The sequence below is a fragment of the Oncorhynchus nerka genome, linkage group LG20 (genome assembly GCF_034236695.1).
Source record: "Oncorhynchus nerka isolate Pitt River linkage group LG20, Oner_Uvic_2.0, whole genome shotgun sequence".
In the NCBI taxonomy this organism is placed as follows: Eukaryota; Metazoa; Chordata; class Actinopteri; order Salmoniformes; family Salmonidae; genus Oncorhynchus; species Oncorhynchus nerka.
Genome location: NC_088415.1, coordinates 40,931,926 through 41,076,104, shown reverse-complemented (window position 1 = coordinate 41,076,104; position 144,179 = coordinate 40,931,926). Strand labels below are relative to the sequence as shown.

Sequence of the window (144,179 nt, the reverse complement as noted above, 5' to 3'; positions counted from 1 at the left end):
TTCAAAGTAAATTTAGTTTAGCTTCAGTGTAGTTTATCTTCTTCCAGAGTGAAATAATTGGTAGCTTGATAAACTACATTTTCATAATAACTTCCCCAACACTGTGTATTGGCTATAATTGTGCCTTTATTTTCATGCTAACAGGCCTACATTTAGATAATAGCTAAGATGCTGGCTGCAACAAGCTCTCAAAGAATTAGATGTTCATCCATGTTTCTCCATCAGCATTTGTCCAAGTTGTTCCAAACGTGTTTAAAGGTTATGTTTAGACATTAACTCCGAAAGGTTAAGGTTAGGCATTAACTCCGAAAGGTTAAGGTAAGGGTTAAGGATTGAGAGATAGGATTAAAACAAAAATCTCAAAAAACGACTTTCTTTAGTTGGATTTGAACATGCAAGGCACACCCAGAGGCACACCCGTAACCTACCTGAAGGTAACAGCGCTCACTGTTTCCCCTAGTGACCGGTTTCCACGTCATCTCCCGACGTTGTCAGACATGGATGGAGGTCGAAAACTGACTTGTAATCACTGGTGACCTGGCTGGACTATAGGCCTCCAAAATACATTTCGTATCCGTAGGTAATACCATATGTGATGTACTGTATGTTTTGTTGTATCTATCCGATCATGTCTCAGGGAATGTGGAGAAAGTATTTAAAGATGCACTTGTATTGATGTTAATTAGAGATCTGTGCGGGAAGCTGGCTCACACGTCAAGCTATATAATTCGGCCCGAAGTCTTTCATCTATCCTCGTTTGTGTATCGTCAAATAAAGTCCTTACATTCTGTAAATGTATTGGAGCAGTTGTATTATACTCGTCGCCATCATTGTTATTATTTGATAGGACCAGTATAAATATTCTTAGCTATTGTTTATTGTTATCAGGCCTATTCCAAGGCCATCAGACTTGTTACATAGCCATCACTAGCCGGCTTCCACCCAGTACCCTGCCATGAACTTAGTCACTGTCACTAGCCGGCTACCACCCGGTTACTCATCTCTGCACCTTAGTGGCTGCTGCCCTATGTACATCGATTTGGAACTCTGGTCACTTTAATAATGGACACTGGTCAATTTAATCATGTTTACATACTGTTTTACATATTTCAAATGTATATACTGTATTCTAGTCAAGGCCATCCTATTCAACTATTGCTGTGCATGTAGTATAATATCCACGTATTCTTCAGATATACTACATATTCTATCCACATACTGTCCATAATGTCTATACATCCCATCTTCCTAATAGTTCTATATTTCTTAATTTCATTATTTTACTTTTAGATTTGTGCATATTGTTAGATATTACTGAACTGTTGGAGCTAGGAACACAAGCATTTCGCTACCACCGCAATAACATCTGCTAAATATGTGTATGCGACCAATAACATTTGAATTGATTTGTTGAAGGACACACACATACGCACACTCGCATAGAATGAGCGAGCGACAGAGAGACAGACAGAGAGAGCGAGAGAGAGAATCTAATTCAAAACACTCGTCCTATTTCTCTGTTATTTGAAACATAACGGGTACGCACCGGACTACCGTGGCCAGAAGCATCATTGATCAACCTGATAATGCTTCGAAACTTTATGAAACAAATACAAAAAATATAGACTCCCTTTTTTTAACTTTTTGGAATGTGGCTCCTCTGGTATTGTAATATACCTGGCCTGGACCTGGCGGTATTCTGACGTCTTTACCCTTGACCGTGACTATACAGCCAGTCACTTTGACCTTGACATGAGATCAGCACGTGAATACTGAACAGGGGGCTGGGGGCTCGTCGCGAGGAAGGCCCGCAGTTTGTTTGCAGACAAACAAGGTGTTATTTTCCCTGTCTAGACAGCTAGACTTAATGACGTGCCATAAATACGTAAAATAAAGGGGAAAAGCACGGATATCCTACTGATCCATCTCTGACTGCTGATCAACTCTGAGTGAGCCCTATCGTTAACATGTGGGTTTCTGTGTCTTCTTTTCAGTTTTACAGAGCATGTGCCTTTCTCTCAAAGTGGGTTCGTCTCTCCCCTATCTCGCACTATCAGCCCCCGCTACTCAAAACCAATGGTTTCGTTCACTCAACATGAGGTGTGTGCGTTTTTTTTTTTTTTGACCACGAATGACAGGTAGAACGTTGACGTCTCCGAACACCGACACCACCTATCTGACTGCAGCGAGCAGTTCGAGCAGCCATGTTGTGTCCTGAGCTCGAGGCACGGTTCACCTCACACGCAGCTTCTGTCTGAGAGGAAATGATATGTCGAAAGTGAGACGTCGCCCCACAGTATAATGATTAAAGGTAATGGCCATTTTCCTTAATATATTTATGCATATTTGGTCAAATGACAGCATATTTTAGCCAACTGATGTCTGTTCTTTTTTTTGTGCTAGAAAGTTCAACTTTGTTTGGTTCAGCTGCTATGGGCCCTTAACAAATATATGGTTTTGAGTTCATGTGTAATAACAATGTCAATTTTGAACAACTTTGGAAATGTAACGCTTAGTAGGCTTATAAAAACAGAATCTATTTTCGTTTTTGGTAATGACGGGTTTGCATTGTTATGTTCGGAAAATCCAGCTGTATTTGACAAGAAGGGCTTTGAACATGAAAATGAATTGGCTCACTCTGGAAATGCATTTGGTAAGATAAATTATGATAATACACGAATAGAGTTGATTGTGGGATCATTTAGCAATTGGTCACCTCTAATAAAACATTTACTAAAGATAGTTGCAACCTCATGTTTTCACTCTGCACCCATTATTTGATTACGTGAGATGTCGTCACGTTTGGACGAGCAAATCACAGGGCTTTATTTAAGGATGTAATCAACGTGAGGCCTTTCTATCCTCTCCCTCATCGTGTAGCTGCACTAACTACACTATAAGTAAATGGACAATTGGAATCATGACAAATCCAGAACAATCATTCAGATGTTCACATGATTGAAACCAAGATATAATATTAGCCCATTTAATTATGTTACTTCACGCTCAAGCTGCAATATCTGAATAGAACGTTGATAATTATGAAAATTTAATCATATTTATGATGTTACAAGCTTAGATATTGCGTGTCGGGTTAGACAATTTACTGAAAATGTAGCTAATGAAATCATGCAGGAGTTTGTCAACGTTCTTGAATCATTCACGCTCAGGCTTAAATTCTTTGATTTATATTTTTTTCACCGGATATTGTGAATAATTTGTGGCATTCTATCTAATTTATATATCTAATTTCATCCAATCAAATCGAAAACACAAGACAGCCTTTCTCCTAATGAAATGTAATTATTTGTCCATTGAAAATAGCACACACTTCCTCTAGAACATAACAATTAGCCCAAAAATTCTACTTTGATATTTACGATTTAAATTAAATCATTGACTTATGTTTAGGCCTAGTCTGATTAAATATTAAATAAGGCTAGAGTGGTTAGCTCTGTCTTTGTTTTCAGGCCCAGGCCCAACCAAATAGAAGGCTCTGGCCCCAACCACCATGTTGCTGAGCAGCGTTCTGGAGGGCAAAGGCAGATCATTGAGAAGGGGGCTGATAACCTCTGGTGGTGACAAGATGAAAATATCCGGAAGTAGAAACGGAACCTAGATTTATTTCTGCATTCATCCAGTCAGTCACATACATCTAACAATGCTGCATATTGCATCTTGCAATTATGATTATTATTAGGCTATTAACACTTAATCCAATTACCATCAATATATAATAATATTACATTCATGCAGCTTTATTATCACCAAAATGCTTGTATTTTTATAATTGTTGGTGTATTTTTGTTGTTATATCTGTTTTATATAATGGTTGTATGTTATTATTGTTGTTGGTGATGTTTTAATTGTGTTGTTGCTATCATATATAAATATATAAATATATACGCATATTGTTGGTTCGTTGTGGCGATGGTAGGCCTATTTGTGTAGCCTATTAGTAGTAGTTACTCAATGAGATGTGAATTTGCTCAGCAGAAATGCATTTTTCTGCTTATGAGTCCAAATAGATTTTTGGTACATTTCTTAAATCCCAACATAACGAAGATATAGGGTTTTTGAGAGTTTTAGCGACTTTTCCTACTCACATATTCCACTCACAGCTATAAGAGAATATTTTCTAAATGATTCCGATGAATGGTTTATGTTGTGTTAGTTGTGATATTGCGTTATTGGGTTATTTTTATTTGTATATAAATTATGAAATTATGTCGATGGCAGATTTGTTTTTAACCTATTTTGTTACTAATTGCTGTTCCAACGGATTGGCAATAATATATTTGTACAATATGGCTATGCGTAAAATGCCTCAGTATGTCAAATGATTTAAAATATATAGATTGTGATCGATTTACCACTCAATTTATTGATCAATTCTCTCAGCTGTTTTTGAAGTAATTTGATCATTGCTTGGCGGAACCACACACACGCAAATACACACATACAAGCCTATCTGTGTCTTGAACAATACCCGTAATTACGTATAGGATCACATTGGCCGAATTGTTCAATAACTTTATAATTTCTTCCATTTTAATTCAAAGGCATCACAAATATGATATGTCGCCATGATCTTTAGAAAAAAAAATAATGTACGCCCGCTTGACTGTCGTTGACGGTCAAGTTCAAAGCGTGTGCGTTAACCATTAGGCTGGTGTTTAAATTCCGACTATTGTAACACAAGCCACTTTATTATACCTGTAGCCTACATACATTTAAACATATGTATTGATATGAAATCGTAATTATGAATAAAGTTTAATAGAACAACATTTTATAACAGAAGCCTATTTTCAACAGTAGCCCAAGGATTTTTGACAATTGGATCATGCATGTGAGTTCACAATTTTAGACCGAATTAAATACACTCAAAAATCTTGCAGTTCTTCCCGCGTTGTGCAAAGGGAGGTCTTGTTGGAGGGAATTTACACACAAAAAAAGATTCACTGCCAGGCCATAACCGTGGCAACCTGTCTGCAGAAAAGCTAAGAAAAAAAAGACCTTTGTTTACCCTATTGCCCTGTCTGGACAGGCGGAGAGATTCCAAGATAGCAATTCCAAACCCGGAGACTCCAGACAGTGCACTAGACAGTGACCTTGAACTGACAAGCACTATTTCCTAACCTCCGTATTTCTTTTGTAAAATAACATATAAAAAATACTTATTTTCTCAGAACGACAGTTGAGAATTGCTCACATTTGAATCCAGAAATCGTTTGGTAGGCAAGTCTGAATATGATATCAGCTTGTTGGAGAGCTGGTGTGGATCGAAGGCGTTGTGGTATTGGAGGGTCTGGTTTGCTGTCTGCCGCACTATAATGACGCTGCGGCCTCTATTCTCTCTCTGAGGTAAAGTGAAACCATTAAATAATGCAGATTGTTTTTAAAAGATATATAGATATTTAAAGCTATGCTTTGCAATTGGTCGTGGACTTATCATGACCTTGTTGCTTACTTGTTCTCGTCTTGTAATTTAGGTTTTTGTATTGGGAAACTTTTCTTAGAAGAGATTAATTCCTATTTATTAGTAATGAAGTTGTGAACTTAACCGACACCAAGTGATGTTCAATAATGCTCAGACAGACGTGTGTTTCTCACAACATTTAACCTTTATGTGCACGCGATGTTGTACTGCGTTGTGAGGCTTACTAACTGTTACAGGGGTCCGCGATGATTGGAGATGCAATTCCGAAAGTGCGCGAGATGAGATTAAACCTCGAATAATTCCAGGGAGCGTCTCCAATTCGACATGTTTATTTCTCGTTCTATTTAGGATCCGAGGCTCACTGGCCTCAGATTCTCTATGAAATCTGTCACTGCTGACGCTGGATCAAATAACGTCTGAGTTGCATCAAGTAACGGCTGAGTGGCAAATTGTGCTGCGGCATTGTAGTATGTCATGCTAATTCGACTAGTATTCTCAGATAACACTCCCTTGGCAGGTTTGTAGCGCTTGTCTATGCAGGAAGACTCAACATGCACGTACAAAATGCCACACACGTAACATTTAAATCTATTAAATGTTATATAACTGCAATGATGTTGTCAATAGGCCTTTTTGGGGGGTATTATTTAGCCCTGCCGATGTTGTTATATAGTTAGGCTATGTTATAACGCATAGGCTAATATAAACATAATTTAATGTTCAACTTGATTTAGACAAAGAATGATATATTCACGCTATAGCAGACCATTAGTATCACTATTAGTATTATATGGGCTTACAAATAGGATGGTAACGAGTTATATTTGCTTTACCATACCCTTAATACACAGTTATATATGATGTAATGTCATTATAATGTGAAACCGTGCATGCTATTCAATTGAAAATCATGAAATAATGTGAGTGGTTAACATGTTTTAAGATCAATAAATGGTCATTTTGCGCACGCACTTGAGTTGCAGTAAAATACTTAGAGGAATATGCATTTATTAATACATTTACGTATTTATTAAGTATTTATGCTTAGGAAGTCAGTCATAATATGATACTTTGTCACCAGTGGTATAGACATCTGGGAACCTATAAGCAAATAGTCTAAACCTATAAGTATACACATATGCGCACTAAAGTCATTATATATTCAATTTAAAAGGGATACTAATATATGCTTACGAACTTGCAGATCTATAAATTCATTGGTTGGTCTTGCCCCGGTGGAAAATAGATAGGTGAAGCGTGACGTAACTTTCACTTGAGTTGCAGTAAAATACTTAGAGGAATATGCATTTATTAATACATTTACGTATTTATTAAGTATTTATGCTTAGGAAGTCAGTCATAATATGATACTTTGTCACCAGTGGTATAGACATCTGGGAACCTATAAGCAAATAGTCTAAACCTATAAGTATACACATATGCGCACTAAAGTCATTATATATTCAATTTAAAAGGGATACTAATATATGCTTACGAACTTGCAGATCTATAAATTCATTGGTTGGTCTTGTCCCGGTGGAAAATAGATAGGTGAAGCGTGACGTAACTTTGGAAGAATTTAAATGAGTGTCCGTATAACTAAGATTAGATGGATTTAAGTTGTCTAAGTAGTATTTCCAGATCCCTCCAATGCAATTGATGAAATTATCTATAGACCAGAGGGAGGAGAAGAAAGAACGAATACGGTATCATATCAACCATAGGCAGATTATAAAGACGGTATATGTTGAACAATTTGACAGTCTTTACACCACACCTGAATTTATGCACTGTTGGCTGCATGCCATATTCATAGGAGGCGTTTTAAAAAAAAGTGATTCGATTGTTTGCTGAGATGGAGCATTCATTTTTTCTGTAGTATTATATAAGAAAGTATCCCCCCCCCCCCCTAAATGGCTCTCTAGGCTGTTAATTATATTAACCTTTTACTGCAGTGGGCAAAATCAGGGTCACGGAGTGTTTTTTGATTGTTTTAAACAAATCTACTTTGAAACAAAAGTATACACCTCACATACATGGTTATGGGCTTACAAAAAATACACCTATAATGTCAGATGTAGAGTTGAAATGAATTCAATTTTGTGTTAGCATCCTGAAATATGAAGACTGAAATATAAGAAAACTGTTTAACATTAGAAACATCGGATTTTCAGCGTAAAAAAAAAGCTGATTAATTATGAAATTATGAAAAATAGTAATAACTTTCCATCCATGAGGCCACAAGGTTAAAGACTATGTTGTGCAACCTGGATTTGCGGGGTAGACATAACATAGTAAATGTACATCCGGGACACAATTAGTATGATATCTTATGTTTTGTATGGTATGTATTCATTTGTGGATGTCCATCATCCATTTTGTATGATATGTTATGAATTGCAATTTGTTCAACATGTTAAGAATTTTCAAAACGTATGATATGTTACAAATTCCAATTTGTGTGGCTAACAAAATCGAGGTGGCTAGGGTTAGGGGATAAGGTTAAGGTTAGGAGTTAAGTTAGACATTTGCATTATACACCCACCCTCCACTCTGACCAACCACCCTACTTTTGTTTTTGTTAAGTAACCTTCTGTCTTATGTAACCATATCAAACGTAAAATATCATACTAATTTGAGTGTCCCGGATTTACATCTACTATGTTACGTCCAGTCTATGAGACCAGGCTGTGTTGTGATACATAGTATATACCTACATAGCATCTTCAAAATCACAAATCAACTAATTAATGGAATATGGTTCATACTCTCCGCTGATTGAATCACTTAAGTGCCCTCTGCTACCTTGTAAAGTTAATATAAAAGAACAGTGAGAGGCATAACAATCCCCATTGAGTCTGCCTGCGAACGTTTATAGGGGGTATCTGTTAAAGTTGTTCATGTGAGAATATTATGTGAAATATATGCTCTTAAAGTAACCTTATTGAATATCGTCTGATTTTAACAGAGCCAATGGTTTCAACCCGCTGACCCCGATACTGTAAATATGAGTAGAGCGCAGCAATGAACATCAGTCTTTTCTTAAAACAAGCTTGTAAAAGAGGGACATCACAGCTTTATATGACATTGAATTCAACCGTAATTTGCTTGAAAACAAGATGTCCTATGCACCCTCTCCTTCTTGGAAAATAGTTTTAATAAGAAATAATATTTGAAAAGTTTTGCCAGCTAATAAAGATATTAAACGAGACTAGGGACAGTTTCACATGTTTGTACAGTATAGAGAAGTAGGTTTGGACTCTACTGGCTTCCAGAGAATAAAAAATAGATTCTACATATTTAATAAAATATTTATAGCACTTTAAAAAAAGCATATAAACCCCCATAATACAGAAGTTAATGTTTTGTTTTGTCTGAGATGGACCAAGTGGGTGGTACCCTGGTGTAGAATAAATTAGCCTCAGACCACGTGATTTGGGGTTGACCAATCATTTGCACCCCCAGGTTTAACTACGTTAAATGTCAGATTGCAATAAACTAGAAGCTGTTGGTCGGGCCCGCGGAAATGGGCGAGCATAATCTTCTTAATCCCGGGTTTGTGGGACCTTTGGTAAACATCCACACTGGAGACACTTTTTACTTTCCGAATTTCAGAGCCTCGGGGGGACAACTGGCGGGGCTACCGTCTCTCCCCTACCCGAGAAGGGACAATGTTTGCTCCCTCCCGTGGAACCCATCGGAGCCGTGCAATGGATACTCTCAATCCTACTTTAGCAGCCCCGTATCTATTAACCCTTCTTTCAACCGGTCGTGTGAAATTACTCGACCGGAGGAGGGTAAATGTTATTATAGCAACGGCAGCGCAAGCAACAGAGAGAGCTGTTCCGGTGGTGGGGGGAGCAGCCTAAAACGAGAGGATAGGGCGAGGGACACATCATCATCCATAACATCTGATCACGGTATGCACACTGGCATGGGCAGCAACAACAGTGGTGCCTTTTCCAAGTATGATTATGGGACCGAGCAACTCACTCAAGACCCGCAGTCCTGCCTATCTCTGGAATCCGATTCCAACTCCTCGCTTCTAAACGAGGGCAGCAAACCGTCCTCCAGCGACCCTCAGACCCTGGTGTCACCAGGAAACCACACGGTCCACTCGGGCAACATAACTGCAGGTGGGTCCCATTTTCATTCATCCAGACACTGTTATATGATATTAGAAATCGCAAAGATGCTTGTTTATTATCAAATGACTCGTACTAGTTCAGCATAGCCAGGGATTTGTTGTAGACTAGGTATTCGTAATCATGATGCTCATCACATTGTTTTGATTTTTGCCTGCAGGCGACTTGACTTGCATGTTGGACAAACGCAGCTAGCTATGGGTTAGGGGGTTGCCATACAATGTTCCATCATTCTTCAAGTGTTTGTGTACCAACTGTTACCAACCAGAAGGCTATATATAGACTGCAGACCATTTTAGTCCACGGTCTTAGGTCTTTACTGTCCTGTCTCAAGAGTCAGAGACAAAAAATCTGAATAACCTAATCGATGTGAATGTATCAGTTCGGTCTATTTGGATCATGTACCTTGTTAGAACATGTCTATTACGCACACACATGAGTGCAGTGATTTAAAGAGGTAATGCGCTGTGGATGACTGCATCGAATAGAGAGGAGTTTCGTTTTAATGACTCGTAAACTGAATTAATATCTGTCGCTGTGTACAATAAGGAGTCGTTTAATATGCCTGGAAACTGGTAAATAAGTAGGGGTATTTGCAAGGAAAGATTTAGGCCTAATTATCACGTTAATGTAGCTTTAACTGCGTCAGTAAAACTTCATGTGACACAAACTACTGTAAATTAGTGGTCCCTTTGACTTTATGTATAAACACGACAAGAAGGACACAGAGAATTCCAGCTGCTGCTTCTGAACAAACATGCCCCGTGTCATTGAATGAGATTCAGACATAGACTGCAAACCAAAACAAGTCAAGTGTAACACAACAGGTTGTGTGTATGTGCACAGCACAGGAAGTCACATTTTAAGGAGAATATAGCCTCCCCTTGGATTTGACCGTGAGCTTAATTTGTAGACCTAACTGTTGTGATTTATCCATCTGTTGTATGCCTCCTCCAGGTGCCCCGTGGTATCCGATGCACAGCCGGACCCGAAAGAAACGCAAGCCCTACTCCAAGCTCCAACTGGCCGAATTGGAGGGCGAGTTCATGCTGAATGAATTCATCACCAGACAGCGGCGGAGGGAGCTCTCTGACCGCCTTAACCTCAGCGACCAACAGGTTAAAATCTGGTTCCAGAACCGGCGTATGAAGAAGAAGAGACTGATGATGAGGGAGCAAGCTTTGTCCTTCTTTTAGAATTAGCAGAGATGCAGCAGTATACGGAGAATCGATTGATAGGCAGTATTTCTCCTGTCTGCAAGTGCTATAAATGCATGCAAGCACCTAGCCTACTCTCACTCCATCTCTATCACACAGGAGGTACAAAAAGATCAGGAAGGTATTTGAGGTGTAGGCCCCAAACAAAACGACCAAGTGAATCTGCTGCCATAACTTAGAATCTCTGCAGAGTTGTGCCAGATAGTACTTCCTGTATAGTGTTGTGGTAAACCACTTATACAGACGTTTATACACTTGTGAGATGATATTCTTGCGTCCCCCGCCGGATAGGCCCTAAAGGATGGAATTAGTGCTTGGTGTCCTAGACTCTGGTAAATTCCCAAGCCCTTAAAAATGAATAATTGATTCTGATAAATTAATTATAACCGCGTAATACTCCTTATTAGTCATATGGCCAGTGAATATGAATTTGAAAACTAAATGAACAAAATGAAAAGCAATGTAGCCTAATAAGCAAATGAGGCCAGAGTGAGAGATTAACCCGTAATCAAGCCAATTCTCCATTGTAGACCTAACTGAATCATCTTTAGGCGCATTCATTGTCACTGACAGTGTCGATTGGTTAAGATGGAGGACATTTCCAGTTGTTTAATATCTCCAAAGTTCACTTCTAAGTGATACGAAACACAATACCCTTATCTACTTTTCGTAGTCTCCGCCACGTGTTTGTGCACGTTCACTGTCACGGGCACGGAGCAAGACTCCAAAACGCACATCAGAGGATCTTAGAGATAGCTAAAACTCTAAATCCATGCCAGCCTCTTTATGAATGCAGCGCATTGAACTATTATTTGCCATGAATTCGTTCAAGTGCTGACAACTTTTTCTAGATAGTTTCACTTTTTTAATCGCCTCTCTCGTCATCTCCCCCTCTGAACCAACCGCCTCTCATAACATTGGTGTTCGCTCTTAGAATAAAATGATCCAAAATGGTTATTTGGCTGTCCCCCATAGCATAGGGGACTGGAAAAGTCTCAACGGATCCGTGGGACGTCCCAACTCTGACGTCACCCCATTGAAGTTGAAATTTATAACGGTTAAGGTAGGGTTTAAGGTTAGAGTTAGGGTTTAGGTAAGAGTTATTATTGAGGTAAGGGTTAACCTTTTACTGCAGTGGGCTAAATCAGCGCCACACACAGTGTTTCGTGGTAGTCTTAAACAAATCTACTTCGAAACAAAAGTATACACCACACACATGGTTATGTTTTGTTCTTCGAATGTAACCTTTATTTAACTAGGCAAGTCAGTTAAGAACAAATCCTAAGAACATATTCTTAACTGTGATACAGCCTGGATTCGAACCAGGGTGTCTGTAGTAACGCCTCAAGCACTGATATGCAGTGCTGATATGCTGCGCCACTCGGGAGCCCTATGGGCTTACAAAAAAGACGACACGTGTACCATGTCAGATAGAGTATTACATTTTGGGTTTCCTAATATTACACTTTATATAAATCACAGAAGACTGAAATATAAACGTAAAAACACCGGATTTTGGGCGTTTTTTTAATGAATAATGCTAATTAATTATGAACTTGTTAAAAATAATAATAACATTCCACCCATGAGGCTACTAGGTCATTTGACTGCAGGGAAGCTTATGGTTAGTGTTTAGGGTAGGATTCCAGGTAGAACCATTTTTTGTTCCGCGTCGAACCCTTTTGGGCTCCATGTAGAACCATCTGTGGAATGGAACCCAGATGGAATTGAAAGTGTTGTACTTGGAACCAAAATTGTTTTTTCAAATGGTTCTCCTATGGGGACAGGCGAATAACCCTTTTACCTTCTAGACGATACCTTTTTTTGCGAATAGTGTTGGATCAGAACAGATGAGGTTGCTGTTTAAGCGAGGTTTTGTGCAGGCTGCTTGTCAAAGAAAGGTAGTCCTCATAGCTGTGCTGAAAATTATTATTAAATTAGTGTTCCACAAGTTGATGGATTTCCTTATGGCAATATCAAACTGAGGTGCATGTGTTCTTCCAATAAATGGAAATCCCATATACACTCAATAAGTGTTTTGTGCCTGATAACGCTTACTGATAGAAAAGTGCACATTTGATATAGGCATAATTGAAAGTAGATATAAACTTGAGTGAAAAATAAGCATTGTGGAAAGAATGATCTTATTATAAACATACATGAGCTACACCATCTAAACGCAGTGTGTTCTCCTTTAACATCTGGACAGCACACTGTATTATATTGAATGTATATGGATTAAAACCTATAAATGGCACTGAGAGATACTTGCAGCATGTTAGTGATTATGTGAAATATAACAAATGGTTAATAGATAAACGATTTATCTGGCCCTAGGAACTTTCAAAGTAGAAACGGCTGAAAGATTTAAAGAAATGTCGTTGCATTTTAAGGCAAGTAAGTATGAAACCTTTATGATGAAAGTATTTATGCTTATTATTACTCTATTATTATTATTATAGTATTGGTCGGAGTTGCTGACTATTATTTGTACTGTGCTTGCTATTCGCTATGTTCTATGTCTCTTACCTCATAACGTGTATCAAATTGTAAAAGTATGGAAATGATGTGATATGTTGCTATTTACATCCTATTTGAGGATACCTTATCTCAATGTAATACTGTCTTCTGTTAACGTTCCCGTTATTTCGTCCTGTAGAATTCAATCTCGCATTCCATTATTTGCGTTTGTAACGGGGATATGAAATGACGTGGTTATATGAAGTGATATGATATGGTACTATTTACATGCTATTTCAGGATACCCTCTCCTTGGTGTAATAGTGTTTTATGTTATTGTTCTCTTGTACAATATCGCATTCCCTTATTTGTGCTTGTGAGGGCTGCTTAAAACATTTTATTGTATAAAAGTAATAATGACATGAATGTATCTATGTATGAGTAAGGTTTCTAATAAACAAAATCTTTAAAAAATATATATATAATTGGTCTTACCATCATCATTATGCTGTGATTTTAAATACTGTATTATGATGTAATGGTACAACAATTGAGTCACATTTGAGCATTATTGCGTTGAATACACGAAATATGTCTACGATATACCTTTACTTTATTTCCCTTTTTCTTCTAGAAGAAACATTCTGAAGACCAGTAAGTTGAATATAGCTCACTCATCTAAATAGTAGCTAATAAACAAACCTTGCAGTACAAAAGCCAGGTTGTCAATGTAGCTGAAACGCTAAACAGTGACTCGAACACAGAATTGTCCTTTAAATCAGTCATAGGCTTACATTCCAGTTATAATATCCTGAAACTTGTAGTTAACCTACATGCTGTGTCCACAAACGTACGATTACTGTGGTCCGCAAAATCATTATTTAGGTCAAATTGATGGGGTATGAACAAGTGGCCTAAATAGCCCTCTTATTTGGGATTTTAAAACAATACGAGCACTCGCTATATGGAAAAAACACCAAAAAATAAAATATGGAGTTCGCATTGTAAATATCAACCAAATAACTCTCAAACATAATTATCTTTGCAAATAAAAACCTATTGGGAATTAAGGTCTTGTCACATTAAATTGTCGGCTTGTGTTTTTTCTGGGCTGAGATCAGTTGTTGGCATTTCAGTGAACTGTAGCAGACCGGCTCCAGCGACCGACTCGTGGCACCAGCCAAGCGGTCTGAGTTAGTCCCTGTATGATCAAAACACATCCATCATACGCTGCTGCCACTTATGCCTTTTTTCCAATAGCTTACTAGCCTGTGTTGAACTAAGTATTTCACCAATAACCTGTGCGTGAACATGCATTCGTTGAGAATTTGGAAGACCGCACATTTTAATCATCATCACAGTGAGATGTTCCTAGACGTCGCCATATTCGCTATCCCTTTCAGCTTCATTTCTTTCTTCTGTCGTATTCTTCTTGTGATTTTGCCCTTTCAACTAACCAATGTGCGTATGTATAGTTTCTACGGTCGAGATATTGAGAGGTGCGTTAAGTCATCAATGGAGAGATGCATCGCACCATAATGCCTTTACCCAACGCTCCAGCACCAGCCTCTGGACTTGTTTATAGATAAAGTGAATAAAGAGAAAGAGAGAGAGAGAGAAAGAGAGCACATATTGGGTACTACTGTCGCAACTAGCAATCATCTGAATAATTGTTCAGATGATACAAGTTGTCGAATATTTAATACAAAATAATATAAGTGTAAATGTATTCAACCTAAGACATTATGGAGTAGGCATGGTGGAAATATGTGAATTTTTATGCACAAGGCAAAGCAATATAGTGCTCCTGATTTGTGGTTGCACATGCAGTCTATAATAGTCTAAACATTTTAGATTATAGAAGTGAATGCACGCACATGTTTTAAATGTCTAATCGATTCGGGTTACATTTTGTGTTTGTACTCATTGGAGTTCAATATCAAAGCGCCTTTGCGCAGAGATCAGGCAGAAAATATTCTTGCAGTTTCAATGTTGACCACTTCTTTGATGTGTTACAAAATACAATATTTTGTATTACTAATAATATTAGTAGTGTTACTGGACCAATATTAGCATAGTACTGCGTAATATTTTTAATATATGTAATATGTATGTAATATATACATTTTGTCCGGATTTGTGTAGTATATGCCCTCATTTCAAAACAATTGTTAGTTATTTGTATCTTAGCAAATAGAGTAGAGCAAATAGCCTTTTATTTTCTCTCCGTGTTATTTTCCGCTTTCCAAAACACATATTCGACGTTGGGTTAGGTTATAGGCCCTCTAGTACATTGCGTAATGGCTATTTCTAGTGTTATAAACGTGCTTTTACGCATATGCCTACACATGCAATGAAAGCCAAGAAAGGTTTATTGTGCCGAGCCAAGTAAGCCTTGCGATGAAAAAGAGGCACTCTTGAGGATTATAGAGCCTTCAAAATATTATTTCACCGAAGGACCCATTTCTAAAAGCACATTTAGTAGATCTTCGTGTGAGCCTACTATAGATATGTTGGCTGCATGCTCAGCGATCTTAACAATGGCCTTGTTTAATGCTCCTGGGCGCTTTTGACTTTGAGACTGTCTAAATCTGTTTATGGTGGCTTGACTCCCTTCCCGGCCCGTCTCAAAGGTCAGTGAGCTGCACCCGTGCATGCCCTTCACAGAGAACTTCACCACAGATAGCCATGTGGTCTAGTAGGCCCCCGGCCCGGCCACCTTTCTCTCAGTCTCTCTCATACCGTTTATGGCACCGAGCTTGTTAGGGAGATGGAAATGAGTGAGAAATGGGCAATAGTATTTCCATGCACCCAACTGTGTGTGTGTGTGTGTGTGTGTGTGTGTGTGTGTGTGTGTGTGTGTGTGTGTGTGTGTGTGTGTGCGCGCGCGCGTGTGCGTGTGTGCGTGTTCATGCGCGGTATGAGTGTACTAAAACAAGGTCTACTTATATTATCCATAATGATATGTTACATTGTTGATTGGTGAAAAGAGACGGCACCGTCAGTGTGTATAACGACCACAGTAGTATGAACATCTTTATGCTAATTCTAATTATAGCCTAATAGTAATGAGCTAATAAGAAAAGCCTAATACTTATACTGCCAATGCAAATATACCACCACTGGGCCTACTAATAATCATACTAATAATAGTAAGATCATTTATAGAAGTAATTGTCACAAAATAAAAAACATTTGAGGACGAATCCGAGGACGGATGTCCATTTAGACCCACATAAATGCTTGGCGTTTCAGCATGCGTACCAGTAGGCCCCCTATTAACGTTTCTTGAAAATACTTTTTCTTGTCTAAATCCTTTAGTCTAGACAAACCAAACGCTGTGATTACTAAACCAAAAACAGCGTGTTTTGCAGCTAATTTTAAAATTTGTAACCGGATTACTTGTCAGCTTCTGTGACATGGCATATACCACTCACTGTTCTGTGGCATGGCATATACCACTCACTGTTCTGTGGCATGGCATGCATGGCATGTGTTACCTCGTTCAAACGACAACAGGATTTCGATCGGCCAAAGCTCCACAGTGTGTTGGCCTATTCGTTATTTGTCTAAAAATACGCACGCACAACCTTTTTAGAGGCCTATGCACAGTTGTGGGGAGGGTTCTATAGCTTCTCCTCAGCCCCAATCCCCTCACTGATACGTGTGGGCGGGAGCAGTGCACACATTGAAGGTCAAGTTAGTATGCACCTTATATGGATCCCTAGTGCACTAACAGACTGACTGACGGACTTACTGGGTGCAATAGAAAACTGAATTGTCTCAGACTGGGAAGACAACAAAAACAACCGTCTCGCTAGTTTCCGTCTTGTCTTTTGTTGTACTTGCCACTGGTAAAATGCATTGAACACCATGGATAATTTGCCTACTTTGAGCTCTTCTGAACTCCTTTCAGTTAAACCCTGTTAGCCTTGTAGATAGTTGTGCAGCAGAAATTGGCACAGATTTATTCCGTGCTTAATATGTGACTCTGGTATATACAGACGATACGTTGTTTTGTATGTGAGACGATAAGGTAATGAAATAGGATTAGATTATACTGCTTCAGTGGAAAATACAGTATAGGGCTACTTTACAAAATAATCATATACCTTTCATTTGAGCAATATGCAACATTCGAGCACCAAGCATCTGTTGCCTGAATGTTATTTAAGTGTTGTTTAAGTCAACATGCCTAGGAATGCACTTTAGTGCTGCAAGCCTAGCTCATATCTGCGCTGTGCGTTGTTCAGTGCTCAGTGTTTAGAGTTCAATGCGCCGTTGCCTTTTGTTTCTAAAGGCGGGACTTGGATACACAGACCGTGCACAGACCTAGTTAGCTCACTGATCAACACAGCCGCCACCTCCTTCTTTGGCTAAATTAAATCATTTGGCATGCCAATGTTACATTTGATATATGCGTCGTGCAACATAAAGATAAACACGTATATTGAAATCGTCGAGCTCTGCCATTGTGTCTGAACTCTTGCTACATGGGAAATGACGTTGATGAAAGTAGTTTTGACTTGAAAGGTTAGGTGGAAAAACGCGGAAAGGGAAAGCCATATGGCAAATGGGATCCATCGTTATTGACAAATACATCATAAAAGGGGTTTGCTATGCTAACAATAAAGTCACAAATAACGTAGGCATAGAATACCTAAGGCAAGAACTTAAATGGAAAAACAGGCCTATACTGGCTACATGAAATTGTTTCATTTGAATGCGTTTTGGTATCGATCAGACCTGCAGAAATGAACCTCTTTGGTAGTTGTTGTTTCTTTGTTGTAATGTATTCCATTTCAGACATACATCTAAGGTAATTTAGACATGTTTGTTTGGTGAACATTGATGTTCTTGTGCAAGAAACACTATATATATATATACATACAAAAGTACGAAGAGCTCATTGACTTTCAACGTGCCACGGCCATAGGATGCCACCTTTCCAACAAGTCAGTTCGTCATATTTCTGCCCTGCTAGAGCTGCCCCGGTCAACTGTAAGTGATGTTATTGTGAAGTGGAAACGTCAGGAACTGCCAAGCCCTGAAGTGGTAGGTCACACAAGCTCACAGAATGGGACCACCAAGTGTTAAAGTGCGTAGCGCGTAAAATCGTATGTCCGCGGTTGCAACACTCACTACAGAGATCCAAACTGCCGCTGGAAGCAACGTCAGCAACGTCGTTGGGAGCTTCATGAAATGGGTTTCCATGGCTGAACAGCCGCACACAAGCCTAAGATCACCATGCGCAATGCCAAGCGTTGGCTGGAGAGGTGTAAAGCTAGCCGCCATTGCTGGCTGGAGAGGTGTAAAGCTAGCCACCATTGCACTCTGGAGCAGTGGAAACGCGTTTCTGAAGTGATGAATCACCCTTCACCATCTGGCATTACGATGAGCAAATTTGGGTTCTGCGGATGCCAGGAGAATTCTACCTGTCCGAATGCATAGTGCCAACTGTAAGTTTGGTGGAGGAGGAATAATGGTCTGGGGCTGTTTTACATGGTTCTGGCTTGGCCCCTTAGTTCCAGTGAAGGGACATCTTAATGCTACAGCATACAATGACATTCTAGACGACTCTGTGCGTCCAACGTTGTGGCATCAGTTTGGGGAAGGCCCTTTCCTGTTTCAGCATGACAATACCCCATTGCACAAAGCAAGGTCCATACAGAACTGGTTTGTCGAGATCGGTGTGGAAGAACTTAACTTGCCTGCACAGAGCTCTGACCTCAACTCCATCGAACACCTTTGGGATGAATTGGAACGCCGACTGCGAGCCAGGCCAAGTCGCCCAACATCAGTGCCCGACCTCAGCAATGCACGTGTGGCTGAATCGAAGCAAGTCCCAGCAGCAATTTTCCAACATCTAGTGGAAAACCTTCCCAGAGGAGTGGAGGCTGTTGTATCAGCAAAGGGGGGACCAACTCCATATTAATGGCCATGTTTTTGGAATTAAATATTCGACGAGCAGGTGCCTACATACTTTTGGTCATGTACTGTATTAATCTGTACACATTTTGCAATAAGATTGTATTATTTATGCATTATAAAGCCTCAATCATAGGATTCATGCAAAAATTAAGCCTCAATCATAGAATACTTGTTGTTTATAATATAGCCTACAAACTAGTCAAAATGTTTATTTCAGTGTGAATGATTTATGTATTTAGAACTGAAGAAAAATATCGACTTTAAAAACATGCTAATTTAAAAAACACATTTCGACATATCCGCCATGGCAGTTTCTTCCCACAATTTGTGGGAATTAATGTTTTTTTATTTTTACAATGTAGGTGCAAAATAATATATGGAGGATTTATAACTGTTTACAGACAGTTATAAAACTGTTTATAAATATGGTCTGTTATTTGGTCTCATAATGAGCCGTAGTATAGGCCTGCTGTTATTGTATTTGTATTGAATTTTAATGAATGTTCAAAAGTAGGCCAAACCTTAGTTGGTTTTGTTTTGGGGATCCCGACTGCACTGTGCCTCGCTGCAGTAAAAAAAAAGTTGACCAGTCAATAACATTTACCATGAGCAGAAAAATACATAACAGGATAAATAGGATGGCCACCTGTGGTCACAAAATAACCAGCCAATATGTGTGAAATAATTTGACACTTTCTCAGAATTGATGAAGACATTTTATTGAGCGCACTAATGTAAAATACTTTTGTCAAACCCACCAAATGATTGTGCGTAAAATATTACTTTGTGCGAAAAATAAAGCAAAGCTATTTCAATATCCAAGCAAATGAAATCATTTAACTTAAATGTATATATTCTATCTTTGTGATGAGAGGACTAATCAACGGCCTATTGTTTATCAATCTTTGTGCTCCTAAATTCCAGAAATAGACTCTGGGGAGTCCGTTTAACAGCGTTTATATCATCTGATCTTGTAACCTATACTGGTTCTCAGTGCAGATGCTTTCACGCTAGGTACGTTCACTGAGACCTCAGTAAAAACAAGGGCCTTTCTTGTTGCGCTTGAAACTGTTAGCAGCTTATACAACCACGTTTAACAGCCCGACTTACATCCAATTAAATGTATCTAGGCCATGAGGGGACAGTAACATGATTACACACGCTTCGAACATTTAGCCCTGGCTTCAGACCGCTTTAATTTGAGGCGGGCCAGGGAGGCCGCGCGCGCCTCTCAACAGGAAAACGTTGCCTTCCTTCCGTTTTGGTGCTTAGCGACAAGACAATGTCTGCGTCTGGAGACGGTGCATCTGTTTTTTTCTTCTTCCGTTTGAAATAAAACAGGAGCAAAAATATGAATAATGAAGTCTGTCCCCGAATAGTCTGTCCCCGAATAGCAAAGGAATAGGGTTGTTTTTTAATTGCTGTGGCATTTGGGCCTGTATTTTGGAAATAAATCTACTTTATTTGTCTATATTTTTATTTATTGAAATGTGTTTGGGTAGGCCTACATATTCCCATTCTAAAACAACTAACATGGTAGCGTAACTACATTTGAAACTATTTGTACCATTATGATAACATTGTGCCCTAAGAGTAGTAACACCAATGATGGTACCACCGGCGATTTTATGTACATTTGGATTTTCTGAAATGGAGGTCACAAATGTTAAAATCTAAGTTACTCAACCCTTTAAAAATAATTTACTAAATTTTGCTCGCAAAGTGATTTCCTTTCATTTAAAATGACTAACGCCAAGTGACACTTTGGATTTAGACACCAAATGATCAATGGAATCGCCAAATGTATAACATACTAAAAGGGCGTGATTAGGTAATAATTATATTTAGTAGGCCACTCCCCCGATAACAGTTTGCCACTGGAGAGAATGCTCAAGGTCCGTGTATATATTTGTAAACAACGATGTTCAAGGCAGTAACACACTGACATCAAACTGAGTAACACATTATAGGTCTACTAGTAAAAAAATATATATTTTAATAGCCTTCTTTTATTGATCTATATAATATATTAAATACTTTTGTTCAATGTCTAGCATTCAAAATAATATATAGATATCTCTAAATCTCTAAAACATGTCACTACACCTCTACACATCCCCAGCGGGACAGGCTCATTTACTAGCCCGCAGTAGTTTCTACAATGCATACAAATACACGCTTTGCAGTAGAAAGGACTTGTTATTAAATAACAGTTTAATAAAACGGAACATATATTATTTGTCAAGTTTTTGTGCTTTTAAAGGGGTTTTACATGGTGCCAAAGTCAAGGTACAAAATTTACCACCTCAATTCAAGAATGACTCAATTGGAATAGCCCATACTGCTATAGGCTTCAAGCCCAATCAAACAATAGTCATGCTATCGATTTAGGCTAAACAAATACGACTTGCGAATACAGCAACTTTATTTTTTTTATCAAGATAGTTCTCGTTCTTCTAAGCAACAGGCTGCACTTGGCTTTAGACAATGCATTGTAATTACTGTGCGAGGTAGCAATACATTGCTTAGATTCCTCAAACACAGTCGTAAAGCATGTGCTCTCCTGACAGTGATGTTTAAGCAGAGAATGGCACATATTTACAACACCTCTTTCTTCCAGGAAACTCGCAGGACTCGAAAAGGCCTGTGTGGCTATTACGTTAAAGGCTCTAAGCAGTACTTTTTAACATGTTGTAATTGTACTCGCTGCATGGTAGGCATACTCGACAGGGGCTTTGGTTAGTCAAAAACATTTGTGAAGGAACCCCTTCTTATTTAGAGAAATGGCGCATCAGCCATCCGACTCCAGGGTCCTACTGCGGGTGGTATTTTATAGGCTAACTGTGACTTGAACTTAAATCCAAGAAGAATAAACACATGGTAAACCTTATCCCCTGAATGATGGCCTTATACCGCCGTAAGACATGTCTAGGATAGTTTGAGGCCTTTGAAGGAGGGTTACGCACGACTTTATTGCTCCTTGCAAGCTTGTGTCCAGATTTGAAAACGGAAGTGTGGTGGGCATGTCCTTTATGTAATACCCCAGGCAACGTTTTGGCATCTCCTTTTGTGATTGCACACCACTGGTGTATACCCGATCCTGCGATTGGGCCCTCCAGTACAGGCCTAACTGGTACAATTCTCAGAATCCTTAGAACATCTGACAAGGTTATGGATAATTAGCCGAGGCTATTATGTAACCTACGCTGGTTGTTGTTGTCTTGCTGCAGATGATCATGCATTCCACAAAGGAACAAATACTTTGTTGTGTGTTAAGGCTTCCTTTACAGTAAATGTTATTGCCTTTGGAGAATCAGTGCCATTTAAAACCCATTCTCGAAATAACTCAACAGTAGACCTACAACAGTAGTACAGTTTCTGCAACCAGTGAATACGAAGAGGTTATTATTACATTTCGGAATGTTTTACTTTCTGGAATGCGAAGCCCCTTGAGCAAAAACGTTTACCATTTTCTATTACAATGTAAGGCACTAAGCCCAAACCCGTGGGAGACGACGACACACTTCGCAGTATAGCCAGACTAATTTCTGGTAGCTAACATTTTTCCCGCATCAGCTATTTTGTAAAAATAATGTTAACTTATTTTACCCGTCCCTTGTACTGTGACGTGGAATTCTCCATTTGTGTTTTCATAATTCAAAACCACAGTCGGCCTATGTCTGCATGGTTACATGCGTGGGTATAACTTATTAGAGTGTATACCAATTTTAAACTCCTTTTTCCATCTTACTTTAATGTGTTCTGTAGAACAAAGGGATTTAGCTTTTTCTTACAGCCATTCGGCGTTTTATGGTTAGACGCGTAGAGGATTTTAGTGGTCAAATTCAAGTGCTGTGTCTTGGCAGCTGTCTGCTTTCTTTGTACTTGGATGCGGGCATCGTGCACGTCAACTTTGTATCTGCTGGAAGGGGACTGTAAAACAAACTTATTCCATTGCCATATACCTCTCTCCAAAATATATACATCTACTCATGATAGTCATCTTTTTTTGATGATTTACAAAAAAATGTGCTTTTAGGCGACAAAAAGTGGGCCGTCAAATTTACATACATAATTCCATAATCTTAATCCCATGATCATTTTAAACGTTTAAACTATTGGAACCATAGAGTTTGTGTTATGCCATTTTATAATTTGCATACAGGTTAACCTTCAGAAGAAAAAAATGTTTTGGAAGATAGTCTAGTGAGATTTATCAATACAATGATCCTACCTTTGTGTTGATGATTGGCAACTGTAGTTCACGTGATTCTGTATACGACAGTGAACGTTCACCACATAAGAGAAAGAGCACACAAGGGTATTTTAAATGTGTATATATATATATACGTTGATTACAGGATTGAAATATCATTCCTCTAGTTGATCGCATGGCCTAATCTACTTTAGAGCTTTGTGATGAGGATTTCAGCCGTGAGATATATTTTTCAACTGAAATGTCGTTTAAATTCCTTGAATGAAGGCGATAACTAATCTAGCCTACCTTGCCTCGGAGCACTCAGGCATATTAAAACAAATCAATAATGGTAGCCTAGAGTTTTCTTTTTCTTTTCGTAAAGCAATGTGTATTTAATCGGGCAACTAGTCCTAAAGCTACACTGTAGTCCTAAAGACAGAGATATAGTGCCGGATTTCTTATTGCTATGCAGCTGTCAGTGAAGGTATTCTATGACAAATCGATTCATTTGTTGCCCAGTGAGACAGTAGAGACTACGCAGAAATAGCCCCTCTTGTACTTCAAAACAAAATAAATGGCCTCCTGGAGACTATTTGGGCGCATTAAGCTTTAATATAGCCACTCTCGTGTAGACTATCTCGATTCAAAATTACGACGACTTGATATGTTATAGTTTGCAGTTGGTGGATTAGAGTTGTTTTGACAGCCTTTCGTCGTCAAAGGTTAAACTTAGCTGGTTTTTTTCTCTCCTCCATGTTCAGCCTGAATGCTTGGTCTTGACTTTCCCGGCTATTCACTCGAGGGCCTATCATGATCCAAGAGAAATGGATTGAATTAGGAAAATGAGTGATGTAGTCAAACTAATGGAGTAGGCCACCCTAAACGTTATGCTCTGCATCCTTGTTCATTCTCATTTAGTTCACATTGATGTTGAAACTATAGCCACAACATGTCGGCTTCCGTTAAGGCCATGCCTTGATCAAATAAAATCCGAGATAAAAACTTAAATAGAAAGATGTCCCTGAAGCACGGGAATGAAGCCAACTAGCTACTAGCAACTAACTAACTATGTATTCAAAAATGCTTATTTTGAATAGCTACTTTTTGTGGGGGGGGTTTCATTATAGGGAAATGTTAGTCTGTTGGTGGCTGTTTCAAAATGTAAATATAGGCTATTACAGTGGTTTAGATGGAAAATGCCCAGGTTTCAAAATGGTAACATCTCAAGCAAGGCAACATCTAATCATTGATTCACGATGGACATTTAGACTACCTACAAATAGCATAAAGCCTGCTAGACTGTATGAGAGTGAAAACAGCAGCGCTTCGAGTGTGGTCTTGAAATCTTGGTCTCATTATAAAGCATAGATTTGCCTTAACCTCGCAGTGATCTCGGTTCACTTTGTCAGTAAGGCTGGTAGTGGTTAGTCATACATTACAATGTGTGAGAGTAAAATGTCTATATTCTGCTGTGTTCCAGTATAGGCTATTGTAAAATATGATAATGTATTAATGTAGTAGCTATACTATAGTGATAGTTATAATAATAATCATAATCATAATAGGCCTAATAGTGAAGTCTTACCTGTAGAATTCAAAAGCATGTTTAGTCTGCTATATCAAATACTAAACCTGTGCTAGCCTAGCCAGACTCCCATACATAAATAGCCTCCTAAAGATTATCTTTATAATTGCCATAACCTATGTAAACAAACAGGAATCTGTTACTGGTTTTCTTACTGCTCCTGCGGTGTTTTGAAAATGAATAGTTTGAACCTCCTAGATCTTGCCTAAGTGAACCACTCCTACACATCCAAGTGTTCCACGTTGATATATGACAATATCTACTTTCGATCACGTGTCTCCGGGCGATTTAGACGGATTGCGCGTCATCTCGCCTTCCTAAATTTCCCCCTTCTAACAGCTCGAATCCAAAACATCTATCTATCGTACGGAGTACGGGGGAAAGATGTTTAACTCAGTGAATCTGGGAAACTTCTGCTCCCAGACGCGCAAAGACCGGACATCCGAGTTTGGGGACAGAACGGGCTGCGCCTCTAACATCTACCTCCCCAGCTGCACCTACTACGTCCCCGAATTTTCTGCCGTCTCTTCATTTCTTCCACAGGCCTCGTCGCGGCAGATAACCTACCCATATTCCACAAATCTGTCTCAAGTGCAGCCGGTACGGGAAGTTTCCTATGGATTGGACCCTTCTAGTAAATGGCACCATAGAAGCAATTATACATCATGCTACTCTGGAGAGGATCTGGTGCACAGGGACTGTCTTCCGCAATCCACCATGACAGAAATGCTTATGAAAACGAACGAGAATGTGTACAGCCACCATAACCACCATCCCAGCTCCAACCATCCCTCCACAGGGTTCTACCCCGGAGTGGGGAAAAACAGCGTCCTCCCTCAAGGTTTCGACCGCTTTTTTGAGACCGCATACTGCGGCACGGACAATCAGTCAGCAGATACTTGTTTACAAAAGAGCGAGGCTAGAAAGCTGGAAACAAAGTTCCAGCAGCCAGCGGCTCTACCGGGCGTCCCAGACCAAGACAAGGACACAGAGGATGAGGAGGAACATACAAATTCGGGCTCGTGTTCTTCTTCAGCCACCAAGGACCCCAGCGCCAGCAAGAACAGCCACTCGAGTAGGTACCGAAGCTGTAAATGGGGAAAGGGACTAGCCCGGTGTTTTTTGTCGGTCAGATTTTATGTGGAGTTTTATAAGCATTCAAAGGATTTTATTATAACCTACAAAGCTCTTTCTTCCAATGAGAAGACTTTTTACGATGGGAAAGCGCTTTGAAAAAAAAGGATGTTATACACAGACGCTTCTATCGTGGAGTCTGTGAAATTTTAAGAGCGCGCTATTGTGACAAATGCTAACTTTGATCATGAACTTGCATTGGGCATTTTAAGGGATTTTCGCGTTGGGCTGTCGTGAGTAAAAACCAATTGGGCAGAACATTGCTTTTGGCGTCCTGTGAATTTTATTTTAGCAGCTTGCACGCAAACTATAACACTAAAGGACGTGCTGTGAGATTATTAGCCTTGTACACTTAGAGGCAGGCTCCATAAGTATCCATCTATCTATATTTATCTGGGCAAATGTCGAAGATAGCAATATCATTGTGTTGTGGTGGTTTGCTTGCAACGAAAGAGAAAGGGATACAAGTGTAATCAGTCGTAGAGACTCCAGTGTGAGTTTGTGTCAATATCTGGATTCAAGCATTGCACTGCAGTATTGAACCAAACACATTCTGTCCAAGTGAGGCACATGCCATTCGGTTAGCCCTGAGATATTTATGCCTGAATCTGCAGTGATTGATACACACACACACACACACACACACACACACATACGATCTCTAACTCACACACACAGGCCCACTGGCGTCTCTTTGTGTAGCCAAATGTATCCCAATCAGGAAATAACTGCAGAGACGTTTTGTGTCGTTGTACTTTATCTTTTTCATGACGTTTTGACCACGACTGTGATGTAGTGTGTCTCAGATCCGAAATACATTTTAGATTCACATCGAATATAAACATACGCATTTCACAGAGCCATGAAGGAGTCTGGAAATGGATAGCGAAGGTCTAGTTTTGTATATTTGTAAGAGACCAAAACACATACTTGGAGTCTGTAAATGTATATGATTTGCTCTTCAAGCGCTTGTGATAATGTAACAGTCTTTATGGCGGATGTGTCTGATGTGTTACGTGCAATGTTGGATGTTGACATAATTGGTATAATCAAATTGATGCTTCTCGAAATTCCTGAATGGTGTATTCACATAGAGAGGCTATATACTTTGTGTTGATGTGAATATGTGTGAGCGGCTGATTTAACTTCATGTGAATATCTGTGCGTAAATGGAAAACAATCCCATTGAACTTTTACTGATCATGTCCTTTATGATTGATTGCCCCAGGTACTCCTCGCACAAGGAAGAAGAGGTGTCCATACTCCAAATTTCAGATCCGAGAATTGGAGCGGGAGTTCTTCTTTAACGTTTACATCAACAAAGAGAAACGGATGCAGCTTTCCCGGATGCTGAACCTCACCGACCGACAGGTTAAAATCTGGTTTCAGAATCGAAGAATGAAAGAAAAGAAATTAAGCAGAGATCGTTTGCAGTACTTTTCTGGAAACCCACTATTGTGAGCACGCAGAGTGTAAAAGCATAATGATTATAGTCAAAAGGTCAATGACACACTTTTCTCAGTGAATTCTTATCACCAGTAATAAACACATTTCAAGTTACTTCAAAAAGACAGATCAGCAGCAATGTTGAGCAACTAAATGTTAAGATGAGGTTATTTCCATTTCTAACATTCGGGGTTGCTGTATGTATGCGTGATAAGGCACCATTTTCCTGTAGCCTTCATTCGCAGGATACTTTCTAGTTCATATATACAGGTGATTATATAGAATAATCATTTATATGCTGCTGTCGAGTTCATATGGTTTTCCGTGTATTGACCACGAATCTTAATTGTGTTTATTCAATTGTGCATTTCACAATTATTGTTTGTTGAATAGTATTACATTTTACAACGCAATTCGGAAGCCATGATAGGCCTATATTGGACATTTAAACGTTCCCTTTCCTCTGGTCGATGTATTTGTAGCTTACCATGTTTCTGTTTTCGATCAGAATATTCAACACACAATAATACATTTACAGGTGTCCATTTTGCCACCGAGAACTGTGACGTGTACAATCTGTAATGATGTTTTCCTTGTACAGACTATGCAACTATGTGCATTCGTGACTGTAAATATGATTTTTTTAAAATTTCGCTCCCCCTTTCCCTGCTGCTATTTTCTTTACACCGCCCAAGCTGTGTACTTTAAAAGCTTTAATGTTAACACTCCTTTAAATTATTTGCTTTATGCTTGGTGCTTCTTTATGAAAGAGGAGGAAAATATGGCGTTGTGCCTGTGTATCATTCATATAAAGATACCTATGAAATAAACAGGCGTATAGACAAAACTAACAGACTGGTGGATTTTTTTTGTCATAGATGTTATTATTGACCATGGTTATGCCTATGTGAATGTCGTTTTCAAGCCGATTCATTGAGAGTGGTAGGCAATGATTCAAAAAGTATTGGCAAAATAATCCGACTGCATTTATGCCTTCGATTTTCTTTTGGGCCACTGTTCGGTCTATCTGATGGTTATTTTCAAGGGATTTGAGGGGTGGTTAGCCTAAATGTTTGTGCCACTGTTTTGATAAAACCAAGTTCGAAGCATGTGGAGAGATTGCGAGTCGTGCGTCATTAGTTGGGTATTTGTGGATAGTAATTGCATCCAATGCCAACTAAGTTTTAAGCCACACTATTTTAATGTAGGAACAGGCCTTACCTTTTACGCAAACACATTTTCAGACGAAAACATTGTTGAGGGAGTGTGTGTGTGGGGCTGTTGAGCGGTGCATTTATACAACGCTTACATGCTTAGTGGATATAACTCTAGGACTGCATGTTTGAGCTTTTGCAAGCACACACAGAAGTACACGGAAACGACAACACAAAAACTAGGCTACACCTCAGAATCACAAAGAAAGAGGAACGGGATCCTCCTTTAGTGCCCACTAAATGGAATCGCCACTCTTGCAGTCCAGACAGTGTCATAAAGACAGAGGCACTAAATGACTATTTTTTTCTCTTAATTGCACCGTCTGTTCGGAGAGAATGGCGTTCACTTCCGATGTAAATAGTAAACAAGTAAGATTGGCTGTCCAAACAAAAAACTTAGCACCTAGACTGTTCAACGTGAACTCGGGCCGGTGCTGTGCACAACGTCAATCCCCCTCCAACTGCACAACACACAAGCACAAGCACACACACACACACACACACACACACACACACACACACACACACACACACACACACACACACACGCACACACCACACATCCTTTAGCATTTCAGCCTTCACCACTGCTTCATTACCTCAGATATTTCTGAGAAAAACGGACCTCAAAAATTAGATCGTGGAACTCTAGGTCAGTCAGGTTATACATTGACATTGCCCAAACTATGTCTTTACTAATTGTTGACTACATTTGCCAGGTGGTAGGTGTGTGTGCACATCTATAAATATAGAGGACATTACTGGGGTGTGTCTGTTGGACAGATTTTACCGAGTGAGTGTATGAGTGTGTGGAAAGCCTACGTGCGTGCGCCCGCGTGCACACAGAGCATATGTGCATGGAATATTGCACGTGTGTGTATTAACTACAATTTGTAATTAAAAGTAGTCTTTGAACTTCAATAATGTCAAGGCCTTCACCTTTAACCCGCTGCAATAAAGTGGAATCAAGGAGCCCCTTTTGCCCGGAAATGTGTGCAGGCGAGGAATCGACCAATCGGAGTGAGTGGGAAAAGAAAAAGGAATGTGTAGAGAGTCCAACTTTGACCCCTCCCATTAAACTACAGCAGGTAACTTTGCCAGCTTTAGTACGCCCAGTAAATACACTTTATTATCCCAGTAAAATGTATACGTTTTCACGCATGATACGTTTTATAACATGTTGGCATGGGCTTTAACATGTAGTTATATTTTCACAGTTTCTTGTGGAAATGAATGTAGATAATGCCTTTGGGTTAAATTCTTCTTTAAGAATTATATTATAGAATTATATTATATTGTGTAATGTTCTATTCGATTCTCTCTCTATTTGTGTGTGTGTGTGTGTTTATTCCCTGCTACTCACTACAATCCCTTTAGACTAAAGCTGAAGGCGGAAGAGGGGGGTGTTAGTTGTGACAGGAGGGGAGGAGGAGGAGGGAGATGCTCGCAGGCAGAGATCAAGGCTGGAATAATTTTCTTGTCACACCCACCAACCTTGGCCCTGGGACGATGACGTAGGTCATTTGTTGGATATCTCTGCCACACATCGTCACCATTCTCTGTGGCTCGAGGCTCCTCAAACTCCTGCCCATCAACCACAGGGGGCCAGGATTCACCCCGGGTTGTGTTGATCGCACAATAGGAGGGCAATGTTTTGTTTCCTTTCCTTCAATAGGCTTTATAAAAGTATAGGACAATGCATGGAAACATCATGTTCTTCTTTCGATGGATGATTTTATACATATGTCACTACAGTGTTCATATGGTGTTCGAGATTGAATGACATTTTATTTTGTTTTGGTTGTGCTATAGTTGTAATATGGTAGTCTTGATTTATCCTGAGAGATGAGAGAGGATACAATGCAGCCGGCGGTTGGTTCAGTCAAGCTGATCCCATTGCGCACTTGGCTGTTGGGAAGGAAAATGGCGGGTGTCACAGGCGAATGCAATCGGACGGCCAGAAGAATAACATTTCGTGATATCCGATGCATGGCGATTCATTAAGGTTGAAAATGAACCAACACAAAGCATAGCGAGATCTTTGTTGAACCTTTTCAATGTGATAAGAAATGTAGCTCACGCTTATTTGAATTAATTCTACGGCAGCGCTCAAATAATTATTATGTAGGCCTGTGTATTTTTGACTCCATGTATATGTTCTAACTTGATGTTATTGTTATGGTTTGTGTGTTTGGTGAGTACTGAGACCTAATTTCATTTCGTTCATGTTTTGAGCATTCCTGTATTTTGTCCTAGCATGTTTTTAGCTGGGATATTGTGAAGGACACATTGAAAAAGTGTCTAAATTACGCGTCATTGTAATTCAAGGTGTATTGCTAGAAATGACGTTTGTGCTTAACCCCTTGATCACACCGTACTACATCTACATTACTCAGGAGCCTTGTCTTGATGGTTACTTTATGTATGATGCTGTTGTTTTCCACAGCAGATTATTATATACACGTGTTCGTGTTTGATAATAGGATCAGAACTTGAAAGCTCAAGCCCGCGCTACCAAGTTCATTTTGAATAGAGATTAGCCTGTTACTATAGGCCTCGTTCTTGATAATAATTCTGCAGTGCGTTTTTAGGTGAAGGGTTGATCACGAGCACGTATCCTCCGGCATAAACAAATGTAACCGTGGATGCAATCAGAAATAGATCACATCAAAAATGAAAGAAGGCCAGCACTCATTTGGATAGAAATGGCAATTTAAGCTTTGTTTTGCAACGAGTTATTGCCATAATGAGTTCCAATGTATGCGCATTGTACAAGTGGCTTACCCTAGATGTGATGAAAGCTGAAGGCTGTCGATATACTTCGAAGAAACTAACCTGCGGTCCTTTGTGTGGTCGTCACCAATTGAATACCTATGTGTGCTTTCAGATTACCATTTCTCTGATTTATATTTGTCTTTAAGACGCTACATGCCTCAGCCATAAATTCCCACTTGTACAGGGGGTGGACATCTGCTTGCAAGGAGCTCAACCTCGTTACATCAAATTGGGAAGCTATTTCATGGTGGCCTGCAATAGACAAACTAGTTTTGGCTTGCCTCCGTCTGCGTAAACGTAACATGACAAGGGGATGGGCGGCATACGCGTAATGTGTATCTTGTCTATGTTTTCGCTACTCCGCATGATGGTAAATATATTCGATATGAAGCAAAAAACTGTATAGCAGACTGAATAAAGTTTAAAAACGTAAAGCGCACATGTGTCTGTGCTTATTTCACACTAAACACAAATCAACAGCTATTTAGGCAATAAAACGAATGGAAATATGTTATTTTACCCATGAGCAAATAAAACCTTTCCTATACCCGCGCGTAAAACATCAATATGTGCACAAAACAACATTCAAAAGAACAAAATACACTAAAGAACATTCACACCTAGGCATTCGTCGTTATTACCGTTTATTTCACTGACAAATACACATAATAGGCATACCAATCCACACACATCAGTCCCCCAAACACACATAGCCCTCCCATTACAAACAAGGGCAAATACACAGGTATAGTGATTCACATGTAGTAAACAATATTTAGATCATGATAATTATTCAGATCACGTGTTATTATTGGGCTCATCGCCTTTTAAATGGAGGTAAACTGAACAAAGACATTGCTTATTGACCAATTACTATTTTGTAAAAAATTGTACTTGAAGTCGGCCTAAAGTTCCCATTATTATGCTATGCAATGACCCATGTTGAACACGAGTTAGGTTATAACGGGTTATAACTTATCTATTGAAACCACGAATGACCCGTTAAAGGTATCTGTGTCTCCGGGAATGGTGTAATGGGTTGTGTCATCAGTATAGGTCAATTCCACAATTACTCCTTATTTAAATTGAGATACTACCAACCATTCGTAAGCGGGCAAACACACACACACACACACACACACACACACACACACACACACACACACACACACACACACACACACACACACACACACACACACACACACACACACACACACACACACACACACACACACACACACACACACACACACAGAGAGAGAGAGAGAGAGAGAGAGAGGAGAGAGAGGGAGAGAGAGAGAGAGAGAGAGAGAGAATGTGCACACACACGCAGTCTGAATTTTCACTCAATGTTATGACATGGGTATTAGTATACACATTTGCCAACTTTAATAGTCTTCTAAAGGTATCGTTACAGCAGCATTTAACTTAATCTCTCTATCACAAAACACAACCCTTTGGAGAAGACTTTTTCATTTGATAAAATATAATTGAATGCCATACCCCAGGTTCCATAATATAATAAATGGCATTTATCAAACGCGAAAGCAATTTTTTTAAGTATAGGTAGTTGCAAACGCCATGCAAACGCCATGCAAACGCCATGCAAACGCCAACATAAAACTACAATGGAGGGTTACAACATCCATGTTTGTCAGTCTGAAAACAGGAATACATTTCATAATAGAAATGGTAAAATACTAAACATTATATCCCTTTTATTGCATCCATGTTTGGTACAATTAACCTATCATGTCTCCGCACTGAACTTACTCTACACATTTAATATTGCTCTGTAGTAGGTTGCGTATGTGTGGGTGATGTTCAGAACGAAATCAACCCACAACAAAACTAACTTGAGCAAGCGCTTATTAGATAATGTTAACATATTCTGAGACATATTGAATAGGTAGGTATAGGTTTACGAAATGTGACCTCAAATTGATTGATTAGCGTTAGAATGAAAGACTGGATTATATTTCTAACAAGAGGGTGAAATGATGGACAGGCCAGGAAACCAATCAAAACAGTCATTACATTACCCTTGCTTTTAGTGGTTGGAAGAGAAACCACTGCATTCTCCACAGCCAATGTAGCCTAATGTACCTACTTGAAATAAGCTACAGCATTTAGCAAAGATTCAATATTTTAAGTGAAAATGGCCTTGACCTCACACCATTCAATACGCATCAACATTAATCATTTCAATGAATTGCTCTTAGGCTATTAGCTAGACTTTTAGTTATTTGCTCAGAAACTAATCAAAGGGTCTCCGTCTAATTGTCAATATGCAAAACTTGTAGTTTTTTTTACCCTTTTGCTTACACTCTTTAAAAAAAATCGAGATAGAACCAAAAATGTTCTTCCTAACATTGAGAATATTCAGCCAATTTACCCTCTGAATGGCACACAAACACGATCCATGTTTCAATTGTCTCAAGGCTTAAATATCCTTCTTTAACCTGTCTCCCCCCTTCATCTACACTTATTGAAGTGGCTTTAACAAGTGACACCAATAAGGGATCATGTCATGGAAAGAGGAGGTGTTCTTAATGTTTTGTACACTCAGTGTAGTACCAACATTGGTTCCATATAGAACCCGATTTTGGTTCAGTGAAGAAGAACCTCTGGGGTTCTGGTCAAAGAACCCTACAAAATGGTTATACATAGAACCTTAATGGGTGCCATATATAAAGCAAAGAAAGTAACCCATTTTGGTTCTATCCAGGACCTTTTTTTCTAAGAGTGTATGCAACTCAAATTGCTCTGATATTGTTTGAATTCGACTCAAGGAACAGAATGCGTAAGTACCTGTGATTGTTTTCAATTCAAATTGTCAAAAATAAACAAAAATAGCTTCTATCAAGGAGCAATTTCTCAAGCAAGAATTTTGCTACAACTGCCTAGGAGTGGTATGAGTTGGGAGGGGAAAACTGAAAACTAGCTATTGGCAAAGAGGTTTGTAACTTTCTTTTTGATTGGTTTATTGACTAATTATCGCCTGGTGATGTCACCAGGCAGGCCGAAACTCCATCGCACCAAAACAGGCAGAAATCTCCAGCTGTATTTTCAAACAGCTCTTACACTTAAAGGACATATCACACTCTAAAAATGCTGGGTTGTTTGGATGACCCATTTGCTGGGTCGAAGGCATTTGGTCACTTAGCTGGGTTGTTTTCTTTAATAGGAGCAACGTTGGGTTGTTGATACTGGGTTATTGAGGTTGGGTTTTTGAGATATGTTCCAGTGAGTGGGTTAAATTCTCCCACCAAAACCAGAAGATAAAGTGATCCGGCAAGCTTGTGAATGAGAACTGTTGCATCTGTAACAAGTCTACTGTTGCATCCTGCACTGAGGGGAATTCCTTTTCTTATGGACAAAAGGGGCATGCCGTTGTGGCTGACCGAAAAAAATGTTAGTACTAAGCTAACGTTTGTAATTATCCATTCAGGTTAAATAGACCTAGCTATCATAATTACATTCTGTATTTTCTCAGTCATTGACATTTGTAGATCATGTTAGCTAGCAAACAACCCCATGCATGCTAGCCAGAGCCTGCTAACAAGTTATTGTCCTGTACTCTGTGTGGTAACAAATGTAAGGTTTTTGTTTAAGTTCGGCTAGCTATGTCAGTGCCTGTAGAACGTTTGTCTTCTGTAGGCCTACTGTGTGGTGCATTGTTCCACGTCAGGTAGTTAGCTAGCTTAAACTAGGATTCTCACTCTGTTTGGCTAGCTAGAACAAGAATTTAACATGGTTGGTAGCTAGTTGGCAAGCTTATAACTTGTGCTTTTATGGTGGTTCAGTTAGGCTCCTGTATGACTTTTAGCCTAAGTCTTTCTACGAGTTAGCTTGCTGGTCTCAGTGTGGATGCACACAGTTATTTTAGGTAGCTATACCTAGCTAGCTACATATTGAAATGAAAAGAGTGTCTTAATTGTTCATCGAAGTTTAGTCTATCCATTTTGACTCTTCACTTAAACGTTGGTATGTCTTTGTCCAACCGATAGGTTACTAAAGGCCCTGAGAGTGCTTCTCCCACCATCAGTGTACCCAGTGCAGGTAGCTAGCTACATATTGAAATGAAATGTTCCTCCACCTTTAACCATTTTGACTGTCCCCTAAAACCTCATGTCTTTGTACCCCAGATACTAAAGAATACATGGTCCTAAAAGGGTTTCCCCCAACACCAGTGTAAAAAGTTAGAAAGAAGACTGCCCGCACAAGCACTGATGAGGCCCGAAACTCATATTGCAAGTATGTGGATTGTGGAATATTGAATACTATTTAATATGTAATACTGTAAACCACGCACAAAGTTTCTGGACTGAACTCAATGTAGATGAACCTCCTGCGCACAGCAATAGACTGTATATGACTGTAGCATGTTCTGAATAATAGGAAGGGCCACAATCTGTGTGTGTTTGTGTGTGTGTCCGTGTTGGCTTGTGCAAAGTGTCATGTGTGTCTTATTGTTCCACATTTTATAGTCATATTCTCAAATCTCCCGGTTGGAACCAATATGACTGAATATCTCCACCAGGCGACCAAAAGAACAAGCGACCCGACACCCTTTGTTCTGAGTCTCGGGGACAATCGTCTCTAGTCCCTGGCATTCACCATCATGAATGGGCAGGTTCTTGGAGACATTATGTTTTGTTGTTGTTGTTTTTACAAAGAATGCACTTGAACATGTATACCTGGTAGGGCTTGGGGGAGTAGAGGGTAAAGTTTTACTTTTCTTCAGCCCCATTCCTTAGCTTAAATTGGTAGGGTTGCTGTGATTTTCAAATGATGGATTGTGCTTCTGAAATGTTTGCTTGTTTGTGTGTTCCCTATTTGTGCTTTGTCTTTTGCATGACTTCATTTTGTAGCTGAGATGAATAGCTGAGGATAAAGGTGTTGTGTTCTATCTACAATTTGTCATGACTGGGCCCCATGTCATTTTAAGAATTATTGTTAGAAGTATTCATACTTTTAGAAAATGAGCTGATTCTGTAATAGAGAAAATGTAGAAAAATAGCCTAGAAATAAAGTAAGAAATAACCCACTGCTGGGTCAAAATAACAACCCCAACGTGTTGGGTCATTCACATAACCCAACAGTGCTGGGTCAAAATAACCCAGTGCTATAGTGACCCAGTGCTATAGTGACCCAGTGCTATAGTGACCCAGTGCTATAGTGACCCAGTGCTATAGTGACCCAGTGCTATAGTGACCCAGTGCTGGGTTACAACATTTTTTTTTTTAGAGTGGATGATTTTCACAACTTCACAGTATTATTTCAACCTCATAGTGTGAAAATATATGTAAAACAAAGAATCACGTTTTTGACTCCATTGGGCCTCTAAACAACCTCAAAGTTCATGTGTCATTCTCTGTCCAAATTCAAGTGAGCTAGTAACCACTCGTACATTTTTGCCTCCGTTTGAAATAGACCTACAACTCGTGCAAGTCTGAGAATAATGATTTGTCATGTCTCGTGGTGAAATTGTATAAATAAAGAGGCTGGGTTGCCCCTTTGACTTTAAAGCAGCATAGCCAACACACAGAAATAACAACACGCGCCATGAGGGGTCCTGCTTTGTTTAGGACCTAGTTGCTAAACCTGGTAGACTACTGTTTGTAGATGTACTCTTATTATCTTAGCAATTTGAATATCAAACGTGTTGACCACATAAATATTCGAGTAGAAAAATACTACACCTAAGCCTTATATTGATAGGCATTTTCATAGGACTTCGGCAGGAAAAAACTATGCGCATCTTTTGATATTGTGGTGACTCAAAATATGGCAACATGTTAAACCCTCTTGCATCCATACCTTTTTTTTTTACTCGTGGCTCTTACATTTTAACCTTAAAATAAGATGCGAATAGGCATGCAAAAAATATGAATTGAAAAAATAAATGTTCTGTTTTTTTTGGACTGTCAATCTCAGAAAATGTGAACTACTGTCCTCGCTGGAAAACAGGATTGTCATTATGTAACGATTTACACGCCAGCACGTTATTGATATGATATATATTTTTGCAAGGGTTTTAAAAATGTCTTAGTCAATGCTTCAATTATTAAGAAATGTAAAAACGCACACAGAAATGTCTGCTTAATTTGTTAATGACATGGAATTATCTACATTGAATTACACTCAACATTTTTTAAGAAAATTGGGAATAATTGTATCTGCAATAACAATTTACACGAGGCGTAGGCCCGTGTATATTTTTCTCCCTCAAGTTGAAGCCACGCTGAATGCAATTGCCTATTACGCACGAATTGCGCACCAGTTAGAATGGGAAAAAAGGACCCGAACTATAATAGCCTAGTCCTTCTTATCATTTTGAACGTAAGGGGAAAGGTATGTTTTCCACCAACCATTCTGTATAGGCCCAGGATAAATTGTAGACGCATCTTAGAAACCATATTCAATTTAATCTTCTAACTTAGGGTTGTTTTATGTAACTAGGTCTAATATATATATATATATATATATATATATATATATATATATATATATATATATATATATATATATATATATATCCTGAAACGATCTGTTCACATCAACACTGGTGGAACTTAAAAACAAAACACTGAGTAGTAGCATATAGGCCTTTATACAGTAAAACATATCAAATAAACTGTGTTACTGGAATATTCATAAAATGCGTTAAACGCTCTAGAAAAACAAATAATTGAAGTAAAACACACTTTGGCATACTCAAACTGGTTAACCTTTTAAATAGATTGTAGGCAAGCAAATGTCCTTATGCAACTGCTGGTGCCACAGCAGCTACAGTGATTTGACAGAGGCCTGTCGGTTGGTCTATGGCAAATAGTCTAAAGTTTGACCTCTTATGAAAATCAGTTTGCCAAACAAACGTAGGCCTAACCGAGATTGGTGCTGATATATTCTATGCGACCATTGGTTTATTCCCGAATCTGTTGACGAATACCTAGAAGTGGCTTTCCAAGTGGCATCGAGCGAGTTCCAAGAAATAATCATATTTATCGAACTATTTGCTCTGTCTTGTTTTAATGTTAGCCTGTCTTAACAATGATTTTTTTTTTTAACTAGATTTCATTTCGGTTATACCCAAGTAAGTGATTGTAAAATATTTATCTACCCGTTTGTTCACTCCTCCCATGGCTGTCTTTACACAAAGCTCTCCGCTAGAGAGCGCCCTTGCACCGTCTTAAAGCCCCTTTGCTTACCAACTTGACCACGCTGACGTCATCCCAGCCTGGCGCCTCAAGGCCACTTCCACACTGCTATTGGTCTGAAAATCACATGACATGGAGCTCCAAGAATCCATAATTATGTTGCTGATATTTTTGGCCCCCAAAATATGTCAGCTTCCAACTGTCCTTATTCTCCTCCAGAAAACCTTTACTACAGGAACAGAAACGGGGGGAAAAAAACAACAACAATACAAATAATGTCATGCCAGGATAACATGGCTGCGGGTCATTTCCTTATGGATTCTTTGATGGGAGGATCATCTTCCTATAGAGGCGAAGGCTACTCCAACAGCAACCATGGAATGTACATCCACCCAGCTGCATCTGAGTATGGATGCTCAATGATGAGACATTTTGGAGTAGTTGGATCGAAAAAAGACGAGGTTCCTCTGAGCAGCCACCCTCTCGGCTCCTACCAAGATGCGCCTTACCTGTCATCCCAACTGGGCACATGGACCTCGGCTTCCAAAACTAACAGGGACGAGCAACCTGTTGCCCAGTCCAGTTTACAACCGTGTTCGTTTCCAACCGACAACGTCAAAGAGGAGGCGTTCTGTTGTCTGTATCAGGGTGACAGTAGCAGCAGGGCTAATAAGGACGCTACAGAGTCGGCTACTTACATCCGGCTTGGGAACAATAGTAGCAGCCAGACCGACCAAACCGCTGTCTCGGCGACGTCCGAATGTTATGGAGGAGAGAAACAGGTATACCCCAGAGGGAGCAGGGGACAGCGAAAAGAGCAGGTCGGGACAGGCTTTGCTTCTTTGGACCAGGTGACGACATCTGTTGAATCACCCAGAGAATCAACGGTTAAAATGAGCAAATCTACCCAGGAGACAGTCAGCGAGGAAATGAGCAACGAAAAGGCAAAACAGGGAAAGAGCATGAAAGAGGAAAGCGCAAAGACTGACAGTTGTTCTGATAACTCCGACAGCGAATTGAAAGGTAACCCAAAAAGCCACCCCCCTTCTCTCCTGTCTCTCTCTCTCTCTCTCTCTCTCTCTCTCTCTCACACACACACACATACTTAAAAACGTACCATAAAACAGTTGTGAGATACAATGTGGCAATTTTTAAAATGGTGTACTAAAAATGGTGTACTAAAAATGGTCTCCTCTGCATGCATGAGCTAAGCTTCAGTGGGCGTTTTGATATTCTGCAATTGTGTATGCTATATCTACTGTACACTCTTAGAAAAAAAGGTTCTGGATAAAAAAACAAGTTTTATGCTTGTTTCATATATGGCACCCCTTAATGTTCTATATAAAATCGTAATTGGTTCCATATAGAACCCTATATCGAACCCAAGGATTCTATATGGAACCAATTTTGATTCAACGAAGACTAACCCCTGGGGTTCTGATCAAAGCACCCTTCAAAAGGGTTCTGTACAGAACCTTAAGGGGTGCCATATATGAAGCAAGCAATAGAATCCTTTTTGGTTCTATCAAGAACATTTGGAGACATTCTGAACAAGCATTTAATGTTCTAGCCTAGCAGGGGTTACCGTGGCGACGGCATTTATCACCTTTCTATTAATGTGAGAATGTGAGATGGGCCGTTATCATTGAAATAAACACGTTCACACACACTCATAACGCATAACGCGCGTGCAGATCAAACAGATTGACCAGACAAATACACACACACAGACACTACATGGGACATTTCAAATGTATAAAGAAGGCCTAACCATTTTCAACAACTTAATTTGACTCACCATAATGGTGTAATTATATACGTTAGACTATATCTTACGTTATATAAAGCAGAATACAGCTTAGGCTATACATCACGTCTTAATTTCGATAATGACTGTTTTTTTTTCAGACGCAGTCTGAAATAGCGTCCACGAAATTGTCTTTCCTTGAATTTTAAACTATCTCGTTTTATTTATATGAAAATCACCTTGCATATAAAATACATTTTCTTATAATAACAATGGGGTTTAGCTAGCGTAAACGTCATGATAGGTTAATATATTCCCTTTTTATTTTTCTTGTCATAGAGGATAACGGGTGGATAACAGACAGTTTTTCCCCCGGACAATGTTGTGTGTATCCAAAATGATTCAAAGGAAAGGTAGAGGTTGAATACATATATTATTAACGAATCGTCCATGTGATATTGTTATGAATATTATTCTTGTTATTATTAATAATACTAATAATACATTGCTTGGTTACGTTGTGTATTATACTAGCTAACGCTATGTAATTCAGTTTAGTAGAGTTCAAGTTTGCCAAAAATGAATTTCTATTTGGTGCCAACGTGCATGAAATAAATGTTGCTGCAAAATGTTAAACTATCCCTCGTTTGTCTTATAAAACCATTAGTCAGTCCAGTCTCGGCTACATATTTTGGGGTAGAGCTATATTTGTAATTGCCACACAAAATACTACTTTCAACCGCCACAATGTAGCCGTCTAACATTTCATATTTGGCCAGCCTTTGGGAAGAAAATAAAAACACCGACAATCGAGAGATGACACTATTATATTCTGCTCAACGTTGAATTCATCAATCGTTTCAAAATGTTGGAAATGTTTACTCCTAAGAAAATCGAAGCTGGGAAGTAACCATGTATGTTATCCGTGTACCCTTGAATATACGTAATCAAGTACTGGCTATGCAGCTATTTCCAATCTCTCTCCAGTTTCCATGTAGGGTAGCCTCAAACCTCAAACCAGGGCTATAGGACAGTAATACAAGTGGGTCGGATGTAGTATTGCTGCCAAACGAATAGGCCTATACATTATGTTTCATCATTCATCAAGTATTTTTGTTGTTGTTGCATCTTCGTTCAAAGCGTTCGAAGAAAGTCGACAAAAATAGATGATTTTTGAACCCATGTATTTGATAGAGCGCGTGGACATTTGATTCAAGATCAAGAACTTGAATGTGCATTCGAAATAAAGATTGTCAAAGACAGTCCAGACATTGCGGTGCGGCAGTGCCGACCTGACGCAGACCAATTGGAACGCAAAAGGCCTGGTATAGACTGTCTTGAACACGGAAGTAGTCCTTCAGTATGCTCACCTTTTCCATGTTTTATGTCTACAGATGATTTTACACTGGAAAATGCTCCAGGAAACTGGTTAAAAGCCACAAGTGGACGGAAGAAGAGATGCCCGTACACAAAGCACCAGACGCTCGAGCTGGAAAAGGAATTTTTGTATAACATGTACCTGTCTCGCGAGCGCCGCCTGGAGATCAGTAAGAGTATCGATCTGACCGATAGACAAGTCAAGATCTGGTTCCAGAACCGAAGGATGAAACTCAAGAAACTCAATAAGGAATGTCGTGGACGGGATCATATGGCAGTCCACAACTTCACTTAAAATTATTTGATATAAAACCATTCCATATACACCCAAACACACACACACACACACACACACACACACACACACACACATACACATACACATACACATACAAAGTGTGCCTTCATACAAGGACAATATTTCAACGATGCCCAAGAGTACATTACTTTATCAAGGAGGGACTTGGTTTCGGGTCAGCAGTTGAGTTTGCCTTTCAACACATGAACATTGAATAGAGGTGCCGGTTGCCCTGCCAACATAGAACTGCTAGAACTTCCGGAACGAAAACAGACATTGTTTGTTTTGGAATGTTTCCTCATTCCGTTGCTTCATCTTGTTGTCTTTAGTTTAGTTGCTTCTGCTATGTAGGCCATGATAGGCTATTCGCACTGTTTGCATGCACATTGTTGCTTGCGTCATATAAGACCCGTTTGACGATTCCTAAAGGAAATCCGTGTCCAATAGAATAAAGGAGGGGATTTGAAATGAAATATATAACATATAGCTTGTCCTTCCCCTTATTATCATGTTAGCACTCTGAGAAAGGAAAAGACAGAGGGGAAGAGAGAGAGAGAGAGGCTGCAGATGAGAGTGGGAAGATCATGGCCGTTTTAATAGGAGAGATTGGTTTAAATAGTATCCAGGTGACCACAGTAAGTCAAGGTCATAAAAGTATTATGTCAGGATCGTCTCGTGGTAGAAGCATGAGCTCGGGGTGGATTTTATGATCTGCAAATATAATGTGCTAGCTGGCTGCTGCAGTAAAGATGCATCGTTTAAACGTGTGTGGAGGAGAGGGCTAGACTAGTCTACAGAGTGGAGAGTGTCTGCTTTGTACTGGAGTCACCAACGCGCTCGACGGGCTCCCTCTGCTATGTAGCCTGCCGCCTACTTATTTGACGATACAGGGCTGTTTGTTATCTCGTCAAGAAACGAAAAGGATGGATGATGAACAACAACAACAGAAACATCAAAGACAGCTTGAATAAATAAGGACCACCACGACAGAGTGTCTCCGGGGAAATTCAAGGTAGGACACAAATAGGTACGTATTGTTAACTCAGCTGTGATTTTTGAGATGTCACGCGCCTGTCTGCCGGTTGGTCTGCCAGTGGAGCTTGTTTGACAGCGCTCTCGAGCATGCGAGATGGGATGGGTTGTCTGATTAAACCAATTGATTTGACGTTCTTCTTTGGGGAACATTTTGAGCATTTTGAACCAGACATTGGTTTTGTTATTGCTGTGTTGATATCGATTATGTATACTTTGTCTAAATAGTTTTCCCTTTATTAGTTGGGCATTTTCAGACACCATTTGTTATTATTCTGCGGTTTAACAGTAAGCTATTTCAATGTCCTAATTTGCTGTTGGTTCTCAATGTTGTACACACTTAGCCTATTTAGGATGACAGTGACAATGATATAATACATTCGGATAAACGATTTATTTTTGTTTCATTATGCTGGTAATAGCTATGTTATGGTTGACAGACAATAAAATCCTTACCTGGCTTTGAGTGTTATGCTGTTTGTTTGTCTCCCTTCCGGATGGAACACCCCATCTTGCGCAGCTGAAGCGTGGTTTAGGTAGTTTCATGTTGTTGGGATTCGCTTCCTGGCTCCGCAACAAGAAACTGCCTTGATTACGTCAGTTCGTCTTCATCAAGGGCGACACTTTCCGTTCAATTACACCCTAGACTCTGACTGAAGTCCTCGCAAATGGCATTGTAAATGAACTGGAGCTGTAATAGCCGGGACGGAGACTTTTCTCCCCGGCTCTCATGTTTGTGACGGGCTGTAAAACGTACTTTAGATTCTCATAGAGAGAATGGTCTGTAAACAACATGGGGTAGACGTTAGACCTCTTTCGTTGCCTTTTCATTTCGTTACTGGTTTCTTCTTAGGTTTCCCTGATGATGCTTTTGTTTGGGTTTCATTTTTTCCATCATAATATGATGAGCATATCCTTTACATATGAAGAGTGAATCGAGCTGTAGGCCAGTTAGCAACATTGCCAAATATTAATTAAATGTATTTTTTTTATTTCCCCTCAAATATGTACAATGTTATTGGCCTTAAAGTCAATATTAAATGTGGAAATAATGTATGTTGTCGTCATGTAGGCTATTCAACCGTGTTCTGTATAGAAGTTGATCACAGACCAGTATATCTCTGATTGTGGCACGAGTGCGATTGGGCTCACTGAACGGAATATCCCTCTAGTTTTGTTGACCTATAATGCATTTGCAACCTCTTCGGATCAGGGGGAAATGACTCCATCGTTAAATTATATTTCAGATGACACTTCTGATTATGTCCGTTTCCTCAACGTTCTTAAATAAAAACGATCTGATCCATGAAACTAGGTTAACCTAGGTCCACATGACCCAAATGACAAGACGTGGCCGAGGAAAATCAACTGTTTGTTGTATTTATAATACACAACACAATTCTTTCACGTTTGGTCAAGAACGTTTTTTAACATGGCACAGTCAAAGTCCCCTCTCTTCAATTGGAGAGCATGTGTTTATATTTATCGCCATTTTGCCTTGTTGTTATATCAACCCCCTTCTCACAACAGTCAGTGCCACTAACAGAGACAGTCTGGAATCCAAAGTCATTTTCATTCAGTTCAGTGAATAGATGTCTCGCTCTGGAATGCACCACTGACAAATAATTTACAGCACTCGAATTGACACCCAGAGGAAACACTCAAACACTCACACTGAGACTGTTCGAATTCGTACTAGTGCACAATTACGCACAGCAATTACGCACGAACACGTAACCAGGTATTTTTAATGAAGGTTCACATTTACTTGGCTAATTTTGCCTCTTTTGTAGACAGGTTATAATTTCTCGTATTATCTAATAGGAATTGCCATTGCAAATAGTATGTTGTCATAGAGTGAAGAATTGCATTTGAACAACGCATTTGACCATCTTAAAACAGGTGGGGCGCGGAAGAAGAAAAGAAAGGAATGGCTAAGCTATTGGATGAATTTGTCACTTTAACGCAAGGCTTCACAGTCCGGTATCTGTATATCTGCAGTGTAACTGGGCGGCTTCATTATCTTCATAAAGGCGAACTCATTGTCACCACCATCCGGGTGTTTAAGTATATGTATAATGCAGGCTAATATAAATAAGCCTGGTTCATCATGAAACTGTGTCGCGAGACCGCGCATAGACTACACCCATGTCCCATCCATCCCTGGCTAGAGCTGATAGCTGTGTCATGGTGAAACAAAATGTGTGCATGATTACTGCTATATCTAAAAAAAAAAAAAGGCGTGCCCGGAGGTATCTGATACCGGATGCGAGCATTTGCAGAGGGCCTATATTATGACACAAAAATCAAATCAAATGTTATTGGTCGAGTACACATATTTTGCAGATATTATCCCAGGTGCAGCAAAATGATAATTTCTAGCTCCAACAGCGCAGTAATATATAACAATAGAAAACAACACACACAAATCCGGAATATATATAGATACACTATATGAATAGAAAATGTGTCTACAGCAGTAGTTATATAGGATGAGCCTTGACTAGAATACAGGATATACACAAGAAATGGGTAAAACAGTATGTAAACATAAATGGTGCAGCACAGTGGCAAGTATACTAGTCTTTGCGCGTGTGTGTCCGTGCATAACCTATAAGTTGTACCGTTGGCAGTTGTTCATTTTCTGAATTGTCGCATTGCATCAGCGTTATGAGGAGTTAACACACTATAATACACAATTAGGCCTACACTGTAACAAAAACTGCCATTTGTATTATCAACAGTAACAAAACAAACAACAAAACATTTTACTTCGGAAATACTCAAAATGTCGGTGCATTGTGGGAAAATTGCTGTATTTCATATGGTACTGTAATTCAGGACCATACCATATGTACCCACCACTGTCTATTTTTATGTGATCTGACACAGAGAGGGACATTTGCCCAACGAAGCACTTGGCTGTTCTACAAGTGGTCTGGCTTTCTCGTTAATTAATGATTGAAGTGCTCCGCTATAACCGCTTTATAAACCTTTAGTCATATAAACGGTTTCAGTAAAAGCTCTTAAACTAACGACGGATCATATGATGGACTTAACGATTACAGTGCTACGAAGCTTTTGGGGCGCTCATATGCCTACCTCATCCTTAATTTGCCTAAATTAGCTGTTGCCTGAACCATATAGATAGCTACCTACTAGCGATTTCTTTTAAAGGATTTGCGTTTATGTTATTTAGCAGCATAACAATATATTGTTCACTGAATAGTTTTCAAATTGGCACCTTGGTGATTAAACATAAAGGTTTGAGGGTAAGATTTTAACCTGGACTACATAGGCTAATTCATTTGACGATTCAAATTAGGTTTGGACTGTACAACAGAAAAAAGATCCCTTGTTCAAATATGCATCATATATCAAAACAAGTACTTACTTGAAGTTCCTTCATGTAGGAGTGCACCTAAATACAGTGATCACTAGTTTGTAATGCGATATTTGCATAATTCGTTCGGGAATAATGTTAATTGTTATGCGAGGTGAGTGCAATTTTAAGATAAAACGCCCATCTATCTAGAATTGACATGTTGAATGTAAATATTATGATTTAATATATTTATTTAAAAATCTGGTTTCCACGTTTACTGTTCTCCGGATTTGTATATTATTTTAGCTCCACACATTTGCACCATAGTTTCCAACAATGACCTTGATCCATATAATCTTACATAAGATGTTTAAAACTTGCCAAATGATTTAGGAGTATATCGAATTAGATTTCAAATGAAACATGCTTCCGCTACGTATGGCTTCTGATTATTTTGCTAAACATTTATACATCAGTACTCAGTCTTAGGCCTACAGCGAGTCTAACACGAACATTTCTGAATGTTTACTATGTAGTATAGCTAGTATGTTTTAGTATGTTTTGGACATACATGTTAAACATCATCTTCGGACAAGATGCTGATTGGCTGAAACATGCATGTGCAAAAAAAATCTTCATTTCTAAAACCCAGCTCTTGTAGCCCTTTTTGAATGAAGAATTTAATCTGACTGCTAACAATATATTGCAGTCTGACCCCTCCACTGAGAGGAGAGAATCTTTGGACGCCATTGTTGTCTACAGTGACAGTCTGCGCCCTTTTCGTCTCCTGCAGTCCTCTCCTTATAACCATGTTTGGTCAGTGAATTCCTCTGCCATTGCTCCAGCGAGATAAATATCAAAACCAGCAGTTGACAATCAGTGTGTAAATGCACCATTTTAGAGCATTTCCTTATATTGCATCCCAATACTGAGAGACATTATTAAAATGAATGGAATTTGATAGAATAGCGTTGTTAGAGACACGTATAACCCCACCCTAAAGTAGGATAGACATAACATTTTCAGATAATGTGTCAAATCAGTTAGACTCTCTTATGATTTTCGTCCGTGCACGGGTTGAATTAAACGATTTACCAATCCTAAGAACCAGATCAAATGATAATCAAATGAACGACTGACAATGATCAAGGATCATGGTGAAATATGGAAGAGTGCATTTGGGTTGCACAACATACGCACAATAAAAGCATTGTGGTAAAATACACAGTAAAAACAATCATTTGAATGAATCAACATTATCGGCTCTTTAATCAGGAGTTAGGCGAGTCTATATCAGTAGGCCTACCTAATACATAGGCTACACTGGTATCATAACAATAGCTTCCGTGATATGGCTTACACGCCGATATACGACTGAAATGTTCAGAGGTTTGGAATCACGGTCAGGAGCAAAAACGTAAATAACCAAAACCACAACTTAAGAAACCAGGATACATAAATGTGATATTTTCTTTTTTATTATCAATAATCAACAGCACAATAAATAAATACAAATAATACAGCAGAATAATGACAAAATAGGATTTTAAACATGCACACATTTGTCAACAATGACATAATACTGATATTTGTCCCCGGATGTAATCATAATTGTTGTTAAATAATGCATTTCCGTTCAATCAGCAATACCAATAGTAATATTTGTAGATTAATTTCATATCTGTGGGGGAAACAATACTAAACAAGACTCAAGCTACTCTGTCTTAGACATAAGTGCATATATTAAGTACATTCATGTAATTTCCACCAATGAAATTGTGAACGACTAAACAATAGCCTATACCTTTTTCCTATGTTTTGACCATAATAAAGGCTATACACGAGGAAGACGTTTGGTCAAAACGCGTTGCAGTATGCCCGACCTGCTGTCATAAAACATGCTGATCTGCTCCTACCTGTGTATATGTTTGTTCATATTATTGGGAATAGTTCCCTATAGTTTCTCTGCATCATACTGGCCTGCCTTTTTGACTTTTCTGGTCACTTATAAAGTCGCCATATTGCCGCATGGGTAAGGTTATAAAGCGTGTATTACGCATTTGTTTGAAATATAGTATTACGGATAGATATATGTGTGTCTGACTTTTAATGACAGATCACGTTGTCTATAATATTTATATTTAGGATTTAATGGGTTTAATATCAAGGGAAACCCCTAGGGGTAAAATAGGCTGGTGCCCTCATTGGGTCTGAATGGTAACTGCGTATCTACTGGGAAAAAGCCAACGTTAGCGAGCACAAGGTTTATCCTATTTTATTTGAGCAAAATACATTCTATTTGACTGTCTTGATATTCAGTTGCATCGTATTGATACGAATATATGGATAACAGTTGTGATTAATATTAACACTATTTTAAACATTAGCTATAACACAACCAATGCTTTTGCCCAACTTTGCAAGTCAAACAACTCCCTTCGTCCCCACCACCCATAGTTATCTTTTACTACACAATCACTATAATATAAACCTGCTACAAGTTCCAGACTTATTAGGTGTTTACATGTCATTGTTCAAACGCTATGGATGCTATACAGACTACCGTACAAGGCCATGTTTTCATTGCAGGAAGTTCAAGTAATGCAATGAAATTAGATAAAGAAATGAAATAAATTATCAAATTTTTATATGTCTAAGTTTCCATTCCATTATTCAATTTAACGCAAAAAACGAATGACCTCCCTTGATATTTTAGGTCACCAACGCAATGACTTCGAGACATCACACTACCAGCTCTTAAATGACAAAACAAGACAGTGTCGAAGATGCCATCTTTAACTATTCAATAATAAGATTGGAGATAATAGGCTATGTCTATTTTTTATTTCTGACAACAACATTGTGGATTAGCGGTCTGTTTTACATTCGTATTGGACAATAAAAGCTCAAATGTAATATTTTGAACATGAAAGTATGTGATCTTACCATGAACCATCGTCGTTAAATGTGTTTGTGGGGTCAATAACTGCAGCAAATCGGAATCAGCCTTATACAGAGACTTATACAGATGGGCCTGGCTGAGATGAGAAGTACACACTCTGAAATGCACATTTTGTAGGCTATTGTTACCCGCAGAATATACACAGACTTCTGCTCTATCGGCATAAATGACAACAAAAGGCTTATGCTGGGATCAGAGATCAGCTAATACCATATTAGTTTTACAAAGAAGAACGTTTATTCGTCTTGCTTCAAGCCTGCATCTCTAGCCGGATTATTCCTTGAACCAATACCTCCTCTCCTCTGCAGCATATAGTCCCCCAGTCACTGTTGTTGCTGTCCGTCCTCAGCGTTCCAGTTTGATGGGACTTGTCCCACATGGACAGTGTTGCTTTTATGTTAAGATAGGAACTCGACTGCAGTTTTATTAACGACAAGTTTATGAACAATCAAATGGTCCTCGTAAAAATTTATTGAAGGACATAAAAACATGCACCGCCGGCCACTTGCCGAATATACCGCTGTAGTGTGCAAAGTTTCAAGCATCGTAGTAGTTTCAAGCATCCTCCTCATATCTAAAGCATACGTACTCAATTTTGGGAAAACATATCCCCATAATGCCAATTTGTAGTCCGTGCAAACTTTTTTCTTGTTCATATATTACATTACCTAAATTACAATATCATAGACTATCCAATATTATCCATGCGGTTCATGGTAATATAAAAAAGTAGAGTAACTATCTTTTCCCGATAAAAAAAGGAATAGCGTCATACAATGAAAAACGCAAAAGAATAAAACGCCTTATGTGTTAGAGAGTGAGTTTAATGATCTATTTTACTACTTAACTATGTCTATACGCGCATGAAACTGGACTACAGATATTGCGCACACTAGACAGAGATTGATTACATCAACAAATAGTGCCTGCGATTTCAAACCTAGCCAACCTTAGTCTGTTTTACGATATATTTGACTATTTGACTTATATTTTATCAACGTATAAATATAATACTGTTGAATTTACCTCTAATTCATCCAGGGGAAAACATCTGAATATGATTCTATAAGACATATATTGTGTAATGCTGTGATAACCCGCGCATTGATCCACTGTGCAATTTTTGTGGGGCAAAATATAATCACGTGTTGCTAAGGCAGCCAATTGCAGCTGGGGAAGCTTTGAGAAATAATTACCTGCGTTGATTGTTCTATGGGTAGATCAAAAAAAAGTACACACACTCCATATAATAATCGGATGCATGTAAAAGAGAACGGAACCATCGACATGTCGACCACGGGTCCCATAAGTAATTATTATGTGGATTCCTTGATACACCATGAAAGCGAGGATGTTCTTGCGGCTCGATTCTCGGCTCCTGGTTCGCACTCCACCGGCCCTCGTCCAACGTCCCTTATACCGGAGTGTGGTGACTATCCGTCCTGCAGCTTTTCCCCGAAACCACCCGTGTTTACTACCTCTTGGGCCCCTGTTCACTCCCAGTCCTCAGTGGTTTACCACCCATACAGCCACCAACCTCATTTAGGAACGGACTCAAGGTATGTGCGGTCATGGCTAGAGCCGATCTCGGGGACCATGTCCTTCCCTGGCTACCCAGCCAACGGCAGACACTATGGGCTGAAGCCCGAAGCCTTCCAGGAGCATCGAGCCGGTGACTGCCTCGCCTCCAACGGACGCAACTACACGGATTATCTCTACTGCACCTCCGCTGACATTCGAGAAAAGAACCAAACGAACATCCCTTCTCCCGAGACCGAGCTTTTGGCTTCCGGAAAGCATAAAGACGAGAAGCCAGAATTAGACCCAAGTAAGTTCAAGCCCCTTGTTTTACAACCGGGAATGGGGGGTGGGGTGGGGGGGTATTTGGATGAGATTCTGTCTGTGTTAATTGCGTTTGGTTTAGAGCTGGTCTATAGTGTCTCTTTCCCATAATATGCTCTTTCATTCATCTTTTCTTTCCTCGACTGAATCTTCTCTGCTCGGGGGCTACGTTGAGGACTTATAAAGAGACAAACGCTAGTAGGATTGGGCTATAAAACGACGAGCAGGTTATAAAATAGGTCTCAAAAAACAAGTCGGATACAGCCAGTGTGGATGTTGTGAATGTATAGGGACACTGAAATGTAAAATGCTCGCGTCTAAATCAATTAGGTAGCCTATTTTAAGTGCCAAATACTTCAACATTGATCGTCATTTTAATCTATTTTGGTGGTCACCATTTTGGTGGTTTATGCTACTATTTTATGTTATGCTAGTATGCCACTAACTCCATAAATAAAATAAAAAATACACTACCTTGAATTAACTTTTAAAGATAATCTCAATGGGATATTATGTTGCTATATCAAGCATCAAGTATATCCAGTAAAAGTGGATATTCTCAGAAAAAACACCAAAGAGAAACCCTGATAAATAACTATCATGGCAACACGGGAACACGTGGTGCCTATGTGTTGGTTATATGTTGTCTGTTGTCATAGGCTAAACGTTTTCCATTTCAAGCCAAATTCAGGTATAACGCCAAAAACAACTTGAGGAATGTTTGCAACATATTCGAGGGACTTTCACTACTGACTTGTAAAGGCTTGAACCACAGGCCGTTTTATGGGCCTATAAAGTGAATAAGCCCATTGAGTATTTTACGACGGCATTTCTCAGAAGTCCAAGAAAGAGAAAAGCTGGAAAAGCATCACTAAATGTTGTAGATAGGCCTACATGTTTAGACGTTTGTTGCCTACAGCATTACATTTGCTGATACATACTTTATCTGGAGATACACTAGTTTTGTACTGGAGACCCACGGGACAAGGCTATAGTCTAGGGCCATTGTATGATTGTTGTTTCATTTGTCATTGCTTCAAGTTTATTGCTGACTGATCATGTGTTATTTGCAGATAACCCAGTGGCAAATTGGATTCACGCGCGTTCTACAAGGAAGAAGAGGTGCCCTTATTCAAAATACCAGACTCTCGAACTTGAAAAGGAGTTTTTGTTCAATATGTACCTTACCAGAGACCGTCGATACGAGGTGGCAAGAGTCCTCAACCTCACTGAGAGGCAGGTCAAAATATGGTTCCAGAACCGGCGGATGAAGATGAAGAAAATGAACAAGGAAAAAACCGACGCCAACAAAGAACAATAATAAAGGAATTGTTACAAAAACGTCATCAGACAAAAACAAGCATCAGACAACAGTAAAATAACCACTATTGCCATGGACAACAACAAAGATAAACCAAAATACATCATGCTCACTTCTTCATGTTGGATTTTGGGTTGGATTTAGTTTTTGCATTAACCCCACCTTCCATGTTTGTTGCGAAATATTTTTTGTTTTATACGCTCTCCTTTCTTTGTCCAGTTTTAACGAACCCCTTTCCAAGAAAATAAAACATTCTGCACTTACTTTGAAGATACATGTATGTGTTTCTTTGTTATAAGGGACATTTGAATTCATGATATTTTGGACAAATTAAAAACTGCCCCGAAGTAAGGCCTATAAGAAAGAGAATACTTGAATTGTTTTAATTTCTTCACTCCATAATTTATGATGTCCCTGTGAATGTTTCTTCCATGTTTGTTCATTTTCTTTGCTATGGGTGTAGTAGCACATTTTATACAGAAAGAGACATCTGCCGTCATAACAAAATGTCTGTCTTGCGTCTATGTGGTAACGTAACCGTTTGGTGTACCTATTTGTGCATTTCATATTCAGTCGATTGTATAGGCACGTTTCATTCATTATATACGTGTAGATATAGGCCTACTCAAATATAAACATTACCACGAGGCTCTTGTATTTTCTGTGTTTCTTTTCAGACTCAAAGTAAAACAAACGTAAATATTGCATGCAATCTTACGACCAATTTAGATCCATATGTAGAACTACATTTTGGAACTTAAAGCGCACATTTGTGGCGCGTAAAATAGCCAATGTATCGATAATGATGTCAACACAAAGGCAACACGAACCGCATTTGTGTTAATCAGGAGAGAAAGACATGTAAGAAATGAAATATCCCAATTTCCCTGCACGTTGTGTGGAATATTGGAAGCAGATGGAACGTTTCCTAATCCTCTTTCTAGTATTTGCAAGCAAATCAGAATCTTTAGACTACCACTCTTTAGAGTGTGCCCATAAGTGGGTTATTTTTTCTCTCTCGTATAGATTGATGTAAGTTCGCCGACACATCAAGGTTGTTACTAAATATGATTTCACAAAACGTTTGTTTTATATTGTGCTGTTTTGATACAAATTATATTTGAATGCATGAATTTAAGGTTACCACTTGGTATGCAGAGGCCACCACATCTGTCCACAAACTACCACAGCTAGTTCGCATTGCACTGCGTAAACATCAAAGACATAGCCTATAAATCAAAATGTAGCAGTAAAATGTGTTATAGAACAAATAGGAAACAGTCATTACTCATATTTTGGAAAGGAAATAGACATTTATTTCGTGACAAAAACCGCAGAAGACAACTTCATATAAACATTTGGCCAATGAGCCTGTGTCGTCACAGGCCTAGCCATATGTGTCACGTGTAATAATGTATTTTCCTAAGCAAAAATACTAGCAGCTGCTTATGAAGATATTATTATATTTTTAACCTTTAACCATGTGTTGAGGCTCCTTTGCGTGTGCGTGAAGCTAAGGAAAAAGTAGTTAGGCTCGTAGGAATTCTGAACAAATCTTGTAGCAAACGCTATAGGCATAGTTTAAACCAACTTCTTCATATGCGAGAGAGTAATTATAATTAATGAATTGTAAGAAACCTATTTCGATCCATTCGTCTTGTTTGAAATGTAACGAAATTAAAGTTTCCTAATGTGAAAATAAATTCACGTCTGGCATTTGTTTCCTGGGCTCTTGGCCTAAATTGCCTTTTTGTGATGTTGAACAATATGGACAGGATGTTGTAATTTCAAAGCCCAATCCAGTGTATTTCCGCACAGGACAAAAACGCTGAGTTTACAGCCCTGTTGGAGCTCGGTTGTTTGTCTCAAATTCAGACGAACAAAGCAAACCCGACTAACTGGCTAGACGTCTGGGCTAAATTACTTTATGGTTTTAATGGTGGGACGGTGGGCGATGGTGGACTCGTTCAAAGGGGATTTGCTACAGCTAGTTTGTCTGTTGGGCCCACCGCAAACAAGCCTACTGCCTTCCCCCTGAGCAGGTCTCTCTGAGCACGGGAGAGTGGGCTATATGACCGCAAGAAGAGAGAAAAGCCTGTTCGTTATCTTAAGACAATCCATATGAAGAGAATGTCAAAAACTATTCTGAGGGGGTATACTTAAATAAAAGCAAATGCAAAATATTGGAGGCCCTATAAGGATATAGTTTATTTGACAGGTCGTAAAATGCATTTTCAACACATATTTGTGGCCCTATATTGATTACGTATACGACTGCATTTATTTCTCCCTCGTGTACGCTACGTCGATTTGATGATAGCATGCGTGGTGCAGATGAATGTTGGTGATCGAACTCAACACTAGATGACACTGTTGACCGACTGTACTGCTATGTGCTGCTGTGCTATGGCCTTGCGTGGTGCACGAATAGGGAGTTGGCTAGGCCAATGTCTATAGGTGGAATAACTGCAGTTTTCGTCATTCATCACATTTTTAAGAAAAAGGGTTGAAAGATGTGATATAATTGACTGTCTCACTTGTGTAGGTATGGGTACAGAAGACATAGATTATGACTTCGTTGAACCTTTTTATGCGCGTGTGGGGAGCCTATTGTACGCTATTTGTAGGATGGGTCACACCAAAATGAACCTACTTTTCCCATTCACACGTGTTATGTTATGACCTTTCACGTTAGTAGAACGTATACGCCTAATATGTGTAGTTGACTAAGAGCTGGTTTGTATACATGTTAATCAAATATCATTCATTATGCGTGGTTATAAACTATTAGCAACGCATCAAGCTTTATGTATAGGAGCTAACGTTAGCCGAATCGATTAGGTTGGTTCTGCATATTTGCATCAACATTGAAGGCCAATTAACATTTGGACTGACATTTGAAAACATAACATTTTTCACCTTAAGCGCAATTGAAATCAGTTCCTAGCCACGGTTTTTTATGGTAGTTGTGTGGTCTAGTTTTTCTCTGGAGAGGCGTGGACCTTGTACCATAAACCTTGTATCAACCACCCCATACTTAAGAGAACAGCAGACATTTCCGTATAAAAACAATATAGGCCTATCTGAAAAGATCTTCAAACAAGTAAAATGAACAAAAAGAGAACGTTTTTACTTCTACAATTGATTGACAAATAACACTGAATATTTGAATAAGCATTACCCCTAATAACGAACTATCACTAATATCAGATCCTAATAATAACTCATGATAATAATAATATGTTATTGCTATTGTAGTAATAATGTTGTTAATAGCATTTATAGGCCTACATCAGAAGCATACTATTATAGTCTAATTGTTTCTTAGTCCCTTTCAGTGCTTTTGTTGTTGAAACAGCAATCAGCATATTTATAGACTGTTACAGGTCTGTAAATGTTCTCTGTGGGCCTTTCATATTTTACGATGACGTGTAAAAATCGTCAGTAACACCACAAAACCAACACGAGCGCGCATTCAGGGAGAGGCCATGCTACAACTAAGCTATACACAACTGAAATAAACAACGCGCTATCGATATCTCCGCTGAAATAATGAGACATCTAATGTAGTCTAATGTAACATTTTATTAACTGAACGTGGCAGATTTACTACTTTTGCTCATAGGTTTAACAGGGTCAGTAGAGTGAGTCGGGTATACAGGCCTCATTTATGTTTGCTCATGCCGGGGTTTCATGGCCTTCTGTAGTTTAAGTGCTCAAGGGACTGGTAAAGCGCTTATAGTTAGTAGGCGTATAGCTCAAGTATGAAAACTTAACACTAATGTTGAGCTACAAGGGTTAGACATTTGAATGGGTTTGTGATTTTGTTAAAGATGCCATTATCATTATTATTTCCGTTATCATTATTAAAGCATTACACATTTGTAGTTAGTTATATGTGCTAGGCCTGGCCTGGCCGTTTATAGTTATACAGGCCTTTATTTTGTGTTACCCTGTCATAAATAGCAGGCAGTATAGTGGGCCCTCAAGCAGTGCTATTGTGTATTTATGGTAGGCTAAGCGAACAGCTAACAGCGTCCCTTTTTAAACCATTATTTGATATAAGGAATGGCTCTCAAACTATATACACTGGTTACATATGATGTCTTTATTAAGAACAAGGCCTTTTTTAATGTATTTGTTATATATGTGTAGCTTTACAGGGGTGGACTGGACCAAAAATCGGCCCTAGCATTTCTAACAAACTGGCCTATTATTTTCCCTTGAGCCCCCCACATGTCTAATTTTTTCGACCAGGCCCCCACACTGGCCATATTATCTTCCTTGAGGCCCCCATTATTAGCCAGATTTTTTAAAATCCAAGTTAGACAGGCCCACTGGGCAAAACATGGTCCAGCCCATCTGGCATTTGCCTGAAATGCCAGATGGCCAGTCCGCTCCAGTAGCTCTATGTGTCATAGTAATTTGGCCACAAAGACAACTTGAGAGTTCAGCTTTTTCACATGGTGATCATAGGCATCATATTGAGCTCATTTTTCTTGTTGTAGTAGAATGGTTAGTGCAGGTTGTCTATCATGGTGTATGTACACGCTGACCGCTTGGGTAAAAGATGAGTTGGGGGGGTTGTTGGGAGGGAGGATTATGGTGGGGGTGGTTGGGTGGGAAGCTAAAAAAAAAAAAGAAGGAGAAAAAAAGAGAAGCGCTTGTGACTGTGTCGGCGGAGCAAGCCAGCTATAACCTTAACACATATCCAAAGCACACGCCATGAGCCGGATTTGAGGCTGAAAAAAGGAAAACTACTGGAGATAGTGAGAAAAACTCGATGAGAAGAGTGTTGGAGCGCGAGAGAGCTGCCTGAGACTGTTTGTCCAAACGGGCAGCGTTTCTCCATCTAGTTCCGGTTTGTCTGTGTTCTGTGTGCGACTGGGAACCTAAACAAAAGGCTGCCACAATCCAGAACGGGGATATTCTACAACGAAGAAACCTTCCCTTGTTTAATGCAAACTAAACAATGAGCTCATATTTTGTTAACCCTCTTTTCTCCAAATACAAAGGAGGCGAATCACTGGAGCCAACTTACTACGACTGCAGATTCCCACAAAGCGTTGCCCGTAGCCACACGCTGGTCTACGGACCCGGGGCAGCTGCATCGGGCTTTCAGCACCCTTCCCATCATGTCCAGGACTTTTTTCACCATGGGACCACGGGGATCTCCAATCCTGGATACCAACAGAACCCCTGCGCGCTGGCTTGCCATGGAGACGCAACGAAATTTTATGGATATGAAGCTCTACCGAGGCAACCGCTTTATGGTACCCAGCAAGAGGCAAGCCTCGCGCAATACCCAGACTCTAAATCCTCTAACGGCTCTAACCCCGGAGAAGGACAAGGCCACTTAAATCAGAACTCGTCTCCCAGTATTATGTTTCCTTGGATGAGACCTCACGGTTAGAATTATTTTGTGTACTTTATTTCCCATATGTGCGAGTAACTATGTGTATTTGTGCGCGGTGTGTGTTTGTGTGCGTGTTTGTGCGTGTGCCTGCGTGCGTAAAAGCAAAAGTAAAAGTAAGGAATTGAGAATGTCTTTATTTATTGCGTTTTAGTGCAGCAGAATATACAGGTCAATTGATTACATAGCTATAGCGAGTATACACTATAAACATGAGTTATGCAATCTCAGATCTTATATGGTAGCCTGTAATATTAACGTATAAGCTTCTAACAAACAACTTAGGTTACCATGTAAAGAAAAAAAAAGTTGTCTCACTTGACAGAGGTATAGGTGACACGGATAGTGTTTTTCTTGAGAATATCTGTAATGACAAAAAAACTGAAACCCAGAAACCCAGAGTTATTTGAAGAACCTGAAGTACAACTTGTCCCCATCCCCTGCCATCCTAATTGAAATAGAGACCTACTAAACGGAGTGCCCAAACATTGTATGACCAAATTGTTACTGAAACAATAAACGATTTGTAATGCAAATTCTGCTATCCATCTCTTCACATGTCCTTGCCCTAAACCAAGCTAATAAGGTAATGTAGGGTGTGATAGAATTGATAATTTAACACATCATGGACTATCGTTTCAAGTGTTTTTATTGTTATCTTAGAAAAATATTTTAGGCCTAAAATACTTCCTCCGCAATCTGCAGAACAACGTGTATCTATTGTGTGTGTGCGCGCGCGCGTGTGTGAGAGTGTGAGAGAAAGTGTGTGTGTGGTTGTGAGTGTGTGAATGTGTGTGTTTGTGTGAGTGTGTGTAGTGCAGTTACCAGTTACATAATTGAAAAGGTAAACGTTACTAAACAGATCATATTTAATTTAAACTACAAAATAATAGACATGTGGGAATATATTAGATGTAGTTGTTTTTCCTTGATTTAAAAATATTAATTCCACCATCAAATTAACTCAGGAAAGTCCAGTCTGCGTTTTTCATTAAGATGATCAAATGACTGTAGTCCTACTAATAATATGTTAAAGACAATATCTAATACATATAAGCTAACCTTATTTACTATTTCATTTAAGCACCAGGGAGGCGGAATGGAAGGCAAACCTACAGTCGTTACCAAACACTTGAACTGGAGAAGGAGTTTCTCTTCAATCCGTACCTTACACGCAAGCGGCGGATCGAGGTGTCCCATGCCCTGAGTCTCACCGAAAGGCAGGTCAAGATATGGTTTCAAAATCGGCGAATGAAGTGGAAAAAAGAAAACAACAAAGACAAGTTTCCGGGCCAGAGAGGAGAGGCGGATGCTGATGCCGAGGCTGAGGCTGAGGAGGAGGGCAACGAGGACGGTGAAGGGGAAGAGGGGGAAGAGAAAGAAGCGGAAGAGAAAGAGAAAGAGGAGACCAAGGAGTGATTTTATGGTCTTTTTATGGTTATATGGCAGAAAAAGTGGAAAAAAAGAGGAACCATATTGACGATGAAAGGAGGGAAGGAGGCAGAGAGCGTCAACTTTATGGCCACTGTTTTATTAGTCAACAAGGAAAAGGAAAAAAAGATCCCACAGATATTGCTGGCATACTTATGTATGTATTTCTCCCTCTTCACGATGAGTTATATGGATGCAAATTAGTTATTTTGTAGTTTTTTACTTTTCCTTACAACATTTACATTCGGCAATATTGCATTTAGAAAATGTATCTTATACGTGATCTCTGTATGCGTGATCTCTGTTTAAACGCATGTTTAATGGAGTAGGCTATAGGCCACTTTAGATAATTTATTTGATAAAAAAAACTGATTTGATGTAATCTCCTAACAAAAGCATAGCCAAACAAATACACATAGGCAGACAGGGCAAGGTGCAACAACACTTAACCAATGCCAACTAATCCTGTAAATAGAATTCAAATTCACAATGGACAAATAGTTGCCATTTAAAATCGTAAGCAAAATGTAACTCAAAAATATGTTTAATGTTTAATGTCATGACAGCAGTGTGACTTCCGAGGAAATAACATTGACTAGCAGGCCCATATGTAAAACACATTTTATTGTTCTATTCAGTTTTTTTTGTATTATACTTCATTGTCATTTGTGGTGAAGAGCCAAGACAAGGATATTTAGTTCTTACTTCAGATAGGATTTTGGTAGGATTACCAAGGACATGCAATCGTTTTAAATCCTTAATAAAGATGCTACCTAAACCTGGGGAAATTGCAATAGAGATTTCTAAATAGAGATTTCATATGATATTGTTTTTATAGTGTTATATTAACGTTATATTATTCAGTTATGTATTATTTACCCAATATATACCTATGCTTGTTTAAGACAATTTGTGAGTCTTAGGAAGACAAAGTTAGCTAAAAGCCAAGTAACCGATTTGGCAAGATTGTACCAGGGCACAACCTACTAAAACAGAACTTTGCCTTTTACTGAATTTGTATTCCATAATAACGGCACTGCTATGTTTAGACTAAAACCTATATTTCCCCCAACAACTAAAACTGCCTATAGAAAACTTACATGACTGTATGATAATAATACCTGCTACAATTAGCCTACAACGATTTTAAAAAGTAATGCGTGTTATTTTAATGTGCTGGTGATAATACCGTAGTTTTTTTGCACTGAATATAATCTTAATGTACGTCTTGTTATATTATTGATGTGAACAGTATGCTCGTTTGCTGGTGTTTCTCACGTGAAAGACGGAATTGTGTATCTCCGCCATTGTTGTTAACGTAAAAATACGAATAAACAAGATGGCTCACCATCGTACCTCTTCTTTTATGGCCGTAAGAACTTGTTGACTGAATGACTGAGCATGTCTAGGCCACTGTTTCTATGCTGTCTGTCTACGCTACAGGGAGCGACCCACCATGTACATACAGTATCGATGCCCTACAAAAGCATTTTAGATCAATGAGACACGGTCGATTGTTAGAGTGCCGATAGCCATTAGACATTAGATCTGATGCAACTATTGACACTCATGGTAACATTTGACTTGAAGTTGCACTTGCAGCCTAGCATATTATTCCATAGTGTGCCTTGTCGACGACCAGAAGCTTCTCGGTGTCACAGGGCGACTGCAGAAGTTAGGCTATATGGAATGCAATAGGATACCACAGTTGACTTCTTTCACAGTGTAATGGTGGAAACAGACAAGTCTGCACCCCATTAGTCACTGATATAATTACAACGTTGTTACATATAGTTACAATGTTATCACCACAGCAATTGAAATGATCAGTTGCTATGCGGTTTGTGGCTACTCAATGTGACCCAAGTAATACAACGATTTGATGGATTCTCAAATTAACTTAGAAATATGTCACTCCTATTACAAATCGTTTTAAGAGATAGTTATCCAGTATCATGTACAATCAGATTTGTTGTTTTGTAGGTCTGTTGGAGACAGTCAACAATCTCAAAACAATTGTCTAATGTTATTGATATCAGTTGAAGCTGTATCAATGAGTAACTATGTCCTGTTCAAAAGCAATCATACTATTTAATGACAAGTTGACATTTAGTCTTTGACGTGACCTTATATGAAGTACATCCCTGAAATTAATTATGAGGCACAATACTAGTTTTTTTTTAGGATAAGGAGAGCCTTTCCTATGATTTATATAAATTCTTGTAATGAGTAAATTGTGAAGTTTGCTTCAGGGGGGATTATAATGGACAAAGGTATGGGCCTGTTTCCCTGCACACCCTCTCTTTCCCAGCCATGTTGTAGCTGCAGCAGAACATGTCATATAGTGGTTGACCATTAGGCGGTGCAAGCCAGTAGTTCGGCCAATGATGCATATATGTGTGTACATTAGTACAAAACTTAAAAGAAACGAAAAACACTTATGCTCACTGCACTTACTGAGGTTAAATATCGTCTATGGCCTCAAAGCCTTCGTCAGAGCTTTCAAATAGATAAACATTAGACACATTTACACATTCCTACATACACTGTCTATACAAAAGTATGTGGACACCACTTCAAATGAGTGGATTTGACTATTTCAGCCACACATGTTGCTGACAGGTGCCTACAATCAAGTGCACAGCCATGCAATATCCATAGACAAACATTGGCAGTAGAATGGCCTTACTGAAGAGCTCAGTGACTTTCAACTTGGCCCTGTCATAGGATGCCACCTTTCCAAGTCAGTTCGTCAAATTCCTGCCCTGCTAGAGCTGTCCGGTCAACTGTAAGTGCAGTTATTGTGATGTGGAAACGTCTTGCAGCAACAACGTGGTAGGCCACACAAGCTCACAGAATGGGACCAGCGAGTGCTGAAGCGAGTAGCTCGTAAAAAATGGTCTGTTCTTGTTTGCAAAAACACGAGCTCTAAACTGCCTCTGGAAGCAATGTCAGTACAAAAACTGTTAGTCAGGAGCTTCACAAAAGGGGTTTCCATGGCAGAGCAGCCGCACACAATCCTAAGGTCCCCATGTGCAATGCCAAGCATCAGCAGTAGTGGTGTAAAGCTCACCACCATTAGACTCTAGAGCAGTGGAAACGTGTTCTCTGGAGGGATGAATCCAGTGTGGTCGGTGCCATTGAGGGAGGACAAGAACAAATTATTGAGCATGTTTTACAGTACATTACAGTTTTTAATAGGACCGATGGTAAAGGCAAATTAACCACTCCCTGCCGGATCCTTACAAGGCACCCGACCTTCGTCCTCGATATCTCCGTCTCTTTCTCTTGCGAATGACAGGGATGAGGGCCTTGTCGGTTGTCTGGAGTAAATCCCTCATGTCCGACTCGTTAAAGAAATAATTGTCTTTCAATACGAGGTGAGTAATCACTGTCCTGATTTCTAGAAGCTCTTTTCGGTCATAAGTGACTGTGGCAGAAACATTATGTACAAAATAAGTTACAAATAACACAAAAAGACACACACAATAGCACAATTGGTTAGGTGACAGTAAAACGGTAGCCTTTCTCTCCGGCTCCATCATTATTATTTTGTACATAATGTTACTGCCACCATCTCTTATGACCGAAAAGAGTTCTAGAAATCATGACAGCGATTACTCCAAGCACGCAGGGCCAGACGGATTACCAGGACGTGTACTCCGAGCATGCGCTGACCAACTGGCATGTGTCTTTACTTACATTTTCAACCTCTCCCTGTCTGAGTCTGTAATACCAACATGTTTCAGGCAGACTACCATAGTCCCTGTGCCCAAGAACTCTAAGGTAACCTGACTAAATGACCACCGACCCATAGCACTCACGGCTGTAGCCATGAAGTGCTTTGAAAGGCTGGTCATGGCCCACATCAGCACCATTATCCCAGAAACCATAGACCCATATCAATTTGCATACAGCCCCAACAGATCCACAGATGATGCAATCTCTATTGCTATCCACACTGCCCTTTTACACCTGGACACTTCAGATTTATGTGTGACCACGTGTGGAATTTAGATATTAACTCTGCGTTTGGACCATTGGGTTATGGACAGGGCTGTACTGGCCTTCTGCCATTACAGGCAAATGCCATACGGGCTGGTCCGTTTTTAGCCCAGTGGGCCTGTCAAACTTTATTTGTTCTTGTGCAAAATTATCATTAACTGGATAATAATGGGGGCCTCAAGGAAATAAATTGGCCAGTTTCAGGGCCTTGAGGAAGAATGGGCCGGGTTTTAGATTTTTGGTCCCAGTCCGCCCCTGGTTATGGATGAAGGTCTACATGGTTCTATGAATACAGGGACTGAAGGTCCAACAGTAGGAAAGCAGTCATCTTTGTTCATCAGTGGTTCAGTACATAGAATCATAGAAAATAATAGTACTGGTTCATTAGAAACGGAAATTCTTATTTTTCTCATTTGTTGCCAGTGATGTCTGGTGAGGACCTGTCTTACAACAGGCCTACAAGCCCTCAGTCCAGCCTCTCTCAGCCTATTGTGGACAGTCTGAGCACTGATGGAGGGATTGTGTGTTCCTGGTGTAACTCGGGCAGTTGTTGTTGCCATCCTGTACCTGTCCCGCAGGTGTGATATTCAGATGTACCGATCCTGTGCAGGTGTTGTTACATGTGTTCTGCCACTGCAAGGACGATCAGCTGTCCATCCTGTCTCCCTGTATCGCTGTCTTAGGTGTCTCACAGTACGGACATTGCAATTTATTGCCCTGGCCACATCTGCAGTCCTCATGCCTCCTTGCAGCATGCCTAAGGCACGTTCACACAGATGAGCAGGGACCCTGGGTATCTTTCTTTTGGTGTTTTTCAGAGTCAGTAGTAAGGCCTCTTTAGTGTCCTAAGTTGTCATAACTGTGACCTTAATTGCCTAAGCTGTTAGTGTCTTAATGACCGTTCCACAGGTGCATGTTCATTAATTGTTCATGGTTAATTGAACAAGCATGGGAAACAGTGTTTAACCCTTTACTATGAAGATCTGATAAGTTATTTGGATTTGAACTAATTATCTTTGAAAGACAGGGTCCTGAAAAAGGGATGTTTATACTGCAGTGTTGGAGACAACAACAACAACAGGAGAAGTCTGTTTCTCCCATATCTTGAAGAGACATTTGATAAATATAATTTTTGTTTACTATGAGCAAATCTGGTAAGGTGTCTAATATCTTTGCTATCATACACTGTTGTTCACCTGCCTTAATCTAATTTTCTAAAAGAAAGATTAAAGCACTTAAGCAGAGCTAGGTTTTCAATTTTCTTAGCAATCTTCCCAGGCAAAAGATCGTAGGGCGGTGTGACTAGAACACACACACATACACTACTGTTCAAAAGTTTGGTGTCACTTAGAGATTTCCTTGTTTTTGAAAGAAAACCACATTTTTTGTCCATTAAAATAACATCAAATTGATCAGAAATACAGTGTAGACATGGTTCATGTTGTAAATGACTATTGTAGCTATAAACGGCTGATTTTTTAATGCAATAACTACATAGGCGTATTGAGGTCCATTATCAGCAACCATCACTCCTGTGTTCCAATGGCACGGCACATTGGGTTAGCTAATCCAAGTGTATCATTTTAAAAGGCTAATTAATCATTAAAAAATAATTTTGCAATTATGTTAGCACAGCTGAAAACTGTTGTTTTGATTAAAGAAGCAATAAAACTAGCCTTCTTTAGACTAGACAGCATTTGTGGGTACAATTACAGGATCAAAATGGCCAGAAACAAAGAACTTTCTTCTGAAAGTTGTCAGTCTATTCTTGTTCTGAGAAATTAAGGCTTTTCCATGCGAAAAATTGCCAAGAAACTGGAGATCTCGTACAAGGCTGTGTACTACTCCCTTCACAGAACAGCGAAAACTGGCTCTAACCAGAATAGAAAGAGGAGTGGGAGGCCCCGGTGCACCACTGAGCAAGAGGACAAGTACATTGGAGTGTCTAGTTTGAGAAACAGACTCCTCACAAGTCCTCAACTGGCAGCTTCATTAAATAGTACCCGCGCAGACACTGGACAGAAGAACTCTGCCTAGAAGGCCAGCATCCCGGAGTCCCCTCTTCACCGTTGACGTTGAGACTGGTGATTTGCGGGTACTATTTAATAAGTGACCCCAAACATTTGAATGGTAGTGTATACACACACAGAAACACACACACACGTCACCAAAGAACTGATTAAACACACTGTTTTGCAATGAAGGTCTACAGTAACCTCAACAGCACCATCGTGTAGCCAGAGGACAACTATTTCACATCTTTCTCTGGTTATATGGGCTTCAGTACAAAACATAAGAGGCTTGTGATTCTCACCCCCTTCCATAGACTTACAGATTCAATTATGACAACTTCCGGAGGACTTTCTCCAACCTATCAGAGCTCTTGCAGTATGTAACATCTTGTCCATCTAGTACTGAAAGCATATGCTACAGCTAGCTAGCACTGCATTGCATAAAGCAGTGTTTCACAAACTCTGTCCTGGGGACCCCAAGGGGCTCACTTTTTTTTTTTGCCCTGCACTACACAGCTGATTCAAATGATCAAAGCTTAATGTTGAGTTGATTATTTGAATCAGCTGTGTGGTGCTAGGGCAAAAAACAAACCGAGTTTGGGAAACACTGGCATAAAATGTGTTGAATAGTTGACTCAAAGAGAGAGAAAGACAATAGTTGAACAGATTTGAACAAAATAATATGTGCCGAAATAAAGGATATGCAGCAGAGAATAAAGGATATGCAGCAGAGAAAGAGAGTGAGAGAGCGAGAGAGAGAGAGCGAGAGAGAGAGAGAGAGAGAGAGAGAGAGAGAGAGAGAGAGAGAGAGAGAGAGAGAGAGAGAGAGAGAGAGCGAGAGAGAGAGAGAGAGAGAGAGAGAGCGAGAGAGAGAGAGCGAGAGAGAGAGAGAGAGTAGAGAGAGAGAGAGAGAGAGAGAGAGAGAGAGAGAGAGAGTAGAGAGAGAGAGAGAGAGAGAGAGAGAGAGAGAGAGCGAGAGAGAGAGAGAGAGAGAGAGAGAGAGCGAGAGAGAGAGAGAGAGAGAGAGAGAGAGAGAGAGAGAGAGAGAGAGAGAGAGAGAGAGAGAGAGAGAGAGAGAGAGAGAGAGAGAGAGAGAGAGAGAGAGAGCTATATTTTGTTGTATTTTTATCTTTCTTAGTTTACCTTTCAATTACCTTTCAATTCAATGCTATTTCTGTTAGCTTGCTTTCTATGGCTAACCAACACGCCAACTCTTCCAAGTCAAGGTAAGCTTTCAATTTTATTAATGTATTGACATCGGGGCCACCGGTGTAACTGCTAAACTGCTTGCTGCACTCTTTACTGCGTGATTGTACACATGGATTGGATTGTGGGTATAGTAACACCAGAGATGTACAGTATTCTGTTACATGTATTTGAAATACGTATTATAATTTCCTCTGAGTATTTGTTATGTTGTGTTACACTGGGCTAAACTACACTCCACTGTATTTTTTAACAAAATACTTTCGAAAGCTGTCATTTGTATTTTCGACATACAAATTCTTTATAGCATTTCACAGTTTTGTGGCCCCCTTTCACCCTACAATGGTCTCAAAAATCTGATGGCACTATGGTATGATAAGAGCTTCTACTAAATGCACTAAATCCAAATGTAATGTAAAAATTAACAATTGCAAAGCATGCTGAGTATTACTCTAATGTGCTCTACCCCGAAAACAAGGGCAATGACAATACCCAGTGTGCTTTGCAATTGTTCATTTTCACATCCATTTACATGTTGGTAATTTAGCAGATGCTCTTATCCAGACTGACAGTGTATTCAACTAAGTTAGATAAACAACAACATATCACAGTCATAGCAAGAAGTTTCTGTAACCATTCATGAGAATGTTGTTGCTGTTTGCAGGCCATTTGCAAATGTATTATTTGTGTTTTAAAATGCAAATGACATGTATTTGAATTAAAAACAATACTTTGCAAAAGCATTTTAGATTTGATTTTGATCCTCTTTAGGGTATTTTGTAGTTCTATTTTGTAATTGTAATTTCATTGGCTATAAAGTTAATATGGTCACAACGATGTAGGTTGTGTAGTGGTTAGCGGTTATGGTATGAAGGTTTAGCTTGGAGAGATTTATGCGCCTGGTCACAGACAGCTAGTTTGTTGTGCACTGAAGTCCACAAGCGAAGGAAAAGGTGAGAGGAGGAGAGCACGTGGCTGCATTGAAAGTGAACCGTGTGTGCAGGTGATCAGCGGTGTATTCATTCCGCTGATTCTGTTGCAAAACATTTTTTAAACAGAGGTACATGAAACGAAACGGGACCTACCTGAATTTGTCCAATAGAAACTCTTGTTTAATGATTACACTCAGCTAGATGCAGGCAAGAGTATGCAAGGCGGTATTGAATGGGTCACTGTCTGTCACCTTCATTACTAAGTCAAGTTGTCTCTTGACCTGTGCACCTACGTTTTAAACTTTAATTCATAGGCTAGGTTGCAGAAACGTTATGATGGGTATAGGGAAAATGTGAGTATAATGTAGTATTCTAAACCTATTGATGTTACATTGACCTGGGTGAATGGAATATGAATGACAGTCATCCAATATGCTGTAATAGAAATAAGGCCTTGCTCATAAAAAAAAATCATCCTCCCTAACATGTAATGGCACGAGCTGTCACTGACACACACACACACACACACACACACACACACACACACACACACACACACACACACACACACATAATCCTAACAAGGGTTAGTTTGGAGCTTGGGGTTTTGGCCCTTTGCTTTTGTCACTTCCGTATTCCCTATTCTGCACATCCTATTGGCACACAGCTCTGCCTATGACTGTTCCACTGCAGCTTTGGTACTGTCTGCGAGGAATAGGAACCGCCCCTCCCACCAAAATGTGTTTAAGGCTTACTTTTCACAACAGAAGTACTATTGTAAGAGGTATTTGGGCATATCCTGTGAACGAGAAACCTGGCTATCTTGAACTATATGTTACATGTGGTATTTAGTTAGTCACTGTGAAGTCCGCTTTTATTGTGACTGGAACGCTTGGTATTGGAGCAGAATACAGCCCATGAAGTCGGCATTTCCCATTGATGTAAACAAACCCCTGACACACTACACCACAGTAAATATGCAATGTGAGTCATTGGATCTATAAAATGACACAAGGTATGACTTGTTTGACATGGTTTAGAGACAATGAATTGCTTATTCCAATTAGCCATACATTCAAAATATTAGGCTGAGATTGTTCGTTAGGAGTCAAGAAACAGGCCACATTCCTCAACATCTATGACAGGATTTTGTACATTTGAACTGGGGAAGTAAACCACAACCTCGATGATAGCTATTGAATCACATAAGATTACACTTTGTTTACCTTAGTTAATCGCATGTATGTATATGCGTCAGCTCAATAAATATTGGGTCTGAAACAGAAAAGAAACAACTGCCCAAAACTCAAATTTTGTTCTAAAAGTTATTCAGTCATTCAACATGCTTTTTAAACATTCTAAACGGATACTTTACGATGTATTTGCTGTGTTGATATGTTTCTGTAAATCGAAATCAACTGAAGAAGGAGGATTATATTTTAAAGTGGGCCTATAGAGTAGACTACTCTTTTTAAAGAGGATCTTTACAAAGCTGTCGCATTTCTTTCTAGGATCAAATAACATTCTCGAATGAAACAGCAATTTATTAAACTTACCCACATTTGAATTTTGAATCTATTCTCTCAAATCAGTGTCAAATCTTCTGGATTGTCCATTCCAAAAATATCACGAAAATATAGGCCTATTGGTGTCTGAATTTTTCGTATCCTACTGCCTAAATGGCTAGTCCTTACGTGAAGTTATTTTAAAACTATTTTTACCTCCTTGTAGCTTATTAAAAATACAGAAAGTTTCCGTGCAATTAACAATTATCTGAAAGCGTTGACTGACCGTGCGGCTTTTGTGTATACTTTTAACAGAGGGTTGACATTCTCGTTTAGGTTTAGTGTACCTGCTGTAAACTTTATTGGTGGTATAAACGGAGCTAGCCGTTTCCGGAAACACAGTGTTTCTCTTTTTATAGTGTGCAATGTCGACTCGTCCGGCTACACGGGTACACCCAGCCCAAACTGCTACACCCAGTATGCATGTACAAGATGCAACTTGCCTCAGTGTATGTATATAATTTATTTATATCTTAATCATAGCTGTGGAATTCAAAATATGATCTATCTTTATCATATATCATAGAGAGACTAAATGATTGCCTACTTTGTCTATGCTCAAAGACAGGATTCGACCGATTTGGAATGACAATAGGAGGACAGCACATTTGGGCATGAACTAGGCTATTACAACAGAAACATGGAAAATGTCGTAGGGCTAAAACATTGAATCAAATATTCAAAAGGAATAGGCTAGTAGACCTACAAAACAAACATGTTTTTCTCCGATATCAAGGCGTATTCTTTTGAATAGCGCTAGTAAATTAATTGAAGTGTCACAGCATCTGGGCTTGATCTTCCCTCGTCGCTCATCTTAATTCGAACCTTTTTTAAATGACAGTATCCCAATAAAAGAGGTTTGGCGACACTGCTTTTGCTGAAATATATCTAGCCCTGTCGGATTTGCAGTTGTGCGATTTATTGCAACGTTCTGTCTAACTTTTTCTGTCTAACTTTTGTAATCAATCTTTAAAGCTTTCCACGTCTATATTATGTGTGTTGTTGGTGGATGAAAGGCTTAAATCCAATTCTTGGTGAGGGAAATCTGTAACATTTACACTGTTTTCATTATTCCTGAGAATATTAAAAAACGATAGGCTATTGTTTTCACACTACATAGGTCGTTGTCAAATAGCGTGGTTCATTTCGAGGTATGAGGCCTATTGTTTCTCAACGTTGCTGACAATAACTGAAGGTGAACTGTTTCTATAACCACATATTTTCTATACGTTTTTTTTCAACCAAATTACAATAGAAATGTCTGCATGACATGAATTATAGTGTCGTCACAGTGTCGTTTCTGTAAATATGAAGTGTTGTAGGCCTGCTCATATCTTTGAAAACATAGAGGAATCGAAAGAATTGAACCTGAGCATACACATTCATTCTAGTAGGCCTATGTTCTTATTATATTGAAGATGATGATGATTGAGGGGAAAATGGACTCAAATTATCTCTATTCACCTAATGTGTGTGTGTGTGTGTGTGTGTGTGTGTGTGTGTGTGTGTGTGTGTGTGTGTGTGTGTGTGTGTGTGTGTGTGTGTGTGTGTGTGTGTGTGTGTGTGTGTGTGTGTGTTATTCATGGCCAACAGTCATATTGGTGGATCAATTGAGATATTGATAGATAAAGTAACATATGGGGGAATGCTGTCATATCATTGCTTTCGTTTTGTTCTTTATAAAAACCAATATTTAGGCCTAGAGAATTGTATCCTCAAGAAGGAGAGAGACAAATTCTAGGGTGTGCAACACATTCCTAGTTGTTTAGGGGAGAAATTTACAGCTGAGTAATAAAAGTTTACGACTCAATCCATTCAGGGATTGGTTGCAGCGAGCCACGTGGCACACCCGCTCTGTGAACATGAACTTTATGCCTTTGTCTATTCCTCGGACCTCACGTAATATCAGCAGCTCTCTCAGCAGGGGCATAGAAATGATTTCGCCAATAGCGTATTTTCCTAGAGTATAGATTATACAATAGTTGAGCTTTTTGATATGGAACGCGTTTCGTCTAGGCTCCATCCCCTTCCCGACGTGCTTCTGCATGCTTCGCGGTCAGAAATGGCTTCACCACAGTCACCGTCTCTACCAACCCCTATCTAGAGTACACCCCAGAGGAAGAACAACCCAACGGTTGCAGAAAGATAGATAGAGAAAGAGAAAGCAGCGGACTGTAAATTACGCGGTGTTTACCTAATTGTTAAATTCAGCTTTTTGCTCTTCCATCAATTGGCAGATTTGGGGACGTTTGCTACGCCCGGTGTAGCAGTGTAGAGGTCTATTCGTCAGCATCACCCCCATACCTTTCCGATGGGCCAGCGAGCTTGCGTCACCGTCACTATAGACAACCGGGAGAACGCAGACGCGGGTAAGAAAGCGGTTCCTTCCGTGATCCTTCCTCACTGGCTTGACTGTTAATGAACTAAACCGTATATGTGAGAAGGGGAATTTGATACGCAATGCCATACATGTTATATGGGGTCAGATATCCTAAGTGAGGGCAAAGACATTGAATATGAATGCTATTGATCAAATCAAAGTTTATTTGTCTCGTGCGCCGAACACAACAGGTGTAGGTAGACCTTACAGTGAAACATTTACAACGCTTGATTTTGTGTAGTTTGGGTGTTCGTGACCTGACCTGTAGGCTATTGTAACCTCCGTTATTTCTATATGCCTATAGTAGGCTACCTCCTAACTTTGACAGTGCGCTGTTCAGAAAATCACTGACACACCATCGAGAATTAGATTGAATCATCAATTGTTCTAAGGTTTGGTTTGTTTATCGAAGGTAGTTTGCCTTGAGTGGCTTAATAATGTGAGATTATCTACTGGGGGGGGCGTGTTGATTTGTGCTAAACAGTTTTAACCTTTGTTTTCCATTCTTCCAGATTATTTATATATTACATTGAACCGTGTTTTGGGCCCTCCCCATTGGTCTAAGTGGCCTTTCTTCTATGATCTATTCTAATTGCTGACTGCATATGTAATTATCTATAGGCAACATTAGTTGCAAAAAAAGACGGGTGAGAGTATATATATCTAATCAATGTGAAAAGTCAATGTTAGATCTTGTAGTATTATACTATGTTACACGCACACCCACGCACACACACACACACACACAAACAAACACAATACTGTTGTTCACTGATACTAACAGTGCCCCCTTGTGCCCACCTCTTCCACAGCGGAGTTGAGAGGTTGTGTGGGGGGAGTGATGGGGTTGGTGACCGTTGGTCGGTGGTTGGTAGTTATGCAGGCTATATGCCACATTAGTGCGGATACAGTTTAATACATAAATGAAATAACGGATAGAAAGATGTCTGAACATGTCATCGGGCTCCCGAGTGGCGCAGCATTCTAAGGCACTGCCAGAGGAGTCACTATAGACCCTGGTTCGATTCCAGGCTGTATCACAACCGGCCGTGATTGGGAGTCCCATAGGGCGGCGCACAATTGGCCCAGCGTCGTCCGGGTTAGGATACACCCGGGTACACCCCTGGGTAGGCCATAATTGTGAACAATAATTTGTTCTTAACTGACTTCCTTAGTTAAATAAATAAAAAATTAGTCAGGCACGAAGCTTGGAACATCGTCTGAAATATTTCAACTGTCACGTGTGGCATGGGAACCATGTTGAATTGATGTCTGTATTGTGAGATGGCTTAAACCTGTTATTTTCTCATACAATAATGAAAACAGCTGTACACAACAAATGAAAAAATTGAATTATATTTATTGGAGGAACACCAGCAACAGCAAACATGGTCAAAATCATAACTATAAATCATAATCACAATAATCATCATGATCATATTTCACAACAACAATAATTTGCACACATAGGGCAAGATCTTTAATTCAGAAATCCATGCTTAACTAGCCTAGAACTTGCGCGTCGATCGGATTGCTAAGGTTTATTTACGAGCTTTGTTACGCTTTATATACGATATTTTACGCATGAACATCATCATTGTTGGATTCGCCAATAGTGCATACTGTGGTGAATGGGACGTAGGCCCTTTCCTGTGCATATTTTGTTAAATATGGCAGACACGTGTACATTCATTTACACAAAATTAACATTGAATGCATGTTTAGTGATGGCAAAGCTGTGAAAGTGTGTGTCTGTCTGTGGGGGGGTACATATTGTGTATTTAACTACATTTTCCACTATAAGTTAGGCTATAGCCTAAAGTAAAAACATTAGCTGGCAAAAATGCATATTTGATTTTTCCAAATCACTTCAGATATTGTGTGAGGCTAATTGAAATGAGACGAAGTGAATAGGCCTGTCGCAGGTGCGTTTGAGTCGTACTAGCACCTCAATGAGATTTTGCTGCAGGTCATTGTGCGGGAACCTTTTTCCAATGGTTTCTTTTTGCACTTTGTCGCGTGGGGTACACCTTTTGCAGCTCTTCAGGTTATCCTTTGAATGAGAGAGAAAGAGATCAGTAAAATGAAACACAGAAGTCATGTGCTGCCAATATGCGAAACATGTTTCCCCAATCCATCGTAACTAACGTTGCACTTCAAAACCTTACAATAACGAGTGACCCAACTCAATCGTAAAAATCCTACGAATTTAGAATTTTCCAGATGTAAGTTTGCAGATACATAGGCCTCCACAAACACGCAAATTAAGAAGGAAATAAATGATGATTTCATGTTTTATTGATACACATGAAAATAATGGGCATACCAAATGCCTGCAGTGTATTTTTTCCTGGGGTTTTGAAACTTGCAATAGGACCAAGCGCTGTTAATTCAAACTTTTTAATGACTAATAAACATTGCTATTGAATCATAAATCAATTTTACAAGAAGATATTTGCTTATTAACATGATTTATGATGTGTTATTTTTTTGTTGGTCTCCTAAAACAGCCTAGTCTCTGATTAGCGTAGTGCGTAACATGAATGAAGCATAGCGCCTAATTTGTAAATTGGCCGGAAAAGGTGAACATCATTTTATAAAAGTTTGTTCAGAGCCAGCAATGAGTATGAATTCCTCATGGTCAAGTAAGAGAAAGCTGATACGAAAACATTGCCTCCCGACCCACATGATCGACACATGTTCATCTCTGCTTCAAATTGTTAAACGTGGCAAACTGAACACTGTAGGCTAATGTAGCCTATATATTATGTGTATAATTTTTGTACACAAATTATAATTCAACCCAGTGCAGTGATGGGCTAGGCTACCATTATTAGGCCTAATTGGATTGTTCTGGAATTTCTACAACTCCTGATAATAATAATAATAATAATATTGTGTTTGGTCAAAAATAGTATTATTGTTAGTAGTAGAAGCAGTAGTAGTAGTAGTCGTCGTAGTAGTATTATAGTTAGCTACACGCATAGGGGTAGTCATAAAGTGCAACAGTGCAGATGTTCTTCTTCAAAGAAATAAAAGAATTACGGGCCAAACGGTCTCTTTCCTCTCTGCTTCAAAAGCTGAGATGAGTCCACGTCATTTGTCTTGAGGGCTGCCAAAACACTTATGCCTACAGCTCTTTCTCCCAGCTCACATCGCTATACCGCATACCAACAGCTCTTGTGAATTATGCAATGGAACTACCACAAACTCCATGATATGAAAGTACAAATAATCATAGTGGCTTTATAAACAACCATGTCGAATAAGGGATAAAAACTAAGATGTTGTATCCTACCGAGAGGTATAAAACGTGAAATACCAAAGAGAGCATATAGCGTATAGTCAAGTAGTCACTGTGGTTTGCTCTCAGTCATCTCATCCGTCACAGTTGACAACACGTTGAAGTACGTGATGGTGATACGTTATGAATATTGCTGATTTCAGAAGCGCGCTCGGCTATATGGTTCTCATCAAGTGCTAGAAACCCATACTTATTTTTGGCTTAGTTGAGTTTCGGAGGAGAATCGTAATTCTATTTGCAGAATGGGGATACAATTTATGTAGGCTGGTGAAATGCAATGTTGTGAGCATAACGAAAGCATCTTCACTACATTTCAAGTGAAGGACATAGGCATGGGCCTATATATCTAGTTTCTGAGAGTTATGACGCACTTTCAACTGACTTAAATGTTGTCAAATGGTTAACACCATAACACACATGTAATAATGTTTACAATGAGGCCCACAGATTTTTTTGGGTTTTCCTATTTGGTTTTCCTATTTGTGTCATTTTTGTCAGTCTGCGGATGTAAACATATGGCGGTTAATCCAGTGGGAAGCCTTTATTGCACAACAGACGTCCTCGTCTTTCTTTCCGTTCTAGCTTTTATTGCCTGTTTTAGAACCGACAACAGAAGCCCAGCAAAATAGACCTACTATGTGCAAGTTAAAGATTTGTTTTATTGTAGACTGCATAGGCCTACGCGTAGACATCCCCTTGTCAAATACGTATGTCCTACATTTGTGGTTTCAATAATGTGAATTATGTCATTGTTTTCAATACTAGACGTTGTTACCATAGATTATTGAGGGGAAAAAATCTGATCTTTAGCTAATATCGTTCTCTAACCAACGTGTTGTTATCGAATAGCTTGACGGTTGTTTGAACAATCAAATGAATCAATTTGAATGGATTTTCATGCAGCTGTGTGTTGAAGATGAAGATAGTGGTAAAAGGGTTTGCAGTAGGCTATTGTTGACTGAGATTTTCCACACATGGAGAACAAAAGGATTCAATGTGGAATATTCATTTTTGGAATAACAGTTTTGTCGGGTTTGTACCTCAAATTGAGTAGCCTACCTTATAGAAAGGAGACCACTTTTTTAAATCCAGGTTGCCATTCATTGATAAATTACTCTTGTCAGTCATTTTAGACAATAGGATACCTAACGTTTCCACAGCTGACTCACGCACGAGCATATGTCCCAGGCCCCCATAGCACACAATTATAGATCTATAGCTAAAGCACTGGGCTATTTCAAAATATCCACCTCTGTGTACGATGTACAGCATACCGTCGACACTAAAATTCCATTACTACCATTAATCAATGTAATCATTTTGTGAAGTCAACTCACATAACTTATATTTAGCGCAATTTGGCACTAAACAAATACCTAACTCTACATTTCTAAGATGTGATTGTATCCGTAAAGATATCGCCTACCATCTCCATAACAGTGCTTTGTGGATACATATCCTCTGATGTAGCCTGATCAATTCTCTACTCACGGTTGATTGCTGGGTTTTCAGGAAAAGTGTTCTAAACGGTTACCACTTAGGCTAGTAACTTCAAATACAATTAAACACTAATTCTCTCTTTTTTTACATTGTTATTCTTCTTGCGTTTATAATCCAACGCATTCGTTTCAGAGGCTCAGGATGTATCGTTATGTAGGCTATACACAGAGTTATTTGTTGGTGAGCTGAGAAACTTCACTTGGTTTTATTGCCCTTCACAGAAGAGACCCTAAACGCATTCTTATCACCACCGCCCTTCCCCCTAGCAATCGGAATTACCCGTTAAGAGCCGAGGCACGATAATTACCTTCAAGTCATGTAATGCTAATTCATACACGATGTAAAACATGGAAAGAATGTGAAAAATTCTTGCCCAGCTAAAACACAAGAACCAACAGAGCACGCGAGCTTTATGAGAGCGCTACCACTACATAAACATCTGATTTGGATACAACCTACACTGAATATGTACACAGCGGCGAGGACAAACGATACATTATCTTACATATTACATTGTACTCTTTATTGGCTTTCACAATTTTCAAATATGTGCGTGCGAACTACATTGTCCTTGTGTGTAAGTGTGTTACACACACACGTGCACTCACACACACACACACACACACGCCATGCCACATAAGCAGGTAAAACATATGTATAGGTATCAATTTATTCAACCCATTTAAAAATTTACATTAAAAAAAACTAAAATGCCAATTCAGTGACGGGATTATTCTGGTTCTGGACAGCAGTTTGATATTGCAGACATATACACGTCGCTTATATATTTATATCGTCTTGTTTTCTTGCTCAGTGTGGAATGTCCAACTAACTTAATACATGCGTTGCTATGCCCCACTAACTTAATGCATTCGTTTTCTGGCTGCATTTTTAGAGCTATAGCTGGTTAGCTAAAAGCTACAGTTTCCTTGCTCTCAATTGGTGGAGAATGGTCAGCTGACATTGTCATATTGCCTCTCTCTGGAGCTAAGCGATCAGCTATAACACTCGGGTTTGTGAGTCTTACCGGAGATTGGAAATTAATAATATTGAAACCTCAAGCAACCGTCTATTTATACAAGCAGCGAAAGGGTGAAAGGAAGGTTTTGCAAAGGTGTGTGAGCAGCCAGCAACATATCCAGAATAAGGGAAAGTGGAAGGGGGAGCTACTGAGAGGGGAAAGTGGAGAAAAAAATACTGATTAAGAAGTGCGGAGAGTTGAAGAAGAAGGGTTGCAGGCAAGGTATGAATTCGTATTTCGCAAACCCGTCACTCTCCTGCCATTTATCCGGTGGTCAAGATGTTTTGCCAAGCGTGCCACTAAATTCCACCACTTATGACACAGTGAGACATTTTTCGTCGTATGGGGCTGCTGTGACCCAGAATCGGATATACGCAAATCCTTTCTATTCTCCCCAAGACAATGTTGTTTTTGGGCCGAGCCGGGCATCCTATGAGTATCATGGATCTAATGTGTTTCTTCAAGACAAGGATGGAGGTCTTGCCAGTTGCAGACAAACAACAAGCATGGGACTGAATGCACAAAACCACATTGCTCAGGAGTACAGTTTGGATCAAGCCAGAGGAGGATCGCAGGAGCAGAAAGCTAACGTCCAGATATACCCGTGGATGCAGCGAATGAACTCTCACAGCGGTGAGTTTTACTACAACAAATAAATTAAGTAAATGAGCCAGTTTCACGATATATCTTAGCAACAGAGCATCTTCGTTTTTATGGCCCCATAAAACATCATTGTATCGTCTCGCCCTGTAGAAGGCCTCTTTTCTGAGTGTGCGTAACTATTCCAACAGTTTCCCAAAATAACGATGATATATTTAACTATTATACATTTAGTTTAAACAATTTGCATAGGCTACGTATATTTTACAAACAGATATTGGACATGCAGATTAAGTCTCATGCATGGTTTGGAGAATCGTGTTTATTTTACTGCATGCCATATGCGTTTCTACCCTGACCAGAGATAGGCTATTTTCTACATGAATTGCTCCCATCACATTGTCAGTACCTTTGTCATGATGTCTAATCTAGATTATGGTAATTGCATCAATTTATGTCAGAACAATTCACATAATGGCTTGACATAGAAATGTAATCCAGTACATTATGATTTATTTTCTCTGCACAGGAGTTGGGTATGGGTCAGACAGACGCAGAGGACGCCAGATATACTCCCGTTACCAAACACTGGAACTGGAGAAAGAGTTTCATTTCAACCGCTATCTAACCAGACGTAGACGTATCGAAATAGCAAACGCCCTTTGTTTGACAGAACGTCAGATCAAAATTTGGTTCCAGAATCGTCGCATGAAATGGAAGAAAGAGAGCAGCCTGACGTCGACGGTGACGGGAAGTGAATCGACAGGGGCCACGGCGGAGAAGGAACGAGACAGCGTGGAAGAGGAGAAAGAGGAGGAAAAGAAAGAGAAAGAATGAAAGACATTTTACAACGAAATCATGAAACTCCACTAAACTACCTAGCCATTCAAAGACCACAAACTCCCCTGCATGATATTATTCTGCTATTTGTCCCTCTCTCTCTCACAAACTCGTAGCCTTCGCGCGCGTGAAAACATGCAATATTCTGCAATTCGGATAATTTTAGGCTGGAAAAAGCATATAGTTAACTGATAGCTGTTTACTTCTAGTGGCATAATGTCCTTTGTCATAGTCATGCTATTTGTGTTGTGAAATGTGAAACATTCATCATTTCCCTCCAGAATTGCCCCCTTTACACTGTCAAATATATCGTTCGGATTACTTCAGTCAATTCACATAGGTCAGTGTTGGGGATGGTTTACAAACACAATGGGGCATAAGCATTCCAAATGTGAAGGAAATGCTCAGGCATACTTATTTCGTTTGTGTTAATGTACTTGAATCTTTACATTCCCATGAATCCCATCGCAATATGACTCCTGCAAATATCCTGAAAGCTCTCACGGGGTGAACTACACTACCTAAATTGTAGATATGCCTGTATATATTCTATGTATTCTCATATATACTCTGTGAGGGCTTTGTGTGCATTATGCTGCTTAAACGGATGTTCTCTTAACGTTGCACTTACCACTTTTTGGCATAATAACCGTTTATGGTTACCCAAGACTACCTAATAAAAAGGGAGAAATGATACAAGAGGAATCAATCACGTTGTTTAAGGTTGTGAATTTATGTTTTGTGTATCATTGAATAAAATGTTTTCAAAACAGTTCCGTCCGTGTGGTATGTAAATCCACAAAAGCTGACAAGGTACAAATCTGTCGTTCTGCCCCTGAACAGGCAGTTAACCCACTGTTCCTAGGCCGTCATTGAAAATAAGAATTTGTTCTTAACTGACTTGCCTAGTAAAATAAAGGTAAAATAAAAAAAATAAAAAATAGACTAAGTGGACACCTTACGTCATATCAATATAATCCAGAGAAGACATACGGTCTTTTGCACAAGTTGTGTGTTTGATTGGTCATTCGTCAAGGTCTCTCATGTATGAATAACCTGTTACTTGACACATTACGGTTTAAGAAAGCACCCGTATTGTTTTTAGTCATATAGCCTATCCAATTTCCAAATGAAGTTGCAACTGAAACCAATTTGGCATACCAAAATAAACGTGACCACAAGCCAGGAAAATATGATATTGTGCTATAAAAGCTGATAGCTGGTAAAACATTTAGTCTATCGGCTTTGGTGACTGTTTATTCTGCGCAATACATTTTGGACCTATATGGACTCCTGGGATGACTATAAAACTACATTTAAACCAAATTAAGACAAACCTAAATATAATAATGGCTCCTCGAATAGCAAACAGTTAATTTAATGTTATTATTATTATTACTATTACTATTATAGCCTACTATAGAGCATTTTACGTTTTTATTGCTTAACAATCACGCCATTGCTCGATCAGTGTTGCTCTTCATAGTGCCTCTATGGGGCACCCCGCACCCACCCTCAACAGAGGCTGGTATGCTATATGATGCTGCAAGGCAAGGGCATAATGGAGGGGGCATAGATGAGATGACCGCCCTGGCCTGCCCTATATCAGACACCAGATGACGCTCTTGTCTTAGAGTCTCGCCCTTTTCCACACAAAGACCCCACAAGGTCCCCAACAGCCCACAGCACAAAGTTTACCGGACACGTTCCTCCTATTCATCAATATACCCCCGGGGTATCAAGCCAATGTATGACTGGCCAACATCAGCACGTGATCCTATTCAGATGCCCCATATTTGGGCAGTGCGCGTCGAATCAAGAAAAAAATACCATTCCCCCACCTATAAATCGTGCTTATTTTTTTTTTTAGGAAAGATACCCCTTGAACTTCCAAAGAGCTTCATAGGAAAAGCAATAACCAATAAAAACAACAATACAAGAGCCAAATATCTAGCCCAGGCTACTCCCAGATAAAATATTTAGGCTATAGGCTATTGCAGTTTTTACTTCATGTATCTCTTCTGCAGCGTTTTTGTGTGTTTTGTTTTTCGTATAAGATGAGTTCCTATGTAGCAAATTCAATTTTTAAGCAGCAAACGCACGAGGCATCCTCCTGTAGCGCCATGAATAGTTTAGGCAGTTATGGTTCTCTCTCTGACTTCGATCAAGCTAATTATGCCTATAACGGAGGTCTTCATGATTTCAACGGAACATTCACCTCCTCTGATGCCACTGTAAACTCTCTAAAACGAGAAGAGATGAACTCTAGCCTGCAAGGCAAAACGGACACTCAATCTCCAACACGACCACAGTCATACTCAGCCTTGAGCTCCCGGAACTCCGTGCAGAACTGCCTCAGTGACGGTATACTGAGCAAAGGGAATGAAATGCAAATGGAGGTGGTCGAAAACCCCAGAACTACGACCGAAGAAAGCGCGATCAAAGTCGAAACTATGCAACCTGTAAAACATCAAATCCATTCGAAGAAGCACCTGGACAATCAACAGCAACCGCAGATTTTTCCCTGGATGACGAAACTACACATGATCCACGGTAAACTTATTTGTCAAATGTATATAGCCTACTACTTCCCTCACTCACTCCCTCGCCTGCTATCCTGCTTTTGTCCATTCATAGTTTTTACTCTTGAGTTTTATTGGCCAAACGCAGGAAATAATAAAACTGGCGGTCATAAATTTTGACAAAGGCATCTATTGCTCGTAAACCTGTTCTGTTACTGTGAAGAGATGATCTGCGGTTAGATTGATTGCTGCATAATTGGATAAGAGAAACAAACAATTGAAGAAAACGATGAACGAGTATTAATGAGAGTTCTGTTGGGCTGAAAGTACTTTTCGTTTCCAAACAGGTTATTTTAGTCTAAAATGAGAGTATAGGCTAGTCTAGTTGAACTCTCGGGGGGAAACCAGTGCCCTGACCTCCGTGTGAACTTTTCACCCTGGAAAGCTCCAGATATAACTGCGGAAAGGCATTCATGTTGCCATGTCCAACATCCACTAGCTGCCCATTGGGATTTAGCCACTAAATATTAGCACTGCATTTAGTGCTGTGTTCAAGACTTAAATTATAGTTCTGCAAGTGTTCTTGTAACAATGATCTGTATTTCCCTCAACTAGGGCAACTATTTATTTTGCCAAGTGGTATTTGAAATGAAAAAGTGCCAGAATATAAAAGTTTTTACTTTCAATTAAAAATAATTAGAATAAAATTGGTTGTCATCCCAGAGATGTTATCCCTTGATTTCAATGCCATTATTTAGTAAAAAAATTTAAAAAACGAATTTAACCTGAATTTAAATCGTTTCACTTTTGGGGATTTAGTCACAAGGCCATTTTACCATTTGTTCATTATTTGAATGGTTTTGCATTCTGTAACTCACAGGAGTCTTCATTCTCAGGTCATCCAAACCGTTTGACCTCGAGCCATATTTTTTTTTTTTACGTATAAGATGTATATAATGTTCGACAGCTCTGGATTTTTTACTTCAAATGTAGGCTAACACCTATTTGTTTTTCTCTAATGCCACTTCAGAATCATCTGACGGTAAACGCTCTCGAACCAGTTACACCCGCTACCAGACTCTGGAGTTGGAGAAAGAGTTCCATTTCAACCGTTACCTCGCCCGTCGCAGGCGCATTGAGATCGCCAATACCCTCTGTCTGAACGAGAGGCAAATTAAAATTTGGTTCCAGAATCGACGTATGAAGTGGAAGAAGGATTCGAAACTGAAATCAAAGGATTCAATGTAAACATGGAGTTTATGACTGATCTGGAGACGAACAGCTAAAAGAAGTAGGGCCTAAGCCTACCCTAAATAGAGAAAGAGAGACCATGATTTGAAACGTGAAGGCCGTGTTCAGAATCAGACCCTATTATGTGTTATGGACTATTACATTATTTGCATATTTCGTGTTTGGCACTTTATATGTGGACTTGTATTCTTTGCTTAATGGTTGTACAACATTTAAGATTAAATATATATATATAATAATAAAGTAATGTGTTGTCTTAATGTAAAGATTGTGTCAGGACCTTTGGAAGAATTAGGGAGAGCTGTGGACTATAAGGCCACTCCCTCTTTCATGTCACATTCAAAAATGAAATAGACACCAAATAAACATTCTATAGGCTATACCCTTAGCATTGAGATAATAATTATGATCATGTAAATGACTGATAAGCCTACTGAGGGGTACCAATGAGAACGAGGAGACTTGATCACGAAAATATTTGATTTTTCTAAATGTTTTAAAATTCATATTTGGCCAGAGTTTTACACACGAATAAGAAAAACAGACGATATAAACAGACGGTTGACTTTTTCAATAGCAAATAGATTGTCTACACGCATAGACCAGCAGGGTCAGGGATCTGCTTGTAATTATGTCCAACCAAATATTGAAGAGTTTCGTGATGGTATTTGAGGACAGCACCCATACCAATAGACCTGAGATGTCCATGTCCATACCCTTCAACTGAAGAACCATCGACATGCGTTTCTCCAATTTCAGATTCTTACTGATTTTGTATCTTATTGTTCACTGTAATCAATGTCCAGAGTTGTCAACAGACATGGAAATGTGTTGTACATGTCGTCTATTTCTAGTCTCTATGTAATATCAAGACTTTGGATGATTCTATAGAACTATAGAAGTACAAATATACCCTAACACTAACATTTTCCAAAACGGAGATATCAACAGTGTAGGCTACATATTGGATTATCTGAATACCTACAAGACCTATTGTATAATTCATGGTATGTTAAAGCTTGTGATTCAATCAAAACGCTTACAGGTGTTGAGAGACCTTTTGAATAAACTTCCCATACCATATACCAGCACATTCGTGTCGCTTTTTTTTATCATTACATGTGTAGGCACACATGTCCCCGCACCGTCTATTTCAATCATTTACAGTATCCCTGTCAGACAAACGCATGCACATAAAAGTTTAAGGCCCCAATAAAACGTTATGACTAGGTATCCACCTTTCCACCACAGATAGGGAAATGGTCCCTGTTTTAACAGGATATAGAGGCACATAGCCAGCTGCTACTAAATTCTCATGGGTTGAAATGCAGACTAACTTTCTTCTCTATAGAGGCTGGTGACCTACATACGTTGATGTTTCCATGGCATTCTGGATCAAATGTAAAAGATACGGTTATGAAATGTAGGATATTCATTTGAGCCTAGTTTGCTACCGCATGAAAATAGTCATGCAGCAACAGGAAATGTGAATTATTATGTGGACATTTTTGTTCAAAGTGGAAAAATAATAAACGGTTGACTTAATGTCTTTATCTCTTGTGCTTTGAGTAGATGTTCATTTAATCCCGTGGGTCAATATTGTAAGCTATATTGGAGCTGCAGGCTGTGTATATAGACAAAACCATAAATTGAAACAAAACTATGCATTGACCTGAATTTGACCCACTGCTGGCCTAGTGACACGTGGAACTGTAATTTTAAGAATAGCTTAATTAAATGGCTTAACCAAAACAATCAGGTTAACAGGGACAACAAATGTTCAGATGCCATGTCCTGTCGCAAATATCGTCTCAAATGAAAAAATATATAATTTTCACTCACCTCGCAGGCAGGTAGCCTTTTTACTGCTAGGTCTATAAATGCAACAGAGCATGGACTGCTTTCTCAATGGCACTGTCGGGCCTAACCGTGCTACGTTAGCCTATGTAGGGCTATCAAATTCCCCTTTATGGTATCTCTTTCTTTTAGTATTTTAAAGTTTGGAAGGTTATTTATGCCAATTGCCTCTAGCGGGGCCTGTGAATGGTGCATACGGAGCACGTGGTGCCATTAAAGTGGGTTTTATGGCCTGGAAGAGCTGACAAACCCTCGATATATACACATCATATATAATCTTAACTGTCCGGAATCGCAGCTGCTGGCTCCTCTTATCCGAGGAAGAAAGGGCTGTGTGGCAGTTAGTGTGGATTACCTTGGCCCGGACTAGTCTGCCTGTAATGGTGGTGCTGTGCTCTCTCAGTCACAAATGGATCCTTAAACGCTCCAGTAAGTTTACAATATTTGTACTTTCCAGCATGTTGTGTCAAACTATAGCGTTTTGTTTGTATTTGGTGCTGTGGTTGGGTTTGCTTGATGTTTCCGACGAAACGGGATTTGTTTTAAAATGGTTGTGATATTCATCCCTTGTCATTTGTACACTCAATCGTTATTTTATATATCTGACTCTGTTTGCTGTTTGTGTGGTCCTTAGAGGCAAAATGTATTCCAATAGATTACAAACGTGTGTCATCCATGCATGTTCCCCTTACCACTGGCAAAATGAAGCTATGGGAGTAGAGTTGGGAAAGAGAGATCTGTTCCAGCTTCACTTGAGTGTGTTCTACTTATGCTACTCTTATTCATTAGGCATGCACCTTTATACAGAACGGAGTATATACTTCTTCAGATAAAGGCCAACTCCACTTTGCTGCACAATGGTCAGATGCTTTATGCTATATAATATGTTACATAGTTGTCAGAGACTCAAGAGAGAGACTCTGTAGGTGTGTGTGTGTGTGTGTGTGTGTGTGTGTGTGTGTGTGTGTGTGTGTGTGTGTGTGTGTGTGTGTGTGTGTTGATGAGGCAACAGCTGCTATCCAAACCATTGCAGTCAGGTTCCAGAGCTTGGCCATGTGCATAAATAACTCGTTGCTACTTGAATAAATATAACAACCCGCCTTGCAGGTTTGGCTTGGTTGGGATAGGGAAGGAGATACTGCTGAAGCAATCATACTGATGACTCAGAGACTGAAGAGTGTGTCATCATCGTCCCTGCTCAATGCTTCATCTGTCTTCAATATCTTTGCAGGGCAGCCCAGTTGATGCCTGTGACGTTAGAAGTTCAGTGGATAAACATCATCCATCCCTTAATCAATGCATGTTTGTGATTTTATGTTTGTTTTGGAAGGTGTGGAAAACGTTTCTGAAGCCAAACTGGATGTAGCAGAGCAACAAGTTTAGTTCCTATTGTAATATTTTATCCATCACTATTTACTTGGGAAAGTTGTGTGGATGATATTGGTAAGATCCTCTGCTGCCTTGAGTTTTCCATGTTCGTGTGACCTGCCAATGAACTCTGGGCCCCATGTTGTAGCTTGTAATTATGGCCCAGAGTATTTCCTGGTCAGTTCACAGATGGGTCAAGGAGGAACTCTGGGCCCTGATGATGCAGTGAGTTGATGGGTTCATGTTGAGTATTTTCCCAATAATTCCTGTTAGATGAAGAGAGAGGAAGCCAATAGGGGGTGCTATTTAACATGCTCCACCTCCATATAGCGCATGTTAAAGAGGGGATTCACCTGCATTATATTCATTGGAATGGAGTTAAGTTCTTCACTGTTCTTAAACTCAGTTATTCTTTAGTGTTCCGGTTCCGGTTGACTGTATTCCATGACAGTGATTGGCAACTACTCATCCAATAAGAAAACCACTGTCAAGTTTAGATAGTATGAGAGTTGTGAGGCATTGAGAACGTTGCCTCATTTTTTTTGTTTGTTTAGAGGAACCCACCTCCAGAAGCCAACAAATATGTCTCGATGAACAGAAAACTATATTATTATGTTGTATTTGTTTGCGTACTTAACTTAATGGTTTGTTATATTGTAATATTTTCACATTACATGACTCTCACTTTATGAAATTAATTTGTTTCATTATGAGATTGAATTAAACACAATTGAGCATGCAGGCCTATGCCATTAATTGGATGTCTTACTGTGTTCATTTCAGTGCCAAAAACTGCCCAATGTAAGACAGATGCAAAACAGAAAAAAAACGGACCCTTTTTCCAGTTGTAGAGATTGCAAGTTTTATGATGTACAATCAAATTCGTTTATGCTTCAGGCTTGAATATACCCAATACGGTGACAAAATCTTCATTTTGACAATTGAACATTAATCAGCATGGTCTGAATCGAAGTCGAGGGATTTCTATAAATATAACTTTTGCCCAAGGAAATGCCAAATGTATAAATCCAGTTTAACGACCCCAAACCGACCTGTCCTTAATATCTCTCCTCGGCCCCAATTCTAGAAGATCACACACTTGTTATAGCTTTTTCTGGGACACCTTACCTCAATTAGAAATTAACTGGAAGGAGGGGGATGTGAGAGAAGGGGTTGGGAGGATAAAGTGGCAATGGAGAGAAAAGGATACAACAAGCAATGCAAAGTCAAGAACACTAACATTGTTGTTATTAATGGGGAAAGTTGTAGCCTAAGCCCATGTGGCTTAGGCCACATATATATTGGCCATTTTAGGGAGATTTCAGAGAGAAGAGAAATTGTCGTTAGAAAAAGGGGATTTGTGACATATGACTTAATTGGTATCGATTGCTTTTCTATGACGTAAAATATTGTAATTCACAGTATTTTAGCCTTTTCAAACCTGCTAATTTATTAGATAATTCCCTCTTTTTTTATTGCGAAAAAATATCATTTCTAAACGAAAATGTCCGTTGTGTTTTTTAGTTGTGAAATTTGAAAATACAATACAAAAATACTATCTTGAACGTCCATGATATTACCTTATGTTGAATTTCAGGACATCATAGGCTACACTTTTTTAGGGTAGTTATTAAAACCATTCCGAATAATTTGGGATGAAATAATATATATACTTTTACAGGTTTTTTATTTAGCTAGGCAAGAGAGTTAAGACCACATTCTTACTTACAATAACGGCCTAACGACGCTGGGCCAATTGTGCGCTGCCCAATAGGACTCCCCATCATGGCCGGTTGTGACACAGCCTGGAATCGAACCAGGGTCTGTAGTGACGCCTCTAGCGCTGAAATGCAGTGCCTTAGACCACCGCGCCAATCGGGAGTTTGAACTCTAGTATCTCATCCCGCTCATTATCTTGTTTTTGATTGTTATTTTATTTTGCAGACAACGAAATGAGGACCGATACAGAATGAAGGGGATATGTACAGTATCGGTAAGTTGTTTATTATTTTTGCACAAACAATAGGCTTCCTGCCCCATTCGGTCCCTTCCTGCAGAGCCAACAGAGAGGGCAGTGTTCCCTGATAATAGCCAAGCCAGTGAAATGCACTGGGCGAGGTGATATTAGCAAAAATATGCTATTTGCTTTCATGCTAAGAAATTCGTTTTAACTAGGCCTATGTACACAAATTCCATTCTACAACAATTACTCGTTATTACACTATATAAACATCATAAAGATTATTTCACACATGTTGGGTTCTAATTTTCTGAAAGATATCTATTTATAACAATCAGTCAGTGAAAGAACAACGAATCTTCTGTTATCCTACTATCAATGTTGTAGCCTACAGAATTTGTGTTGCATGCACATCGTGTGTTACAGATATGCACTATAAAAAGGGTTATTATGAATTTGACAGTAGTTTACAGGCATCTAGGTGGAAAGTACAACTCTGTATGTAATATTACAGCACACCTACTGTAATATTAACAAAGTATCAAAGCAAGTACTGTGTAAGGACACAGTACATTACCGTAAATGTACCGTAGTATACTGTAAAAAAGAAAATGCTACCATAATCGAAATGAATGACTGAAAGAATGAGTGAATGGATGAATGAAATGAATTGAGGGGAGGAGATCGTATTTCACAGTATTTTACTGTAATTACAAGGGATTGGTACAAGCAGGTTGGCTGCTAAGAAAAGTGTTTACAGGTTACAGTAGACTAATTCATATCTGGGTTTTTATATTACGTACACTTCTAGAGGCCTTAACAACGGTTTCTAAACTGGCAGCAACTGCATGGAAAAACAGATCAAAATGACATGGCAAACTGCTCAACCATTTGAGGTTTAAGACTGACTGCCTCTGGGGTCCTATAACCACATTGGAGTTCAATTGGTACCGCATTCTCACTCATGGGTGCAACAAATATGGCCTCTTACAATGCACGCCTCAAAATATGTAAATGAGACAGAAACTACATGACCATGCAACCACACTAGTGGTCAAAGGGTTTTTAGTGCTCCAAAGATACGGTATGGCATACTGAGTGCCATTCGAAATACAGCAATTCTTTCCCCAACTACAACATTTTCCCACAATGCACCATAATTGACAGTATGCTGCAGTAAGACGTTTCAGAATATATTACTGTTGATAATAGCCACAATTACAGTATCATTTACAGTTTTCTGTTACAGTGTGCAGCCTATGTTTGTGAAAGAGAACATGCTGCAAGGTGTTCATGTGACGGAAAAGAAAGGTTCACCATTTTTCCCATGAACAAATGAAACATCAAATGAGTTTGCCTAAGGGCCTCATTTTTCTGTAGTTCTACATTATAACTAGTTATTGAACTAGGGGAGAGATCTGAAATCCATTTGTGGGGAGAAGGAATTCATTGCTTTTCGCCCATCAATAATCCTTGGCAGTGAACTATTGGAAGTCAAACGTGAGGGGTGAAACGCAGGTCAGGCTGTCTAACGAATATTAAAAAGCGTCCACAACACTGGAGCTGGGATGAGATGGGACCTGGGGGCGTGCACGGGCCTGTGAAGGCGGGGGCGGTTGGTAGGGGTAGTGCGAAAACTCTAATTATAAACTGAGTGGGTCGAACCCTAAATGCTGATTGGCTGAAAGCTGGTATATCAGACCGTATACCATGGGTATGGCAAAACATGTATTTTTACTGCTCTAATTGTGTTGGTAAGCAGTTTATAATAGCAATAAGGCTCTTCGGGGGTTTGTGATATGTGTCAAAGCACTCTGCGTTGCGTCGCACGTTATAATGATTTGGCCATATACCACACCCCCTCGGGCCTTAGTGCTTAATCATATGCCGAGATTTGCAGATGCTAATGTTAGATGAGCAAGAAAGTCTGTATGTTTTCTTCTTCTCTTGTCTATCCTAAATGGTTACCTATTCTAGTCCATTCCATTCCATTCAATGTATGATATTATATTATATCTATAACATTATCTTGTTCACAAGTCATCTGAACATGTTCATCTTTTAATTGTGCATCAATACAAACGTGAAGATTAAATTGGCGTTTTCCAGGCTATTCGGTTGAATATACCTATTCACCATTTCAGTAGACTATTAGATTCTTGAAACAGGTCACACTCACACCATGCACGATACATTTTTCATCTCCGTCTTCTCATTAACTTCTATGATGGCAGCCAGAGAGGTTACCGAGCGGTCAGTATGGTAATAGCGAGGCAGGCGAGCACGAGAAATCGTTGGGGACAATAGAAACTTATTTTTCATCTGTGCTGTCACGCCGGCGCTTTGCAGGCTACCCACCGTGCACCGTGTTTATGGCTGAATATTCATAGTTTAGAGGAGCGACTAACCTCAAAGGCAGGCTACTCTTTTCGTGTGTGTGTGTGTGTGTGTGTGTGTGTGTGTGTGTGTGTGTGAGAGAGAGAGAGAGAGAGAGAGAGAGAGAGAGAGAGAGAGAGAGAGAGAGAGCTATAAGATAATACTGCATATATTTTATTGACAGATTTTCACCTAACAGAATTCTGGCAGTTCGATATTTTCTTTTCATGCTACAATGGAAAATACTCATTAGTTGTCTATATGTACCCTGTAGAACCGAATTTGTGTTAATATATTACAATCGCAAGTACGTCTCTACAGGAATACATGGGCTACTGAAATCCCACGTCTGTCAAGATAATCGTCTGCTTCAACTGTCGCTTCTATTCTGTAGGTTATAGCTGCGTTGTATCACGTGTTAGCATGAATAATAGGGCACGAATAGCCATACATCTCAGAAGAAGTCTGTGCAAAATATGTGTCTAACTTAAAAACAATCTAAGATTGTCTAGAAGAAGCCCAGGCCCAGGCATTGTAATGACGTTCAAAGGCATATATTTGTACAGTAGGCTATTTGGAAGCAAAGGTATACTACTACAAGTCTGCCTGTACTAGTAAAACATGTAAGCAACCAGCGATCGTTTAAAGCGGACTGATTTAGGCCTACGGCGTTCTATAGCCCCATAAAACGCCTCAAACATTGCTGCCGAAAGTAATAAAAATGGCGGGCGCGCTCTACACATAAACAAACCATAAACATCTGCCCTGCTATGTTATTTTCACCAGATCATGTTGACAAATGACTAAAAGAAGACCACTACCTCGAATTTAGACGCTGATTAGCAAGCAGGTGATTGACCTCGTGTTCTGATCCTTCTTATGTTCTTATAATCCATCCCTGTCGTAGTAGGCTAGATTTATTCTAGATGTATTTTAAATTATTATTATTATTCGTTTTTATTATGAGTCTATTGAGCCCTAAAGTTCACAGACTGCTTATGTGTAGGCCTACTGTCCTGTGATAATGTGGTCTCGTGCATAATTTAAAGGATGGAATACAAAACAGGAATACATTTGGCCAACAGTTAATTACAGTATAATTGCGCCTGTAACGCATCTGTGGCAAGTGATACCACTCAAAATGGACAGCTTTATCTGCAATGATTTACTTTTCTGAACACAACAGTGTATGGGGGGGGGGGGGGGGGGTTGTAATGGATGATGTTATTTGCCCGCATGCTAGGGCTGATGTCAAATGAATAACCTATACACGTGCACTTAGACAGCCACTTGTGTTGAAGAAGATGAAGCCACGATGGACAAAACACCTCCCTGAGACTCATTTCAGAGTAACGTAACACTGATTTGTTTACTAGTTGGATCACCATGTCATACTCATGTAGTGTCTTATTCAAATGTATGGACCTGTACATATCCAGAGAGAGAAAGAGCACGCGACGGAGAACGATATAAATTCATACTTCAATCATTCAACCATGATTTCGGTGATATTGCATTATCATTAGCATCTACGTAATACTATTTTAAAGCAGTGAGATGTGTTTGACCGTGTTTGAAAGTATTCAAATGCAAAGTATTACATGTGTACTTGTACTTCAGTATACTTCGTGATGTTGTTGTTACCGAAAAAGCTCATGTATACTGGTATACTAATATGGTGTGCCTCTGGTGTCCTCTGTCTCCTGATTTAGGCCCAATTCTAATTTCAAAAACTCTCGCTTAATTGGAACTGCATAGCATGTACGATTTACGCGAACGTTCATGGACTGTTTGAAGGCAGCAGCCGGATATTCTTAGACAGGGTTGCCTTTATTTTTGTGAATGAGGTAATCCTGCCGCTGTTTTACTTGCAGTAAGCAACCCAATTGTTTTTGAGATTTTGCGTGCGATGATCCATTCACATATATCACTCTACCTCCATTTCTATTTCTGGATAATAATGATACTGATGATAACAACAATAATAATAGAACTGTAATGACAGGGTACACTTCACATAAGAGGTGTTTGTTTTGATCATTTGCATTGGTGACACAAATGGCGTGAGGAGAGAGAGCGAGAGAGAGAGACAGCGAGAGAGAGATGATGCCCACAATGGCGACGGAAGGTACGTTCGAAAACCTTTGGTTCCTTATCCGGGGACTACCTCTCACTCTGCTATTGGGCCGTGGGGTCACGTGGTAAAAGTAACTTTACAGGGCTGCTCGCAAGTAGGAGGGCTTTATGGAGCAGAAAAACGACAAAGCTAGAAAAATTATTTTCCACTCCAGAAATTAATGATCATGAGCTCGTATTTGATGGACTCTACCTACATTGATCCGAAATTTCCTCCATGCGAGGAATATTCACAAAACAGCTACATCCCCGACCACAGCCCCGAATATTACAGCCGCGCAAGGGACCCTGGCTCTGGTTACCAGCATCACCATCAGGAGTTATACCCTCCGCGGGCGAGCTACCAAGAGCGCCAATATAACTGTGCAAGCATCCCTGAACCTGACACGCAAAGTGGACATGGACTACCCCATACTGCGCACCTGCTTGCAGGGAAAGGGCAGCCAGCCTCATGTGAGACCCCACAGCTACCCATGTCCCCCACCACCCCACCGGCTGCATCCTCCGCCTGCAACCAAGCTACACCGGAGCATCCAAACAGCTCAGCCTCCTCCAAGCAGCCCGTGGTATACCCATGGATGAAGAAAATTCACATCAGCACTGGTAGGCAACTTGTCTCTGTGTTTGTCTTTTCTCTCTCTCCACTCTCTACTCCTCTCTCCTCCTTTCCTTCCCTTTATCGGTGCCTCTAACTCCCATCTCCTTCCCAGCCCCTGCTACGATAAGCTTTTGAAATGGCACAATTGAGGCGGATTTACGACTCCGCGTCGGTAATTACACCCACCATAAATTTTATAGCCGAGGTATACTCTTGGCAGCCGTATCACCATGTGGCTTCTGCTGTTGTGTAGCCTATGTGCACGATGGAGAGAAGAGGGGGAGAGATTAAACGAAAGAAAAAAGACTGCGCTTTGTAATCTTGCATTAATAATTTAGCGCATACTTGGATGTGAGTGTCCCCTAATTACAGAGAGATAGACAAGTTCTTAACTTCCCATTTAGATTCTTTCTCACACCAGAACTACCATATCTAGCCATTTATTCTGCCCATTCCCATTATATATCCCAGTTGACACTGGGACACTCTTGTTTACTCCCTCCTTCCCTGCTTTTCTTTCTTTCTATTTACTTCTCCCCTTTTCCAGCGAACCCGAATTACAATGGAGCGGATTCCAAGCGGTCTAGGACAGCCTACACTCGACAGCAGGTCTTAGAATTGGAGAAGGAGTTCCACTATAACCGCTATTTAACTCGGCGGAGGCGCATTGAGATAGCTCATACATTGGTTCTCTCCGAACGACAAATCAAAATTTGGTTTCAGAACCGCAGGATGAAGTGGAAAAAAGACCATAGGCTTCCTAACACCAAAGTGAGATCCTCCACCACGGGCGTATCCTCCGGGTCCAACACAACCTCATCAACCGGCGCTGTCGCCACTTCCTCGGCCACTGGTGCCATTATTCCAAATGAACTTTCCGGAGGAGAGGATGGCGAGGATATTACAACGTTATAAGGCGAACAAAAACAAAACACAAAAACACTTCAAGAAGGGAGATAGAGAAATGACTGATTATTTATAGAATAAAATAATCAGTCATATAGAATATATTTTGTTTTCGTAGCTATTTGTGTGGTTTCATTTAAGTCCAAAGTTATATAAAATGCATGTTATATAGCATGGATTTATGCGAATACCGATGGATTCTTTTTACGCGACACAGGGTTTAAGTTATTTCATGCTGAATCAAAATGATGTTTTTATGAGAAAATGTTTTGAATGAAGGAAAAAAAATGTAGGCCTACATTTGATTTAAATGTTATGGTGGGCCATTCGTTTGCCCTGCTGCCCAAGGTGAAATGCACAATTTATTTATTTTAAGCGGAACACTGGAAGAATACCATTATTATCATAGTTATTTTTGGTAAAAATGCTGGAACATACCGATGGGAACATCGATCTTGCAACAAGGTGAATTACCTCGCCTATTTCAAAAACAGGATTTTGAATTACAATTTAGTTTGTGGTGTTTACGTTGTGTTTTAGCAGGTTATTGTAAAATGCAATAAACATAGTTTAGTGTATTTGTGATAATCATATTGGTCAATAAAACAGTGAATGTCTACTAGTTTTTTTTTTCATGTTTGGATGGATTTTATTCATGACCAATCGAGGTCAAGTGTAATTTCTTTTGATAACAGAAGCTCATCCTATGATGTGGTGAACGTTATTTCAAAATGTTATGAAAGTCACAATTGACCAAGTACTGTATTTCCTTTATAGTTCAGCCTAACAAAGCATTAAACATTTGTTTGGCAAAGTTGTCCGTTAGCAACGTTCTCGAGGTTGGCATGTGTATCAGATTCACCATTCATATTCCCCCTTCATTTCTAATACTCCACAATATACCTAATCCCTAATCCAATCATAATCAATGATTCTATTCCAAATAAAGGGTTATAGCCTGGCTGCATGCGTCCTACCCTACATGCTTGCTCATTAGTCTCAAGGACATTCAATTAACATGGCAAGCCATTCAACCAGGCCCTCAACCAGACTCCCTCTGTAGAATAGGCCAGTGCCTGACTTTCTGGAGCCCTGTTTCCTGCTCATTACTGAACCTATTGCTGCATATAACTCTGCAAATCACTATCATATTGTCAAAATATGACCAAATAATCATTTGCGTTGATGTTATGGGTTGCTATTAATTCCCCCTTTGCCCCAATTACAGGTTGTTTTTCTTGTCTTCTAATAAAGTCAATAACTTGAAGTCAGATTATGGGGCCTTATCGTGGACAATAAAGTATACTATAGTTGACACAATATCGTACTAGGATCATATCCACGAGCATTGCCTCAGATTTTCATAGAATATCTTGTAAAAAAAAGTTTTTTATATGCATGCACACAGGCCTTCTCAATGTGCAATCATTTCTACAGATATAAAATGGAATGTTAGTTTTCTGAGATTGTCATTCTAAAAGTAGCCTATGTCTGTTGGGCCCTGAGACCTCCCCGGTCAAAGTGAAGAGTATGCTTTTAAAAAGTGGCGCTCGAGCAACGTCATCGTCACCTCTGCGCTTGGTAAGTAGCCGACACTGCAAAAGTATCGTGGCGGGATTTTCCATAGGCCTATATGGCAGTGTTGTGGATTTATTGTCACCATGCAACTCTAATAATACATAGGCTACTCATATTGTGCAATTTCTCTCCTGTAACCATGTCTTGCATGATGAAAAAGACCGTTCAGTTAACAGTTTTCCCCAAAATTATTTCATTTGTGGAATATCTTTTTCTTATCCTGCTCAAAATGTGGTGTAAAACATGTCACGTTTGAAAAGAGCGCAAGCATTTGATAGATTATTAAAATGTGTGACTTGAATAGAAATTATAAAACGGCTTGCTAGATGGGGGGGCAGACGATCACAAAGGGGAGATGTAGTCTATTCTGAACCATCAATCTTAACGCCACAGAGTAAAATTATTTGGGACTGAATATATTAATTTGGCAACAGCCTCCCTCACAAAGAAATAAACCCAACTCACTAACTAGCAACTTTACGAAATAAAACTACCAAGGACAAAAATGAAACTTAACACCTTGCCCAATTCCAGGAGCCTTTATGTAGCTGCCAGGGCCCGTTTTCCCAAAAGCATTTTAAGGATAATTATGAACTTAGCCTTAAAATGCTTTGGGAAACCGGGCCCTTGACAGTTGAGAGAATGTGTAGCTACTCCAAAGTCTCAGCATCCCTCCAATCTCTTTCTAAAACCTGTCGCCTCCATGTCGCGAGGCTGAAAAGGTACTTTATTGAAGTTGGGGACGAACCGCGAGAAGGCCGAGTTCAGTCGGAGGGCACATTTTCTGTCCCATTAGGTCCGTTTCAGCCGGGATGGCCGACCTTTGCAACCCCTGTGACCTGACTGGCTCTCTATACGTGTACCTTCTGTGTGTGCCCTCGTAGGTGGTACCCCGTCCTTACGTGGCTTCGTCAGTGCGCTGGCCTTTGTGGGTTTTTCTGCTCGGGGCCTATTGAGGGGCCGGTGGAAGGGCACCTCTGCATGTGTTACTCTTTTGTTGCTCTCAGTGGTGACCCGAGAGTGCGGTGAACTGTCGGCCACTTCTCTTCCATTGTGTAGGACCTAGCCCCCTTGGACATCTTACACATTTGAGGGACTTCCAAGTGGTGACTTTGGAGCTTCTGATCCGTATGCATGTGAGTGTTAGGCCTGCTCATGTCGAATGCATTATTACAATTTATAGGATTCTGCATGGGAAAACGTTGTATATTTGTGAAAATGCATCCATCTTGGTGCATAACAGCTTCAATATCATTACGGGTAAACGTTACTTTTGGAATGAATATTATATAGACAAATATATAGGCTACGTTTACGTGGACATTTGCTCTTGCATTGTAGGCCGAAATTAACAATTTAATGTATTTCAATCCAAGTCATGTATTTGATTCATGCTATACAAGAAATGCACGTCTTCAACTTGTGGGCATTCATGGAGACAATGATAGGATGCTCCACCAGGACAGGACTGAATCCCCCAATATATATGATGGACGACGGTCTGAAGTGAATGGTCTCGCAGTGCACTGTGCAGGTGTGTGAAGTTATACAGCCGCATGGTGTATTTTATTAGAAGCTTTTGTACCTCGTGTACCTCTCTTTGCAGTTCACTGATTTACTACGTACTGGTCTGTTACGACCTGTCGTCGAAGTGGGGCCTATACGAATACATGAATTAAACCACACCACGGCAGCATGCATCACACTTAGTAGAGATTCTTCAACCTGTGCTGGTTAGAGGTTATATGTGTGTGAATGGGTTAGGTGTAGATGTGTACATATGAACGACAGTGGTAATTTGTAATTACACCATTTGTAACAATATTTAGATCATTGACGTTCAGTCGGACCTCTTAGAATTATTCGACATTGAAACCGTTTTAAAATGACTTGTGATCATAACATGTACTTCACGATTTTAGATATAGGCCTATGCCTTGATTTGCCCCTAAAACATATATCAAACCTATGCAGTTACTGTGGTCCATGGCACAAATATTTTGTAGCAAACAGGACGCTTACACTCAACAGTTCTGTAAGCGATGAACAGCTTTCACGTGCTATAGAACAGTAATTGTACCATTTATCAGCATCTCCATAAAGCCACCTCACCTGACATTTTGTGCCCTGAAGATATTTGAGAGTAGGGGTTGCACAGAGGTTATGTGTGACAATACGTTTATTTTCACATTGTTCAATATTATTTGAGTAAACACAAGCAGCAACACACAAAAAAACGTTATATCTGATTGTAATTTTCATTAATCGGACATAGCCCATAGGGTGCTCCAATAGGCCGAGGACGACAACACGTACAGTACACGGTCATTGAAAGAAAATATTATTGATACAGCACAGAAATTATGGGGGAAATTGAAATTTTTCAAGTTATTTTCCTGTGACTTAAACAATCGAAGTTGTCCATTCACAGACCTTAACCTAATGTATTTTCAACTTGATTTGAAAGCTTACTTACCGAGTTGCAGCTTTCAATCCAATCTACATGTTTATGTCATTACGAAGAATGCTAGTTTGAAAGTAGATTATATAGCCAGATACTGGTAATATAAATACATCTGAAAGTAGATTATACACTATGGGTTTAAATGTAAAGCAATTACGCGCTAGTTCAGATGTAATGTTTTCTTTGTAGCTACGGGCTAAGACCTGTCTTTTCAGAATTATTTTTGTATTTGTTTAATTGTTTAGCTTCGTGTATTTCAATTGGTGTGATGAATTCCCCAAAAGTAAATATAGAATATGCTGCATTTTGTACAAATGTCGCCTATATTTTTGGAGTGTGGGCCTAATTATTTGATAACATTCCTGCAAAAGCTAAGCCATTGTGAATCTTGTCTCTTCAAAGTCTTTAGAGAATATTGAGAATGTTTCTCTCCATATGATTCCGGGGAATGCAGGCGAACATTCCACTTTGCAACATTGATTTACGGCAGGCCTCTGGCAAGGCATCTTTCTCTCTCACACTCTCTTGGCGGACGGAACCACGAAAATAAACTTGTTAAAAGAAGTGGAAATCATATATCCGAATTCCCCACCCCAAAAAACTGTTATGATGATCTTTGTGGTAATATTTGTAGATTTATATTAGTAAATTACTATGGCTACAAAAACATCTCTCCCTTGTTCAAGATGAGTTCTTCTTCAACCAATTTATTTGTTAACGAAAGGTCTGACTCCAAACTATTGTGACGGGGATGGTGTAGTCTGCATAAAGTGTAAAGTATTTAAGTAAAAAGTAAAAAATACTTTAAAGTACTACTTAAGTAGTTTTTTTTAGTATCTGTACTTTACTATTTATATTTTTTGACAACTTTTACTTTCACTTCATTCACTACATGCCTAAAATAAAATAATTTTCTTTTTACGCCATATATTCTCCCTGACACCCACAAGAACTCTTTACATTTTGAATGCTTAGCAGGACAGAAAATGGTCCAATTCGCACACTTATCAAGAGAACATCCCTGGTCATCCCTACTGCCTCTGATCTGGAGGACTCGCTAATAACAAATGCTTTGTTTTTAAATGATGTCTTAGTGTTGGAGTGTGAAAATTGTGCATCTGGTTTGCTTAATATAATGAATTTCTACTTATTCCTACTTTTACTTTGACTTTTGATACTTAAGTATATTTTAGCAACTACATTTACTTTCGATACTTAAGTATATTTAAAACCAAATACTTTTAGACTTTTTTTTACTTTTAGACTTTTTTTTTAGACTTTGTGTGACTTTCACTTCTACTTGAGTCATTTTCTATTAAGGTTTCTTTACTTTTACTCAAGTATGAAAACGGAGTACTTTTTCCACCACTGGTAGTCTGTTTATACAGCAGTCATGGCAGCTGCATGAAGGCGCTGAGTTGAAACAGGGGTCAAATCTCATGTTCCAGGGATAGGGGAAATAAGGCTGCTCAATCTCACATTGACCAGACTTCATTAAGGAGGGTGTGTCATAAATCCGTAAATCTAGTCGGTCCGTTCACCCCCAGAGGGGCAGATGCACCATGTCTGGCCTGTGTGCTTATGGGCATCTGTGTGTGTGTGTGTGTGTGTGTGTGTGTAGGAGCATGCGTGTGTGTGCGTGCGTGCGTGTGTGTGTGTATGTGTATGTGTGGTGTGTGTGTGTGTGTGTTGAATTGATTCTCAAATCTATTATTAATTAATTATTTACAAGTAGAAAAGTTGCCATCCAAGGCTCAATATTTAAAAAGTATATGGACTTAAAAGTTGTCAATACAATTATGGTTATTCCTTTATAAACATCATAACATATGCTACATTTAACAGTTGTAATTAGGCCTAGTGCAGTTACTTATAAAGCATTTATAGATATTAGTGTAACGTAATATAGCATTTTACCTAAGTTTCAGTCCCTGGTAGACAAGTGTCCAAGTATTGGTCTATATGAGACATGGATCAATGTCAGAGCTGGACTGAATGCACTGGACTGCTGCCTAAATGATAAAGGGAGAGTGATTAGTTGCAATAGCAAGTGAGCTACTCATAACTTCTTGTCTTCACTAGTATACCCAACAGACGTTTAATATGAATTTGATTAAATGTATTTCTCTGGACAAGTAACATACATTTCCAAGGTATTGTATAATTCTCAGCAGCCATCTGTTCTTGTCAGCTCTCCAAGTCTATGCAGGTCCATTAAATCAGGTGAGAGGTTGAGGCTTTGGATTGGGTTAAAACATTCAATTCAGGCATTCATTCCGAATGGTTCAGTTAAGGGTTAAGGTTTGATATAGGGTTAAAACAAATATAAAATAAAATGATTGTATACCACTGGGATTGGACACACGACCATCTGATCCGAAGTCATGGGATTATGCCCATCCGCCACGCCTGTCCATAACACCAAGCCTATGGTAATAGCGCTCCGTGTTGCCCCTAGTGGCCGGTTTAGAAGGCATTTACTGACATCTTCGGGACAAGTCAATCTTGACCAATCTGCCTGGTTGGACTACAAGGTTGCATTTGCTGAGTGTAGGCGAAAATGTATTTCTGTAGGATCAAAACTATGGCATTATTGCAGAACTCGATGGGTCCAATTGCATTGTAGCAGATACAGGAATCATGAACATATTCCATAACAAATGTAGTCATTATTGATGCACAGTATATTGCCCCACCTGGACATATTAGGGAATAATGAGATTGTGATGCTCAGATGCAAACTGGTAACAGTTCACTGCAGTATACTGTGTAGGTACCATGTGTTTTGAGAAATGGAACATAACAGTTTTAGAAGTTATATTAGCCTACTGTTGGAACGTATTGACAGAGAATCAATCCAAAAATACTATGTAAAATAGAACTTCCATCCGTTGTAGAGATTGGAGGTCCTTTGGCCATGGCCGATATCCAAGTGCATGGGGTTATTGTAACAATATTTCACTCCCAGAAGCACTCTTCTGAAAGAACTGGTTGTTCAGTTTATGGTATAGGCCCTAGATAGGGAGATACAACTGAAAAGTAGTGTTTTATGTCTATATTGGACACAAACCAACATGTTAATTTAGTCAAATGTTCATGGAAATGTATGTCCAGAAACTAAGGATATATGTTGGCCAAGAAAGACAAAATAGCTAGTTTCACTTTTAATCTGTCGTTTTAATGGGTTATTATTGTTAGGAGTTGAAGCCAATAGCTATGGTTCAGCCTACAGTCTTAGAAAAAGCCTAATTTGGGGAACCTTTTGGTTCTTTGGACAAGATAAAAGAACCTTTTACAAAAAATAGTTCTACAGTGCCTTCCGGTAAAAGGTTCTACAGTGCCTTCAGACAGTATTCAAACCCCTTGAGTTATTCTACATTTTGTTGTGTTACACACTGAATAAAACATTTATTCAATTAATTTTTTCCTCCCCACTCTACAAACAATACCCCATAATGAGAAAGTGAAAATGTAAAAATAAAAAAAACTTGTATTAATTTACATAAGTATTCACACCCCTGAGTCAATGCATGTTAGAATCACATTTACATTTACATTTAAGTCATTTAGCAGACGCTCTTATCCAGAGCGACTTACAAATCACCTTTGGCAGGAATTACAGCTGTAGGTCTTTCTGGGTAAATCTATAAAATCTTTGCACATTATTATTTTTATAATTCTTCAAGCTCTCGCCCTCCATTTGACAAATTGGACCATAATTCTATCCTCCCGAATCCTGCATTACAAGCAAAATTGAAAGGAGGAAGCACCAGTGGTTCGTCAGTAAAAAAGTGGTCAGATGAAGCAGATGCTAAACTACAGGACTGTTTTGCTAGCACAGACTGGAATATGTTCCGGGATTCTTCCAATGGTATTGAGGAGTACACCACATCCGTCACTGGCTTCATCAATAAGTGCACTGATGACATCGTCCCCACAGTGACATACCCCAACCAGAAGCCATGGATTACAGGCAACATCCGCGCTGAGCTAAAGGGTAGAGCTGCCGCTTTCAAGGAGCGGGACTCTAACCCGGAAGTTTATAAGAAATCCCGCTATTCCCTCTGACGAACCATCAAACAGGCAAAGTGTCAATACAGGACTAAGATTGAATCGTACTGCTCTGACGCTTGTCGGATGTGGCAGGGCTTGCAAACTAATACAGACTACAAAGGGAAGCGCAGCCAAGAGCTTCCCAGTGACATGAGCCTACCAGACAAGCTAAATTACTTCTATGCTCGCTTCGAGTCAAGAAACACTGAAACATGCATGAGAGCATCAGCTGTTCCGGACGACTGTGTGATCACACTCTCCGCAGCCGATGTGAGTAAGACCTTTAAACAGGTCAACATTCACAAGGCCAATGGGCCAGACAGATTAGCAGGACGTGTACTCCGAGCATATGCTGACCAACTGTCAAGTGTCTTCACCCACATTTTCAACCTCTCCCTGTCTGAGTCTATAATACAAACATGTCTCAAGCAGACCACCATATATCCCTGTGCCTAATAACACTAAGGTACAGTGGCTTACGAAAGTATTCACCCCCCTTGGCATTTTTCCTATTTTGTTGCCTTACAACCTGGAATTAAAATATATTTTTGGGGGGTTTGTATCATTTGATTTACACACTCACATGCCTACCACTTTGAAGATGCAAAATGTTTTTAATTGTGAAACAAACAAGAAATAAGACAAAAAAAAACTGAAAACTTGAGCGTGCATAACTATTTACCCCCCACCAAAATCAATACTTTGTAGAGCTATCTTTCTTAGCAATTACAGCTGCAAGTCTCTTGGGGTATGTTCAGCAATCTTTAAGTCATACCACAGATTCTCAATTTGATTGAGGTCTGGGCTTTGACTAGGCCATTCCAAGACATTTAAATGTTTCCCCTTAAACCACTCAATTGTTGCTTTAGCAGTATGCTTAGGGTCATTGTCCTGCTGGAAGGTGAATCTCCTTCCCAGTCTCAAATCTCTGGGAGACTGAAACAGGTTCCCCCCGTGGATTTCCCTGTATTTAGCGCCATCCATCATTGCTTCAATTCTGCCTCTCTGATTAATGCCCTCCTTGCCTGAGTTTTGGTGGGAGGCCTTCTCTTGGCAGGTTTGTTGTGGTGCCAGATTCTTTCCATTTTTTAATAATGGATTTAATGGTACTCCATGGGATGTTTAAAGTTTTGGATATTTTGTCCGGCCTGTTTGGAGAGCTCCTTGGTCTTCATGGTGTCGCTTGCTTGGTGTTGCCCCTTGCATAATGTTGTTGCAGACTCTGGGGCCCTTCAGAACAGGTATATATATACTGAGATCATGTGACACTTAGATTGCACACAGGTGGACTTTACTTAACTAATTATGTGACTTATGAAGGTAATTGGTTGCACCAGATCTTATTTAGGGGCTTCATAGCAAAGGAGGTGAATACATATGCACGCACCACAATTCCGTATGGAATTTTTTAAATTTCACTTTACCAATTTGGACTATTTTGTGTTTGTCCAATACATGAACTCCAAATAAAAATCAATTTAAAAGACAGGTTGTAATGCAACAAAATAGGAAAAATAGCCAAGGGGGATGAATACTTTTGCAAGGCACTGTAATCTGCCTAAATGACTACTGATACATACACTCACGTCTGTAGGCATGAAGAGCTTTGAAAGGCTGGTCATGGCTCACATCAACACCATTATCCCAGAATCCCGAGACCCACTCCAATTCGCCCCAACAGATTCACAGATTATGCAATCTCTAGTGCACTCCACACTACCCTTTCACACCTGGACAAAAGGAACACCTATGTGAGAATGCTATACCATTGACGACAGCTCAGCGTTCAACACCATAGTGCCCTCAAAGTTCATCACTAAGCTAAGGACCCTAGGACTAAGCACCTCCCTCTGCAACTGGGTCCTGGAAATCCTGATGGGCCGCCCCCAGGTGGTAAGGGTAGGTAACAACACATCCGCCACGCTGATCCTCAACACGTGGGCCCCTCAGGAGTGCGTGCTCAGTCCCCTCCTGTACTCCCTGTTCACTCATGATTGCACGACCAGGCATGACTCCAACACCATCATTAAGTTTGCCGATGACACAACAGTGGTAGGCCTGGTCATCAATAACGACGAGACAGCATATAGGGAGGAGGACAGAGACCTGACCGTGTGGTGCAAGGACAAAAACCTCTCCCTCAACGTGATTAAGACTAAGGCGATGATTGTGGACTACAGGAAAAGGAGGACCGAGCACGCCTCCATTCTCATCGACAGGGCTGTAGTGGAGCAGGTTGAGAGCTTCAAGTTCTTTGGTGTCCACATCACCAGGACAGTCGTGAAGAGGCCACGACAAATCCCCTCAGGACACTGAAAAAATTTGGCATGGGTCCTTAGATCCTCAAAAGGTTCTACAGCTGCACCATCGAGGCCATCCAGACTGGTTGCCTCACTGCCTGGTATGGCAACTGCTCGGCATCCGACAGCAAAGGCACTACAGAGGGTAGTGCGCACAGTCCAGTACATCACTGGGGCCAAGCTTCCTGCCATCCAGGACCTCTATACCAGGCGGTGTCAGAGGAAGGCCCTAAAACTTGTCAAAGACTCCAGCCACCCTAGTCATAGACTGTTCTCTCTGCTACCACACGACAAGCGGTACCGGAGCGTCAAGCCTAGGTCCAAGAGGCTTCTAAGCAGCTTCTACCCCCAAGCCGTAAGACTACTGAACGTCTAATCAAATAGCTATCCAGGCTATGCCTCCCACCCTCTTTTACTCTGCTTATTATCTATGCATAAGTCACTTTAATAACTCTACCTACATGTACAGTATATACAGTTCAACTCGGAGGTTTACATGCACCTTAGCCAAATACATTTAAACTCAGTTTGTCACAATTCCTGACATTTAAAAAATTCCCTGTCTTAGGTCAGTTAGCATCGCCATTTTATTGTAAGAATGTGAAATGTCAGAATAATAGCAGAGAGAATGATTTATTTCAGCTTTTATTTCTTTCATCACATTCCCAGTGGGTCAGAAGTTTCATACACGCAAATAGTAGGTGGTAGCATTGCCTTTAGATTGCTTAACTTGGGTCAAACATTTTGGGTAGCCTTCCACAAGCTTCCCACAATAAGTTGGGTGAATTTTTGCCCATTCTTCCTGACAGAGCTGGTGTAACTGAGTCAGGTTTGTAGGCCTCCTTGCTCACACACGCTTTTTCAGTTCTGCCCACAAATTTCCTATAGGATTGAGGTCAGGGCTTTGTGATGGCTGCTTCAATACCTTGACTTTGTTGTCCTTAAGCCATTTTGCCACAACTTTGGATATATGCTTGGGGTCATTGTCCATTTGGAAGACCCATTTGCGACCAAGCTTTAACTTCCTGACTGATGTCTTGGGATGTTGCTTCAATATATCCACGTAATTTTCCTTCTCATGGTGCCATTTATTTTGTGAAGTGCACCAGTCCCTCCTACAGCAAAGCACCCCCATAACATGATGCTGCCACCCCTGTGCTTCACAGTTGGGGGGGTGTTCTTCGGCTTGCAGGCCTCCCCCTTTTTCCTCCAAACATAACAATGGTCATTATGGCCAAACAGTTCTGTTTTTGTTTCATGAGACCAGAGGAAATTTCTCCAAAAAGTGCATTTGCAAACCGTAGTCTGGATTTTGTCTGGCGGTTTTGGAGCAGTGGCTATTCCTTGCTGAGCGGCCTGTATGTTGATTTGGACTCGTTTTACTGTTTTACTGTAGATATAGATACTTTCATACCTGTTTCCTCCAGCATCTTCACAAGGTCATTTGCTGTTTTTCTGGGATAGATTTGCACTCTTCGCCCCATAATACGTTCATCTCTAGGAGACAGAATGCGTCTCCTTCCTCAGCGGTATGACAGCTGCGTGGTCCCATGGTGTTTATACTTGCATGCTATTGTTTGTGCAGATGAATGTGGTACCTTCAGGCATTTGGAAATTGCTCCCAAGGATGAACCAGACTTGTGGAGGTCTACAATTTTTTTTCTGAGGTCTTGGCTGATTTCTTTTGATTTTCCCATGATGTCAAGCAAAGAGGCACTGAGTTTGAAGGGAAGGTAGGCCTTGCAATACATCCACAGGTACACCTCCAATTGACTCAAATGATGTCAATTAGCCTATCAGAAGCTTCTAAAGCCTTGGCATCATTTTCTGGATTTTTACAAGCAGTTTTAAGGCACAGTCAACTTAGAGTATGTAAACCTCTGACCCACTGGAATTGTGATACAGTGAATTATAAGTGAAATAATCTGTCTGTAAACAATTGTTGGAAAAATGACTTGTGTCATGCACAAAGTAGATGTCCTAACCAACTTGCCAAAACTATAGTTTGTTAACAAGAAATTTGTGGAGTGGTTGAAAAATGAGTTTTAATGACTCCAACCAAAGTGTATGTTAACATCCGACTTCAACAGTATGTATGAGGTTTGGGGGGTTGAGAAGGGAGCAGACGACACATTTTTGATGCTTTATAGTATTGTTATTGTAAAGAAGTCAGCCAGAGTTTACTTAGGCCATCATTCAAACAAGGAGATAACTGCCTGGCCACCAATGCATATTTCCAAACTATGTTTGCAAATAATGACAATGCATTCTAAAAACTATGCTGGTATACATTTGTGCTTTCATTAATTGTTTATTAAATTATATTCTGAGCTCAAAACATTGTTGGTTAATGGTAGTAGCCATAATTTATAAATGGCACCATGCAGGGTTCCATATGGTACCATTTTGTTTTAGTGAAGAAGAACCTCTAGGGTTCTGATAAAAAAAAACATAAAATGGTTCTACATAGAACATTTAGGGGTTCCATACATAAAGCACGCAATAGCACCTTTTTGGTTCTATAAGGAACCGTTTTTCCAAGTGTATTGCATGTACATGTCCTATTTATATAGGTCAAGACATTAACACGTGTTCTGGGAAGAAAGGAAATTGACAATGTGTGTCTTTTACTTTTCCTCATGTATGAAGTGTGCAGTGCTCAGCAAAGTCTCCGGTCCTTTCATTTCACTCTGAATTGTTTACAGCAATGTAGGGCACCGGGCCAATAAATCTCCCGCGTGCTCTGCGGAGACAGGTCCATTTGTATGCACCGTTTTAACCGACAACATCCGCTGCCCATTAACGTCCTTCCACGAGCTCTCTGTCTCCTCTTCTCTGCCCGACTCGAGCTCTGTCCGCCGAAAATACATTATGGGCATGGATGCTTTTTGTTGAGAAGAGCAGTGTGGAGAACAGTGTTTTTGGAACAAAGGGGTTCGGAATTTTGCTGCTAGTGCTAAGGCCTACATGGTAGCCATGTCAACACGAAAAATCCCACATTAGTGGAAATGCTATATGCTGTGAGTTATGATATATTGTATGTTAAAATCCTCAATCGTTACGAAACTTTTTCAATGTTTCCTCGGCTGTTTGTGTCAGCCACCAAGCCGTGAAAAAGGGGTTGACACCCAGGGGGACTGGCGCGCGCTTTGTGCAGACAGAGAAAAATGATTTATTGCCACTTGGGCGGTTCAACCAGAGTTCACGGAGAATCGTGGTGTAGGCGCACGGATGAGCTAAATTATGTTCTTGCTGAGATAGTATATCACAGATTATATTCTATATCCAACACAGCCGAGTGTTCAACGATTTGAAACAAAGAAAACAAACGGAATTGAATTCCTTTCCTCTCATTTCTGACGTTACAGGTTCACAATATGATGATGGTAATAATAACAATAATAATGTTATCCTTATAATTATCCTAATCCTAATACTGTACTGAGTATGTGTAGTCTATATATCGAAATTGATCATGCACATGAAGCTCAAATAGGCCTATTGAGTTCCCTTATCGGTATCTGTATCTCAGGTTGGAATGAATCGTCTCGCATTCACCGCACACTCCCAACCAAGTCATATTTCATGTCGCCTAAATGGCACCAATGCGAACCCTGCTATGTGCACACTGAATGCCTCTCTCTGAAGAGCTCTGTGACAGCAATTCACTGTACTCTAAATAACAAATCGTTCTTAAAACAAGAATGATTTTGGGAAGAACAATTGGAAAAGTTAAGGGCATGAGGAGGAGTGTCTTCTGATAAGGTCCCTCTAATAGACGCAGTATAACCTGCCTGTTTAATTGTGCACAGTATACTAGGCATACCAGTTTCAAATGAAATGGCCAGAGGTAGCCTATTTGAATGTAGACCTAATATGGTAAATAAATGCGAATATATGTCATTTTTGTATGTGCACACGTCTTATTGTTAACTTTTAATAAGAGATGGTCTGCTTATTTGTCCCAATCTCCTATATGATTCTGAAAAGGCTATGTTCTCTCTCATTACTATGAGGCTGTGAACATGACTAGGATATGACTATGACCCATAACTCGATTTAGCTGAAATTCAAGTGGAGTATTTTGTTTATCCTGATGATCAACTGCATGCTCTCCGTGAACATTTGATGTTGCCGGAAATATTATCTCTACCTGCGTGCTATTCTTGTTGTTCTATTATTCTAAATGATCCCGTCAAAAAATGTCCTTTAATCGTTTTAGCCTACAATATTGAGAACATGATATGCTCCTTCTTTATGTTCAAATAACGTATTGGCGTGAGTGTGTGACGTGTGAATGGAGGATATGAATCAGGGAGTGAGGTTACCCTTGTGGCGGGGCTAGAAGGAGGGTAAACCGAAGAGGGATTAAATCAGAGCGGTGCTGTGAAGATGCTGGGTCGTCCCGGCTAGGCGATCCAGAGTGCATCATCCATCACGGTGCTGCTGGAAGACATCTATTGAGGATTCTCCTCAACAGATTTCTTATATTATATTATAGAAATACTAGTGAAAATATATTGTTGTAGGCCTAGGTTCTAATCAACATTTTCTGATAATATCATCCTTAGTCCACGTACACTTTAAAGCCACCAGAGCCCTAATCTCTACATGGCTCTGCTGTAGACCATGCTCGTTTGGGTAGGGTAGCTACATAGTCAATTTTTTTATTGTAATATTTACATTGGCCTAAACATTATTGCAACAGCACACCTCCAAGTTAAATGACTAGCAAGTTCCTGAAGTCCATAGGCTATTGCTTTGGTGTTAGCGTTGGGTTCGTATAACCCAGCCAGCCAGTCATTTTCCTCCCTCTTTGTCTGTCCGTCCATACACACGGGTTTTATCAATCGAAAAATACCCTGTAATATGAATGTTGTTGGGCAGAGCAAAACACATCCAAGTGGATATTGATTAGTAATCGCAGGTAGCCAGGCATTTGAGGTAAAAAATAGTATTATTTTCGATATTCTTTTGTGGTCTTCTCATTCTCTTTGTGTGTGGCAATGATTGTCAAAAGCCTTTGTTTGACCACTCCCATTGACTCTATTCGAATCTATTCCAAGTCCTTTAATCTAAGTAGATAAGTGCACTGCTCACTTGGATGGTTCCCTCACTCAGTGTATTAGCATACAACCACTATGAACTGAATGCATATTCACAAGCAAATAGAATAAAGTAAATAGACAAAAGTATAGTTTTAAGCCCAAGCTTTGTATATCCAGAGGAATACCACTCACAATGGTTGGTCCTCATTTTTAATATAGGAATAACACTTCAACAAACAGCACACTCATGTTACAATAACACATTCACGAAAATTACACATTTTAGTCAAATGTCGTTTTTTTTTGTATATCTCGCGATAGCATTGATATTATCCAAGTAGGCTAACATACCACTTATTCGATAGTTTCCAACAAGGAGCATTGATATAACCTACCGGGGAAGTTTTAAAAAACGATGCAACTTTCATTGCGCTGGATTTCCATTCGAATTCTTCCCACCATCTGGAACTCTGTAAATAAAAAACGAATAGATATTTAGTTCCAAATGATGCGTTCAGTTGCGTGCCTCTTTTTCTGTCTATCTCTTACTCACTCTCTTACTCACTCTCTTACTCTCTCTCTCTCTCTCTCTCTCTCTCTCTCTCTCCCTCCATCTTCCCCTCTCTCGCGTTCTAAAACTGCCTACATACACTGCTTGTCCTCTCTTACTTTTCATACACTAATTAGTTGTTTTCATCTATAGGTGAAGAAACCCGTGCTTATTGCAATGCTGCCTGAAGAATGGGAGCGGGTTCCTCCAGCGCGATTAAGTTCCTTTCGGACGGTTTGCAACTCCAGCGCGCGATTATTGGAGGACGGCCCCACGTGACTTCACGGTTTACCCCTCTGGTAATATTATTCAATACAGTCTTAAAGCTTATTTAAAGTCTTCTGCATAAAGCTTTTACATTTACGTTCGTTGTAAAAGCTATATATTTAACATGCACAAGTGCATACCTTCCCAACATTCAGGGCGTACCCATAGTTATATTTATCAGAGTGAATTTGATGAAGTGCACCCTGCTAGGTCTATGGACCAGCACCAGTCCCTTCTCCCATGTCATCTACAGGGCGAACACAACACTGCAACCGAACCTGCTGGATGCGTCACCGGACACAGTGAGGGAGGCCACGCGCCACAATTCCGAGAGATTCCACTCTTCCAGCGTTCAGTCACCTCTTCTGCTTGTATCAGCTGTACGCCGTACCCGACTGACCCGTTATGGGGCACCCCGGACCCGGTGGATACCCGCCATGCCAAGGGCAAAGCAGTCGTCAGAGACAAGAGGTGCAGTGCATCCACTTACTTCCTCTCACCGAGGCATCTCTTCCCTTGGATGAGAGAAACTCGGCATGACCTACACCTGAGTGCATCGGACTCCAACGAATTAGGTAAATATAATATCATATTTGAATATAGTGCAGTGTCATAATGATGAATGTGCATATGACTGTCCATATTACCCTAGACTATATCTGCATTTACCTAGTCTTCAAATGTATTTTATCAGAACATTGCACACCTTATAATTTTGGTGCCAAAAGGACATTTGTGAGTTATGACTTGCTCACATATTAACATAGAAATAATAAGTATTAGGCAATAATTCTTGTTTTAACCTTTATTGACATAATATAGAGTTAAGATGTTGTCTATATTTCTCTTTTTATTGACCAGAATTATGCTATGCCTACACTTTTAGAAAACAAGGCTGCTATTTAGAACCTAAAGGGGTTCTTCAGCTGTCACCACATGAGAACCCTTTGAAGAACCCTGTTTGGTTCCAGGTAGAACCCTTTTTGGTTCCAGGTAGAACTCTTTTTCACCGAGAGTTCCATGTAGAACCCTTTTTTCACAGAGGGTTTTACATGGAACCCAAAAGAGTTCTACCTGTAACCAAAACGGGTTCTACTTGGAACCAAAAATGGTTCTCCCACCCTCCTTTTCTAAGAGTGTATAGATACATACATATGTTTGTGTTACATTTGAAGAAATTTGAATAATACGTTTGAACAACTCCTTATGTTAGTTCTCAATTCTATCACACACGATCATTTCCTCCTAAGTAGGTCAGATATCCAGGTGTAAACGGGGACTTTAAACCCTGAATACAATAGTCACTGACAGGGTTGTTGTGGCACATCTGACACTCTGACGGTGGTTGTTTCCAGTGGTGGTCCCAAGGCACTCTTTAAGTGATTGAGTTGACAGGTACACTACTGCCGTGTGTAGATGTGATTAATGCGTATGTAAGACGATTCCCTGAAAAACAACTTTCTCAAAACACTATCATCTGAAACAAGCTGTAGCTGGTGTTATGTCCCAGACACTTGCAGTGCATTATCAGCAAGGTATAGATGTGTTTCTCTCTTAGGCCCATGGGACAGGTCTCTCTTGGGCTAGTCATGAACACAAAGCAATTGATGCAATTAAGGAGAGATGGAAGCTTTGAAGGAAACACATGTAGCCCTTTCCTGCAGTCAATGACCAAAAGTGCCCTCTTTGGCGTTATGAGTGGAAAGTTATTCATATTCATCATAATTTCATCATTAATAAAAACTTTTTTTTTTTTAAACAACGGAAATCTGGTGGTTTCTATGTCAAATAGTTTTGTTATATTTCAGGCTTCTGTGATGTATATGAAGTGTAATATTGGGATGCAACGTCACAATGTAATACATTTCAACTCTATATCTGACATGGTACAGGTGTCTTCTTTTCCATCGCGATGTGTGTGAGGTGTGTACTTTTGTTCCAAAGTAGATTTGGTTAAGACTACCAAGAAACACTGTGTGACCTTGATTTAGCCCACTGCAGTAATAGGTTAATTGACTCCAGAAAAAAACACTTTATCCCAGGACACTTTACAAGATGCCTATTAGGATTCCTAAGTCCCTCAGTTAAGATTTTCCCTTTTTCCGCAAGCGAGGCGGAAGCTCGCCTTGGTGCCCGCTAGCTGACTTTTAATTGACTGCTCCTTCACATGTTCCTTTTGTCATTCCCCCAGGTGATTCAGTGTGCAGTCGTAACGAGGCTGGTGGTCTCCCAAGTAGAGGAAGAGACGGAGGGCGAGACGGAGGGAGGCGAGCGAGGACGGCGTTCACCAGTACTCAGCTAGTGGAGCTGGAGAAGGAGTTTCACTTCAGCCCCTACCTATGTCGACCACGCAGGCTGGAGATGGCTGCGGGCCTGAGGCTCACAGACCGGCAGATCAAGATCTGGTTCCAGAACCGACGCATGAAATACAAGAAGGATCATAAGGAGGACAGAGGGACAGCGACTGAGACACCGTCGCCGTGCCTCTCTACCACCACACACATGCCATCCCTCAGCCCAAGGTCCTCTGTTGGAGTTGGGTACTCGGGATTCAGAAGTGCTGGTCTGGTGAGAGGGACTCGGTCTCCAAACCTTCTCGTTAATTGTGATCGTACCCTGGCGTCGGGTTCTCACAGTAAGGCCAATACCAGTGACTGTTTACGTGTTACTCCCATGGACCTTCCCCAGCTCACCACCGGAACTGCGCCTGACTCTGATAGTCTGCAGTCGGCCCTTACGGTTGTAGACAGCGGATGTCTGTGCACGGGTCTCTCCAAACTCACCTCAGGGCACCTATCCTCTTATGTTGACAGTGACATCAGTGCATATTTCAGATGTAGAGGATGCCTCTTAGACCTAGAACCCCCTACACTTACTCACCTGTAAGAGCAGGCCTATGCCACAAACCTAAACACCTAGACCTTCAGTAATATGTGTGTGTGTAGGTGGTCAATTCATTCAAACCAGCATTGTGGAGGCTAGCTTTCTTTCAACTTTCTGATAGTGGCTCACTGAAGAATGCAGATTTATTACCTATAGGGTTTCCAGTATCCTTATAGGTTTCTAGTCCAAAAGCGACCACTACTGCCCCCTCTGTTCCTGTTACACCTTGTGGCAAAATGTTATCTTTTTTTATCAAAATTGACATGATTTATATTAGCAATAAAATCCTCAAAGACATCCTGCTACTATTTTGCATGTCAAATGCATGTTTTGAACACATTATCAATCCATTTTTGTATTTTCATGTGTCATGGCTTGTGCTTGTCGTCTATTTAAATCAGAGAGAAAGGAATTTTGCTTTGCGTTATAGGTATCACGTGTTATGTTATGATCTCGTAATGATCCCGATGAAGACAGTTTGTCTGTCGAAACGTCGGTTATTCAATTATTGCACCTGAGCTCCTAGAATGTGAGGCTCTCCTTTTCTTTTTCAAGTGTTCTACTCCGCAAGCCAGCACCTCGCCGAAACAGGTGTGCGTTTCTTTCGCCTCCAGAATGATCCTGTAAGTAGCGTAACGTACTAGCGATCAGTTTTGTTTTTTCAAGAGCTCCTAATGTGTCAAATAATTGTGGCGGCCATATCTGTACATCAGAGAGAAAGGAATTTGACTTCGGCTGTAGGTGTCATGTGTTAGACCATGTTTTGTGTTCTTATCATTAAAATAGCTGTTTGTTCCTGTGAGTTTGTGTAAGTGTGAAAACACGGAAGCATATGTTCATATTGAATGAAGTTCTATTTTTGTTATATATGTGTTTGCGTTGAAGCTAGAATCCTTCGTTAAAACAATATCAACATGTCTCCCTGTCCCTGTTTCGCTAAAAAGCTTAGGGATGGGGCTGGAGAAATGTAACCACTCTCAAATTCATAGACAGCGCTATGGATGCAAGGACTGATCATCCATGATTTCAAATGTATCGTTTTAACCATGTTTCGAGGCTATACAGTGTTTGTTTACATTTGCATTGTTGACAAACATTGGGGTAAAACAAGCTTATGTTTGTGTTCTGAATGGGTACGAATGTTGAACTAAGCTCATGAGGCATGAGGCAATAAGTTATATTCTTCAAGAGTCAATGGGTATATGTCATTCATCTATAAATTAAAACTGGATGCAGAAACTAAGGATCATAGCTTTTTTTTTTTTAAACGTCTTTGATACTGTTCTTGATTAATGAGATGTTTAATAAATGCATTTGTGGAAAATCAATCTCAGTGGAATCATTATCTTTATTCATTTCTTATTAGAATGACTTCATTCTCCAGCAGCATTTTATTGAGATTAAAGAGTGCATTCTACTTCTGGAAAACAAGTTTTGTAATGAAATTAGCCCATACTGTGGAATAGATTCAATAAAAACTCTGTGATATTATGTTTTCATGTTACACAATCTCTGGGCACCACTTTCCCTGGCTCCTGCCTCCTGTTTACCCTACATTAATCATGGAGACAAGGCAGTGTTTCCAGCAGTCCAACCACAGGCTCTCAACCCACTAGACATCTTGACAAGAGCTGATGCCGCCTCCCTTTCATTCTAAACCCTCTCCTTTTCAATTGCTTATTTGAAGCAGGGTTGGAGCCCCTTCATTCTCAGAGGATGTGTTTGTTGCATGGCTCAGCACCCTAGTTTACAGCATCCAGTAGGACTATATGCCAAGCTTTCTACTTGTTATTACAGACAGAGAGAGGGAGAGAGAGAGAGAGAGAGAGAGGGTTGGAGCCCCTTCATTCTCAGAGGATGTGTTTGTTGCATGGCTCAGCACTCTAGTTTACAGCATCCAGTAGGACTATATGCCAAGCTTTCTACTTGTTATTACAGACAGACAGAGAGAGAGAGAGAGAGAGAAAATTGGCTCAGCACTCTAGTTTACAGCATCCAGTAGGACTATAAACTTGTTATTACAGACAGACAGAGAGAGAGAGAGAGAGAAAACCAGTGAAGAACAAACACCATTGTAAATACAACCCATATTTATGCTTATTCATTTTATCTTGTGTCCTTTAACTATTTGTACATTGTATATATATATATAATATGACATTTGTAATGTCTTTACTGTTTTGAAACTTCTGTATGTGTAATGTTTACTGTTAATTTTTGTTGTTTTTCACTTTATATATTCACTTTGTATGTTGTCTACCTCACTTGCTTTGGCAATGTTAACACATGTTTCCCATGCCAATAAAGCCCTTGAATTGAATTGAATTGAATTGAGAGAGAGAGAGAGAGAGAGAGAGATGGAGAGAGAGAGACAGACAGACAGACAGACAGACAGACAGATAGACACAGAGACAGACAGACAGACAGACAGACAGACAGACAGACAGACAGACAGACAGACAGACAGACAGACAGACAGACAGACAGACAGACAGACAGACAGACAGACACAGAGACAGACAGACAGACACAGAGACAGAGACAGAGACAGAGACAGAGACAGAGAGACAGAGACAGAGATTATACAGTAAATGCCAGCAGTGTTATCATCAGATATTTATGACCTGGAACCCTATGGCCTCGACAATGCAGTCTGTCTAAGATCAAAGGTACAGTATGATGAAAACGATTGAATCAGGACACAAAACAGAAGATGCATACTCAATATAAATCAGAGAGAGAGAGAGAGAGAGAGAGAGAGAGAGAGAGAGAGAGAAGAGAGAGAGAGAGAGAGAGAGAGAGAGAGAAAGAAAGAAAGAAAGAAAGAAAGAAAGAAAGAAAGAAAGAAAGAAAGAGAGAGAGAAAGAGAGAGAGAGACAGAGAATAGATTAGAGAGGAGAGAGACAACCAACTGGCGAGAGACAGAGAGAGAGAGAGAGAGAGAGAGAGAGAGAGAGAGAGAGAGAGAGAGAGAGAGAAAGAAAGAAAGAAAGAAAGAAAGAAAGAAAGAGAGAAAGAGAGAGACAGAGACAGAGACAGCGAGATAGACAGAGAATAGATTAGAGAGGAGAGAGAAAACCAACTGGCGAGAGAGAGACAGAGAGAGAGAGAGAGAGAGAGAGAGAGAGAGAGAGAGAGAGAGAGACTAAATTGCAGACAGCAGTGTTGGATTCTTTGCATTCTTGTGTGTGCTGTGTGAGCAGACGTGATTTATGGTCGTAATACAGAGCATTAAATGAGGCCTGGCCCGGCATCTGAGGAGCTCTGCTTGTTCTGCTCTGCTCCATCCTAAACAGTCGGCTTTTAGACATTAAAAACCAGACACACCACACTAAACCATGCCACTACAAACACTCTCAGTGTCATTGCAGAATATGAAACAGAATCCAGGGTTGAGAATGCATCACATTATACATTCCGGAACATGAGGTCAGATCCCAGCAGACTTGCAATCCAAACCAGATCATAGATGATGTTTTTTGACAATTGGTGGTCAAATAAACAAAGACAGACTGCCCATAAAACTTTCAATGTGAGATCATTCTTGTTGACCCTTTCTTGTCTGTGTTGTTATATTTTCATTTGGCTTATTTTAGAGTAGGTATTATAAATGCATTATACTCCATTCCTCTGACGATAAACAAGACACTGAACTTCACAGGTGGCCTTTAGCCAATCAAGTACAATTTACAACCGTTAACCTTATCATCCGCCTTTACACTCTCTCTTTCGCTCTCTCTCCCCCCTCCCCCCTTCCCTCTCTCCCTTCATCCCTCCACCCTCAGCAGTACGTCACACCGCTCATGCCCTTTTCCAGCAGCTTTAAAAAAAAAAAATTTTTTTAAATTAAGTATCAATTTCCTGTGTCAGCTTTATGGGTTGTATTTATATGTCCGCGCCGTGGTGCGGAACGGAGCGAGGGAGAGCATCACTCAGGTAGACGGATGACAACTCACCTGGTACTTCTCATCCATCTCCGGAATTTGACTTCCTGGTTAGCTAGACAACTGTTACCGTCATATTAAAGCATGCCGCCGTAAAGATCCATGACGTTTTAAATACATCCCAGTTAAGGGTGATCGGTGACAATGAAAAGGTGAGGCCACCGATAAAAGTGTGGCAGTCGAGGGAAGGACAGAGCAAACTGAGAGAGAGAGTCACTTACTGTACCTCGGCTGTGGTCCTGTGTGGCTCAGTTGGCACTACAGCAATGTTCAAGTCCTAGAGGAATCGCATGCTGTACAAATTGCCTTTGGTTAAGAGCGTATTCTAACTGACATTGACAGTGTATCTGCCACTACAACAAATCTGACCAATTAAAGGAAATTGTAATCACACATCAAGGCTAAATGTCAACATGTTGATCGTCATTGATCGTTCAGAGAGGACAGGAGATACGATGGACAGACCCAATGGCTTTATTATACAGCTTAAATTGCATTCCACAAAACCTCAAATTAAAAGCACAGCCCTTTGTGTCACAAAAATTCTTTACCCTTATTCATGTCCACGATAGACGCTTTAAGCTCTAAAAACGTCTCAATGCCATGTGCTGTCTTCTCATTCTCATTCTATTTCCCTGCATTCATTGCGGTGTGAGACTGGAGACAGAGGCATATGGCAATGTGCTGCTGTGATGAACACACACACGACGCACTCACACTTCACGTTGAACCCTGCTCATTTCCCGCCAATAAGAACTCCGGAAGGAAACCGAGAAGTGTGCACAGCAGCTGGCGAGGAACGGTGATGACGGATGCTTTGTTGTCATGGTGTTTGGGAGACTGCCTGCTGAGCTCCTCGCTGGGCTCCTAGGATTTGTGAAGCATCATACACACGTATTCTGGTGGCGCACCAGTATCTATATAATCTTTGGAAGCATGAGTATGCCAAGCTAGCGCTGTAGGCTGTATATCGCTCTATTATCCTCTCTGTGGGAATGTGGTTACATGCATCTTAGATGAGCCCCTCCCCTGTCCCCCCAATCTCTCCCTCACTATAACGTGCCTCTGTCCCTTGACCTGGTAAAGTCCACAACTGAGGTTATGACTGCTGAGTGATCCCCACTGTACAGGTTGCTGAGGGCCTCAGCACGTATATCGCCGAGCTGGCTTTTACTGCTCCTGTTTGTCATCTTGGGGACCCCACAGAGATCCCCGCCACTGTATAGGTCGCCCAGCTTTTACAGCTCAGCCCCACACTGCATTAACGGCCGACTGTGACCTCAGGTTGGTGGTGACAGTCATCTGTCATCGCACGGTTAATTCCCAGCGCTCCCAGGGTCGACAGATGACAAATAATGAGTCTGTGACGGTGTTCCTGGGTTAGACCAGGGCCTCATCGTGTCAGTGTCAGCACCGTCGCCACGCTTCAGCCTGTAGCATCATTACCGCCACTGTCAGCAAGGTGTGTGTGTGTGTATGACCACTGTCAGTGTGTGTGTGTGTGTGTGTGTGTGTGTGTGTGTGTGTGTGTGTGTGTGTGTGTGTGTGTGTGTGTGTGTGTGTGTGTGTGTGCGTGTGCGTGTGTGCGTGTGTGCGTGTGCATGTGTGTGCGTGTCAACAGGGTGAGGGGTCCATACAAACCCATAGGAGATAATCCCATCCATCCAGGCATGGCCACCATGATCACTGGGCCTCTGCAGCTCAGCTCCTCTATTGGCGTCAGATCAGAGAGATCAGAGAATGGAGCAGAAAACAAATGAGCAGCATCAGTCAATCAATATTCTTTCTCCCTGCTGTCTGAGATAGACAACCTCACCAATAGCGTTGTTTACCTCACCTCCAATGACAACTATAGAGACAATGGGGCCATCAACAAGAGGATGGAGGGATGTGAAAATGTAATATGCATGTTATAAGGGAACATGGAATTGATTGTACAGGGTACAACAAGGTATTGTAGGTTACCCATCCAGAACAACACGTGGTGTTTGACTTTATCGCCAAATAGCATCTGAGAAGGGTTTTGTAGGAGTGTATCATTTTAATGAGGCATGTGAAGGCAAAGTCCAAATCTGACATCCATGCAGGATGTTAAATAATGCAGTGAGTTGGTTCATTTATTTTGCAGAGGGAGAGGAGGTTTAGGATGTTGGTATTGGCTGCTGGTTGGTTTCATTCCAGCTGTAAAAAAAAAAGAAGGAAATGTTCTTTCTCCATTCTTAACATTATCCCAGATTGTTTAGCATCATCTGCCCTGGGAAATGTGTCTGTTTTGGGGATACAAGCTGTTGAGAGGGAGACGAGCCAACTCAAGGTCCAGAGGACTTGTTTTACTTCCTAAGGTCAGCGTGATAATATCACTCCTGTTGCCAGGATGTTTACAACCAGGAGTGTGTTTAACACACTTATTTAAAATATATGCTAATCAAACATATGCCACTGACTGAATATATGCATGGTTGCATAGTTATTTATTTATTTTCAGATTTTTTATTCGTTGGAAACTGGGTTTATTAACATTTTTTAATTAAAGAAGTACGTGTATTTCCATAAAGGGAGAGGAAATATTCTCATGCCAGTTGTTTTTTATTTATTTATTTATTTTTAATTTTTTATCATACTGCATACCCCCCCCCCTCTGCTGAAAGCCATTGGAGAAATACAATTTCTAATACCTCCACACAGGTCTTCGATCGACTGCAAACAAATTTATATTCAGGCGGTAAACAGAACGCTGCGGAGATTTATTTATTGAGTGTAGGGGAGAGAAACAAGCTAGCGCGTGAACCCTGGGTAACCTCGCAAGATGACAACAAGATGGATAAGTGTAGCATGCAAATGCACGGAGGGAAGGGATATATCGCACTCACTCATTCAGCACATCGCTGCCTGTAGAATTCCATTACCTCCCCCAGCTGCGACCGGGTTTCTGGGCTGTTGCCTATAGAATGTTGTATGCTTTTATGAGGCCTAAATGGTTGATTATATATAGCATTGTTTTGTAATTACTATTGTGGAGTTGTGTGGATAAATATTGTGATCAGGTTAGTGATATGGTCTTTGATGGAAAATTATGTTAAGGCGATGATAATAATTCAAACAAAAATGCAGACGCAAATAGAGGTTAGTTATGAACAATAAAACATTATTCATAGCAATTTCTCTCCCCTACAATAATAATAATAGCAAAAAATGGTATGCCTAATAAAACGAAGTCATATAATAATAACAATAACAATAATACATGCACGATATTTACTACAGATAATAATTACACAATTTTAAACGGATTACATTTACGCGTGGGAAACTAAAATATGTTGTCTATTGTGATGTTGGTGTACCGGTATATGTAATATTACACTCTAATTGTATAGCAGTCAATACTACTCACAAATGTATTTGAAGAAGAACAAAAACCAAGTTCTTTGGATTCACCACGCACTTGTCTCACCCACCTCAATATCTGGACTCAACAGACATGCTACTGAATGAATAACGTTGTAATTACCTGTATCTCTAAACACGTGTAATTCCTTCAAATAATTCATAATAAAACTGCACGCCTACCTGTAAATTGTGCTTCTTAAAAAAAAATGTACGAGCTAATACTAACATTTTTTTCTCACGTTGTGTTATTTGGTTTCTTAACATGTAGCCTCATCTGAATTAGAATCAACTTTAATGTAGGCAATTAAACAGGTTTAGCTCTCCTTAAAGTGTAATAAAATGAGGATGAGCGTATAGGCCTATGCACGTAACTGGGAATTATAGCGGCCGAACAAAATGTAATTTAAAGGTTGCACTGTCAACATTTCCTATGCCATCTAATTAAAAATGTAAATACAGTTTAATGGCAAGAAGAAGGCCGGCTGTATATATAATATACATGAAGATGTACATATGTATCTGAAATAACATCGCTGAGCATGCATTTGCAATATTGACATAGTTTGATCATTCATAGTTCTATTAGTTTTATCTTCCCATTTCATAAAGCTAACTGCAGGGCTATATAATTGTCGATAAGTGGGTCCCTAAACGTGAACGTCCATCTGTTTCTCAAATGCAAAACATTTGGGTTTTGTCCTCGGAGCTATTTTCCTAGTTGTTCGGAGACTAATTACAGATATGCTGCCAGTGAACAGCCCAACAGCCACTGTCACGACCTTTGAACCCATTAAGTGTGCCTTTCACATGACCCTTAGCCCTGCACTGAACGCGGCCACTGCTGCTGAAAAAACCGTCATCGCAGGATAGTTGCGTAAGACCCTAACGCCAATGAATAGACTGTATCCTCTTAAGCTTATAATCGACCTTCCTACTAGTTTGTTTAGGCGTTTTACATTATGTAGGCCTATCCTAATGAACGTCTTAGGTCAATATTGGCAAACATTTCAATCCAGGACCTGCAAACAAGTGTTGTTATGGTATTGGCTTGTACCTTAAAAGCAGTTATTAAATAACAGCTATAGGCCTAATCGTTTTGGTAAATGATAATAACAAATCTGGCGTGATGTATACAGAGTCACACAGTTGGTAGATGGAGAAGGCCTGCAGCACTGTGCGCGTAAAGAGGAACACACCAATCTGCCGTAATTTTGCCTGTGCCTGTTTGAAATATGAGCGCGGACACTGTGATTAATGCAAGACTTCGGAAACGTTGGTCTATCGTCTCAGGGAACTTTCCTTAAATTAGGCCTACTTGCTCCTCCATATTCCAGTCCTCCATATCCCAGTCCTCCATATCCCAGTCACAAAGTGCCACTTTATGTGTCCATCTTACGCGTAAATATTTAAACGGTCCTGTTTGAGAAAACAAAGTTACCACGAATGGTCTACACTGGCATTGCCTGCTGTACTGGAGTCCATTCATTTGGCCACCCCAAATGAGTCTACAACTTGCTTGGCTTGGCTAATCAGCGTTGTCCCGGATGGATGACAGAGATGTCCAGCTATTGGCCAAGACCAAGAGGGCACGTCATCTCCATCAATCAGAGATCGACTTTCTCCAGGGCATGCCCATCTGACTGTCCATGCATGGTCGCTGTCTTGGTCCACCCATGCGTTGTTGGGTGTTAGCTACAGCTACTTGTCCATGCGTTCTACGACCGTTTGACCGGTCCAACGATTATGGTAGGTGAATTCATATCAAGAGTTAGCGTGTAATGGGGAGGATAGCAGGGGGGTACCGACCTGGGGAGGTCATGATACGGGACTTGGACCAGATAACTTCTCCTGAAGTTAGCGCTGGCAACTAAGGAAAAACTTCAGCAGAGATTGGCAGGGAATATTAATTGCAACACAGTTACCCATTTTTTTTCGAAACCAGTTCTGAAACAGACTGCACGGTAAGTCAGCTCCGGGTCTGCTCAGGCTCGAGCAGCCCTTCCCTTAACACAGAGTCAGGGCTTTTCCACCACGCCAGCGGCTTGCCTCCGCTACTCTCGTCTCCCCTCCTATCTCCTGGCTCACGAGCACGACTTCCCGGGCTTGGATACTCCTCTTCCACACACAACTCCGCGACTGAGTGCTGGCGCACTCCGAATTCGGGTGTGTAAATGCACACTTTCAAATCTACACTCATGATGGGCCTAAGATTCACGTTGCTGTTGTGGACAGTGGCTCTCACTCGGACCCCAAGTGTAAGGTACCTGAACTAAGTCACAGGAGCAAAACTTTTGAGTGGGTGAAAGTGAAGAGAACTCGACCTCGAACGGGTAAGTTTTGGACACGTCGTTCACGTTCCCATTTGGAAAGACGACAGCTATCTTATTGACCAAATAATTTGTAAAAACGTTTTATTTGTTCTTGATACGAAAACCATTAGCACGTCTTAAACGATGTATGGGTACTATATCATTAGTTATCAATTCGTTTCTACATCTACATTTAACGTTTGGTAAACCGTTATTCATTACTCATCATATGTTGAAAAGTAGTCTGCAACAGATGTGCCATATTCTCAAATCGGCTACTGTAGGTAGGACAGTGCTGTGCTGTGCGAAAGTATAAGCTAGGCTACTGTAGGCTACTGTACAACAGGCAAAACAAGTTTGACGTGTTTTTGTGCATAGCTGAAATTTCGCAAAAGTCGGTCAAAATGATCAACTACAAGACACGCATTTATTTGCATTCATGTAGCCTATTGCACCAAATGGCTTCAGAAATAAATACATAATTGTGAATGAACTTTTAACAAAAGGTAATAGGCTATAAAATATGAATAGTATAACTGAGCACTTGTAATTCCTGAATCAGTCAACCACAATAACCATACAGTAAGTGACATTTGACCTACGTATTCATCAATTCTACCCAGATTGGAAAAATTAGGATGTACTGGGGAAAAGGCAGGGGACGCTGGGCCAGGTGTAGTGGGTCTATACACAGGCATACACACATATGCCTGCCTCTCCGTACCTATTGGGGCACAGAAAATGATGGAGATATTTCTAGAAAAGAATAGAATAGTTTTATTCTATCCACTTGTGCCTTTCTTTCATTTGCATCACTGTGCTCTGGAAAGGCAGTAGGACCTGAGGGTTCAGTGTGCACAGGTACGTTTAGCCAAGCTCACTCCCAAAAACGTTAGAGCTCTCTGCCCATTGATTATCTGTCGGTATAGTAATGAGAGCCTTGTGTATTGATCTCAATGCCAAGCACCTTTACGTGTTCACCTTTTGACCATAATCATAGTCACATATCATCAGTCCACCAACAACACATCGGTCTTTACTGTGCATTCAGCGTATACTTTCTGATTTCGTAGAAATGAGATCGTACTTACTAAAAACTCCCGTAGAATACCTGCAGTTTCTTGACTTTTCCCATTGAAAGTAATTGATCATGTTTAAAACGACCAAATAATCCTTCTGTATGACCCCGATTTAGCCCACTGCAGTAAATGGTTAATCAAAGATGGCATGCCTTCATTGTTACTTGTATCAGAGACATCTACAATACAACAATTTCTCATTCAATATGTCTTGATTTAAATTGATTGTTTTTGTTGCTTGCCAGGACTAGTATTCATGTCCTCTAGCCAGCGTTTGTATACTACTGCCTGATGGCTTTAAGCTATCATACAAACAGCTGGGTAGATATAGGAAAGACGCAGTATCATAAGAATGATTCTCAGGGTTGGAGTATATCTCATTAGTGCTACATTCTTACCAGTAGTATGATTAGTGAACGCAGCAGCAACGTTTTTTTTCTGTAGGGTGTATTGTCTTGGCACGAAAACAAAGCATCCCTATATTCTCTCATGCATAAAGGCCTTCATATACAACCCGTCTGCAAGTTGATCTGCTGGTACAGTGTATAAACTCCCAGTGCCTCATTCTTCAATTATGCTCTGACAGCACCTGAATTACTGTGGGCAGGATGCCCAGATGGCTGAGGCAATGTGTATTGATCCCCTCCTCTCTCTCTCTCTCTCTCTCTCTCTCTCTCTCTCTCTCTCTCTCTCTCTCTCTCTTTCTGTCTCTCCTTGGCTGGGAATACTTTCCCTCAGCGGCTTGCCCTGGCTTTGCTGGCTGGCTATTTTTAAAGCATGCGAGTCGTTAATATTCCCAGCCAAGGAGAATATTTTCAGTTTGATTCCTCATTCCTCCTGGCCAGCATCAGTTCTATTATCTTAGAAGTCATCCGTCAGAATGTACATGTGATGTTCTGTTCCTGAGAGCCCAGGTGCTTAATTACTTACTGTATTGTTTGGCCTGTGTTGGCCTCTTCATAGTCACCAAAGGCTCTTAGTTTAGGTTATAGGTTAGGTAAACCTCTCCTTGACATTCTCCTTTGTCTAAACCATGGATTTCAAGACGTCTCCTATGAGCTGACGTGTCTAAGAGGCCTCTTCTTCATAGCCTCTTTCTTCATAGCCTCTTCAATTCCTATACCTTTCCTATGAATTATGATAGAAGTTATTACATCCAATACCTGGCCTTATTGAGTCCATGGTACAGTACGGATACAGTACCAGTCATTTGACCCACCTATAATCACCATAGACAGACACCTTGATGGGGTTGGTGTCTCCATCACAAACAATCCAAAACCTATAATCAGTGTTTCTTAATACTGGTCCCGGAGACCCAAAGCAGGGCACTATTTTTAAAATGTATTCTAGCTGATCAAAATGATCAAGTCATCATTCATATGTTATGATGAAAAGAAATAATTCTGCTTTGCTCTGCTTTGCTTTGCTCTGCTTTGCTCTGCTTTGCTTTGTTCTGCTTTAGGTCTTCAGGACCAGGATTAAGAAACAGTCCAGACTAGGGATTTCATCACACCTACTCTAGCCTCGAGGATTTAGTGAGTCAGCTGTTTAAGTCTGGTTTAAGTCCAGTGTTCAGTGTGTGACTAGTGCAAAAGCCACCGACGGCTACTTATCTATCCATGTCTCAGAACCATAGCCGAATCTTGGGCACTGCAACAAAAATGTGACTCTTTAGTGCCACATTTTTTTATTCCTCATTGCCATCCAGTGTATTGATCTCAACACAGATACACATAACCAATTCACTTAATGAATATATTGAATATATGTTTTATAAGTCATTCTGTAATCACTTTAATCCCCCTGAAACCGTCATTCATCTCTTTCATTGGATAAGTTGACTTTATGTTGCAGCCAGTGGGGTCTCCATGGTCAGTTTCAGAAACACTTTTATGCTCCTTATAATAATGATATACTTGTGTTTTAACTGTCTTTTCAGCCAAGATGCACATGGCCTGTGGATTGAGTATAGTTGCACGGGGGTCAGTATGGAGAGGGGACGTGGAGGTAACCACCGATGGGCACCATATTACTGCTAACCGGGTACCAAGGACCAACTTCACCACAAAACAGCTCACGGAGCTCGAGAAGGAGTTCCACTTCAACGAGTACTTGACGCGGGCCAGAAGAGTGGACATCTCGAGCGCCCTGCAGCTGAGCGAGACACAGGTGAAGATTTGGTTCCAGAACCGGCTCATGAAACACAAGAAATTAACGCGCGAGGGCCTACTTCTCCCGGTGACCCCTTTGGCGTCCTCGAGATGCTCAGAACGCTCACGCTCCAACAACTTGGACACCTGACCCGACCTCGTGCTCTCCCAAACACCAACTAGCAGAGGACCTGTCTCGTGCGTTACAAAACAAGGTGTGTAGGCCTACAAATAGTGACAGTGTCACCAACCTGCAGCTGGTTTGATTCTCCGTTTGTAGGAATTTTAGTTAGCCTAATTGGTTAAATCAGGATCATGTTGTTTTACACGAAAACCACGAAAGCAGGGTAAGTTTTGTGAACTAGAATAATTTATTGTAAAATGTTTGACTCGGTGATTCTTAGTTTTAGAGGCTCACATATTTATTTTCTGTATTTATTGAACCATTATTTTACGAGGCAATATAAGCCTACCTGAGACTTTCGATTGGAGTAGGCTATTTGACTTGTTCTCCGGTGTCAGCTGTAGTAACATTAAGGCACTTTATGAGTTTATACCAAATAACATGAGTTTAATCAGACATAACTATTATTATAATATGTATTATATGTATTTGTTTATTTATTTATTGAGTTGTTAATTATTATAAATTAGCCTACATGTCATTAAAGCAGCATTACAATCATTTTGTGGCCAGCTCTTTCTTCGGGAACAGCCTACCTGAAATGTTCTTGACTAAAAAGCATGAATATTTCTGTCAGGGTTTTCTCTTCGTTTAAAAGGTGAAGAACATCTCATTCATTTTTTTAAAAGCACCATGGCTGAAATCTATTACCAAAATAATTTACAATATTTTTGTCAATAGCCTATCTACAGTAATACATCTTCTGGTCACAAATTTGGAATAAATGAACAGTTATTTGAGTTATATTTATTATTCCGTTTAGATTTTTCATGTCCTTGAATATGAATCATTCTTGATTTTATCTTTCCACCTCTACTCAACATTGTTGTGCTCTTCTCTTCATCTTTCTGTATCTCCTGTTTCACTCGTTTTGTTTCTATCTGTTAATAGTTTGAATTATACGGCGAGCGCCGAGTGATTCATTTGGCAATTGACTGATAGATTTATTGACTAACAGGTTTAGTGTATTGATCAACGTTAATCCGACCATTTGAATCAAACATTTGAACGCGTTTCCACGGAACTGTAAATGCTAATTAATTGTAGAATCCTCTTTCCTTAACGAGCATGCTAATAGCCTCGCCATAAACATACATCAACAAATACAAATCCACTTCTGAACACTTCAGTTTCAACATGTGTTCAACAATAAAACACTATCTAAACTGTGGTGTTCCCCTGTAAATCAACCAATTGACTGGGCACGACGCCACTATTCCACTGAAATGCGTTCGTTAACTGTTTGTTCACATGCCTCATAAAAACGTTATTGACGGAGTGACAGGTTATCCGTGGTGTTAATATAGGGTCTAAAGTTTGTCACGTTTAAAGTTAAAACCATGGAAGGGATGAATCCATATTATTTTCGGAAATATCGAAAAGCCTAGTTTAGTTGAATAGCTTTTTGCATGCGTGTGTTAGGCCTATATATCACCAATAAATATGTCGCAGGCCTGAAAATTACAAAACATTTGGAAGCACGGAATTACTTCAGTTACTTATGCTCGGAATTACTGCAATTATTTATTGTAAACTATTGGCCTACTACTGACCGATGCCTTCCTTTGAATTAATTACAAGTGTAGAACATTTTACATATTTTGGGAATTTCAATGCATAGTTTTACATGAATGAATATACCACTATTGTATAGGGTTATGGAAACATGCACTTAAGCTTGTGCAAGTCGTGCTAATGTATGCAGTTACTCCGGAGTTCAACTCTGACCCCGTGACCTTTGTCTTGCCTCCTGACGACGGTGACCGTTCATCTGTGTGACCTTAGACTCACAAGGGGCTCTTTGGCTTTTTCAAGCAACTCCGTAACACTTTTGTTCAAAACAATATTTCATCCCGCATTGAAATTGGACGGAGAAGAATAGTACGCTGTAGCCTGATTGAGTAGGCCTATACTAATAATTGTAGTCTTATTATTGACCTGCTAACAATGCTTATTATAAAATAGAATGTTTAGGCCTGTATTGCATTTTATTTTGTTGTTACATTGTTATGGTCCAATTGCACATGGGCATTGTCTTTACTCGGTCTGCTCTTTCATTAAATGTCAACACTTAATCGACAAAATCATATTGCCTCTGTCTAAAACGTTTGCAAAATTGCTTCCTACAGGCATATCTTTTTTTTTTTTTTTCATTAGTTCATTCGTTTTCACCTACAGGAACTTAAATAAGCTATAAAACGCATACAGACTTAATCCATACAAAAGGAAGTACCAATGCCCTTCATGGCTTATGGCCCTGAAAAAGATGAGCTTGAATCAAAGGGAGGATCATTGTAAAAGGCAGTGCACTGGTACCCAACGTATTTTTAGATTTAGCGCTGTCATTTAAAGTCATTTAAATACACACCATTAGTTCTGCTTCCTGCAATAAAACCCGATGACCATATTAGGGACGCTTTAACAGCATCTATAAGTGATTTGGTTCTTAGCAAACAATATAGCAGGATGTACCCACTACAGTGTGATGATGATGACGCTTCTGATGTACATGGTCGTGATTATGATTGTGATGGACTGATATTTGACTTAATTAGTTGAGTTTAATCTGGTTAAATAATGCACCGTTATCTCGCGGAGACAGAGGCTCGGCTAGCCATATCTGTTACTGAGCACCTGTACTAACATTTGTTCCGGTTGTTCTCTGACAGGTTCAGTATTGGGCTGGCTGCCTGTCAATTGATGAGAACACCTTTGCGTTTCTGTCCACGCTGACATTTCCAGAGTTTGAAACCATTCTTGTCTGATGGATCTGTACTCCCCTTTCCCCTCGTTTCCCAACGCTGCACAGCCCCCTCATCACAGTGACAGCTCTGTCACGCACTGACACTAGTGTTAATACGGGTTCAATACTATTCAAAACGTGCATTCATAAGGTTGAACCCAATCAAGTGATACTGTAGAGCCTTGAGTTTGTCTGGGAACACGAGGCTATGACGAGAGCCCAGAGTTTATTCTGGTTATAGGAATACGTACTGATATTCTTGTGCTAATGCACTCTATAGCATGAGATGACTGATTGAGTCAGAGATATGTTGCATTACTTTTGCATTGACACGTGTAAGTGTGATTTGACTGGATTCATTGACATTCATTCTAAGTCAACCTAGTATTAACGTAACACATCATGTACATGCCATAGATGCACCCTGAAATGAAATCAATTGATCAACTTAAACATTTCAGAACTACTAACGAAGTTAAATAAATATGGGGTTCTCCGGGATTACACTCTCTCTTCCTTCTTCCTCTCTCTCTCTCTCTCTCTCTCTCTCTCTCTCGCTCTCTTTCTCTTTCTCAGTCGTTCACTCTCACCTTTACTCTCTCCTGTGCACTTCTTCATACCGTCTCTCTCTCTGTCACAGGTTTGGCTACCTTGTTTGACAATTAATTACTCAAGGAGCAGCAATGAACGATAAGTGTTCAACATGCATAATCGCGCATGCACCCACCCACCCACCCACCCACCCACCCACCCACCCACACACACACACACACACACGCGCGCGCGCATACATGCACGCGCGCGCGCACACACACACACGCACACACACACACACACACATATAGGTCCTTGCTTCTCCTGTCATCCTCTCCTCCAGGGACCAGATGCTTGGGGACAGCTTACAGCCTCAGCGCATTTCAGTGTACAAAGCAAAACAGCAGCACTCAGCATTTCTGGCTGCAGGAACAGAGAAGTTTGCTTTTGGATGGGGGGAGGGGAGCTCTGCGATGGAGTCAACACAAGGTAAAGGGGAGAGTGAGGGTGAGAGAGAGAGTAAGGGAGAGAGAGAGAGGTAGAGAGAAAGAGAAAGAGAAAGAGAGAGAGAGGGAGCGAGGGAAGGAGAGAGAGAGAGAGAGAGAAGGGGTGCACACAAAGGTGAATCTGTGTCAAGGTTGCATGTTTATTGCATAGGAATTCTATTGTTATTTCCCCATACGACTTTTGAATGAATACAGGTTTCTGAGTCTCTGAGACTAAGCAGTACGCTGCAGGTTCAGAAAGGATTTCTCCTCTGCAGGAACACATGCATCATCAGTAAAATGAATGCAGGTGGACGCCACGGCAGATTGTGTGTGTGGAGCTACTGACCTCTATCCTACAGCTCTGTTTACATTAGCGCTTTGCATTGCCCTTTCAAAAGTTGCAGATGAGCATAAAGTGAGGGGGGGGGGCACACAAAGCAAAACAATAGGCCTCTATAGGGTTTGCTGATGGGTCATTCAAGACTTCAGCCATTCTTGAGTCTGACTATTGCAATGAAGGAGCCCTATACTTATTTTTCAGAATGAATTTGAATAGAGTTTTGAGTTGATGGTTATGTAGGTTGCATTACAATATATCATACACAATAATGAATATTTGATTTTGATTTATTTAATTGAGGCAATGACATGTATTACTGGTACCAGTATTCAGTGTACAGACACAACACGGACACACACACACACACACACACACACACACACACACACACACACACACACACATATTTTGATCTCTTTATTATAATTTTTTTTTAAAATCATAAATGAGCCCTGCAATGCTTATTTGTCTGATCTAAAGTCGACAACCCCCCCCCCCCCTTTCTGCTGCGCTGGGTGAGGTTGCCATGACAACAGGTTCTTAGACAGGAGAGATGAGGGGAGGAGAGGGGGAGTCCGGAGGAGAGGAGAAGAGAAGGGGCGGTTCGAGGGCACTGTCTGTCTTTCAGATGTGTCTTTGTGCCTCATCCCTCAATCATCCGTGCGTGCTGAATAGGAGCCCAGTTCATGAACCTATCTCAATCAGGTCTGTGCCAGCCGGCAGCCACCATCTTAATTCATTTAGGGCGGAGAAAAACAAACGGATTACCGTACAATCATGTCCCTGAACCTACGTTTTCATGAAGAAGCGTAAATACATAGAATTACGGACAAAATGTTTTTTTATTTTTTACTCTTGATAATTTTTTGGTAGATTTTGTGTCTAACATCTAACATGGATCTTTTTGTTATATATTCTATATATTCAAGGATAACATCCACACAGGTTAGGCGGACTGCAGGACTGGCCTGGATGCTATAAAAACACACATTGAACAGTCCTTTTATCCAAAGGGGGAACTCCAGGTGATTTTTCATCTTTACCCCTCCCTTTCCTTATTTACCCATCCTTCTCTTGATGCCTCCCCACTCCCCCCCCCACTCCCCCACTCCCCCCCCACTCCCCACTCCCCCCCCACTCCCCACTCCTCTCACACCATTCTCTTCTTCTCTGCCATTCATCTTCCCTCTCTCTCTCTCTTTCTCTCTCTCTCTCTCTCTCTCTCTCTCTCTCTGTCCCTTGCCTCCTGCTATGTTCTCCTCCAGATATGAGCGACTGACCCTCAGGCCTTCGGAGGTCAAGTGATACAAGGTCATTGGCAGGTCATCTCCTCTGATTGGCTGACCTCTAAAATGACTTCTGGCAGCAGCCAATCACATCCATCTCACTCTCACTCTCCCTGTCTACACACACACTCCCAGAAACACAACCCCCCCACACACACACACACACACACGCACATACCCCCATACTTCCTATACCCCCCACCCCCCCATCACAGTTCCACAGCTACACACTCCACCCGTGTCACATGACGAGGGTGAGGTGGGCGTCAGTGAGTGTGAGGATGATGGATGATGCTTTTAGTACCTGTTTAGAATGAAGCTGTCCACACAGCACTGTAATTACCCACTCCCAGGCGGCAGCTGCCCAACATAATTGCTTTTTGTTTGTTGACCTGGTTTAGTGCAGAGAAAGATGGCTTCCTCGGGGTAGTGGGTGAAGAATACAGTGGTGTGTGTACAGTTACAGTTACAGTGGGTAAAGTCCGTTTGTGTATATGCATTGTGGACTTTGGTGAAGGTGTGTGTGTGTGTGTGTGCAGTGACAGTATGTGTGGGTGAGAATGTCGTGAATTTGGTTGAAGGTGTGTGTGTGTGTACTGTATTGGGTGTGTGTACATGTATGTCTGTGTACAGTGCAGGTGTTTGGAGGGATCAGATTTATCACAGATTAACTCATGTTTTTCTTTTAGATTACACAAGAAAATATTACCGGTCCATAGGATTGCTGTTTCACTGTAGCCACAGCTTTTTTTAAATGAAAACCAAACCGAGCACTGAAGTCTGGCTCAGGGAATAGTCGTGGACGGCGGCGATATTCAATAAAAGGTTTGAGAAATAAGGTATATTTTCCCATGCATTATGTATAACAGCATGTTGCATTTTAAACACTCGCTCTCTGAGCTGCCCTCAGTATCATCTTACGCTAAGGTCAAGAGGTCAATAGAATTCAGTACGTACAGGATAGATTTGCCCCATCTTACGCAGATAGGAAATGTAGAGCAGCAGCCCTTCGTTTGACCTGTGGAAGGAGCATAAATGCCCTCATCCATAAATCCTCCGCGCAATAGTGTTTCAGCTCGGGTTTGGCCCGGCTCTCCCAGCCTCAGCCTGGGCTGGCGTGCCTCTCTCTCTCTACCCAGACACGGAGTGCCGAGCGGCGGGTATCAGCGGTTTGTATGAGCACCTTTCATCCAGAGCCTGGTTCTCACATAACTCAATCTCCAAGCCTTTATCACCGCCTCATAAATAACCAGGCTATTGGCTGATAATGTCCACTTAATGCTTAGTCAATAAACCCCACAGTAAGAGAGGGACCTTTTCTCGCCCCTCCTCTATCCTCTGTACATAAATATAAACAGTGCTGCCATTAGATTGACGTGATGGGTGGGCCTGGGCTCCGTCAGGACAAAGAGCGGCGGTGTATGGACCCATGTGATACGACCGTGTGCGAATGCATGCGTGTTTCAAATTCGCTCGTGCGTGTGTGTGTTTGTGGGAAGCCACTGTATAATGCTACAACCGATGGCTGGGCTGCAGGTGTTAAGGGGAGATAGCAGGGGAAGGTAATGAGGGGATGAAAGGGGGGTGGATGAGGGGCGGTAAGGAGGGGATGACTGGATGGCTTTGACTGATCACCTGAGAGAGACATGTATCACACACTAATGCTCTAATTAGTTAACCTTGGTGCCACACTGCCAGGGCCACCTCCCATCTCTCCTGTCCTGCGTGCATGGTCCGCCCCCTCTCTCCTATTTGACCCATTTAGAAAGCCGATAGAGTGTGATGAAAATGTAGGGGCCTCTCAAATAGACTTGCGCTTATATTTCATCCACATCTACTCAATCAATGGGCAGATTTGTCAGACACTTTACCATGCATTGGTGAAAAGCAAAGAGTTAGTGGACAATATCTCATACAGCTCCCAAGTGTCACATTGTGTTATGGGAACTATGTCACAGTATGACAGTGTAAACAAAGACAGAAGTTCTCTCAAAGGTCGCCGGTCCACTCTCAAGCCCATGGAAGCTGTTGTCATGGAGAGGCTGGGATCATTGGGATGGTATCATCCTCAACCCTGGAGAGAGAGAGAGAGAGAGAGAGAGAGAGAGAGAGAGAGAGAGAGAGAGAGAGAGAGAGAGAGAGAGAGAGACAGACAGACAGACAGACAGACAGACAGACAGACAGACAGACAGACAGACAGACAGACAGACAGACAGACCAGGTTAACAGATAGGGATGGTGCTGGACTGAATGGGGGGATTTATTGTGATCCATGAGACGTCAGTCTGGGTGCAGCTGGGCTTGCAGCTGGGTGTAGTAGGGAGACAGGGCAGGAGTGTGTGTGTGCATGTGTGTGTGGGGGGGGGGGGGGGGGGTATTATGTAGTTTAGTCATTCTGTCTGCCAGGTGAGGGAGGGTGTTGTGGAATGATGAGGCACAAGGGGTCAAACTGATGGACAGACAATTTAATATAATTAAGGTATAGAGACGACTGAATGGGATTGTTGTCTCTCTATAAGATAGCCATTTCATTTCCTGTCAACGTACAAAAAATAAACTGGTCAGAAATACTTTTTTAAGGAGTACAACGCTAAAGTACAAAGTGTCAATGCACTGGCTGCAGTCCGAACAAAGATGTCCCTACAGGTGAAAGATAGACAGAGGTAGAGGTGGAAGTAGAGGGCGTAAGATGGGGGGGCAGTTTTGGGGAGGAAGAGGGTATAAACTGGTAGGCGTTTGGTGAGTCGCTCCAAACTCAAACACACACACACCCACGCTCCGACACACACACACACACACACACACACACACACACACACACACACACACACACACACACACACACACACACACAATCCCTCCCACACACACTGCGGCAAATGAATCTCCCTGGGTAATGGAGACAGAAGCATTCTGAAATGAGGAGAGACATTAACTGGGGTATCAATAAATAAACCACTAATTAGAAAAAAAGAACCCGTGCTGGAACAGGAGGAGAAGACAGGGAGAGAATATCAACGACAGGCCTGTTCAGTCACATCTGCATTCAGCCAGCGATTCAGAGGTTGTGTTCCAAATGGCGCCTCTACCGCTATACAGTGCACTACTTTTGACCTGCTCTGGTCAAAGGTAGTGCACTTAATAGGGAATAGGGTGCCATTTGGGACGCTTTCAGAGCTCTGCTGGCGAGGGGCTGGTCCTCATGGGGGCTTCACCAATCATGTTGGCTCGTTGGTTCCCTCCATCCCAGCCTCCCCGCCACACATCAAGCCCAGGAGAGAGTGTGCCCACTATTTGACTGTGCAGTGAACCCATCGTCTCCACCAGTACAGCTCGGATCTCCTCTCATCCCTTCTCTCTCCTCATCTCCCTGTCTCCCCCTGGCCGCTCCCTCTCTTCTCCACAGCCTATCTGCTCGGCGCTGAGCTGTGCCTTGAGTGTGCCGCTGTGCTTTGCGACTTCACCATGATTGATTGTGGTGGGGGTCCTCTCCTCCCTTGGTAGGAGAGAGAGAGAGAATGGAGGGAGTAAAGAAGAGGAGAAAAGAGAGGAGGCAAAGCAGGGAAGCCTGGGGAGACTAGAGAGAGAAACCTGAGAGGTGGAAGAAGAATGGAGGTGTGTGTGTGTGTGTGTGCGTGCGTGCGTTTGTGCGTGTGTGTGTGCGTGTGTGCATGTGCATGTGTGTGTGTGCGTGCGTGCGTGCGTGTGCGTGCGTGCGTGCGTGCGTGTGTGTGTGTGTGTGTGTGTGGTATAACGCATGGCCAGCAGGGGGGACATTACATTCCTGGCGCGGTGCGACCTGGCTTACCGACGGGATCCGCTAACCGCTCTCTGTCTCTCCCTCACTGCTCCTCCCCTCCACTCCACTCCTCCTCTCCGGAGGATAATAAAGACTAATGACACCGATGCCGTGCCATCCGGCTCCCTCGTCTCCTCTTCACACTGCAACGCACACACGCACGTACACACGCACACACACACACACGTACAACCAGCCATTTTCAGACATCATTTATCCCAGTACTCCCCCTCCCCGCTCTAATTCTGCTTTAATAACCATAGCGACCATCCATCAGCTTATTGACGTGTGTGACAGGCGCTGCGGAGCACACTAACTCCCTGCCCTTTACTTGCACACCGCCAGGGTCACCCGCAGGTCAACACAGTCAATAATCACACACACGCACATTGCTGGCTTTCACCTTGGAGATGTGTCCATGCTCCGCATATTTACATACAGTACTATGTTGTGATTGTCATTGACCGAGACGATTAGTAGGCACAACCACGCAGCATGTGAATGATGTGCTCGCAGTACTGTAAAGTGTACACATAGGGGCTTGCAAAGTGTACGGTATTGCAGTGTAAACGTGCGGTCCCTTTAAGTTTCCTCACTATTGTCATTATCACTGTTACTAATTACAAATCAGTGTTGAGATGCTAAATTAGCCTATGCTGTAACGTCTCTCTCTCTCTCTGATTTTCACCTCTTCGTATGTAAAACGTGGCCCATTGTCCTCCCACAGAAGAACAGAACGGATTGTCCCGGGAGTGTGACTGTGAATCCCTGCTGTTTGTTGCTGTTTCCATCTGCCCTGTGACCTGCCCTGTCTGGAACTGCGAGGAGTAAGAACACAGCCTAACGTTGACAAAGACCCAAGCCGGCGGGAGTACCGTTGAGTGGTGCCAGCGGGCGGGAGTACCGCCAGTGGTGTTTCTCTATCACAGGTGAAGGATCTTTTCAACAGACAAAGAGAGCTCTCACGCGTGAGTTTCAAATGCAGTATCTCTAATGGTCTCTCATATGTGCATGATGTCAGAATGCATTCACTGTTTTAAAAAGCGATGGACACAAAACAGGACAGTTACGCAGCCCTCAAGCCAAGGCACGCTCCTGCTAATTATCCGCAGGCTTTGTTTCAACTTGTCCATTTTAAATGATTTTCTAACCAGTTTTATTTACTGACAGTTTGAACTGAGGCGTGTTCCGCCTCCTCATTAATCCACATAGAAGTAGCCCCTTTCACTGTAGCGGACAATGTACATTTGAGGCATTACTGAGTAGGACAGACTTCTCTCTTCAACAACAGCCCAAGCACAAACTTTTTCCTCCCTGGCACATTTTCTGGCTGGCATTGACTTCACTACTAATAATAACTTTGGACATGTGTGTGTTCCTTATCCCAGCCATGAAAGCTGCCAGAGCGCGTGGGGGACATTGCTTACAGCCGCTTTTCTCACCCCTGGAGGGGATGAGAGAGCCAAGCATGTGGGTTTGTGGCTTCAACACACACGTACACACACCAACTGCTTTGCTTGTTATTTTCCATATTATGTCTATCTCTGATAAGCTACCCAGGAAGGACTAAAAACAACACATATTAATATATGTAGCCTTAGAAATAAGGTTCATGAAATGAATAACTTGCTACCGTCATATCACATTTACATATTAGCCATTTCTGAGACTCGGCTAATTCCTTTGATGATACAGCAGTAGCAATACAAGGATGTACATCCACAGAAGAGACAGGAATGCCAATGGGGGATATATTCAGAGCCATATCCCTGTAATGCTTGGAGAAGATCTCATGTCAAGTGTTAATGAAATGTTGTGGTTGAGGTTCACCTGCTTCATCTAAAGCCCAGTATTTTAGGGTTCAGCTATAGGCCACCAAGTGGTAACAAAAGCTTGATAGTGTGTGTGATTTTAACAGAGAGATCTACTTTCTTGGGGACCTGAATATTGACTGGTTTTCATCAAGCTGTCCGCTCAAGAGGAAGCTTCTTACTGTAACCAGTGCCTGTAATCTGGTTCAGGTTATTAATCAACCTACCAGGGTGTTTACAAACACTACAGGAACAAGATCGTCCACATGTATCGATCACATTTGTACTAATACTGTAGAACTTTGTTCTAAAGCTGTATCCGTACCCATTGGAGCAGTGATCACAATATAGTGGCTATATCCAGGAAAGCCAAAGTTCCAAAAGCTGGGTTTACAAAATATTTATCTGTGGTTTATGTGGATGATGTTAAAAATATGTGTTGGTCTGATGTGATTAATGAGGAGCATCCAGATGCTGCACTTGATGAATTTATGAAATTGCTTCTTCCGATTATTGATAAACATGCACCTGTTAAGAAACTGACTGTCAGAACTGTTAAGGCTCCATGGATTGATGAGGAATTGAAAACTGTATGGTTGAAAGAGATGAGAGGAGTGGCTAATAAGTCTGGCTGTACATCCGACTATCTGACTTTCTGACTCAACTAAGAGAAGAATAAACTGTATTATGAAGCCAAGATCAATTATATAAAGAATAATGGAAAACAACTTTGGAGTACTAAATTAAATTAGGGCAGAAAGGCACGTTCTACTCCATCTTTCGTCGAATCAGATGACTTATTCATCATAACACCATTTGATGTTGCCAATTATGTTTATGATTACTTCATTGGCAAAGCATTGTCAGTTAGAATTTTGTAAAGTTATTGTGAGAGAGGTGGAAAAATGATTGTTATCGATCAATAATGACAAACCTCCTGGCATTGACAACTTAGATGGAAAGCTACTGAGGATGGTAGCTGACTCTATAGTCACTCCTATCTGTCATATCTTTAATCTGAGTCTAGAGAAAAGACTTTGTCCTCAGACCTGGAGGGAAGCCAAAGTCATTCCGCTATCCAAGCGGCCTTTACTGGTTCAAACAGACAACCAATCTTAGCCAACTGTTGTAGAAAATTGTGTTTGACCAAATACAATGCTATTTCCCTGTAAACAAATTAACATCAGACTTTCAGCATGCTTATAGAGAAGGGCACTCAACGGGTACTGCACTGACACAAACGACAGATGAGTGGTTGAAAGAAATTGGTAAGAATATTGTGGGAGCTGTATCGTTAGATTTCAGTGCAGCCTTTGATATGATTGACCATAACTTGTTTTTGAAAAAACTTACACTACTGGTCAAAAGTTTTAGAACACCTACACATTTTCTTTATTTTGACTATTTTCTACATTGTAGAATAGTGAAGACATCAAAACTATGAAATAACACATATAGAATCATGTAGTAAACCAAAAAGTGTTAAACAAATCAAATTATATTTTATATTTGAGATTCTTCAAATAGCCACCCTTTGCATTGATGACAGCTTTGCACACTGGAATGCTTTTCCAACCGTCTTAAATGAGTTCCCACATGCTGAGCACTTGTTGAATGCTTTTCCTTCACTCTGCATCCGACTCATCTCAAACCATCTCAATTTGGGTGAGGTTGGGGGATTGTGGAGGCCAGGTCATCTGATGCAGCACTCCATCCCTCACCTTCTTGGTAAAATAGCCCTCCACAGCCTGGAGGTGTGTTGGGTCACTGTCATGTTGAAAATCAAATGATAGTCCCACTAAGCCCAAACCAGATGGGATGGTGTATCGCTGCAGAATTCCGTGGTAGCCACATGCTGGTTAAGTGTGCCTTGAACTCTAAATAAATCACAGACAGTGTCACCAGCAAAGCACCCACCACACCATAACACCTCCTCCTCCATGCTTAAAGGTGGGAAATACACATGCGGAGATCATCCGTTCACCCACACCGCATCTCACAAAGACACGGCAGTTGGAACCAAAAATGTTCCATTTGGACTCCAGATTAAAGGACAAATTTCCACCTGTCTAATGTCTGTTGCTCGTATTTCTTGGCCCAAGCAAGTCTCTGCTTATTATTGGGGTCCTTTAGTAGTAGTTTCTTTACAGAAATTCCATCATGAAGGCCAGTCTCCTCTGAACAGTTGATGTTGAGATGTGTTTGTTACTTGAACTCTGTGAAGCATTTATTTGGACTGCAATTTCTGAGGCTGGTAACTCTAACACGGAACCCAAACCGGCTGCGAGTGTGCGCCATTGTGCACCATCGTGCACCATTGTGCATAAATGTATTTTGTCCCCCCACACCAAACGCGATCACGACACGCAGGTTAAAATATCAAAACAAACTCTGAACCAATGACATTAATTTGGGGACAGGTCGAAAAGCATTACATTGTTTTGGTAATTTAGCTAGCTAGTTTGCACTTGCTAGCTAATTTGTCCTATTTAGCTAGCTTGCTGTTGCTAGCTAATTGGCCAACCAAATAATTTCTAGTCATCTCTCCTCCTTCCAGCCTTTTTCTTCTGTTGACTTTATATTGGGATTGGCAACTTTCATAAATTAGGTGCATTACCGCCACCGACCTCATGCATCTATCAGTCACCCACGTGGGTATAACCAATGAGGAGATGGCTTCTATAAACCAATGAAGAGACGGGAGAGGCAGGACTTGCAGCTCAATCTGCGTCTCAAATAGAACTGACTTCTGTTTTAGCCCTTGGTAACGCAGATGCTCGTTGGCGCGCGCGAGCAGTGTGGGTGCAATAATTGAATATTATAGATTTCTACATTTATTTTGCAACGCTAACACACACGACGCGAGCGGTGTAGTCAGGGTATAATGAACTTGTCCTCTGCAGCAGAGGTAACTCTGGGTCTTCCATTCCTGTGGCAGTCCTCATGAGAGCCAGTTTCATCATAGCGCTTGATGGTTTTTGCGAATGCACTTGAAGAAACGTTCAAAGTTCTTGAAATGTTCTGTATTGACTGACCTTCATGTCTTAAAGTAATGATGGACTGTCATTTCTCTTTGCTTATTTGAGCTGTTCTTGCCATAATATGGACTTGGTCTTTAACCAAGTAGGGCCATCTTCTGTATACCCCCCCCACACACACACACCTTGTCACAACACAACTGATTGGCTCAAATGCATTAAGAAGGAGGGAAATTCCACAAATGAACTTTTAACAAAGCACTCCTGTTAAACCTGTTAATTTAAATGCATTCCAGGCGACTACCTCTTAAAGCTGGTTGAGAATGCCAAGAGTGTGCAAAGCTGTATCAAGGAAAAGGGTGGCTAATTGAAGAATCTCAAATATAAAATATGTTTTATAGAGATAAACTGGTCCTGAACATCTCTAAAACTAAGAGCATTGTATTTGGTACAAATCATTCCCTAAGTTCTAGACCTCAGCTGAATCTGGTAATGAGTTGAGGAGTTGAGGAGACTAAATTACTTAGTGTTAGCTTAGATTGTTAACTGTCACGGTCAAAACATATTGATTCAATGGTTGTAGAGATGGGGGAAGGTCTGTATGTGATAAAGAGATGCTAAGATTTTTCGACACCCCAATCCACAAAACAAGTCGGACAGGGTCTAGTTTGATCTTATCTTGATTGTCCAGTCATATGGTCAAGCTGCAAAGAAGGAACTAGTGCAGCTGCAGCTGGCCCAGAACAGAGTGGCACGTTTTGCTCTTCATTGTAATCAGAAGAGGTATAATATCAATACTATCTCTCTTGGTTAAGAGATGAGGAGAGACTGACTGCATCACGTCTTGTTTTTATAAGAGCGTAAGAATTGCATAGTCAACTGACACACAGCACTGACTCTCACACTTACCCCACCAGACATGCCACCAGGGTTCTTTTTCACTGTCCCCAGGTCCAGAACAAATTCAAGGAAAGGTACAGTATTGTACAGAACCAGTATTGCATGGAACTCCCTTCCATAAGCGCAAGTGAACAGCAAACCTGGTTTCAAAAAACAAATAAAGTCAGACATCGCGGCACAACGCCTCTCCCCCATGTGACCTACTTTTTGTGTGTATGTAGTGATATGTAATGTGTGACTGATAGATGCCTACACACACACACACAAACACACTCACGCACGCACACACACACACACAAACACACCACCGTGTTTTTTTAATGTATGTAAAATGTTATGTCTCTTTCATCATGTGTCGGACCCCCGTAAGACTAGCTGTCGCCATTGGCATCGGCTAATGGTGATCCGAATACAATTGAATCAAGAAGAAGCACTGTTTGTTAGCTACCACTCCGCCCATGTTCTCTCTTCATTCTATTTTGACAGTGATGTTTATGTTTATTTACTCTGTACATCAGCAAGGCATCTGAAGTGGTTGCTTTCCCATTTCCCCCCATTTTTTCACTCTGACAATAATATCAATTCAGATTTGCATGCCACAGTGACCAAGCCCTTGATGAACACCTGGATCTGGGGGAGACACAAGGAAAGACACCTCGACGATTATACACAACAAAGACACTGAAGAGGACAAGAACTCGGGAGCCTAAAATCAATGATTGGAATAGAACAGAATGGAATAGGTGACAAATCCATGTAATGTGGGAATCAGCAATGATGAGAAGATATGAAACATTATTGCCTTAGAAAACAACAGGGTAGAACACAATACGACTGAGCAGGTAACAGTCCATGAGAGCTGCTGAGCACTACAGTGGTTCTCCCTCCGGTATCATGATTTATCCCTGCCAGGCGGGGCGGGGCGGGGGGAGGGGGTGGTGTAGGTAGGCAGCAGTAGCTAGGGGTGCGGGTGTGCTGGGAGGGTAGGCAGGGGTGCGGGTGCTAGCTGCTGACTGCTAGCTACTGGCTGCTGGCTGCTGGCTGCTGCTTTGCTGGAGGCTCTAATCCATGACACAGGTCCTATCGGCAAGGATCATTGAGCTAATTAATAACATGGCACAGAGAGGGATGGCAGTCATTAAGGAGCTGCGCCATGGCTGTGTGTGTGTGTGTGTGTGTGTATATGTGTGTGTGTATATGTGTGTGAGAGTGAGAGTGAGAGAGAGAGAGAGAGAGAGAGAGAGAGAGAGAACAGCTCTGGTGTACAGTATACTCCACTAAGGACAAACCAGTATGAGAGAACACAGGCAGACACAGACACACACAGACAGACACAGTGGACAGGACAGGACAGGACAGGACAGTTTGGGCCTGAACAAAAGGTCAGATAGAGCAAAAATAAATGCATCCCTCTCTCTCCTTCATTATTGAGCTGAGACAGGGTCTGATTGGAACAATGGTACCAACATACACTAGAACCAGAGGGGGTCTATTTTATAGATCCCACGACTCCCTGGGAAACTAGTGTTACTGAGTCGACTATCCTTGTTAAATAAATGGCATTCAATTAAATGACTGAGGGGTCTATAGAAACCGAGATCTTTACAGCTCTGTGGTGTCATGCACACACAGCTCAGGCCTATTATTTCCAGTAACAGTCATGTGTTAGCTTGCAGCCACATACTATATGTCTAATATTTACTGTACTGTACACAGACAGACCAGGCGGAGTACAACCTGGACTCAGGGGTCAACGTAACATAGTCAACGTACATTTGTTCACCTCCATTTAGTAGGATAACTTACATTTTGTATGATATGCAAATGCACTTCGTATGATAAAGTATGTTACGAATTCAAATGGATACAATACAGTCACCCCCGAAATGATTGGCACCCTTGATAAAGACGAGCAAAAAAGACTGTGTAAATAAAAATAGTGAGCTATAGTGTACGTTCCCAAAAAAAGTCCAATATATTATTTGATACTAATACAATTACTCGGAGAAAGAAATGTTGTTTAACCTCTGCGGGATCGGTGTCCCTATACCGGGCCGGTTGAGCTAACGTGCGCTAATGTGCTAAACTGCATGACAGTTGTAGGTAACAGCAAACTTTCCAGGACATAGACATGTCTTATACGGTTAGAAAGCTTAAATTCTTGTTAATCTAACTGCATCGTTCAATTTACAGTATTACAGTGAAAAAAATACCATGCTATTGTTTGAGTAGAGTGCACAACAACAAAAAACTTAGCACGGCAACTGGTTTGATATATTCCACTCTGAAGGTAAATTATGTACTTACATTCAGTAACCTTGCTCTGATTTGTAATTCTGAGGGTGCCAGAGATAAAATGTAGCATAGTTTTGTTTGATAAAATAGATTTTTATGTTTAAATGTAGGAACTGGGTTCTACAGTTTGAACCCTTGTTGTCTTTGGCTCCAAACCAACCCTGCCCGGCCATCTTGATGTGTGAAAGATAGTGTATTAGCTAATGTTCCGTCATGTATGACATTCCTGGGAGTGTGTACACTTACATTTTGTATTACCGTATTAATTTGGTATGTTCTCTATAGTTATGTACTGAAAATGGATCAATTGACTAATTTGGCACATTTGGGCAGACTTGATACAAAATATTGTCCAGTATTGCAATTCTTCACTGGATCAATCTGAAACGTTGCAAACACACTTCTGCCATCTAGTGGCCACACTCTAAATTTCACCTAAACTGCAATATTATATTATGACATTTCTCTTGCATTTCAAAGATGATGAAAGAAAAGAAAATATAAAAAAAACATGTTTTTTGGTTTGTATTATCTTTTACCAGATCTAATCAAATCAAATCAAATGTATTTATATAGCCCTTCGTACATCAGCTGATATCTCAAAGTGCTGTACAGAAACCCAGCCTAAAACCCCAAACAGCAAGCAATGCAGGTGTAGAAGCATGGTGGCTAGGAAAAACTCCCTAGAAAGAAAAAGAAACCTAGAGAGGAACCAGGCTATGAGGGGTGGCCAGTCCTCTTCTGGCTGTGCCGGGTGGAGATTATAACAGAATATGGCCAAGATGTTCAAATGTTCATAAATGACCAGCATGGTCAAATAATAATAATCACAGGCAGAACAGTTGAAACTGGAGCAGCAGCACGGCCAGGTGGACTGGGGACAGCAAGGAGTCATCATGCCAGGTAGTCCTGAGGCATGGTCCTAGGGCTCAGGTCCTCCGAGAGAGAAAGAGAGAATTAGAGAGAGCATACTTAAATTCACACAGGACACCGGATAAGACA

At 40.5% G+C, this 144,179-nt stretch overlaps 9 protein-coding genes and 1 pseudogene across 11 annotated transcripts; all 10 read left to right on the top strand.

Moving 5' to 3' along the window:
* Positions 1-8,851: 8,851 nt before the first annotated feature.
* Positions 8,852-13,734, top strand: LOC115101697 (homeobox protein Hox-C12a-like). Its single transcript, XM_029621165.2, has 2 exons — positions 8,852-9,579; positions 10,546-13,734. Exons 1-2 carry the CDS (start codon positions 8,970-8,972, stop codon positions 10,782-10,784), a joined length of 849 nt encoding a protein of 282 aa, XP_029477025.1. The 5' UTR covers positions 8,852-8,969; the 3' UTR covers positions 10,785-13,734.
* Positions 13,735-25,230: 11,496 nt separating this feature from the next.
* LOC115101696 (homeobox protein Hox-C11a) lies at positions 25,231-28,434 on the top strand. The gene is made up of 2 exons (XM_029621164.2): positions 25,231-26,054; positions 27,342-28,434. Exons 1-2 carry the CDS (start codon positions 25,364-25,366, stop codon positions 27,572-27,574), a joined length of 924 nt encoding a protein of 307 aa, XP_029477024.2. The 5' UTR covers positions 25,231-25,363; the 3' UTR covers positions 27,575-28,434.
* A 10,386-nt stretch (positions 28,435-38,820) lies between these two features.
* Positions 38,821-109,984, top strand: LOC115102539 (homeobox protein Hox-C10a-like). 3 transcript variants are annotated; one of them, XM_065005499.1, is made up of 4 exons: positions 38,971-39,737; positions 41,856-43,163; positions 87,770-87,818; positions 109,948-109,984. In XM_065005499.1, exons 1-2 carry the CDS (start codon positions 38,990-38,992, stop codon positions 42,131-42,133), a joined length of 1,026 nt encoding a protein of 341 aa, XP_064861571.1. In that variant the 5' UTR covers positions 38,971-38,989; the 3' UTR covers positions 42,134-43,163; positions 87,770-87,818; positions 109,948-109,984. The 3 variants fall into 3 exon arrangements, with proteins under 3 accessions (XP_029478467.2, XP_064861570.1, XP_064861571.1); XM_029622607.2 differs by lacking the exons at positions 87,770-87,818; positions 109,948-109,984 and adding an exon at positions 52,371-52,458 and having other exon boundaries at positions 38,821-39,737; positions 41,856-43,148; XM_065005498.1 differs by lacking the exons at positions 87,770-87,818; positions 109,948-109,984 and adding an exon at positions 52,371-52,457 and having other exon boundaries at positions 38,821-39,737.
* LOC115102540 (homeobox protein Hox-C9-like) lies at positions 50,377-54,220 on the top strand. The gene is made up of 2 exons (XM_029622608.2): positions 50,377-51,283; positions 52,371-54,220. Exons 1-2 carry the CDS (start codon positions 50,668-50,670, stop codon positions 52,616-52,618), a joined length of 864 nt encoding a protein of 287 aa, XP_029478468.1. The 5' UTR covers positions 50,377-50,667; the 3' UTR covers positions 52,619-54,220.
* LOC115102541 (homeobox protein Hox-C8a) lies at positions 57,264-60,824 on the top strand. The gene is made up of 2 exons (XM_029622610.2): positions 57,264-58,026; positions 59,116-60,824. The coding sequence occupies exons 1-2, from the start codon at positions 57,591-57,593 to the stop codon at positions 59,448-59,450; spliced, it is 771 nt and encodes a 256-aa protein (XP_029478470.2). The 5' UTR covers positions 57,264-57,590; the 3' UTR covers positions 59,451-60,824.
* LOC115102542 (homeobox protein Hox-C6a-like) lies at positions 75,231-79,599 on the top strand. The gene is made up of 2 exons (XM_029622611.2): positions 75,231-78,020; positions 78,517-79,599. Exons 1-2 carry the CDS (start codon positions 77,612-77,614, stop codon positions 78,822-78,824), a joined length of 717 nt encoding a protein of 238 aa, XP_029478471.1. The 5' UTR covers positions 75,231-77,611; the 3' UTR covers positions 78,825-79,599.
* hoxc5a (homeobox C5a) lies at positions 80,715-83,683 on the top strand. Its single transcript, XM_029622612.1, has 2 exons — positions 80,715-81,380; positions 82,380-83,683. Exons 1-2 carry the CDS (start codon positions 80,885-80,887, stop codon positions 82,595-82,597), a joined length of 714 nt encoding a protein of 237 aa, XP_029478472.1. The 5' UTR covers positions 80,715-80,884; the 3' UTR covers positions 82,598-83,683.
* On the top strand, positions 91,536-94,402 carry LOC115102544 (homeobox protein Hox-C4-like). Its single transcript, XM_029622614.2, has 2 exons — positions 91,536-92,900; positions 93,443-94,402. The coding sequence occupies exons 1-2, from the start codon at positions 92,459-92,461 to the stop codon at positions 93,808-93,810; spliced, it is 810 nt and encodes a 269-aa protein (XP_029478474.1). The 5' UTR covers positions 91,536-92,458; the 3' UTR covers positions 93,811-94,402.
* Positions 109,985-110,000: 16 nt separating the features above from the next.
* LOC115102538 (homeobox protein Hox-C3a-like) lies at positions 110,001-114,272 on the top strand. Its single transcript, XM_029622602.2, has 2 exons — positions 110,001-110,636; positions 112,253-114,272. The coding sequence occupies exons 1-2, from the start codon at positions 110,186-110,188 to the stop codon at positions 112,945-112,947; spliced, it is 1,146 nt and encodes a 381-aa protein (XP_029478462.1). The 5' UTR covers positions 110,001-110,185; the 3' UTR covers positions 112,948-114,272.
* Positions 114,273-121,822: 7,550 nt separating this feature from the next.
* On the top strand, positions 121,823-126,495 carry LOC115101910 (homeobox protein Hox-C1a-like; annotated as a pseudogene).
* The last annotated feature ends 17,684 nt before the right edge of the window (positions 126,496-144,179 follow it).

Bases quoted from the DNA above. Each gene is read 5' to 3' on its own strand.
- LOC115101697 (XM_029621165.2), top strand. From the start codon at position 8,970: ATGGGCGAGCATAATCTTCTTAATCCCGGGTTTGTGGGACCTTTGGTA. The intron at 9,580-10,545 runs GTGGGTCCCATT...TGCCTCCTCCAG, and splicing joins CTCGGGCAACATAACTGCAG to GTGCCCCGTGGTATCCGATG.
- LOC115101696 (XM_029621164.2), top strand. From the start codon at position 25,364: ATGTTTAACTCAGTGAATCTGGGAAACTTCTGCTCCCAGACGCGCAAA. The intron at 26,055-27,341 runs GTAGGTACCGAA...TGATTGCCCCAG, and splicing joins CAGCAAGAACAGCCACTCGA to GTACTCCTCGCACAAGGAAG.
- LOC115102539 (XM_029622607.2), top strand. From the start codon at position 38,900: ATGTCAGCTTCCAACTGTCCTTATTCTCCTCCAGAAAACCTTTACTAC. The intron at 39,738-41,855 runs GTAACCCAAAAA...TTATGTCTACAG, and splicing joins CTCCGACAGCGAATTGAAAG to ATGATTTTACACTGGAAAAT.
- LOC115102540 (XM_029622608.2), top strand. From the start codon at position 50,668: ATGGGTAGATCAAAAAAAAGTACACACACTCCATATAATAATCGGATG. The intron at 51,284-52,370 runs GTAAGTTCAAGC...TGTTATTTGCAG, and splicing joins GAAGCCAGAATTAGACCCAA to ATAACCCAGTGGCAAATTGG.
- LOC115102541 (XM_029622610.2), top strand. From the start codon at position 57,591: ATGAGCTCATATTTTGTTAACCCTCTTTTCTCCAAATACAAAGGAGGC. The intron at 58,027-59,115 runs GTTAGAATTATT...ATTTCATTTAAG, and splicing joins TCCTTGGATGAGACCTCACG to CACCAGGGAGGCGGAATGGA.
- LOC115102542 (XM_029622611.2), top strand. From the start codon at position 77,612: ATGAATTCGTATTTCGCAAACCCGTCACTCTCCTGCCATTTATCCGGT. The intron at 78,021-78,516 runs GTGAGTTTTACT...TTCTCTGCACAG, and splicing joins GCGAATGAACTCTCACAGCG to GAGTTGGGTATGGGTCAGAC.
- hoxc5a (XM_029622612.1), top strand. From the start codon at position 80,885: ATGAGTTCCTATGTAGCAAATTCAATTTTTAAGCAGCAAACGCACGAG. The intron at 81,381-82,379 runs GTAAACTTATTT...ATGCCACTTCAG, and splicing joins GAAACTACACATGATCCACG to AATCATCTGACGGTAAACGC.
- LOC115102544 (XM_029622614.2), top strand. From the start codon at position 92,459: ATGATCATGAGCTCGTATTTGATGGACTCTACCTACATTGATCCGAAA. The intron at 92,901-93,442 runs GTAGGCAACTTG...CCCCTTTTCCAG, and splicing joins GAAAATTCACATCAGCACTG to CGAACCCGAATTACAATGGA.
- LOC115102538 (XM_029622602.2), top strand. From the start codon at position 110,186: ATGCACAAGTGCATACCTTCCCAACATTCAGGGCGTACCCATAGTTAT. The intron at 110,637-112,252 runs GTAAATATAATA...TCATTCCCCCAG, and splicing joins ATCGGACTCCAACGAATTAG to GTGATTCAGTGTGCAGTCGT.